The sequence below is a fragment of the Ischnura elegans genome, chromosome 7 (assembly GCF_921293095.1).
Source record: "Ischnura elegans chromosome 7, ioIscEleg1.1, whole genome shotgun sequence".
NCBI classification, from domain to species: Eukaryota; Metazoa; Arthropoda; class Insecta; order Odonata; family Coenagrionidae; genus Ischnura; species Ischnura elegans.
The window spans coordinates 71,591,829-71,736,007 of NC_060252.1; the positions used below are offsets into that span (position 1 = coordinate 71,591,829).

General features: G+C 38.6%; 2 protein-coding genes and 1 pseudogene across 7 annotated transcripts; all 3 read left to right on the forward strand.

Annotated features, from left to right (window-relative positions):
* The first annotated feature begins 2,924 nt into the window (after positions 1-2,924).
* Positions 2,925-3,851, forward strand: LOC124162996 (annotated as a pseudogene).
* Positions 3,852-15,547: 11,696 nt separating this feature from the next.
* Positions 15,548-45,715, forward strand: LOC124162911. 6 transcript variants are annotated; one of them, XM_046539635.1, is made up of 12 exons: positions 15,548-16,032; positions 16,121-16,263; positions 17,511-17,665; positions 18,371-18,529; positions 19,003-19,161; positions 26,871-26,981; positions 27,069-27,408; positions 32,714-32,746; positions 35,166-35,411; positions 38,342-38,457; positions 39,542-39,765; positions 44,450-45,715. In XM_046539635.1, the coding sequence occupies exons 1-12, from the start codon at positions 15,803-15,805 to the stop codon at positions 44,514-44,516; spliced, it is 1,983 nt and encodes a 660-aa protein (XP_046395591.1). In that variant the 5' UTR covers positions 15,548-15,802; the 3' UTR covers positions 44,517-45,715. The 6 variants fall into 6 exon arrangements, with proteins under 6 accessions (XP_046395591.1, XP_046395590.1, XP_046395595.1 ...); XM_046539634.1 differs by having other exon boundaries at positions 15,549-16,032; positions 44,447-45,715; XM_046539639.1 differs by lacking the exon at positions 18,371-18,529 and having other exon boundaries at positions 15,549-16,032; positions 44,447-45,715.
* Positions 45,716-48,153: 2,438 nt separating this feature from the next.
* LOC124162351 (tetratricopeptide repeat protein 17) lies at positions 48,154-72,835 on the forward strand. The gene is made up of 10 exons (XM_046538858.1): positions 48,154-48,340; positions 48,455-48,783; positions 53,263-53,377; positions 57,682-58,055; positions 62,091-62,309; positions 64,543-64,662; positions 66,181-66,332; positions 66,932-67,065; positions 67,849-68,227; positions 72,271-72,835. Exons 1-10 carry the CDS (start codon positions 48,230-48,232, stop codon positions 72,285-72,287), a joined length of 1,950 nt encoding a protein of 649 aa, XP_046394814.1. The 5' UTR covers positions 48,154-48,229; the 3' UTR covers positions 72,288-72,835.
* The last annotated feature ends 71,344 nt before the right edge of the window (positions 72,836-144,179 follow it).

A 144,179-nucleotide genomic window follows, 5' to 3' on the forward strand; every position in this document is an offset into this window, starting at 1 on the left:
CGGTATTGCCCTTCGTTCAGCGCTGATGGATGCAGCGCAACAATCGAACGGGTGAGACGAACTGCCGCGCAAACTGATGAATTCGGGTGAATTGCGAAGTATTACATTGTAATTCATGTAATTGAGCTGGCAACTACAATGACGCCACACTGGTAGGGGAGGCACGGTAGGGGAAGGAAGGAGCCTTGAGTGGGGGTAGCCAAGGAAAGGGGGGTGCCCGGAAATTTTCGCGTAGGTCCATTTCTACGCGGCTCGACTCTCACATTCTTTCAGGCGTCCACTGGGCGGGTTGCCTTTATCTGCGGCCTAATAAGGAACGACAGAGGTAATCCATGCCATTCCCACACATTCGACCTTCGAAAATTACGCTTGCGGTGAATTTCTGCTGCGAAAATATAAAGTTCGGGAACGACAACAGAGCAGGGGTCAAAATGACCCCTACCGCGGTTCTAGGTATATTATTGTCTAGTTTTCACAAAAATAGTCCAAGAGCGTTGGAATTTCGCACGAATACGCCTTTCTACAATTCATTAAAAGTCAGAAAATGTCAGGTTTGTGAAAAAAAAATTAAGTGTGAAATTTACATGTTGAAAATCGTAAGGGGTCAATTTGACCCCCTCCGCGGTTCTAGTGTTAAGTTTCGGTGGAACCACCCCAATTTAATCCCCATTTACACCGACGGATCGAAATGTAACTCTGCCTGTGCATGTGCAGCGTTCTCTCCTCTACATGGAGCCATTAAGGCGAAGCTGCATCCGCTGTGCAGCATTTATACGGCGGAACTCTTCGCAATTAAAATGGCTTTGGAAGCCTTGAGTGACGAAAATGGCTCGTTTGTCATATGCACCGACTCCCGTAGCTCCTTACAATCCATTTCTGGCTTCTTACCCATGCATCCAGTTGTTCAACACATTCATGCCACGCTGCTGACTCTCATGAACAAGGGAATAAGTGTTTGCTTTCTTTGGGTTCCGGGACATGCGGGGATACGTGGAAACGAAAAAGCAGATTTGTTGGCCAAGGAAGCTCTTACTAACGAAGAGATTAAATCAACGCTAGTTCCGTGCGAAGACCTAAGAGGGCCACTAAAAAATGTTGTACTTGAACAGTGGAGGGAGTCGTGGAGGACTTTGAATAACAATAAACTGCGAAGCATCAAACATACAACGTCAGCTTGGCCTTCCTCTACCAGGATCAATCGAAGGGAGGAAGTAGTTATCACTCGTTTGAGGATAGGGCACTGCCCTCTGACTCATGCCTTTCTTTTTACCGAAGAGAAGCAAGCTCCTCAATGTGACGAGTGTAGGTGCCCTTTAAGCATCCGACATATCTTGACAGAGCGCGACAAATACCGTGATGCGCGGACACGGTTCAATCTGGATGGGGACCTAGAATCTATTCTAGGAGACCACCCCACCAATCTAAGTAGTACAATTTTGTTTCTCAAGGAAATAGGTCTTTTCAACAAAATTTAAAAGCTTCCCTCTATTTCATGTTAAAAATTGCGTAGTAAATATCCATTTATAATGAGTGTTGAATCAAACGATTGAGTAGTGGTGCAAAATGACCTTGCCGTCGACGCACCCTTTATCTCAATTCTACTACTACTATACGTAATAAAATATGATTCTCTCAGTTGAAGAAAGATTTGATGCTTTCCCGGCGAATGATGTGAGTAAACTTCTCTCGGGTTTCCCACCGGGTTAAAGGCTTCATAATGGCCATTATGAAGCCTTTAACCCGGTGGGAAACCCGAGAGAAGTTTACTCACATTCTCTCAGTTCTTTGTCGTGAGTCAAAATTACAGCGACTATTTTTAATAACCTCTCACCAACCTTTGAATACAAAGGTATTATAAACGAATTTCGCTATAAATACTGATTAATGCATAACCTAAGAATTCGTAAATGTAATGTACCAATAGGGAATGTTTTACGTAGACACATGTTGTGAGAAGCATTCCATACCATTGCAGGTATAAGAACTGCTCTACCCAGGTAATTACTCTCATATCTTGGTTCTCTGGTCAGGATCCATTAAGGTGGTCTGCCCTGTGCACCTCACGGGCTTATTTCGGGACACATTAGCGCATTAATGTTTTCTTGGAAAAACTTATTATCCTCCAACTGGAACACCCAAGAGTATATTGGTGTAAGTATTCTCCTACTAAAATATGTACGTGGAAGATGATAACCTAACTCTTCTCGGAAAAGCTCATTTTCTTTTCAAAATTTTCTTGGCGTGTATTCAAATTTAACCGTAAATGTTCTGTACGCATTCCCCATCCTCCTCCTGCAAGGATTTTCTTTCAAATGATGTGTCGGTGGAATTACATTTTTTCTTGGAATTATACAGCCAGGATTTTTTTCTTGAAGTGCCTTTCGTTTCGCTTTCGTTAGTTCTGCTTACGTTGTCGACGTGTTCAGAGTTACTTGGACGAGTGGAGCGTTAGGCAAATTTCCTGGACTTTGCTTACACTGGGAAAATGTCCCGGCTAATAACGGATCAATTGATCCTGGAAATACTCACCCGAACTGATAGTGAAGACGAGGATGGTGACTCTGATAGTGATGTCTGAAACGGCGTCATCAGGTGATATAGAGCGTGAGCTGCTGCCGTCAACGCCGAGGGCCACGACTGATGCACGTTTTCCCGAGCCTTCTTCGGAATGTATGTATGTAGATGAATCAGAATCTTCATCAAACGAAGAGGAGGAATCTACTCCGAAAAGAAGAAGGATAGCTGCTAATGGCATTTTGTGGTCCCCTAATGATTTTTCCCCAAAAAATCATTCCTTTGATTCTGCTAATTCCGGATGCAATGCTGATGTGAGTGAAAATTCATCGATTCGTGAGTTTTTTGAAATCTTTTTCTCAGTTCAATTGATGGAACTAATTGCTGAGGAGATGAATAAATTCCATAAATTCACACTTGATCATGCATGTGAAGAAGTGAAGCCGCGCCTCGAAGGATGGAAGGATGTTACGAAGGAAGAAATGTATTGTTTTCTGGCAATGACTATGTTGATGACTAGGACAAAAAAGCTTACCATACACGAATATTGGTCGAAGGACTTTAATTAGGACACCAATATTTGGGGATCTGATGCCAAGGGATAGATACCTTATGATCCTCCGAATGTTACATTTTTCGGACAACGCCAAGGCGAAAACCAGTGACCGTCTTACCAAAGTGCGAACAGTCATGGATACGTAACGCTCTGCATACAAAGATGCTCTAACTCCTTTCGCGAATTTGTGCATAGACGAGAGCCTCCTATTGTTCAAAGGGAGACTTTCTTTCAAGCAATATATCCCTTCAAAAAGAAGTCGCTTTGGAATAAAGACCTTCGTTTTATGTGATTGCAACACGGGATATGTTTTAGACTATTGTGTACACGGGGTCCTGTATCGACATATTGGAACAAAATCTGGGTTTGGGAAAATCTGGCGATATTGTTGCAACCCTTATGCAGCCATATTTCGGAAAAGGTCATAGCCTATACGTCGATAATTGGTACACTAGCCCATCATTGTTTTTGTGGCTTCACAGTAATGGCACAAATGCATGTGGGACTGTGAGGAAAAACAGGAAAGAAATGCCAAAAATGAATGTGGATGCTTTCCACCATGCACACAGCAGAGTTAATAGAATCTAATAAACGGGATAGGAAAACAGGAAGGTTGATAATCAAACCAAAGTGCATCATCGATTACAACGCGTCAATGGGTGCAGTGGACCGCGCTGACATGGTGATAAGCTCTGTTGAGACAATCAGGAAGACAGTCAAGTGGTATAAAAAACTATTTTTTCACATACTGGATGTGTCAGTGCTGAATGCGCATTGTCTTTTTTATTTTATTTTTATTTTATTTTATTCGCAAACCACCGGATACAGCTCTTATTGGCCATTTTACACCGGGGTGTTCAACAAATGTAACAATTAAACGTACACAAACGACCATGCCCTGGACCGGGGAAACCTACCCAGGCGGGACTCGAACCCGCGACCTCTTGTTTGGCAGGCGAGAACGTTACCCCGCCGCCACCGAGGCCGGCAAAGAAATAGCGGCCTCAATTTCTAAATAACAAAACAACAAAAACATGAAAATTAAAATAAAAAGGTTAAGTCACTAATTAACACAATGTGACACAATTTATGATATGAACTGTGAATTACTTACAGTTTTAGAGATGATAAGCAGCAGCTTTTCCCTCCCTCCATTATCAGCCTTTTCTCAAAGACCTTGTCACAAATAAACAACTTTAAAAAAGAAAATTAAATTAGAAACTAAACTAAACAAACATTAATATTTACAATGAGGACTTTAAATCAGTTAAAGTACCCTTAAAGCTCTTAAGCTCCCTGGTCTTCAAACATCCTCTGAATAAAGTCAATGCCTCTTCCGAAGAGGACTGCTTTCATTGCATTCATCCCAGTAGTCTTTTGGCCTATGTAAAATTTATTCCAAATTGCCAGGATGTTGTCTTTGTCAGCTTTGGTTATTTGATAATTTTTAATTTTTATATTCCTGCAACAAGCAAGAAGTGTGGGAGTGTCATTATTACATCTAAACTCCAGAAAGTCTGCTTGATTTGGAGTTTTCCCTTGTTCGTAAACATAGGCTTGATAGTCAAGTAAGACTGCCAGTCCCATCCAAGCCCCCATTATGCCGTCCTTATTCACGTCCCACTTGTACAACTTGCCTGTATTGCCCTCCATTGCCATTGTTGAGATGAGAGCATATCCGTGCAGAGAATAGCCAGGTCCGACCAGCCTAAGAATGCACTTGTCCTCTTCTGTTATGCCATTGCCTAGCCTGATGTTCTTTGCCAATGCTGTGACTTCTCTTTCCTCATGACTTGTCAGTGCAAGCAAGATGGCATAAAATCTTGGGAATGTAAGGTCATTAGGTCCGATCTCACCTGCAATCTTTATTGTGCAAGAAGAGCCTGGCATGGTCACTTTGTCAATAGTTTTTGCTTTTTGTTCATTTATTTTCCTTTTCAGTTCTTTGCCTTTATTTAGGTACTTTGCCATGAGATCTTGGGACTTTGTCAACTCATCAAAGACATAGGACTGCTTCCTATAAATTTTGTCAATGCTAACATTCATTGCCACTTGATCTGGTTCGAATTGTAGCTTTGCAGGCGGTTTTCCATCCTTTTTAGTGTTGCCTGTCTGTGTGTCACTGCTGGGTCCGGATCCATCTGTCGTGCGACTCCTTGCACCAGTCATGCCAAGTTGTGAAAGTCGGGAATCAGCTGCAGCACCCTCCACCTGCTGTTCATCAACAGACTGCTCGTGGCCAGACATTCTTCTCGTTGTTTCTAAGTTGGTAACACTTAGCTCTGCTCCTAGCCCAGAATCAGCAACTGACAGCTGGTTTGCTTCTTGCTCTTCCTCAAGAAGATTTAAGACTATGCTAGTTCTGCTGGCAAGGTGGCTTTCTGTGTCAGAAGATATGTCTATTGTTGTTCTGCTGGGATTGCTGCTGTCACAAGCTGTCAAGTCTATTGCTGCTGCACTAGAGCTTCTGCTACAGCTAGCAGTAAGACCAACTGGGCCTTCACCAACTCTAGCAGGTTCGTCAAAGCTATCTGCAGAATGAGGAGCTTCTACAGCTGGGTTCAAGCTGGAGCTCAACTCGTGCCGCTCTTGACCTTGACTTTGTGTCAAAGAACTCTTTGAGACACTTCTCAAGATTCTCTTATAGCTTTCACTTTGCGGGCTCAAGCGCTGTTGCTTTAATTGTTTCTTAACACTGTTTTTTCTTTTTCCTTTACTAGACATCTATTTAGAAATAATAATGAGGCTGTTCACTACTCTTTATAAGACTGTCACGAAAAAAAGGATACCGATAGAAAAGTTCCAGCTCAACCTTATTCGGAAGATTTTGGAAACACCTCAGGCAAAGCAGAATGGCTAAAGGAAGAGGATCACAGCAAGATCTACCGACTAGGCTAACAGATAGGCATTTCCCTTCCCCCACATCTGACTTCAACATTAAAATCGCTTGCAAGGAAGTGTGTGGTGTGTAGCAAGAGTGGCAGAAGAAGAGTGTCGCGTTACATGTGTGCTACATGCGATGTAGGACTGTGTGTGGCACCCTGCTTTCAAATATTTCACACTCAAAAAAATTATTAGTGCACCTGTCAAATGATTTATGTAACACAAAAATATAAAAAGATAAAAAAAAAAATTAATATTCAAAAAAGTTTAAAAAAAACAAAAATTTTAACTTCGCCATTGCCGGTCCAAAGCCCGGATGCAAAAGAAGGATGGGAAATTAGCGGTAGCGGTGACGGTGCACGCTCCCGAGGCGATAACGGTGTGCAACGTTTACCTGCCGGAGGGTGCACCCGTCACACGTTTTAATCTAGAATCCCTGTTCACCAACTACAGCCTTTTATTTTACTCGGAGATTTTAATGCTCACGATCGTCTATGGGGAAGCACCCCGGGACAGTGCAACCGCAGGGGACGTATTTTATCAAGTTTTATTAGTGATTTTAACCTATTTTTACTCAATAACCACTTTTAATAACATCCCCATTTGTTTTAAGGAGACGTGCATGACGGCAGATTACAACATTCCGTTTTCTATGTGGGAGTTGCGTTCTGCCATCCACGAATCACATGATATCTCTCCAGGACCAGACGAAATCCACAATGGCTTTCTTCGTAACCTCCCGGAATCAGCGTTGCTGGAAGTCCTGCGAACCTATAATCAACTTTGGGTAGCAGGCACTTTTCCTTCATCCTGGCGGGAGAGTGTCATCATCCCCATACCCAAGCATGGGAAAGATAGGACTGACCCAAATTCTTACCGTCCGATCTCACTCACCAGCTGCTTATGCAAGCTCATGGAGAGAATGGTTAATCGGAGGCTCATTTGGTGGTTGGAACGCCGAAACCTTCTCTGCAATATTCAAAGTGGATTTAGAAGGGGCCGCTCCACCTTGGACCACTTGGTGAGGATCGAGAATTATATCCAAGAAGCCTTCATCCTCCGCCAACACGTGGTTGGGGTTTTCTTCGACATAGAGAAGGCCTACGATCGGGTTTGGCGCAAAAAAATCTTACGCACTCTGCATGATTGGGGTTTTAGGGGTAACTTACCAACTTTTATTCAAAATTTTTTAACAAACCGTATTTTTAAAGTAAGGACGGGGCAGTTCCTAACGCGTCCCTACCCTCTCGACAACGGAGTCCCCCAGGGGTCCGTCTTGAGCGTGACGCTTTTCGCTATTGCGATCAATGACGTAGCTAAATACATCCAGACGCCGATAATGGCCACTCTATTCGTTGATGACCTGGCGATATTCTGCAGGTCATCTAGAGTGGCCAACATATGGAGATTGATCCAACTCACGTTGAAAAAATTAGACCAATGGACCCATAGTAGCGGTTTTAGATTTTCAACTGAGAAAACCAAATGCGTTCACTTCCACCGTGTCAGAGGCGTCCACCTTCCTCCTACACTTCGTCTTAGCGGAAGAAATCTCCCATTTGTGGAGTCAATCCGTTTTCTGGGGCTAACATTGGATCAAAGACTCAACTGGCGAGATCACATCAATAATCTGAAGGCAAGTTGTTCTAAGTCTATAAATATTTTAAAGTTTTTGAGTCACATATCGTGGGGAGCAGACCGTACCACCCTACTCCTACTATATCGCACATTGGTGCGGTCTAGAATAGACTACGGCTCCTTTGTTTATGCATCTGCCCGCCCATCGTATCTACGAGCGTTAAATTCTTTGCGCAACGCCGTGCTACGACTCTGCACTGGGGCCTTTCGAAGCATCCACTCTGACGCAGGAGAACCTCCCTTGTACTACCGTAGGGCTTGGCTGCTTTGCAGTTACGTATCCAAAATTTTATCTATGACGAGTCACCCATGCTACGACATACTTTTTAAACCTCGGCTTTTAAATGTTTTTAATCGAAGGTCTAGGGCAACGAGACCTGTAAGTATTCGTTTTAATGATTTTATTCTCGGATGTGATTTTAAACTACCAGACGTATACCCTGTTGCGTACTCAACTTACGCACCTTGGTTGACTCCCACTCCTACGGTTAATACGTTTTTACTATCTCGGCCAAAATCCTCCACTACTCCCTTGGAATACCAACGTGAGTATTTTAAGTTTCGGTGGAACCACTCCAATTTAATCCCCATTTACACGACGGATCGAAATGTAACTCTGCCTGTGCATGTGCAGCGTTCTCTCCTCTACATGGAGCCATTAAGGCGAAGCTGCATCCGCTGTGCAGCATTTATACGGCGGAACTCTTCGCAATTTAAATGGCTTTGGAAGCCTTGAGTGACGAAAATGGCTCGTTTGTCATATGCACCAACTCCCTTAGCTCCTTACAATCCATTTCTGGCTTCTTACCCATGCATCCAGTTGTTCAACACATTCATGCCACGCTGCTGACTCTCATGAACAAGGGAATAAGTGTTTGCTTTCTTTGGGTTCCGGGACATGCGGGGATACGTGGAAACGAAAAAGCAGATTTGTTGGCCAAGGAAGCTCTTACTAACGAAGAGATTAAATCAACGCTAGTTCCGTACGAAGACCTAAGAGGGTCAATAAAAAAAATGTTGTACTTGAACAGTGGAGGGAGTCGTGGAGGACTTTGAATAACAATAAACTGCGAAGCATCAAACATACAACGTCAGCTTGGCCTTCCTCTACCAGGATCAATCGAAGGGAGGAAGTAGATATCACTCGTTTGAGGATAGGGCACTGCCCTCTGACTCATGCCTTTCTTTTTACCGAAGAGAAGCAAGCTCCTCAATGTGACGAGTGTATGTGCCCTTTAAGCATCCGACATATCTTGACAGAGCGCGACAAATACCGTGATGCGCGGACACGGTTCAATCTGGATGGGGACCTAGTATCTATTCTAGGAGACCACCCCACCAATCTAAGTAGTACAATTTTGTTTCTCAAGGAAATAGGTCTTTTCAACAAAATTTAAAAGCTTCCCTCTATTTCATGTTAAAAATTGCGTAGTAAATATCCATTTATAATGAGTGTTGAATCAAACGATTGAGTAGTGGTGCAAAATGACCTTGCCGTCGACGCACCCTTTATCTCAATTCTAATACTACTACTACTAGGATGGGAAATTTTTTCTAGAAACAGTGTTTTGTATTTTTTCTTATTTCGTGCGTAATATGAATTTATATTTATCCAAGCGAATTTGCTTTAAAAAATAATATTTACCCATTTCAAACAACAAATTTGTAAGATTCAAGTAGTTTTATGAGAATTTTTCGGGAAAATATTCTTCTAAAAAATTCGTAATGTATCATTCTCATGTTTTCAGAGAACTGCAGAGCAGACGCAAATGAGGAAAGTGTGGATTTTGGCATCATGGATCTAAAATATGTTAATATCATAAATTGTAAATACCTAGAAGTAGGCTAGGAACATTGAAAGATTTCATTCCCTTTAAAGTATTTGTTGGTCTATGATATATTGCCGTTTTGCTGAAAACCCTAAAAATAACCGTAGAACTTCGTTTAAAAGTTCTAAAGGCATTGCAAAATGAAAGCAATACATTGATGAACTGACATTTAATGCAATAGTAACCATTAAAAAATTAAAATTGCACTGGTAACAATAAACTGACCGCAAAAGTACTCCGGGATGGGCTGCCTTCGGGGAAAAGGGTCGAGGATTATATTTGCCCAGTTGCCGAGGTAAGGGTCCGGGACCCCGCTAGGAAAGGTCATTAAGGGGAGGAAGCGACTACCTGGACAGTCCCAAGACGAGAAAAAACTCCGTACAGGGCGAAAAGGAAATTCTCAAACCCTTCGTAGAGCCAAAAGCAACTTCCCGTGAAGAAGCTCGGCGCGAAAGGGTTAAGAAACGGAAACGTGCCCTCTGTATTTTTAATAAGTTTCCAACTGCCTCTAATCTTGCCTCATTTCGACGACTCAGGGCAAAAGCTCGACTAATTATAAAGGAGTCAAAGAAGGCCTGGATAAAGTGTGTATCCTCCATCAACAACAGGACTCCACTAACACAGGTCTGGAACAAGGTGAGGGCTATCTCGGGAGCGCGGCATGTTCACGGCGTTTTGTGCCTTGTATTTCAAGGTGTGACAATTCACACACCGGAGGAGATATGCGACGTTCTCGGGGAATCGTTTGCCAAGACCAGCAGCGACGAGAACTACTCAGCAACCTTCCTGTCTATTAGGGAACGCTCCTCGCACTTGAACTTCACCGAATCGCACGAGGCAGCCATATACAACGATCTCTTTTCCTTTTGGGAGCTGAAGTCCGCCATAACGGATTCAAAAGACACTGCGCCAGGAATGGACGGTGTCCGAAATATATTTATTCGGAATATTCCGGAGAATGCGTTGATGGATATTCTCCATACCTTCAATCAAATATGGGTTGAGGGAAGCTTCCCTAGAGCCTGGCGGGAATCCGTAGTTGTCCCTATTCCCAAACAAGGAGAGGATAAAATAGACCCAAATAATTATAGGCCAATACCCTTGACCAGTTGCCTATGCAAGATCATGGAAAGAATGATGAACCGTCGGCTCGTTTGCTGGTTGGAGCGTCGGAACCTTCTTGCCAATATCCACCATAGACCACCTCGTTAGAACCGAAAATTTTATCCAGGAGCTTTTCCTCCTGGGCCAACATGTCATAGCCGTATTCTTCGATCTGGAGAAGGCTTATGACGGAGTCTGGCGCCAGAAGATTCTGAATACGTTTTAGGAGTGGGGCCTAAGAGGAAATCTTCCAATTTTTATTAAAATGTTTTTGGCAGACCGTGTTTTTCGAGTAAGGCTAGGTAATCATTTATCCGGTTTTTATACACAAAATAATGGGGTACCGCAAGGCTCTGTACTTAGCGTCACGCTCTTCGCTATTGCGATAAATGACGTTACAGAGTGCGTCAGAACACCAGTGTTGGCCATTTTTTTGTCGATCGGCCACACTTGCCAGTGCCGCACGGGTCATCCAGCTGACCCTTAATAGACTTGGCGAATGGTCGAATCGAAGTGGATTTCGTTTTTCCGTTGAAAAAACGAAATGTGTCCACTTCCATCGTAAGGGGGCACATGTTCCTCCACCAGAACTACGCCTGAGCGGCCGAATTCTACCTTATACGGATTCAGCCCGCTATCTGGGTTTGATTTTAGACCGCCGCCTTCATTGGTGTGAACACATTCAGTTTTTAAAAAACAAATGTTTGACATTTTTAAATATCCTGCGATATCTATGTAATTACTCGTGGGGCGCCGATCGCTCCACGATGCTTTTATTGTATAGAGCATTGGTGCGCTCGAAATTAGACTATGGATGTTTTGTCTACTCCTCCGCCCGTGAGAGTTATTTGAGACCTTCGAACACGGTTCACAATGCGGGGCTTTGATTGGCAACTGGAGCTATCAGGACTTCTCCGGTCTTGAGTGTATAATCAGATTCTGGGGAGCCCCCGTTGATTGCACGCCGAAACATCCTTATGTGCAGCTATGTTGCTAAAATTCTAACAATGAAAGGGCACCCTAGTTTTAATATTATTTCTAACCCGTTTTATTAATATTTTTAACAGGCGGCCTAGGGCAACTAGACCCCTAAGTATTACTTTTAATAATTTTATCTTGGACAGTGAGTTTATACTCCCAGAGGTGTACCCCATTGGGAATTCGGGAAATCCACCGTGGCAGGTTCCATTTCCACAAGTCAGATTTGTCCTCCACAAAAATCAAAAATCTTTTACAACTGCCGCGGAATACCAGCATGGTTTCAAGGAAATAATGCACCGCCATCCCGACTTCATCCCTGTTTACACGGACGGATCGAAGTCGGAGCGTGCGTGCGGGTGTGCAGTGTTCTCGTCACATCATGGAACCCTCAAGGCCAAGCTCAGTCCGCTGTGTAGCGGCTATACGGCAGAACTGTTCGCCATAAAGATGGCTCTGGATGGTATTTAGTATAGCAACGCGTCCTTTATGGTCTGCGGCGACTCCATGAGCGCCCTGCAGGCCATTTCCAGTTTTTCTCCCTGTCACCCAATCGTCCGGGAAATTCAAAATAAACTACTATCCCTTGATCGGAAAGGAGTGAGAATCCGTTTTTTGTGGGTCCCTGGACATGTGGGTATTGGTGGAAATGAGATGGCCAACTCGGCCACGAAGGGTGCCATCGAGGACGACGTTGATGCCTCTGTGCTGGTACCATACGATGATTTGAAGGCGACCCTGAAAATGGTAGCCTTAGAAAAGTGGAAAGAGACTTGACGCTCTCTTACCGGGAATAAACTACGCGCAATCAAGCCGGTAATCTCAGCGTCTGTCAGGAGGAAGCGCAGGGAGGAGGTCCCAATCACGCGACTGAGAATTGGGCACTGCGCTCTCACCCACTCGTACCTCTTCACTGAAGAGAGAATTCCACCCCTCTGTGATGATTGCGACTCTCCCATTACTGTGAGACATCTCCTGACAGAGTGTGAGAAATACCGCTCAGTGCGCCATCGTCTGAACATCGGGGGAGACCTAGGGCACATCCTAGGAGACGACCCTGATAGTATCAGCCGAGTCATTAAGTTTTTAATAGAGACTGGGCTAATTAATAGTGTTTAAAAACTAACCTTTTTATCATCTGACTACCCATTTTTATTCTTATGAATGTTTAAACACCCTTTTAATGCATCTTTTAAAAATTTTGATTTTAGAAATTTGTCGGTGGTGCAAATGACCTTAGTTGTCGAGGCACCCTAACACAAAATACTACTACTACTCGATCCCCTCGAGACAAGCACGAAATGAGCGGTGCCCTAAATCATATCCTCGGTGATTCTTCGGAGGGTTTGTCACGAGCAATTGCATTTTTGAAGGATATCAACGTTTTTAGCAAACTGTATAGACATTTAAGCAGATGCAAGCAATTTTTTTATTTTAAATATTAATGTCCATCATAATGTGTCATTAAACTCTTGAAATTTGTTTTACATAAGGAAGGTTGTGGTGCAAAATGACCTTTGCTGTCAACGCAACCCAAAAATTAAAGCTGATCATGGAAAAAATGGTGAACCTTCGGCTCGTTAGGTGGTTGGAGCGTCGGAACCTTCTTTCCAGTATCCAGTGCGGTTTCACGCGAGGTAGATCCACCACAGATCACGTCGTCCGAACCGAAAATTTTTATCCAGGAGGCTTTCCTTCCGGGCCAGCATGTCATAGCCGTATTCTTCGATCTGGAGAAGGAGTATGACCGATCAACTTAAGGGTGGACGGCGATATTGGGTGGAACTTGGTGACAGGAAACATATTAAAGGTACACTGTTCTATGTTCCGCAGAAGTTTTAATAACCGGCCTAGATTTCGACAATACACTAAGTCATAATCACCCTAATAATTACCTAGTGTATTGTCGAAACCTGGGTCGGTTATTAAAACTTCTGTGGAACAAAGAACAGTGTAACTTTTATGTTTCGCGTATGAACGAGTCTGGCGCCAGAAGATTCTGAATACGTTACACGAGTGGGGCCTAAGAGGAAATATTCCAATTTTTAGCAGACCGTGTTTTTAGAGTAAGACTAGGTAATCATCCGGTTTCAGCATCAGCATCCAAAGAAGACCAAGAGGATGGAGAAGAGGAAGGATTCGATGAATGTAGGTACGTAGAATGTGAGGACAATCATAAGGGTGGGTAAACTATAAAATATGATAAGAGATATGCAGGAAGGGAGGATAGATATCTTGGGTCTATCCGAAGTTAGGTGGAAGGACAGTGAGGACTACTGGAGTGAAGGGTACAGGGTTATACATTGGAACTTGGTTATAACGTCATCAAAGGGACCAGAAGATTTTTAACGTTATATCCGAGTGACGTTATGAAAAAAGCAGCCTTAAATCTGAGTGAAAGGACAAAGTAAAAACGCAAATGTTCTGCTATATACAACACTGTTTATTGAAATCTACTTGTACATTGGAATATGTATAATAAAAAAACGTTAATAAAAAACCTTAAAAAAATGATATTCACAATTAAATATTTTATAGCCTAATAAAAATCTTGTTTTACTGTCGAAAAAAATCTGTGATCTTCTTTTGAACGGTCCTTTCAGAAATATAAATTCTCTTCGTTGTGCAACAAACGTCTTGAAGCGCGCTGAGTGTTAAAGCAGTCGTTTCCCTGAAGCGAAAGAACCGGGAGAGTGTCTCAGCAGCCTTCATTGCCTCTTGAACAGACGGGCAAATGAAGTCTTCTGCGCTCTGGTCATCATCTTCATCAGGACTATCTTCGGCATCCTTCTTATGAACATCTGCGACGATATCTGCATCACTCAACATTTGGAATGTTTCTACTTGATCATCCACTGAAGCGTATGAATCAATATCATTTCCAAAGGTGCTCTGGTCAACATTAAACTGTGCAATTTCCACGTTGAAAGAGGACCAAGGATATTATCTTCATCATAATTTTCAAGTGAAGCTGTAGATCCCAATTGTATGTATCCCCGAATTCTCTCAAGTATTTCATGGAAACCTACCTTACAGAGTACTTAAATAATTTTAGCTATGCCCTTTTCATTAAAATCAGGTTTCAGATCAGATGAGCCAATTGTAAGAATTATTAGTAAAGACACATGGATTTGCTTGGCCGGCCGGATGGAATTACGTATCGCACCTGATGTGGCCTACAAGCCATAGTTCGGAGACCCCTGTGCAAGGACACAACTTTGAACATGCCACTCGAATCATCAGAATTTTACGATCAACATACCTCTATAGTAAAATATGATTGGAATTATTTTCATTTTTACCTTTTTTGAAGGATAATCTAATTTTTAGAAGCATTATTGTTTTCTTTTTTTTTAATAATAAGATCTGTAAGTGGTGCGAAATGAAGTCATCGACACCCTGTAACTTAAATAGTACTACTACTACCAAAAAGCTAAACATGGGTTCTCACTTTTCCATCAGGTTCAGAAGCGCTGAAACCTTAGTTGAAAGTGCTGATATCCATCTTCACACTGGGTACTTAGTACCTTGTAGCAGTGCTATATTATTTCTTCATTGTGGCATCATATGCTGCATGGACCCTGAGTGAATTCATTAACATTAAATACTGATTATTCGTGGTATAATTGTGAAGACTAATAATAAATTTAATTCAGATGATTTAGGGATGATTATAACTCCTCAAATTGAGGTCTAAATGGCTTTACTCGCCCAAAAATTTCAGTGGATTACAATACTCTGTTTCAACTGCGTTTGCTAACTCTTGCTTGTTTAGATCATCCTTACTTCTAACAGCTCTATATAAGATCTTTTTGGAACTGTTTTTGGGGCCGGACCTACTTATTTATGACATCTGGGTGACTCTCCAATCATTATATGAAGGATTTCCTTAGCCCATTCATTTGGTTTTAATTGACATTTGGTCTTAATGTTATGGCAATTTGTAAACATTCCAGTTAATCCCGAGGACTCTAGAAATCAAATCGGGCGCCAATGTGAAAATACGTTTTCCAGTAGTTATTATAATAACCGACAGAGGCCAGCACGTGGAGAATCTATGGCCGACTTCAACTGAAGCAGTGAGTGCAAGTCTGTGCCTGTTACTTCTGAGAACGGGTGTCGTTGATAGGCTCTTGTACGTCTTGAGATTTTGGTTTGTCTCAGAAATTTGTATTGTAATCCTAAATGTGTCATGGGCATTTGTGGGATACCGAGGATTGTGGTCACATGAAGTTCAAAAATGTGTAGGTGTGTTCTTGTTTTCGAAAGTTCGTAGCAGGTTTAAGTAAGTGTGGCGACAATGGAAAAAGAAAGAGCTGTTGTAAATAGTGACAAAGTGAAGAAATTACAAGAGACTATCAAGAGGTTGGAATTACAGAATGAGCAACTAAGAGCTCAGCAACAGGCCAAAAATGGGCTGGTAGTGCCTCAAGTCTGTGATAATAACGTTACGACGGATAGTAATCGTGCTGTCGACGACTTTGATATCATTCCTCTGAACGATATAGACTTGTCCGATGGTCAAACCTGGTATATATTTTTTGATATTGCGTGTGTAAAACGTGTTATATATGTTAAAAAAGACAAGTGTTTCACACCTCGTTTCGATTGTTTTCAGGCTCTATATACCAGAAAAAGTATCGGAATGTGATTCTCGTTGTGACATTGAAGTATGGTTGAGGCGCAGGGTGGAGGCTGCTGCCAACAGTTTTAGGAATCCGAAAACTACTTCTGCCATAAGGAGTTTGGACTTTGACGCTGGTAAATACTTAAAGTTTTCTCATTTCATTTCCATTAATGCCATGTCGCATCTGCGGAGCGATATATGGACTCATTGTCAGTGAAATACCTTGAATCAGTGATGGAGTTTTGTGGATTTAAGGTCCGTGTGTTTTGCTCCTGGATATTTTTCTGAGCACATATTGATCATCTCATCATTTAAATGCAGGATTTTCAAGCTTCTTGTACATACGAAACGTTTACTCTTCCAAAACGAAAAAATATATTATTTCTTTGAACGAGAACTTAGCTAGGATAATTATGGCTTAGTAGGGTAGTTATTATCGGTGGTTATATTTTTAGCAAATAGTTATTTGATTCTCTATAGCCTATTTGAGGTGTTGTTTTCGTGCGGGAGGTTGTTGTGGACTTGCGTGCTAGTTACTTTAATTTTCTTGATTAGCTTCTACCTTTTGTGCTTGAGATAAACTTTGTTTTACGCTCTATATGAAATTGCGTATCATGTGAGCATGTCCCTTAATGGTAAACAGTTAAGTTACTTCATGAAGAGGCTGTCAAGACTTGCATACCTGTATCGGTCAACACGAGTACCTATCGAGTTCCTTCCGCAGCTACATATGTACCTTGCTTCGCAGGGCGCCTTTATGTAATTAATTGGCGACGTATTAAATGAATTACATGAAAAAGTAATGTAATACTGGTTATAAGTTTCGTCAATAGTTCTTGGTGCTTATCAAGTTGAATATGCACTGTAGTAATCACGTTTGACGGTAACGAATTTTCATCAATATCGAATGACTTAGCCCGAGAGTACGGTAGTCTTAATTTGGTTTATACTTTCTCACATTAATCTGTATACGTGAATGGATTGTGTACACAGGCCGTAATATGCTTTATAATCGATAGTGTGGCCATCGAATCCTTTTGTAGTAATGTTAGTTGGTGCAACTTCCAATGTAGCACCAGACTAGTGGCACCTGAAGTGTCCTAGTTATACATGCATGCTCATAGTTCTCATATAGATATTTTCTAACACTGGACAAATATGGATTTTCCATGAAGATATTATGTCATATAATTCATTCTTTTTCTTCGCCCAACAATATGTGTATCCATGTAAAGTATTTTGGGAAATTATCCGGCGATCAATGTTTGTAAACTTCTCTGGACAAGACCTTATCTGTTTAATATTATTTAAGTCCCCAATTGGGGCTAACCTAGGTGTCTGTTCGTTGTGATATTCCCAATTCTGTCAACTTTTTCTGCAGGAGATAAGCAGTCAATTGACACCCGAACATTCACTCGCCCAAAAAAGAGGTTTGGTATGTTGTCAACTGCATCCTCATCAGGTTTGCCAGAAGGTGTGAGAAGAAGAGAGGAAAAGGACATGACACGAAATGATGATCTCTCAGCCATGCTGCAGGTGTGATTCCTAATCAGCTGTGCCTTTCGCACTTTTTGAAGCATTTTTGTAGCATAATTTAATTTCTATTTAGAAAATTTACACTAAGACTACGCTAGCTTTTTTATCAGACCATTGTTTTTTTTATTTAAATGGCTATATATACAAATAATGCCGTGTTTTGGGCACTGCATTAGTGATTATTTTGTTTTTTTTTAACTAGGAATTAATTATCGATTGTTCATTAAAAACAACAATAAAACTATTTGTCATTACTTATATGTTGTTTTATTTTTAATATGGTGAGGCCCTCAGTTGTGTTATTCATTGCAATGTTTGCTATTAAATATTGTTTGTGTGCAATCCGTATTTTCATGTTCTAATTATTGTGACTACTTGTAATTTTGACATGATTCATTTCAGTTTGAAGGATCACAAAGTATGTCAATCCATTTTGTTACTTTTGAATTGGTATTATGCTTGAATTCTCTTAACTCTAACATTTAAGTGAAGGGTTATAATTTTATTCGGGACCACTAAAGAATTTGCACTTACCATTGGCTTATGAAGTAATGGCTTGCATGTTGGTTTTTTGGTTCTGTGGTCAGTCATTACATCAAGTTAATTTTGATATTTTCTAGATTGTGTGAAGGATGAATTTTGTATGTCTTGTTCTTTAAAATTGATGGTGATAACTAATTTTAATTTGTTTTGATTGTTTTCTAGTCTGCTGGTTTACCTTTGAAGGGGGTGTTGGATAGTATACTGCAGAAACATAGAAAAACTAATATAGTTGGTGAAGAAACTGTAATTATTGCTGAGGAGAAGGGTTTGAGTGAAAACTCCACTAATAATAAGTTAGATTCTACATTTATAGTTGAAGAGGTAAATTGAAATTTATTTGGTACATTTGCGTTTGTTTGTGGCCTACTGAATGCAGTGCTTAGCCTTGCCATTGAAATACCCTTGTTTTCCGGCAATGAAGGTTAATTGGTCGTTTATTATTGAAATCTGTTAAGGTTTGAGGCTTTATAATGTAGGGTGTATATGCTTTTTTGGCTTTCAATTATCTGAAAGTTGCCCAGATTCCCTATCTTAATCTTGATTCCTACCTGCTATATTCTCAATTTTCAGTGTGCTCTTATTAAAATTAAAGAATATAATACATAACTCAAGGCCTGCTTTTTAGTATAATTGTACGGTAGAATATATGCCTTTGCTTAAAAATTTGATATAATTTACTCTTATTTAACAAATGTTTTTTTCTGGTTTCCAGTGTTAGTACTCTGGTGAGATGATTTATTTTCCCCTGGTGTAATAACCTTACTAATATTGGACTAAATGTGCTTCATTTCTAGTCTCCTGATTTACCTGTCAAAGGGTTGTTGAGTGGTATTCTTCAGAAGCATAGAAATACTAATGTGGTTGGTGTAGAAGCAGTTATTCATTCTGAGGAGGGTGTGAAAACTGACAGTGACCATTGTAGTGAGCTAGGATCAACCTTTATGGTACAAGAGGTAATAGAATAATGCTTGTTAGTTTGTAAATTTTTACTGAATTGTTTAGCATATCATTAAAATTGTGCAAATGGTAATCTTTTGTCAATACTTATGTTCAGTGATGCCTGCTTCATGTAATTTTTTTTTATTCTTTATTTGAATGGAATGTGAATTCTGTCTACTCTTGCTTTTATTATTTATATTTATTGAATGTGGTGAATTATGCAGCTTGCACCTTTATCGATACTTTACCATGGTAATGCATACATATATCTTTCTTGACCTCCTGTCTGTATTTTAAACACAAGCACACAAGGCCTATTATCTTATTTTATAAAATAGCTGGGAGAATATATTGATATCAAATCCTGCCTTCTCAGCTTTGCTATCCTTTTTTTCTTACATTCAATGTCTGTAAAAAAGTTCAAAGCCATTAAATGTGAAGGGATGTGGCAAGGAGGTGGAAGGGTATTCTTGGGATATGAAAATTTGAGAGGTTTTTGGGAGTGTATTGTAGTAAATTTAAAATTTAACCATCATAAAATAATTCAGTCCATTAAATAACTATTCTCTAGATGGAATGTGAGGAAACACCCTTATACCACTCTTCTTGTTGTTGGACATTGTCATTCTATTCACTTTTGTCGTCTGCTTCAAATGTCTAAGCTTTTTTTGAAGCACTGACTGTGTTCGCTCACCCTCCTCGTTCCTCCCTTGCTGAATAGAGAGAGTTTTATTTTTTCTGATAGGCTATGGGATCTTGTGGCACCCTAACTATGCCATAACTGAGAGTTTGGCTAATGTATACTCACTGTTGGTCAACACTTACCATGTTCCAGGTCTTCAGTATGCCTTAGCCTTGCAGGGTGTGGTGTGCAGGCATTGCTTCAGATTGTTAAAATATATCAAATGTTACTGAGCCTTTGCGAGCCATTAAAATTAGGTAAAATGGATCTCCCAGTAAAAGAGTGTATACTGAGCATAGTAACAATTAAATTGATTCAGAAATAGTGTAGGTTGAGAAGAAACAGTAGCATAAGTGTTGCAGTGGCTGTGAACGTCATCTAAAGTGGTGCTCTGACTTCATGTACACAGGGAAATCAGCTGGCCCTTAGGCATGGTGCATCAAGTTTTAAAGTAATATTTATGTCTCTATAATTTATTTAAAGGAGTAATGACAAGAGATTATTGTACAATAGCTGTTAAGTTATTGCAATGATAAGCTTCTTTTTGTGAGCCTTGTTGTTTTATTCAGGAAGAATATCATATGTAAGGCGCACAGTGTGTTAGAATGAATAGGGTAGTTTCCTTCATCAAAGAAAACGAAAGGCATTGATTGCGATTCGTTACCCACCATTAGTGTATTCATAATACACAAATTATTTGGTTTTTGAAATACCGGTTTAGACGAATGGCAAGGGTCAAATTTTATCCTCATTTGAAAAAGGCCAGATTGGCGCCCATGCGATTCCACTCCACGTGACGTCACAGGGACCTAGTTTCTACACGAGAGGATAGGAGTTATACATCGTCTGAGGTTACCAATGCATGCATGAGGCACAGAGCTCAGGGAAACATGCCTTAATAATCACCTATTAAAACTGGCTAAGGTCGGAAAGTTTTCTTCCTTTGATAAGGTATTAATAAACCTTTTTTAAGCTTAGCGCTACCATTCAGCAAGGTACTCAGCTACCCGCTGGCAGCCTGCGACGTATCAGCGCAAAGCCTCGCCTCAAGGTCACCTCACCGGGCGGGAGGGGGAACCAGAAATACGACGTACGGAGATATTTCCCGGCATTCATACTTGAGCGTCGCGTTTTCGCGCGCTTGAAAATTTTCACTTTTCATTTAATCGCGAAAAATAGATATTGTCATTTAAAAATCTAAAAGCGTGAAATACGTACTCCAGGAGTAATAATCTTTCGATTAAGGCAATAAAAAAATAATAGGAAACCACCCTATTGTGAGGAGGAATCGTGTAGAAAATATTTGAGCCTTTATTTGGCCCTGTTCAAAATATGTTATTACTTAGTGTGATCTCGGATCTTAAAATTAGTGGGTATCTTCAGCGATGGGCTAGTTCATTGATTTTTTCATTGTCAGTTGTGAAAAGTAAGGAGACCCATATTTTTCCCCCGATCAATCTTTTATCTACGTCTGAAGATATTCACAATGAAAAATTGATGGCTTTTTCAGTAATAAGTTGATGCTGAGCAAGTTGCTGCATCTCTAGTACATCTCGGCCTCTTGAATGAGTCTCACACAGTTCGTTGTTGTACACTCCTTACAGCAATTCATACTCTCAAAGAGTTGTTCTCTCTGAACGAGTCAACAAGTTAAAAAAAAAATGAAATCACCAACTCATCAAAAATGAATGACAACTTTCGCATTTCCTTATTTATTTTTAATATGCAGTAATAGCTGAATAGGGAAGGCATTTTTACCATATTGACCCATCTATCCCCTACACCAATCTAAATCTCTCAATGAATCGGTATTTTTTGGTTTTAAGTGTGATATGTGCATTTAAGCCTTGAATGAATGCCACTGAAGGAAAATGTATTGGGATATGGGTTGATTTCATGATAGCCTTTGCGTCTTGTACAGCTTCATGTAAAAAAATGAGGAGGGAATATTGCTATACATCCAGTGGGTTGAGAAGGATTACTACGTATATTGTATGGCTACAGCATCCAGTTGATTCCCGAAAAGATGAAAGGGAAGGTGTGGGAAAGCTGCGGCTCTGCTTAACACTCTTCTTCACGGTGCATCTTGATCTCAGCTTAGGACAGTGAGTGTCTCTTCTCTTAACTTACATTTTGCCACGTATATGAAACATGTACCGACATCACATTGGCTGTCCATGTCATCCTTGACTCATTTTGGTGCTGTGCGTAGGATAAAAAGGACTGCTGCATCAGGGAAAAATGAAGCCAAGGAAAGCGTAGGAAGGTTTCTGCTTAACAGTCTTGTCTCACTCTGGGAAATTTTTTATCATGTTCTCTCAGAATCATTGATATCGGTGAAACTTTTGGGAATTCGAATCACTCCCATGATCCTCCTAAGTCTATGAAAATTGGAGATGCTGGTTTAATAAAGCCAGATGTCTTCAGACTTAAAATAAAATGCCTTTTAGCTTCTAGTTTTATTTTTTAATGATAGATATCAGAATTAAATCGAGGAAAGGTGTCAGTTGATCACTATATTTTTATGGGAGGTTAGCGAGGCTAAGTGCTAATAAATTATCTTGAGTGGTCTTATTTTTATACTCTTTCAAATTTGTTTGCCCATAATTTTATCTTCTCTTCACCAAATCATTTGAAAAAATATTTACATATCTTCATTGTAAGAATTTTCTTGGCTATTCTTGTTTTACTTGTCTTACTTACTCTATTGTCGGTTTGTGCTTCTTCCTGTGAATCTTTTCGTGCTCAATCCTGTGGTGGTGATATTTCTTAAGGTGTCTGATATTTTAGTTGGATAATTTTCTTACTTAAGAACTGATATTGGAGAAATGTTTTGTTTATTGCTCAAGGGAATGTATTTTATTTGTTGATTGGAAAGCTTTTCATAACTTAAGTAAAAGTACATGTGTGATTTGAAATGATTAATTGCCATGATGTTGCTGAGAACTATGTATATGTTAATTGGTGCCTTGTGGGATATATTTTTACAAATACATCCTGAACTGATATCTTATCTTTCAAATGGATAGCTATTCAATGATACAGAACTCTGACGACTTCAGTCATACACTCCTAGAAGGATTATAATCATTGCTGAGAAGGGTAGGGCCACATTGACTTACACAGTCTTGACTTGGAGTGAAACTTCATTTTCCCAACCATATCATATAATATCCAGGAACCGAAAGGTATATTTTTTGGTAGTTTTCTTTCATGTGTGATTGGAAAGGTGTTGCTGCCTCAGATCTCATGTATTATTCATGTTGTTATTAGATGCGGTGATGAAAAAGACTATTACTATTCATTTAGCTACCACTTTTACTGATAACTTTTGTCCTGAAATAGTTGATTGTATTTTCCCAAAAATTGAGAAAAGCTTATGTAAGCATATAAATTAGGTCAAGAGCATGTCTGGGAAAGCCCCTTCAGTTTGAGAAAGTAAATGTACCTAATTTTGCTTTTGGCATTACCATTATCCTGTGACTACTGTCAGTAGTATCAGAAGAACTTGCTATATCTCACACAGTAAACTGTTATTTTTTATTCTTATATTTTGTAATATGCTATCTACTCCTATGCATGTGCTATAAAGTATAATCATTGTCAATGTATGAATAAGCTCATGTTAGTTGGCATAAAGTGATAATTATGCATTTTGAATTGCATCAAGCATGAATGATTGATTGTTTAATTTATGTGGACATTTTGTTTATTTGCCTTTTTTAAGGTAATCATCCATATTAGTGCATATACATATATTGTATTGCTTGCTATGTTTTGTACATGCCCTCCACATCAAGTCTGAAGTATATTATAAGTCTATATTATCTTTTATCTAAGTAATTTTATGGTGGGCAATGGCTGTTTTTGAATTTGCATTCATGTAGTAGAAATTAAGAGTATTTAGTGATGGAGATGGGGAGTGTGGTAGGTCAGTGGGTGAAATGCTTGGCTTCTGACGTGAGGGTGCAGGTTTCAAATCCCAGCGAGTTTTTGTATGGCCCCAACCAAAAATCCTTGCATATCAAAAAATTGCAAGGTGGACCAGGGAAAGGAACTGTTCTCCCCTTCCTGAAAATGTGAAAATTTGCTTTCCTGTAGCTTATCCCGAAGTGAGCTCTAACCTTACCTATCGCATCCAACCTTAGGGTTTAATCAGTGGGTGAGTGAGCACCATCCATGTGGAGTGGGAGGTAATGCTCAGATTTAACGATTATGTCATGGACTCAATGCACATCGAAAATTGTTTTATCTTGTCAACTGCTTCTTAGTATTTGTTTATGGATTATATTCTTTTGTATAATTTGCCTGGCAGTTTCTGAGGTTGCCTTTTGAGTGGGGAAGATGAAATTGGGTGCTGGATATATGTTTGTAATGTGGAGGTTAAGTAAAGTTGCTACTTTCAGCTTCTAGTCAGAAGCAGTTTGTCTAACCATTTTTATTATTTATATTCCTATTGTGTTTTAAACATGACCTTTTCTGTGTTCATTTCTTATGTTTGGGAATGCCATATATCTGAAGCTCACATTAGAAGAATCAGCTGTAAATATTCATCTCATGGTTATTCTCGAATAAAAATTTTCTCTATATTGCACTTCACTTTTTTGCATGGGAAATAAAGTTTCTTTTTCAGTTTAAACCATTTTATTCATTCTTATTGGGTTACTGGAGGACTTCATTCCCTCCATGTATGAATGAATGTATGTATGCATTACTATAAATTCTATATTTTAGGTACTCCATATTCTGGATGCTCTGGTGTCTTAACTTCATTATTTTCTTTGAATCTTATGTTTCACAGCATTCTATGGTTACTTTGTCAGCAGTTTTTATTCTTTAAAATCCATTTAAAGGAATACTTGTGTATTTAGATCTCCCATCATGTCTCTGCTTTTGATCCAAGATTCATTTTTAAAGTGAATTGAAGTTGGTGACGCAATTCAAGCATTTTGAATTGGATGAGCAAATAGTGCCCTACGTATTCAATATGATATCTTTGGCAGTCGCTCATTCTTAAATCAAACTTGCCTGTGATGTAAGTGACGAAAGTTATGGATCTGGGAATTAATATTTTATTGGATTGATGAACCTTGATTAACTTTGTAATGGCTTTCAAAATATTGGGTAACTCTTATTACTACATGGATGACTCATCTTTTGAAAGTAATTGTGGCCCTGAGCTTGAATATTTTATGCAGAGCAAGATAAGTATCATAGGTTATTTAAATAATTTCTGCCATTTCACTGAATTTTTTTAAATCATTTATTTTTCATCATCCTTCATGTATTTTCGAATCTCCCTCTGCTGAGACCATATTGTTGCTTCTAAGCAGATTCTCATGCTGATTATCTTTATAATTTTATATTTTAATGTTGGGTTCATGTCATAACACCAGTAGCATAAATGACAGTATCTGAGAAATGAAGAAAATTTTTAGTAAAACAAGTTCATCTCCTTGCCAGAAGACCTTGATGGAGTATTTGATTGTGTTTTTTTGGGCAATTTATCCAGTCAGTTTTTAGTTGGCTATTGTTTCAACAGTTATTTCTGACAAACTTCCTTATTGTCTTAATTGGGACGTGCATGCATGTTCTCATCAGCATCAGGTTCTTGCCGTAATTTTGCTGTAATTTTCTTTGATGATCTACTATTATGAGTAGCCAGAGTTGATGATGGTTAAGACCTTTTCAACACCTTAGTGTTGATATCTCAGCTGTTGACCAATTTTTAATACATGTGTCTATGTTTTTGTTCGAGATTTCAAATAAAAATTATTTCAGATGAGGAAAAGCATAATGAATATTACTTCCCATATATTTTATCTCTTTGGTCACATGTTTTATACAGTTGAAGCCATTCCCTCATTAAATGGAGGCTAAACAAACGGGTTCATACATAGCTAAGTTTTATTATAATGAAATGAATTGTCACTTAATCTTTGTTATAAACTGGCTCTGCTGTATGGCAGCAGTGATTTTATTACTTATTCCGTGGCCCAGTGCTGCACACAGTATCTTCTATTGTTAATCATTTAAGCTACCTGATAAGGGATGTGTTGTTCCAAACTGGTGAAATCTTCAGCGCCATCTTAAAGACTTATGCTGTTTATATTGTCTTCCAAATTAGGGATAGTAAAGGTTCATACATTTTAAGTAAAATGGCTTTCAAAAAATATTTAGCTGAAATAGCTCCTGAATAATCAGATATTACATGGAAATGGTATTGTTATGATTTAATTTTAATGTGAGTCTTAATGGCAGGCCTCTAATGATGTCTTGGTTTCAAAATTACTGCTTTGAACTCTAGTTTAGGTTTTGACCTGGTGGGCTTCTTTTTTTACAATGTAGGTAATTAGACTACTGAAATGTATCTTGATTATAAGTATCATTATGATTTTTAATGATTTTGTTGAGAGAAAATGAGCTTATTCCTTTGGTATGAGCTTTTTTTCTGTGTGGGGAGGAAATGTTATGGGAGCGTAGAGTATTCAATAGTTACTTACGCCAATGAATTAGTTCATCATGTGATGTGTAGCCCAGGCTGGTGCTTATGTTGAGATAATCAAAAGGTGGTAAATAATACATTGAGTGATCTTTTGGGATGTAGTATGTTTTTCTTTCTTTTTGCTATGTTTTGCTTATCCTTATGTTGGCTTCTTTTGGCATGTCGCTTCCTCATTTTGGTGTTTCATTATATTGGAGAAATAATTTTTTTGCTTCCAACTTCAAAATTTGCCGTTTTGATTGATGTTTTTCCATTTTGTCTTTGCAAGAAATCGTGAATCAGTCGGGAGATTTGGTAACATATTGGGTAAAATTACAAAATTTTGGGACTATGCAGTTTTAAAATTTTATTGATATTGTTTGTACAAGAGGCTTTCAATGTCCTTTGTCAGAGAATTCAAAGTCATTTGTGGAAGTAGAGAAATAATGGATGTTAATTTTCCACTACTCAAAAGCGCCCTTGGGAAAAAGGGATGGTTTGATTAATTTTATTGCATCTGTTTTGAATTTCAACCAACACTGGAATTGTGCCAACAGAAGATTTGGAGAAGCATTGCAAAAAGGAAGAAAGAGCAGTACAGTAAAATCCCAAAAGATCTGGTAAGGGTGAACAGTGCCTCCAGAAACTTTCATCCACTATTAAAGAAGGTAGATGAGTTCTATTTTAATGCTCAGTAATGATGATGGTAAAGAATCCAATGTGAGGTAATGGGTGGTGCTTGCAATGGTTTGCAGGAAGATGAGCCAGATATTGTGCTCTCCGCAAGACGGGTGCTTGGTGTGAGGGAGTCTTCCTTGCCGAGGAGGAGTCTGGGATCAACGGGAGTGAAAGGCAGTTGCCCAGCATTGGATCAGACCTTTCAAATTGTTAATGGTTCTCCTCAGTCTTTGGTCCGAGGGAAGAGAGAAACTGGCAGTACATCCATTCTGGACTGCACGTACTCAATGGCCAAGAACAACAGCCCACATTCAGAGGAGGACTGCCTTAGTACTACATCAGATGGCAGTTTATCATCTTCAAGTCGACCAATGAATGCAGATGATGTTCAGCAAATTGCCAGGTTACAGGAAGAAAGTAAGTATTTACAACCTTATTACACTATCAATTACCAATTACACCTTCGAATTGAGTATGATGCAGGGATGTGACACAGAATGGAAATCAAATCTTGAACTGGATGGTGTGAAATCATTGACTCTGTGGGCACAATCGCTTGCTTTTCCTTTAAGGTTTAGATCAGACTCAAATATCCAATTTAGGAAAACAGCGGCCTTTATGGACCTTTTTGCTCTATAATAGGTTTGTAACCCTGAATTGTTCGCCTTAAAGAACTAGAAAGAAGTGTGAAGCTGGAACTGAGAAAGTACAGGGAGGTGTAGTGCAGAAATAAGTGCTTAGATGGATGGAGGTAAAGGAAGAGACTGGCAAAAACCCAGCCTCTGAGGAACAGATGAAGGCAGTTGAATGGTACATGGCCGCAACCACTGAGATATTTTAGTGGCCTATGCTTGGGGGATGCTTCAGTATGGGGTCTGGTGGTCTATGGAAAATGAGTCCCATGCTGTGTTTACACTGTTACCTTACACATTGTATAAAGAAGAGAAACCATAATATTTGGTCAGCGGCTATAAGCCAGGTACAATGTCTGTAGATTCAAGATTCATAGTTTCTCATCCAGCTACTTCTTGTCTTACTTGGTTTACAGTAGTAGTTTTTGCCGAAAATCTCTTTAGGAATTTGTTTTACTACTCAATCATTCAATCTGGTTATTGGTTGTGACATCACAGGCAGGTACAGCGGCAGTTAGCCTAAGCTAAAGGAAAACAAACAGGCTTAGAAGAGGGAGTGTGACTTCAATACCAGTATTTCAGCCGCATTTAAGTCCTTTTCATCAAAGTGAAGGAAATTATTGGCAACAATAGTGTATCCACATATACAACCTTTGGCCCTGATTTCAGAAAACTACATATTTCAATCCGTTGACCCATCCCTCTTGTTTGAATGAGTGCATTATCTGGTGATCTCTTTGGCTCATCTACTTATTAGAGGTCCAGAAAAAATTACCAGCAAAGGTATTTCTTGTATTTTTTTGTGCATTCCATCAGAACTCGCCATCACTTGGAAACCTCACTCAATTATGTAGCTAGAGATTACAATATTCCCTGTTGTGCTAAGTAGTCATTCATTGAATATTTATATCATATCTTGTATTTGAAGGTAATAATGATTGATGAGAGCGTAGTAATTTTTTGTTTAGAATGAGGAAATGGCTTTGGCTTGACAAAGTAAAATGAGTGTTATATCAAATTTCATTTTCACTTCAATTTCTACATAGCCCTCTGATTGGCATTAGGAATATGCCTGGGAAAATACTGATTTCTGTTATCATTAAAATGCCTGTAAACATATTTTCCAAAGTCCAATGACAATTCTTTGGTCATTGTACTGCAACATGGTACGCAGTGATTGGATGGGTGATCAGTCTTTCCTAGGGAGAAAAGTAATGCATTTGCCCAGCATTATCACTGAAATACTCAAAGAGTCATGGGGAGGTTGGTGAGAGTGGCTGGAAAGCAAAGTGATACCAAACTTGAGAATGTGTGACAATATAATAGTCAAACGCTGTGGTAAATGCACTGCGCTATATGAGAAAAACTTAGTGAGAGATGCCAAACCACGCTTTACTCCCCACAAATTAGAAAACCATTTGCTATGTTTACTTGTCTTTCTACTAATCTGAGAAAGGGTTGTTTGTTTCTTGATTTCTCTTAGAAATTGAGGGAGTTGAGGAGCAAGAATTATATCAACCCATCCTATCGTTGATAGTTTGCCATGATAGCACTAGCTGATGTATTATCCTCGATGGCAATCTTTGAGGGGGAAATAAACTCTCCATAACGTGGAAATTCTAGAATCTTCAGGACCTATGATTCTTAAATTTAATCATCATAATGTAGGTAAACAGCCTTGATTCAAGAGTATTCCTCTTATTCAAGAAATACTCCCAAACTTGTCGTGAGTCCTTTTTTTAAGCTCTTTATTTTTATGTCCAGTACATTCATAATGGTGCCTATAGACATTATTTGGTTAGGTATTTATGCTACCAATTAATAATGGAGTGGTTGAATATGAACTGTGAGAGTGGACAGTATTTATTGCACTCAAGTTGCACCAGCTGCACAATTACATAATCAGAATCATTGTCCATGGTTCATGAGCTACAGCCGTTCCACCTTCGTTTTTGCCAGTGTCATGCAGTATCCTGTGGTAGCCACTGGCAGAACCAGAAACAACTGTCTCCAGTTAGGGGCCATGATGTTTGCACCTTGACGGACTTATAGCTCTCTTGCAGTAGATTGGCCTACACAAAAAAAGAGATAATGCTGGAATAATGAGGAAAATAGATACCTAATGTGCTGGGTTGCTGTATCTCCACTACAGGATGAAGTCATCCAGTTACAGTGGGAAGTGGACTCAATGACTAGATCTCATGTTCCTCTGCTCATGTTGTTGTGATTGAGTTGGGAGGTGCCAGGTGTTGTTCAGGTGGCACCTCAGGGTGATGGTCAGAGTCCACCACAGGCTGTAGCTCGGGAGGCGGAGCTGAGAATGGGACTAGGTTGTCCTCTGTAGGGTGTATTGTTTCAGTGGGCATTTTAACTTTGTTGAAGAGGAATGCTAGCTTCAGGCAGTTCATGGTCACCCACACCTCTTAGTCCCTGATCTACAACAGGTAATTCTTCCTGCTGTAAAGTACTTCAAAGAACCTGTCGTAGGAAGGTTGCAGTGAACCTCTGGCTCCGCAATGTCATGCAAAAACAGGTGAGGAGTTAACGAGGCCTCAAAATACTTATACTTATTGGTTCCTATGATGGAAGGCCAGTGCTGGGAATAGTTTCCTGATGTTTTGTCAGGAGCTGTTCTGCATAATCGATAGGGACAGTGGCATGGCAACTGGAGGATGATTGTAGGATCTTGCCAAGAAGTTCCAGAGTTTCTGCAAATACCATTCCTTCCAAGTGCAGGAGGGGTCTTCTTTTCAGCTCGTGGGGAGGCTGAGGAGGATGCCAGGCTGGGCATCAACCCAATCGCTCATCTCATGGCAACAGATTAAGCAGTGGAACCATTCAACCATTCTTTTAGCTGAGGAGTGATATGCCGATGTCTGAAAGCGAGTGAAACAGCACGTGTTAGCAAGCTGTTGGAATAGCTGTTGGGTTTCAAACCGACATAGCTGGTTATTATGGCTGGAGTTCTGTAATGTGCAATCCAGTCATGAAAAAATGTCTCTGCTGTTATATCAGCTAGGAGAATGGCCTCCAACCAGCCTATGATGCAATCGTTTTAAGTTGAAGTACTACTAGCTGCGCCCCTGGCCTGGGAAAGGGTTGCCTTGCAACTTTCGAATGTGGTCTGCAACTGTGGAGTCAACTCAACAGGATGACCTTTGGCACTCTTCCCGAGGGCATTATGGAAAGGGGCCCAGATAGAAGTTGCATTAGGAATAAACCTCTGGTAGAAGTTTGCATGCTCAAGAAGCACCAGAGATCCTTCACTGTATTTCGTGCAGGGAAGTTCTTCCTCGCCAACACTTTATTGTCCATGGGACATTCTGTCAAAAAAAAAATCTGCTGGTTGTTACCAAGTGTACAAGGAATTTTACTTCCAGGTTTCCTGGTACACACTTAGAAACATTTATCAGGATTTTGAACTTCACGATCCGGTTGAAGAGTTTGCTCAGGTGATTCTTATGTTCCTCTTCCGAAGGGAAATCCACCAGCACGTCATGGATGTACACATGCATGTAATAAAAGTCTCGCACTATCCTGTCCACAAACTTTAGGGGTTTTTGTCACCAACTATACTTCTTTGCTGCACCCTTCAATCCAAAGGGAATCTGAGGAAACTAATACAGCCGGGTGTGGTAAAGGCAGTTTTTAGGGCGTCGTCCTGGTTGAAGGGAATTTGCTCCTGCACCAGGTTCATAGTTTAGAACACAATTTTCTGAAGGAGGACATGAGTGAAATCATGGGGGTGTGGCTCTAGGTACCTGCCATCTACAGTTTGAACCATGGCATAATAATCCCCACATTCTCCACAGTGGTGATGACCGTGCACTGTTGAATGGCCATGTGATTCCCTGGTAGATCATCTCCTAAAACTCCTAACTTAATTCTTTTTGGCAGCCAGTTGTTCCAGATTGAGTCTGTGAGGTTTAAAGGTGACTGGCAGTAGCTCTGTCATGTGGAGGAAATGCGTGACATTGTGGTTGACAGATGGGGGATGTCCGGCTTGCTGGGTAATTTCCGAGTAGTGGAGCAGGAGCTTGTGGAAACTTCCATCAATGCTGATTCTCTCACGCTTGTGTCTGAGGCTGTTGTTATGCATCCCTTTACAACCAGGGAGGTAGGTGGGTTCACCAGGTGTTGGCAGTGGATACCCACCAGAAGCCTGAAGTATTTTCTTAAGTCTGCGTTGATTACTGGTTTACCCATGTCAGCAACAACATATGCATGTAAATTCATAGTGCAGCCTGAGGTTCAAGGTGAGGGTTGTGCAGAAATATTTGGCAGTCATCATGCTGTTGGTGACAAAAAGCTTGCTAGTGGTTTTATTGCACAGCCCTTGAGTGTGCTACTAGAAAACTCACTCTCACCCATAACAATCAAGAATCTTGGTGCTGTGAGACATCAGTGATGGAAAGGCAGCTATTCAGGAGAACAGGTCAGTGGCCCTATCAACTGACTGCCTGCTGGTTTGCCGGCTGCTTGGGGTGGAATGGGCTAGGGGGGCAGCAGTTTGTCCTGCAGACAGCTGGGTCATCAGTGTCCAAGACTGGCCGAATTAGAAAACCGTGCAACAAATTGCAAGCAATTGACTATAGATGTGTAAAAGTTATATAAAACAGGGGAAGGCATGCAGGCACTTTGTACTACAGTTGATACTGTCACAGTCTGATATTTCTCTAATGTATTCATATTGAGAGTTTTGTTTACTAATCTTCATGAAATTTTCATATCCTTTCATGGTATGCATATTTCAGTGCCTTGTGTCAGTGTGGAGCATTATTTATACTACAGTTTAGTTGCAGTGTTAAACTAGTTTAATTTAATTGAAGATACCATCCTAGTTAGGGCTTCCTCATTTTTTAAGGTACCTGGGCTCTGTCTTTATAAAATTATCTTGCAAACTGCTATCAAGGATGTAAAATCTCTTGTTATCTGTCTTACTCTTCAAGTATTTTTCAATTGTTGACCAAGCTCTTCAAAATATGTATTATGTGTTCTGCTTAAATGTTTCATATCATGTTTTCCAATTTCGTTATACATTTTAAAATTTATTGAAAATGTGTGTTTAATATTTTTCATTTTATTTTTAGGCTTGAAGCAGTCCACTCCTGTTTGTGGAAAAAGTAAGTTCAAAAAATCCTCTTGTTTACTCTGTCCACTGGACCGAATGTTATGTTACGAATTTTACTTTTTACCCATCTGTTTATATTAGGAAATGCAGAATAATTGTTATTGTGTCTGTAAAAGTACTTTCTTACCATTAAGATTATTAAAAATTTTCTTTGAACATGGGAAAAAGTACTGAAGCTTTTTGTGTGCAACTACGAAAGTAATGAAAACTGCAACAGTTTAAGTCCATTATTGCAAGTCATGGCATTTTTTTATTGTATAAGGCACACACTATATGTCTGTTAAATAATTTCTCACTTACCTTATTTACTCATGTAAGCCATGCCCTCGTGTATCCCGCACACCCCCATTTTTGGGCCGGCTCGTGAGGAAAAAAAAAAACTTCCTAATGCTTTTTGGGTGCGGTCTAAGATAGGAACTCGCGATTTGTTGCTAAATCGATAAATTTATTAGGTGCACAACTAAGTTCTCGCTGTTTTATTTATGAAATAACAACTTTATTGGAAAAAAAATGTTACAAATGAATCATTCAAAGTATTTTCTATCGCTAGCTACAACTTTTTGCCATCTTTCTGGCAGAGTTTGAATACCATCACGGGAAAACGTGTTCATCTTATGAGGCTATCCACTAATCAAGCCAATTTTTTGAGGTCTTCATGTGAGTGAAACTGCTGATCAACCTGTCCATGTGCCATCAAACCGAACAAGTGATAATCGGTCGGCACAATATCTGGTGAATATAGTGGGTAGGTCAGGACTTCCCATTTGAGTGTTTTGAGGTAGGTTTTAAAGGGTTTAGCAGCATGAGGTCGGGCATTGTCATGCTGTAGAATCACTTTGTTGTGCCTCTACTCGTACTGTGGTCGTTTTTCTTGCAGTAATTAGCTCAATCGCATCAATTGGAGTCCATACCATTCCCCAGCAATGGTTGTGTTTGGTTTTGACAGTTCATTGTAAATAATACTGATATGGTCCCACTAAACACACAGCATAACCTTCGCAGCGTGAATATCTGCCGAGCCGACAACATAGAGCTATGGCAACGCAGTCCCGAAGACTTTCTTCTCTTTAAGTTTCTGTAATAAATCCATTTATCATTGCTAGCAATGATTTGATGAAGAAAACCTTTCTTTTTTTGACGATGGAGCTGTTTTTCATAGGTGACAAAACATCGCTCAAGATCCCTTGGCTTCAAATCATAAGAAAACCAAGTTCCTTACTTTTGAAACACTCCTATAGCATGCAACCGCTTGGTAATGGCTAGGCGAGTAACTTCTAATTCTGAAGCAAGCTCTTCTTGAGTTTGGCATGGATCTTCATAGAGCAGTGCCTCCATTTCAGTGCCTTTGAAGGTTTTTGGTCTTCCTTCACACGGACGGTCGTCAACGTTGAAATGAGCGTCGTTGAAGCGACGGAACCAATCCTGGCATATTGTCTAACTTATAGCAGCATCTCCGAAAACTTTTTGGAGCCCTCAATGCACTTCGACTACTTTTTTATTTGAATTAAAGAAGAAAATTAACACTTCCCGCAAATGATGGTTACTTGGCAATAACTCGGACATTTTCACACAACAATAAGGATATGACGCCAACACAAACTCACCATTGTCGTGAAGCGGTTTGTTTACCAAATGTCTAAACTTGGTTTGTGATGTTTCCGCAATGTCGAAATCGACCTGCAATCACTGCTAGAGCCATCTAATAACAAACAGCGAGAACTTGGTTGCGCACCTAATACGTTTTCATTATTAATAAGATTAAATAATATTAGAATCTAATCCCTGCGAAAGTTTGCTAGTTTCAATGCTAAACTCTGGAGAAATAAACGATAAGAATTTGAAGGAAAATGGAACGTGGCTTACATTAAAATTTGGAGGATTCATGTAAGCTGCGAACTCCCATTTTTTCACTGGCATTTCTGGAAAAAAAGTACGCGGCTTCTATGGATAAATATGGTAATTTTTGCCCCTAATCCTTGTGCATATGTGCATTTGATCTTGCCTTTTGAGCAGTTGGAGCAAGTTGAAGCGGGACATATGAGACATGCACTGTTTCATTCTGAAAAGAAACGTTCATAATAAATCTGTTTTTACTAACCTCCTAATTTAGAATCTATGAACTTTGTACTATTGAGTCTTATTTAGATCATCACTCATTTTAAAAGCTGCTTGTTGCTTATGCAAATTTGATATCACAGAATTGGTTAAGGGGGATATGTGTATAAAAACAACATTCTCCTATAACCCTGTATGCATTTCTCCTAAAAAGCAATCTCTGTCAAAAAATAATTTACTACAGCCAGGTTTTCACTTTATGCATCTCTTGTATTGATGGGTGTCTATTGTATAAATTGAATATATGAGAGAGTATTTCCTTTTCATCTATTGTTCCATTTTTTGTTATTAACCAGAAAGTATATTGGAAGTGGATGGTGAAGACATGCCATCGCCAATCCACCAAGGGTGTGGAAGTGATGATAATCATGGTTATCACTCGGACCGCTCTTCACCCATTGGCTCTCTCACGGATGGTGGTGGTCGGGGGCCAAGTGTCTGCTCTCGAGGTTCATCGTTGACCGGGGGAGATTCTCTGCAGTCAAGTCCAATGACCAGCCCGCACAGCTCCACCCAAACCCTACATCAGCTTCCTGCTCATAGTAAGCAACTTTTTTTTTGTTAAAAAATAGTCTAGAAATAGATACCGTATATGTCTGAATATAGTCCCCCCTTTTTTTTTCCAAAAATGCCCGTGATAAAAGTTAAGGGGGGGACTATATTCAAACCCATTTTTTAAATTTTTTCCCGAAACTCAAGCCTCAAAATTAGGGGGGGGGACTATATTCAGAGGAATACGGTATTCACAGAAATTTATCTTTACGATTTCTATAAAAGTATGTCTATTTTGTAATGATCATAATTGGGGTCACCTGTGGTCATTTGGGACATCATTATTAATTTCAGTGACATCTGCTCCACTTATGAGTTTGAAATGTAGTAAAAGTGATCTTGAAATGGTGCAATATAATATGAGGACTCATAAGCAATCCAGGCAATAATTAAAAAAAGTGCTTCAGTGCATTCAATAATTTTTTGTGGTGATAACTTGATGGTCAAAGTATGAGAGAAATGGCTGTTTGAAAGTCATGAAAAAAGCCCAATTTCCTCATGCCATGCTAAATGTAGCATTTTGTTGTCCTTGCTATGACTTATTTCTTTCATTTGTGAATCATAGACTTGACCATCCTTTGATAATTAGAGCTTCCTTTTGTGTGAGACCTAAACTTCTCATATTTTAGTTTGTGTTAGTGTGTTTCGGAATCGATTCAAAGAAGGGCCTTTCTGTAAAAAAGAAGGAATTTTAGGTAGGATATTTCTGTAAAAAGTGTCCAATTCCTCAAGTTTTAGAATCCAAACATACCTAGGAAGAAGTTGAATGTGTCAGAAATTTTAAAGAGCAGGTAAAGCCAGTAGTACACCCATGTCTCGTATAGCGCAATTTCGATAAAGCGCAAATACGTTCCTCGGGGAAACATTGCAACGCAGTGTAGCTTAATCAAAACTCTTAAACGCTCTCGTGATAAAACGTGAACTTGCGCGAAGTACAAACGAAATTTCTATCATTTTACGCATATTAATGTTATTGCTTGCCTCAAAGCTTCTTTTTTGTTTATATATTAATCGAAATCTATTGCTGTGCAATGGCCAAAAGTATTACTCGTCATTGGGTCCAGATAGCCGGCTTACCGAAGTAATTTATCTTGTCTCCTTAACAGAATGATAATAAATAATTTAGATCGTTAATTAAGCGTGAGGCTAGTGGAAATGATTTTTTTTTCAGCAATACGGTTTGAGACGTATTTTTGCCGTCATAGGTTATCGGGCGATTGACTTCCAGGTAGAGCGTCTACGCCGTGTACGCTGAAGCCTTCAAGGTCATCGGTATTCACGGGGGAGAAATGGAGCGGTGGCCGAGTTGCGCATGAATAGCATCAACACATAAAAGGGTCCGCTATAGAGTCTCAAACACAATGGCTTCGTTCCCTCCCTGCAGTCTTAGGCCTTCTGCGTCTCAGGAATACAGTTCAGCAGTGGAAGGTGATTTAGATAGAGCCATACAGAGTAAAAACCAAGAGAATATGGCAAAAAATAGGAATGCGTGTAGAAAAATCAAGAATTTATCAATAAAAACTATAAACCTAGAAGAGGAATTGAAAGAGGTCAATTGCTTTGAAAATGGAGAGCGTCAAAGCGATATTGCGCGGAAGTTTAAACGTACGATGCCTTATTAAGAATAAAGACGAAGTTAAAACATCAGTGACCTCAGCCGCACCAACTTCAACCAAGCGGTCTACACATACGGAAAGTTCATAGAGAATCAGTACAAAAAGACGGGAGTGGTAATCGCTCAGAGACATTTAGTGAAAACACCGGTTGGTTCCAGCATTTAAACGGCAAGCAGGTATTTTCAGTGCGGCGATATCAGGTGAATATGCTAATGTTGATAGCGCAGTCACCGCAACATTTTCTGATGAACTCCAAGCTGTGATTGAAAGTGGCTCCTTTCAGGGGCGGATCCAGGATTTTTTTCTGGGAGGGGCACAAGCAAGGCCGTATCCAGGATTTTGTTCTGGGTGGGGCACAAGGATACCTCGTAATACAAAACGAACGCAATGATAATGGGACCATATTAAAAATCATGCATATTTTTGAGGATCTGGGGGGGGCACGTGCCCCCGTGCCCCCCCCCTGGATCCGCCTATGGCTCCTTTCCCCCTCAACCAGTTTTTAGTGTTGATGAGACGATATTGTTTTGGAAAAGAATGCAATCTCGTTCATTCATTTTCAGGGAAGGAAAACCTGGGTCAGGTTTCAAGGCATTTAAAGACTGTTTCACGTAGCTGCTAATGACTCGGAGGACTTCAAATTAAAATGATTTATCATTCATAAACTCCGCTAGCTATGAAATGGCATTCGAAGTAGCATTTTCCTGTCATTTCGATGAGCGACAAAAGGGCCTGGGTGACACAATAGTTGTTTTTAGACCAGTTTGAAAAATTGTCAACTGCCGGCAACGCATTACGATCCCCTGAGATAGCAGATGTTAGCCCACCCGCACGACAGGAGGGAATTTCAAAAGCACGTAAGAATTTTTTTTAACGTGAATAAAAGTCTTTGAATGCGTGCATACTATCTTTAAAGATGTTTTAAACTATAAAAATTTATATAAATAATGTTTTCTAAGGCTTTTTATGGGAATATAGATGTTTTAGAGGAAATTCAATACCCAAGACCTATCCTACCAGGAACGCATCCCTATCTTCCCAATGATAAAACGCTCTCGTATAACGCAAATTCGTATAGCGCAAAGACCCCGAGGAACGCATCCCTTGCGCTATACGAGACATGGGTGTACTACCCTCATGCATATGAAGAATGTAGTGCTAGCTTTCCTAAGCATAAACTTTTTTTTTTATTACATGTGGGTATACATAGTAGGAGCCTTAGGCATGTAAGTGATGTTCTGCTTGTGGATACATTGGTAATAATGCTAAGTTATTCCATAACTGATTGTCTTTGATTGTTTCAGATGGATTGCCAGTAAGAGAGAGCCGTCAACCATTGAAATCATATCCGTGTGCTCCATCAAGAGATAATGTAATCCACAATCATGGGAAAGAGGTTTCATCTGCTCTCAGTCAGGAGGTAGGAATCAAAGCCTTTTTGTAATATGTCTTTTTGTAATCTGAGGTTCTATTTACAAAATTTTGTAGTGCTGCAATTAAAAAAGGAGTCAAGTTGTAGGTTATTTGTTAAATCTCAGAATATATCAATTTTTACCAAATAGTTTCTTGGTTCAAAATTAAAGTACATTAAATGAGTTACAGGGGATTACAATTTGATAACTGTGAGATCTATTTGTTGCTGAAAAACAGGGAACCCACAAAAATGTTTGGAGGGCTAACTTAATGCATCAAATGATATTACCAATGGATATGTGGTAGCTCTTTTACTTGTCCAGTGGATGCAATATTGTCATTTAGTAGTCTCTGCTTTGCCAAATTTCATATCCTTAATTTAGGTAATTGGCAATAATCAGCAGGACAGTTATGAAAGGAAATGAATTTATTTGGTTGCCATTAAAATGGCATTAGGAAAACATAAATGAATTGACTGATTTGATGTGTTTTACCTGGCCCAGATGAGGCCACAATCTGGCCTTCTCTTCCCCTGAGCCAGAGCTCTTTACCAGAAATTATTAATACATTGATGTTGATGGGCAATTTAAATTTTTCAAACTTAGGTGACATCACCCTAGAAATATAAGTCCCCGTGAATGATTTGTGGTTTATTCTATAACTTTATTTCCAAAGCAAGTCAATCATTTATGTGAGACTTTGGCCAATCAGTAGTTAAACCTAATGCTAAAGTTTTTCTCTGATGAAGGAATGATTTTGGAAACTGTTGGAGTCTTCAGTCTTGGCTAAATGTAAGCTTTGAGTGTTGAACTGTGGTAACTGAAAACGTAGTACTTCAGAAAGTCTGTTATACGTGTTAAAGTAAAATATTTTATTGCGATTGAAATATGCTTGGTTACAGGCAGTATTGAGTTGTGACTATATCTGGAGTAATGCAATTAGTTGGATGTAGCATGATTGAGCATGCATTAAGAAAGCAAAAAACAGGAAATAACACTTAATTACATACTACCTATCAAATTTGAATGTTTTTCTTTTAGATTGGCTCTCTTTTCTGTTTACCAGTTCTTGTGTAATTGTTATCTTTGAAGGTGACAGTTGTGGATGCTGTGCCAGCAGTGCCAAACATGAATTCAGGTGCCTCTAAACTTCCACCTGGAGTTGGACCACCATTGGCAAAAGTTCAGGTTGACCAAGTTGGTCCTCCTGTTCGTTCGGGACCTGGGAGAGGAGGCATCAGGCCACCTAGTGCACCGAGTGGTATCCCTAGGCCTCAGTCACGCTTCCAGTCCCGCATTCCAGCCCCTACCCAGAGGTAATTAAGGCAGTGCTTGGTCTTGATGAATAAATATATGTCCCGAGTCATATCAGTCCTTTCAATAAAAATTACATGTTTAAATGGGGTAAATTTTTCTATGCTAGTGAACTTGTGATGTGAATACATAAGAGGGCCTTTTTTCAAGCTTCGATGAGCCACGAACAGAAGACGAAGTGATTGATTAAAAATTATTTCATAGGTGTGTTTCCTTTCGACATAATTGCCTCAGCGATTGATGATTTGGTCGTGCCAGCTTAAATATACCTTCTTCATAGTATGTTGCCGCCAATGACTCATGAATGTTGCCTTTGCCCTGAAGCTTATCGCCCATTTGAAAAGGCTTCTCCCCTATTCACATCTTTATTTCAGTGTGAAGATGGAAATCACACGGCATTATGTCGGCATTGTACAGTGGGTGATCAAAAATTTCCCATTGAAATTGCTCACGGAGCAGTTGGGCTGCATCAGCGCTGAGATGACAGGCATTGTCATGGATCAGAACACTTCCAGAAGTCAGCATGTCTCTCTTCTTTTGAATGGGAATGGACGTTATGTTTCACACTGGGCAGCTGCATTAATGTCAAAATTCTCTTTCATGTGCATAAAGGTCAAGAAAAGTCAATGCTTAAAAAAAAAAAAAAAGAAAAAAAAAAAAAGAGAGGAGAATGGAATGTTATCAGATGTCAAGTCTGAGTTCCAGTCTATTCCATTCTCCTCTTTTCTATGCCTTTATTCCGTAAGACTTTTACAGAAATTGGGGTTCCTTTAACATTTAACCCCCTATTAAATTAAGTTACAATTGCTTTAATCAAAAGAAAAATAGTATGTTAGAGAGAAATTAACAAAATAATTTTTTTTTTTTTCTTTTAAGTTACAAAATTTTTTATTTTTGGACATTTTCATTCTTAAGAATGTAAGCGTTTATTTTCCATTATCTTCAGCGTCTTCTATCTGGCTTGTCTTCTGTTTTTGCTTTACATGATTTTCTGAATCTTCTGTCTTCTCTTCTTGCTTGCTTAACAATTTTGACGTCTTCTTCTTTCTTCTTCTTCTTATCTTCTTCTTATCTTCTTCCTTCATCCTACCATTGGTCTTCGTCTCCATCTTCATCATCAGCGTCTCCTTGAATGATTTTGCGGTTAAACGCAGTAATAATTTTTGCATTATTGGGTACAAGTTTTCCAATTTCAGTCATTTCTGGTGGCCAATTTTCGAGGATTTTCCGTAGTTCAGCTCTTTCAGCCTGGTACAATGGACAGTAAGTCACTCTATGTTCGAAAGAATCGTCTCCTGTACTACACTCGCATTCATCGGTCTTGCTTCTACCTATACGTTTTAGATACGTTTTGAAATTTCCGTGTCCGCTTAGAATTTCTGTTATTTGTCTGGATGCTGTTATGTTCATTTTTTGGCGCTCCATGATGCTGGGGAAGAATTTGTACGTTTGCCGTCCTTTTTCGCTCGAATCCCAGTTCTTCTGCCATTCGGTGATTATTAGTTGATTTATCCTCCTTTTTAATTCATACCTAGGTTGCTCTATGCTAATGTCAGTGTTTAGGAATTTCGTGGCTCCGAAGCGTTTTAGTTCGGAATTTGCTTTCCTTTTTGCCACTGCTAGGGCTATCGGAATTATACCAGTGATCACTGTTAGTGCGTCGACACTCATAGTGCTGTATCCTCGGGCAATGCTTAGAAGGCAAGCTCGTTGAGCTTCATTAAGCTTCCTTACAATGCGGGATTGAGTTAGCTTTTCACCCCATATTTCACAACCGTAGGCTAGAACAGGTAATGCCACTGTAGAATAAATTGTTATGAGATGTGAGTGATTAATGTTGTAATTAATTTTGCAATATCTATGTAACGCATAGAAAATGGTTTTAACCTTTGCTGACATATTATTAACGTGCGTCTGAAAAGTCATTCGCTCATCAAACCATATTCCTAAATATTTAAACGAGCTTACTCGTTGAATGTTTTTCCCTTCTAACTTTATAGTTGGATTCCTAGACAGTCGGGTGTTGCCGAAGCAAACGTATTTAGTTTTTGCAGTGGAAATCTGTAATTTTACTTTGGAACTCCAGGCGTTTATGGTTGCCAAGCATGCATTTGCTTTATTTTCTAGTTCTCTTCTTGAGTTAGCAGGCACTGCCACCGCCAAGTCATCAGCGTACGCCGTTATGGTGCAGCCGTCTGGTAGATTCATCCTCAACACCTCATTCATCGTAATATTCCAAATCAATGGTCCGAGAATCGATCCTTGCGGTGCTCCTTTCGTTACAGCTTTCCCTACTTCGACGTGTTTACTTCTTAATATTGTTTTCCGATTCGAGAAGTAGCTCCTCATGAGCCTGATTATATTTTTGGGCATATTTAAGTTTTTCATTTGCAGTATACAATTAGGCCACCATACTGAATCGAAGGCTGCAGCAAAGTCCACAAAGATTACAACCACATACTTCCCTTGGTAATCCATGATTTCCGATTTGAGTTTTCGCGCAGCGTGGATCGTACTGAGTCCCTTTCTAAACCCAAATTGACTCGGATGATATAAGTTTTCATCTGAAATATTTTCTTCAATTTTTGCTTTGATAATTCTTTCGAATACCTTACCCAACTCGGGGAGCAGGGTAAGGGGACGGTAAGTTTTGGGGTCTGCAGGGTCTCTTCCTGAGGATTTGATTATTGTACAAAGAAGTCCTGTCTTCCAGCCGTTTGGGAAGTAACCTAGGCGGAGGCAATCCTGAAATATTCTTGTGAGTAGCGGAGTTACTATTGTTTCTGAATGTAAAATTAGTTCGCCAGGGACCTCGTCAATCCCCGGTGCCTTCTTTTTCTTTATCCCGTATATTGCATTTGCGGTGTCCGTCTCAGTTATTTCCACTTCTGCAGCTTCTCCATCTCCTTCTGCCATTAATCGGATCTCCTTTTGGATTCCTGTCTCATTATCCTCTTGATCGTTGGGGATGAGGGTCTGCAAAATATTACTCAGGGTTGCATTTAGGCTTCCCATTTCTCCTTGCGGGTTTAAAGTTGAAATATAAGTAGTCGGTACTCTCAGTTTCTGGCTGGAGAGTTTGTATACAAAACCCCATGGGTTTTGCTCCAAGTTGTTTTGCACAAAATTTCGCCAGCTTCTCTCTTTGCTCTTTTTTATTTCATCCTTATAGGCTCCAACCGCATCGTAGTAAATCCTCTTCATTTCCAAACGGGAGTCGTTTTTGCTTCTCTGATAAGATTTCCGTAACCTTCTGCATTTCATCTTCAAATGCTGGAGTTTTGAATTCCACCATTTGACTACGCTCTTTCTTGGTCTGGTGAAGGGTATTGCCTTAGTCGTTGCATTCATATAGTCTGAAGTTAATTGCGCTACTCGTTCATCAATATTTAATCGAGTAGGCTGCCAGGGGATTCTTTCTGAGTTCCGCCAGCTGCATGTGGCAAAGTTTTCTTGAAAGAGTGGCCAATTCGCTGCTCCAAAGTTAAGGCGTCTTCTACTGACGTTTTGAGTATGTTTCCTCTTATTCGTAACATAGAATGCCAGAAGCCGGTGGTCGCTTATGCTTACATCTTCCCTTACCTCCCAGTTTATGATGTTTTGAACTACGTTAGCAGTACAAAGCGTTAAGTCAATATTCGATTCTCCAATGCTAGAGCTGAGCGTGGTTGGGAACCCAGGTTCGTTTAGCAAAAATAGATTATTTGAATTTATGAATTCCTCTACCTCCTTCCCTCTTGGATCGGTGAAGGTTGAAAACCATATCTCATTTTTGCTATTTGAGTCAATGCCAATTATCACTCTCTTGTTACAGCATTTGGACAAGATGCTTGAAAGTCTAGCGATACAGTTTTTTATGCAATCCGTAGGTGGAAAGTATCCAGAAATTAATGTGAATACTTGGCTACCTGTATTGATTTCCGCAACAGCGAAGTTTCCGTCGGCACAGCTCTCTCAAAGTCAATGCTAAAGCCACTTGGCGAGTTTTCTGACTGTCCCCCTGCAGTGCACACTTGGCAGGAGAATCAGTTGAGGTAGTGTAGTTAATGAGATTGCCAGGAATGTTAAACTAACAACTTACGGTCAGTAATGACTTGAGCATGTGGTGCAGAGGACATGCAGTTGCCCAATCCATGCAGTACTCGCCTGTTGCTTGTATGGTCCTTTTGCTGAGCTATAGGAGGTTGAAAAAAATGGCCCTTGTTTATTCCATTTACACAAAGCCATTGGTAGTCCTATAAGATTTTTTGTGTTGGGGTTATTCTTGAGCTGCTGAGTAATGATGATTGAACCATATTGTGATTATTGTGAGTAATCAAAGGACATGTAGCACAGCAAAACTTGCTTCATCTAATCGAAAGAATATTGATTAAGACATGCAAATGATCCAAAAATATTCAAGCCACAAATATGATTAATTTTTATGTTAGAACTATTGGTGGGTCTCACTCATGCCTTGATTCAACCTAACTATTGGTTTGTATATGTGAGGGTTAATACAGTTTGATTAGGTATGTATGTGAATTTCATGCATTAAATTTTCAATCATCCTTTTAATCCTAATGCATGCCTAAAATCAAATGGACTAAAAGAAAAGCTCATTTTGGAGTTATTTAATGGATTGGAAAATGTTAATCTTTAGTTTTAAATACATGATATTAACTATGAGCTATTTCTTATTAGTAGGATACCTGCAAGTAGAGCAGCCCCTAAGAAGCCACCGAAGGTTGATTGGATGGATGGTTGTTACTGAGTGCCTGAACAACTGGAGCAAAGTTCTTGATATCTGTTATTCCAGATCCATTCTCATGTTAAAGTGGAAAGTATTGCCGAAGGTTAGCAGAGAAACAGGAAAACATGATTTTCATGAATATACATATATAGACAATTTATTCCTTATGAAATATATTATGAATGAAATGTCATCTTGTGATAACTACCAGCTCAATTGAAATTCCTTTTAATTGTATCCTATTCCATATATCCTCTGGATCTATAACCAACCATGGTGCCTGCTTCTGTACTACTAACATGTAATAGGGAGGAAATATTTGCAATACTTTTTTGTTAATGGCTTCATTATTAAGTCAATATTGTATGTTCAGTGGGAAAGGAAGCACAATTAATGTATTTCAGTTGCTGCAGTTGTTTAATATTTGGTGCGCCCTGTGAAGGGTTCTTAGTATTAGAACTTGACGAAGTTCCTGTTTTTGCCGAATACTGAGTGAAGAGGTTATTGGCATGTTTACACACTCACATATAAATATATATATTTGGTCTTTTGCGGCAAAGTTATTTCAAGCCTTGTAAAAACTTGTACCATTGCAATATTAATTTAATATATGTTAATTATTTGCCAAAGGTGTGCTACCACTATTAGATATTTTTTGAAAACATCTAATAAACCTGGGTGCAATTGCATTTCCAATTTCGTAGTTCATAATTCGTAGTTGGTGCTACTAAAAATTAAAAGTTATAATTTTACAGATACAAAAGGAAACCTCATGTCGACAGTCATGTATTTATTCTTAAATAGTATTTGCTGGTAATTTTGGTGACTTGGTGCGGTTATTTGTAGTGTTTAAGTTTTTTTTTAAAAGATACCTTGTGAGAAGGAAAATAGTTGGTTAAGTTGTTTATTTTCACTACACCCTCTCTATGATTTTAATGCTTTTATACACTGATCTAAAAAATCCAAAGGTAATGAATAGGGTAGGATAAATTGGTTGACCTCTCATATGTTGAGAAATGGTAGGTTTTTGTATTTTTTTATGATGATTTGTGATGTTAAGGTGTGCTATTAGTATTTTTTGTAAAGAAATAATTAGAGACCTTATCATCCAATTCCTTGACCATTAGTATTTCTTCACGTATTGTTGAAGTATGTGGCATTTGTAAATAATGTTACTTTTTGATAATTTAAATACATTAAAGTATGAAAGTCGAAGAGTCTTTTAATCCATTATTTACTCATTTTATTGGTACCTTGTTCATTTATGCTCCATCATTATGAGATGAATTCCTTATTAAGAACAATGGCAGGTCCAAGATTAATAGAGAGGTCATGGAGAGGTTTTCATCAACATGGCCTATTTGCACAAATGATAGTTTTGCTGGCACTACAGCTGTAGATTTCAGGTCATTGAAGGAGGACTTTTTGCCTCTCCTCTATAATTAGTTATTAGAAGTAGGTGTTTTTTGATTGGCCAGTCCTCTCTCCTTTCCCATGTTGGGTTGAATTTTGTGGTAACTGATAGCCTTCTACCCAGTGAAGGCACAGAAAACTTATTAGCAACCAAAAACTTCAGTGGTAAAGATTGGTATCAGTTATCCAATATATAGAGACAAGCATTGAAGAGGAGAGAAGATCAGAAGATTGACCAATTATAGAGCACCCACCTCTGATGGCAGATTATTAAGTTGTGGGCAAAATGGACGAACGCTATGAAAACCCTGAAAACACCTTTATTTGGAACAAATAAATTGCATTAATTACCATTTGTTGCTGCGAAATCACTTTTAAGGAATTCCTCCAATTGAAATATATTACGGGCCTCGCAAGAAATGCAAATCAATCATGTACAAAAAAATGAAAAACATCAAATTTATTTACATTGGAAAGAGTGTACAGTAAGGTGGAAAAGTTGATTTTTTTCAAATCCATGTGGCCCAATGAAAAAAAGTTGTGGAACTGATCAAATATTTTATCTAAAAAATTTGAAACTTCAAATGAAAGTATACCGGGACTAGCCACGGTGATAACTTTTTACGGAGTCACCCGCAATGCACAAATAGTGCGAAAAATCCACACATCCACGCACTCGGCCGGAAATCGAGGGATCCGGGTTCGAATCCTGGTCAAGGCGAATGATTTTTCCTCTGTGGATTTCTCGCACCAATTGAAACTTCAAGGTTAAAACCTAACCCATACTCATGACCCATTTATTGGAAGGTGTCACAAATCAAATGGTCATTTCCTTAAGATTTTGCTGAGTTACTGCTCTTTCAGGAAAGAATTTCATGTATTTCGACTTATTGTTGTCCCACAAAATGCCAAATTTTAGTGTGCCCAAATGCCAAATTTATGAAGAAAATACGTACATATCCCTATGCCCACGCAGAGTGGTGGGTAGAGGAGCAGTAGGCTGCAAGTCTCTTCCAACCCTAAATATACAGCAGGCATCCATCCAAAAAATAGTGAAAATTGCAATCCCCTAAGCCCTCTCATTTAGAGAAATGTACCACAAGTCAAGTTTGAGTCATCAGACAAATGGGTGATTTTAGTCACTAAGGGATTAGTTTTGGGTGAAGTCGTAAATGAGGGTCCATCTTTTACTGAGCGATTTCGTACGTACTATTCCCCTAAGATGTGGATGTTCCCATAAATTGTGGTTCTTGACTTCTCATTTATGCCCATATAATGGATTCAGAACCGTAAAAACTTGGCTCGAAGAATAATTTTTCCAGGTGAGTTATACATTATATCATCCAGTCCAAATGTGTTCACACCACAGACAGTGGTGGGTCCAGATCTCAGCCTATGGGTATCCAGTTTACACTAGCTAACATGGTAATTTTGTTTGGACCCCTTCTACTGCTGGGGCGTTACCCCTTAGGTCCCCCTCCCAGCTCCCCCTTGTCCGTATTCCGTAACTGGTGCTGACCACAGAAATATTTCCAACCTCGAGGAGATCTGTAAAACATTCACTGAATGGCAATTTGATCTATACCTTGTATTGACATCATTATTAATTTTAAAAATGAATTCTTTGATTAGCTATAACCATGTGGCCAATGAACTATGAAAATGTACCGGTGAAATCAGGGTTATAAGTCCACTTTTACCAATTAAATCATGGTGAACATGCTTAAATGAATATAGTTATTTTCATCATATGAATGTAGATACTGGTACAAAATCGGTGGCAGGTTAGCTGATAGACTCGGTCAGTTGGTGCAGAAAAGTTGAGAACACGCTCCGCAATAATGGCTGAAAAGAATGTCACTTATTTGCGGACATTCAAGGGCGACTTATTCACCCATTGGTCTCATGCGAAAATGTTTTCACGGAAAAGTCATTTCGCACGCATAAACCATGATTTGCCTTCCAGAGCATTTAAATTTCACATGATTGACTGATTTGCAACGTAAATATGACGTGAAAACTTGAATACCTTTTCAAACCATTTCCAGAAAGAAACGGACAATATTGCTCGTCGTGGTGGTCCTGCGATTTAGTTTGCGATTGATCCTCAATATCTAAGGACGGCTCTAGCAAGATGGAAGTAATGAACATAGAGCTAATAATAGAGAAAGTTCTTCGTTCGTCATATTCAAGATGCACGACCGAATAGAAAAGGGGGCGTATCTCCTTTAGTTACCCGCCACAAGATACAACAGGAAAAGAAATGACGTGCGTAATGCAATCACAACGTGTTTGGCCACACTACGAAACAAATATTTACAATGAAGAATTTGGTGGTCACAGTTTTATTATGCATAAATACATTGTTATTAATCAATGTTGAATGTACGATGCATTGGGCGGTTACAGAGAATGGACGCATTGAAGCTCAGGTAAAGCATAAAATTGTTCATGATTGGGAGACATAATTTTCTTTCCTTTCGTGTCAGTGCTTTCTTTGTTGCATTTTAGTATCTTGTACAATTTGAGAAAATGTGTGGTTTCAGGTGAATTCAGTGTTTCATCTACGTAGACCATATGATTTAATTGCGTTTATGGAACAAGAGACAAGGTTACATACCTTAGATGAAATCTATCATGATTTGTTAACAAGAAAGAGTGCATTTGATCGTAAATGGGTGGGATTAGATTCAAGTAGCGGAGAAGTTGGCTTGGATAGAAGTGGTGGACTGAGAGGGTTTAACGCAGGAGATCTGGAGGCTAGGCTTTACGCCAAAGATCCGGATTGTGTTGGAGCTGGTGGAAAACCGCTGTCCCTCTCTCATCTATTTCCAGGATCTGCTGGGATCTCTAGTCTTATGAGAGATGAAATGAGGTATGTTGTGATCAGTTTTTTTAAATTGCTACTCATGGAAAAGATGTTGCTTTCAATTTTAAATAAATTTTATGAATATTTATGCTATAAAACAGAAGGTAGAGAAATGTCAAATTTCGTCACTAGCAACTCCTCGGAAGTGTTATTAGAATTTAACGAAATAAAATGACTTCAAATCCTAAAAAATTGAAATTTTCAAAGTATCATCATCTCTTCCACTCTTATGATTTTTGGACTTTGCAGGGATTTGGTAAGGATGACTGGTGTATTATCTTTTGTAATCGTACGAGCGGATTGAATTCCCCTTTTGTGACTCACTGCCTCACATTTTGCTTTCTGTAGTTTCTATTATGCCAGTTTACTTTTACTGCATCAGTCATCACCCTGGTTGTCAGCATTGATCATAGTAGATTTTTCTGCGAGGTGGTTGAACTCTATAAACGTGCGCCTTAACTATATACAAAATCTTTGCAAGATTCAAATATGGAATTGCACTCACTGAGCATAGAACTGGTAGCTGTGCCGTCTTGTTTTCTGCTACCCTTATAATGGCAGCATTACTTATTTAAAATAACATTTGCATCCAGCTCTAGGCTTTGGATCAATAATAGCATTTGCCCAATCAGTATTACAGTACAAATATGTTTTTTTAGTCATAATCCATAGAAAAAGTTAACTTTCATTGCAAGTAGAATGTATGCAATAGCATGCGCCTTTAACATTGCAGTTCAAAAAGACATTGTCACCTGTGTGTCGAAGTCTATTATACCTGGTGAATGAAATGGCAGTACATTTGCTGTTTTCTCATGGGAAGACTTGTTTTCTTCCTTGATATCAAATATGGTGATTCCAATCATCGCTGTTATGTAGTGCATTATTTTTTTGTGTGAGCCTCCTTAACCATTTTTTTACCAATAGGTACTCCCTGGCTACTCCTTGGAATTCAGCTGTCCAAAGTCCTCACTCCTCTATTTGTCCTTGAGTTATCAAATTATCTTCAATTTCTGGTACATATAGCACTTAAGATAACGTGATGCATTTGCCTCAAATTTCTTCCGATAAGTGGGGATTTTGTTTCCTAAAGCCTTCAGTCAGGTGGATTGAGATCATTTTGTAAGGGGAAGGTATTAACCCTTTTAGTGCGGCGTGCCGATATATCGACTTTTACCTCTCGGCTGAAAAATGCGGCGTGCCGATATATCGGCTTTTACGTCATTATTGTTAAATTTGAGGACATTGAAATAAAAAACTTATGTATCAGTAAACGTATAAAAATGTTGTCCAATTTAATCTCATTAATTAAAAAAACCGCTTAAAGATATCTAAAAAATTAACTATATAATGTTTATTTTTCCTAGTTGCTACATTTTATTAAAATACCCTCCGCATTTTTCGACCGTACCCCGGGAAGAAAGATAGCACTTAAAGGGTGTTAAGTATTTCTGCTGGATAGCGTTGTCATTGTCTCCCCTGATATGATTTTTTAGTTTTTTTCCAGAGAACAATTGAAGGAAAGATTTCTTGGGTTTTGCTCCAGGTCAGGCCCTCAATGTTCCCTTCCAATGTTTCAGTGAGCAACTCATCCATCATCTTCAGGGATTCATAAATCCAAACATTGGATTCCTGAATCCCTTTAGACGATGGGCGAGTTTCTCACCGAAATGTTGGAAGGAGACATGGAGGACCTGACTCAGTGCGAAACCCAAGAAATCTTTACTTCAATTATCTCCCCTATTCAAATTTTTGTCAGCCTCGGTGGCGGCGGGGTAACGTCCTCGCCTGCCAAACAACAGGTCGCCGGCTCGAGTCCCGCATGGGTAGGTTTCCTCGGTCCAGGGCATGGTTGTTCGTGTACGTTTAATTGTTACAACATTTGTTGAATACCCCGGTATAAAATGGCCAATTAGAGCTGTATCTGGTAGTTTGAGAATAAAATAAAAAAAATATCATTAAGATTTTCTGTTTTCCTCATTTTGTTAATTCTTCTTTTCTGTGCTTGTGGTCTTGAAGTTGTGAGAGCTTGGTAAAATGCACCCTCTGCATTCTTCATACTACTCCTCCAATAAAGTTCTCTTCATTGACATGTTGTCTAGCTGAGTGGCATGAGTCATCACCGTTACCCCAAATTCAGTATAACTGAATAATACCTGCTGCTTGTCTGATATTTCCAAAATAGTTTGTTTTATATAAGATCTCTATTCATACTGATTACTGTGTTTCAACGCTGTAGCACTATCAGTTTGCTTCCTTTTTTTAAAATGCTCTATTTATTAGTATTTCTGCTCCCAAACAATATTTCTAGCATTCTCATTGTTCAACTGTAGAATCTAAACTATGCACGGACAATCGTTGAAATTTCCTTCGTCATGGGATTTTTTTTTCCTTTCTGTAGAAACGTTATATTATGGTTTCGCTTCTAGTGGGTTCTGGTTGTTTCTACAGTGGCGAGGGTATTCCCATCCCACCCTTCCATACCTATCCCTACAGTCCGGCCAACGAGAGTTGTCTGATGACTTTTATACCATTTTTCTGAACTGACGGCGGCTGACCTTGAGCGTGCTCGAAACCCACCCACTCTTCTAGCCAATCACAGAAGAGCGACAGGAGAAAGTGTGTTAAAGCCCGCAGTCTCTCTCCGAACTCCGAGCAGTGCACATCGCTCTCCAGCTAGCAGTGTTGCCAAGCCGAATCTTATGAGATCGTACAGCGCTCGTTCTGCCGCCCCCGAAAGTACCGTTATTCCCAAGGCTGGCAACGCCGATCGGCCGGATGGAGGGGAGCGGAGGGGAAATGGGAAGGGGATGGAGGGGAACGGAGAGGTGGAAGGGGCAGCACTTCTCATTGGCTAGTTTCTATTTTCCACCCAGCCGCCGTCAGTTTGGAAAAATGGTGTAGAAGGGTCTAGTTCGGGGTGGGGGGCAGGGTTGCCAGGTAAGAAAGGGAAACGCCCACCTCACATGTAAACAAAAGGGTTCGGCGAAGAAAGGAGCCATAAGGGACGATGAGCGTGAAGGACCCAAACAAAGAATCCCTTGTTCTGATGATTCAAAGAAAGGCCTTTTTTGGTGGCTCGGGCTTGTTTCAGTGCTTCATATGCATGTGACAACGTTGTATGGCTAGGCAAGGGTGTGCAGTGCGTTTGGGGGACAGCGATTGGCTGTAAACCGTGCTGGCGCAGGGTTCTCCGTCCCTCCTTTTGAACTGTCATCGGACGACTGTCGCCGGCTGGACTGTACACCGAAGGCGTTGTTGAGCTCCTATCACGGCGGCGCTTCCATCCTTTTTCCTTCCCTTCCACTCCCCTCCCTGGGAATGCAGATCAAGTTACTGGGTCCCGCCCATGGTGTGTTGTAACCCTCAGGGGTCCCGACTCACTGTAGAATCTAAACCTGAAATGTGAATTATTAATTCGCACGATTCTTTCGCACGATTGTGCATTGCGGGTGACTCCCGTATAAGTTATCACCGCGGCTAATCCCGGTATACTTTAAACTAGTCTAGAGCGAACACCCCTTGTGTTCTATGTCTGGGCCTGCTCTCCGGCTGTGGTGCTGTGCGCACGATTTGGACTGCTTGTGGCATCATATGCTCAGCAGTCCAGCAACACCTTGTCCGGTAGTGTCCGCAAATATCCACAGGGAAGAATGACACCTTGGTAGCTTAACTGGCCAAAGCACTCAACCGGAAATCGGGGGATCCGGGTTCGAATCTCGGTCAAGGCGAATGATTTTTTCTCTGTGGATCTTTCGCACAAATTTATTCCTTACTGACCAATGGAAGAATGAGTGTAAGGGTGGTAAGAATTCTCTTCTTGATTAGTGGGAGTAAGATCAATGTTTCTTTGTCACACCGTAGTTTGAGTATCTCCATTCCCAATGAAAGATTCCCAACAATCTTTCATCATAATCTCAGTTTTTATCTACACTTTCCATGCATTATAAGTTTATTCTTAATCAAATTTGGTTTGGATGCACAAGGTCTACCCTCGCTTGTTTCATCATCTTGATGCTTGTTGTAGGATGGAGTGATAATGATCCTCAAGAAACAGCTTCTCATTTTTAAAAAATTCTCCCAAATTTTGACTATACACTGATTCCTGGGTCTAGGTATGATGTGCTCTCGTCCATGAATCCAGTCTCTTACAAAACGTTTTGTGAAGTGTTTTGAATTTTTGTGTGAAGTTTTACTTCCAATGTAATAGTGAAAAAAAATGTATCAAAGTTGAACCTTAATTCACCGAGAATTGCCTAATTTTACATCTCCTTGGTCTATAGATTGTAGTAGTTAACTGCCGCTGAATTTTTGACATTTTTAATTATTTTTGTTTAAAAAATATCTAAATTTAAGGATAACAAATAAATACACCGATATTCTTTCTCAACAAATGAACAACTATCCACATTAGCATGCATAACAACAGAAAACAAAGAGATTTATAATTTCATCGCTAAAATTTTACATTAATGGTGATATTTTCAGGTTGGAGAATAACCTGAAGCCTGTACCTGATGGGGATGAATATACCAATGAGTTACCTGATTGTGAGAGTAGTTATCAATTGGACTTAAGCATGCAGGCCTTTGAACATCTCCTTGTGAGTATGAAGCTGTTATTCAAGATTTCTGTGTTGGAACTAAATTATTGTGTCAGAAATTTGATTGCATATGAATCCGGGAGCCTCATTGGCTGGGGGGTTAAGTCCTTGCCTGCCGAATATACCTGGGTATGGGTGTTGATGATCATCCTACGTTGTTGTTTGTTGAAATTCTCCTGCTGTAAGGGTCGTTCTCCCAAAAACGTACATGTTTTACAGGTAAAATTAAAAAATTTTTTTTTGCATATATAAGTACCAAAATAATGAAATTACAGTCTCTCATTCATACAATATAGTGGGGTGAGTGGCAGAGATTGTCAGTAATATTTACGCTGTTTTTTTAAATTTTTACTGTTGTGTAGTCTACAAGCATGGTTCATTTGTCTACAAAGATGATATATACATCTACAAAAACGACAGAAAGGAATATTATGTATTTACTCACGAGAAAAAGTTTGTTTTATTTGACATTCGACATTCTGTAAGAAGTCATATGTACACTATGTAGTGTATCATCATGTCTGTTACCATCTGTCATAAAACCTCTTAACCGATAAACGCCTCTTTGAAAATCTATGTGGGATTGTCCACGTACATGACCAATCAGTCTGTGGACATTATATTTGGAAAATATAATTTTTTCTTCACTAATTTGTCACAGAAAGTAGTAAAAGAGTACATAAAATTTTAAGCCAGGTAAGTTTTGTTCTAATATTATTGGTTTTTTTATGGCAGTCCATGGACATAATTTTGTACGATTGTAGGAGAATGACCTGTAAAGACCGTAAACACACTTTTTTCAGGACGTCGGAAATAAGTAAAATAAATAAATAAACAAAGTACTGTACATTCTGGCGAATTGAGATTTATTGAGGACCTGTACAGTTTGCCCATTTAAATGGCTGATCTATTTATCTGTAGCATTGCAAAAATAAGTGTAGTAGAATTATGTATTTAATATTTTCAGTGATATCAAAACCAATTTTAATGACCTAAGAATATAGAAAATACATTTTTGGTGCCGAATAGCCAAATTTTAGCAGTAAAACCTTCAATGAATTGGATAGTACAAGGATAATGGCGATTTCCTTTTAGTGGTTTTAGACTTGAGCGCGAGCATCTAGGGTTGCGTTGTCACAGGATGAGCCGAGTTCGCGTAGATAGATGACGTGAGCCACAGATGTAGCAGCTGCAATGGCATTCTGTTGGGATGTTTTTTATGAAAGGGATGAGAAATTCTGAGTGCTGCAACAAAGAAAGCATGACCATAGCCTATACAACACCTAACATGACTTATTGAATCATACACTCACTGATGGATTCAAATTCCCACCCACATGCTGTACAGCTGGAATTTTTCACTGAGATGGGTTATCAAAAATCTTTTTGAAGAAATTCTGAAAATCCAGATTAGCTGCACCCTTCCCCCCAAAAAAATTCAAAATAGTCCCAATTATGGTTTTTCCATAAACACCTCTGGTTGACAGCCTCTAGTGCTAAGAGCACACAGGGATCTTAACTTTTGCAAGGTATTTGGATATAGGTTCACTTCCTTTAATGAGCTTCTTTTTTCTGTTAACCTCTCGAATCCTGAGAAACAAACAGAGCGTGAATTTCGATGGGCCAAGCATATATCCTGAGGGTATATAAGCTGCCCGATAGCCGAAATAATGGACTTCTTTTTACAGCTCCCGTCGTAGATTAGGAATCCTGCTTGACGGTAGCCAACTGAAATGCTTTGAAAGTAAGTAAAGTGAAAGTATTGAACACCCTGATATTCTACCCCGTTCCCCTCAAAAATATTCAAAATGCATTCATTCCTGTAGTTCTATTCATTCCTCCAGCAGACTGCATCTACTGCCTTAGCCACTTCCACTGAAATAACGAGTCTAACTCATCATGAACTTCTGACGCCAAATCATGTAATTATGAGTGTGGCTCTTCATCAGATTTTCACAATTTTATCACTATTTTGGGAGGAGTTATACAAACATTTGGAACATTTAGCAATGTTAAAACATCAAAAATGTTGATTGTTTGAGGCGTAACTTGGCGAAAGTGATTCATAATTAAATTGAAAAGAAGAACTTTGTGCTTTCACATTAATATTTATTCACGGCCATGGTTTCAACGTTAGACATCATCATCAGGTGAACTCTACAGACAGGGTTCCCACTCAACCGTGAAAACCTTGAAAACGTGAATAAGCCGTGAATTTCGTCTACCTTGAAAAAACCTGGAAATAGCCGTGAATTTCATCATAAAACCTTAAAAATCTCTCAAACTTGATTGTAGAACTACGATAGACGGTAAAAAGAAAAATCGATACGTCGATCATGTTTCAAGGTCACTGTCCACGCATTTATCTGCTTACGTATATTCGAAGTGCAATTATTGGTGGGTGTGCCATGACGACACATTGATCTTGAGCCTGTGATTGGAAGATCGGTAAACAAAGTTCTCCTTAACTGGTGAAAAATCTGACACTTCTTCACTTCCCTGCCATCCTGCTCCCTCTATTTTCCCACTTATAACCTTTAGCCAGACCTGAATTTTTCTATCGATAGCTGACATCATGAGAGAAAGTACTTTCAATGTTACGTTTGCATTCATGGCGCCTGTCGCGGTTGATAAATTTTTAGTTAACTTGCGGCCGGTGATTGTTACGTCATCAATATTTCTTCCTAAAATGGCTCATCAACAGACCGTGAATTTGACGACATTGAGACCGTGAAAACCTGGAAAAAACCGTGAATTTTATAATTTAGTTAGAGTGGGAACCCTGACAGAGGTCCATCACATCCTTTTAAGGCCGTTTTACACGGTACACGGAATTGCGCAATCTGACGTACGTGCGAAGGCGCAATCAAAATTGCGTCGTGTAAAGCGGTGAATTGCTAGAACACATGCGAGAATGCGTGGATGCGAGATGGCAAAATAGCCCCTGTTCTAATTTCGTTCATGCATTCGCGCAATTCCACGCCATTTTAGAAATTAATGCAGCTCTAACCTGCGCAATTCCATGCCCCGTGTAAAACAGCCTTTATACCAGGCTAGGAGGGGTAGGGAGGAAGGTAACTAGGTTGAACGGATTGGTCAACAGAGAAGAGGGAGGGGGAAAAACTTGGTCATATCGTATGAAAGAAGTTAGGGGGAGGAGGCTCCGTTATGGAGGGTATGGCAGGTGGAGGGGGGATGGTTCAGGTGAGAGAGAGGCCGAAGAGTTCGTCATGTCATTAGCCCAGGAATTTAGGAGGGGGAGGCTTAAAAGAGGGGAGTGGGACTCTTCGGCCTCTCTCGCACCTGAACCATCCCCCCTCCACCTGCCATGCCCTCCCTAACGGAGCCTCCTCCCCCTTACTTCTTTCATACCATATGACCAAGTTTTTCCCCCTTCCTCTTCTCTGTTGATCAATCCGTTCAACCTAGTAACCTTCCTCCCTACTCCTCCTAGCCTGGTATAAAAGGATGTGATGGATCTCTGTAGAGTTCACCTGATGATGACGTCTAACGTTGAAACCATGGTAGTGAATAAATATTAATGTGAAAGCAGAAAGTTCTTCTTTTCAATTTAATCAATAATGTTGCATAAGGAACTCATATTGCATGAAATATTATGCAGAGATGGTAATAAAATTATTTCATATGAATACCAATAGCTGTGTTCTTAACGTATTTAACTAGATACTTCACAATATGTTATAATAATCACTTTTTATTTTACTGTTCTGCATTGATTACAAACTACAAAATATCATTTCGTAATCTACCATCCCATTTAAAAAGAACCACAAAAAAATAAATATAGGATAGGAGCACAATATTCAGAAAATAAATGAAGTGGAAGTGGTTAAGTCTGTGTGCTAGCCAGCATTGGGCATTTGTTTGCCTGATTGTGTCTTTAGGCAACAATACTTCTTCACTGACCTACTACTATGAATTTTGTGAATGAAATTTATGAATGAAAGAATGAGTAAATGCGTGATAACACAGTTAGCCCCCTGCCAGATTCAATATCTAATATGTATATGCTGAAATATGGTTTGTTAAAACGCATCGTCAGGCCAGATTATTGAGACTTGAGTCAAGCAAAACCTGCCAGAAATTGCTTAAATTGCCTCATGGCAATGGATGCCCCCTTGAAGAAATGCGCTTCAAAAGTTTAGCAAGGAATTGAGTAATATATTTTAGGGGGTATATTTATTATCAGGTTTTGGGAGGGGTGAGGTGGTAAGCCCCAGAGATTGTGGGCACCTGTGCAGAGTCATCGGTTAGCTTCATTTTACTCAATTGTTCTCCATCAGGGCTTGAAGGAAAGGGTTAATCTGTCAATGGAACCGGAACCTTCATTGGAGTCTGCTTTCCTGTATCACCTGCGGAAGAGTCCCATCTACATGGAGCGGTTGGAGGAGTGGCCTAAGGATGAGGAAGAGGAGGTCAGCATACCTGAGGAGAAGGCCCATCCAGATGATCCATCCACAACACCACCAAAACCTCAGAAGAGGAAGTTCCAGCCCAGCAAGAACATCAACCACTTTGGGAAAAAAGTAGGCATGGCCCTTGCTAGGAACAGCACCTCGTGGCCTCTGCACAACCTTGCGTCACTCTTCTGGCGTATCGTGGGTGATGCTCCTCGTGCCATCGAGTGCGCCAGGCGTGCGGTTCATCTCTCTCCTAGGTGAGTGTGTGCAGAATGGAATCTCTACATGAAATGTGGGTTATATTCAATGTGTTAATTTCATTAGACTTAATTTCTTTGCTACCAGTTGGGTATTTTCCATTGACTGAGTGTCCGGTGACCGAGGAAGCACATATAATCAGTAATTAAGCATGAATTTATAATCTCTGGAATTATGCTTGAATTATATGTACATGGATTTTTGGTCCAACCTGGAATTTCAAAATTCCTTTTCAGTTTCTTCAAATTTCTTATTTCCAATTCCTTTCACATAAAATTTTGCCGGTTCAGCTCCCATTTTCTGGCCTAAACTGTATTTCTCTTATTTTTAAGTGTGCAGTAGCTTAGTAGGATAGGGTGGTTTCCTATTATTTTTTTATAGCGTAAATTGAAAGATTATTACTCCAGGAGTACGTATTTCATGCTTTTAGCTTTTTGAATGGCGATATCTATTTTTCGCGACTAAATGAAAAGTGAAAATTTTCAAACGTGCAAAAACACTACGGCTAATTATGAATTCTGGGAAAAGCCCGTGTGACGTCATTCTGGTTCTGGCTGCCGCCGTGTGAGGCCGCCTTGGTGCGAGGCTATGAGTGCCGCCACGATGCAGGCTGCTAGCAGGTAGCGCTTGGTTTAAATAAGGATTATTAATACCCTATCAAAGGAAGGAAACTTTCCGACCATAGGCAATTTTAATAGGCGATTATTAAGAGATGTTTCCCTGAGCTCTGTACCTCATGCTTGCATTGGAAATCTCAAACGATGTAAAACTCCTGACTATATAGCATGTACTCCTGACTGTGGATAGCATCTAGGTCCCTGTGGCGTCACATGGTGTGGCATCGCATGGCCGGCTATATTGCCTTTTTCAAATGAGGTTAAAATTGACCATTAACATTCGTCTAAACTGGGATTTCTAAAACCAAATAATTTGTATATCATGAATTCACTATTGGTGGGTAACGAATCGTAATCAATGCCTTTCGTTTTCTTTGATGAAGGAAACTACCCTATTTTCACAGTGGCATTGAAGCATGGAATGTCAGGAAAGACAACAGGATCAAAATTTTTAGCTCTCTTGACTCAAGTATTGAAGTAATTTTAGGTACAGTGTTTAAATGCTTATCTATTGCAGTAATCACATAAGATTAACCTGGAATTTTGTAAAATTTCCCTGGAAAACATGGAATTTTTCTGCTTTGATTGGCTGGACACACTGAGTGATAAAAACACACCACCTAACGCAGAGGTTAATTTTGGGTTTTTTAACAAACTAAACTTACTTTCCATGAATTCAGGGGAAATAAACAGAATTACCGCAATCAAGCATAGCCCCCAATGAAAATACAGTAATGATAGTAAATTGCCAAAACACAAATTTATAACATCCATGTATATCAAGCTATTGATTTTCAGTTTGTTTTACTTGAATACATCTAATAGATAATAAATTTTCCTATTAAGTTGTCTGAACTTCAGCGTTAAAGGCAAAAAAATATCTATACTCGAGGTTGCTTTCCTTTAGAAAAGTTAAAAATTGAGTTAATGAATTTGAAAAATGAACTGATGCTAGGCCCACAAATTTTGGTGGCATTGTCCATCTTCATAAAAAATCAACTGTTAGAATGTTCACTTTGGTTAAATTATCAGACTTTTATAGAACCTCAGAACTGTATATTCAGTGTGGGTATACATCGATTTGATCTTTGGATTTTACTTATTTATAGCAAAATCTTTCAAAATCATTGGCACATTAAAGTATAGTTTCGCCAGTAGTAGTGGACCCTGGTCACTCTCATAACAGCTAGGGTTTTTCCCTATCCCACCCTTCCATCCCTATCCCTACCCCGGAGGTGTTGACAGGCTCCTAGTGCGGCGGCGCCTCCATCCTTTTCCCTTCCCACTCCACTCCCCTCCCCGGAAGCGCAGGCGTATCAGTTGTAGCACTGGGTCCTGGCTCCGGTGTGTTGTTTCCTTCAAAGAACCCCCCTTGGGTCCTCATTGGTGTCAGTATGGGTAAATAACTTTAAGACACTTGTCTTCATGGCTCTCAAACATCTCGCTTACCCCCTTTTCATTTTGCTAGACTAGTAATCAAGGAATTTTACGTCACAACTATCACAATTTATTGCCTAGTCAGGTGAAAGAATATGAACTTTTGACCATTTCAATGCTCAAAGGTGTCTTAGGTATAAATGAACCAATTTTTAAATAAGGGATCAGGTTAGTGTGATGGGTTGTGTTGGCTTTCCTCACTGCGGGACTGAGTTCAAAGCAGAGGATATTCAGTTTGCCCGAATACTCCTTAAATGCTATGTGGAGGGCCCTTCAAGTACAGCACTCAGCCCCTGGGACAGAACGTTTTGCCGCAGTCCAATACGTGCCATTTGTTAAGAGTAGGCTAATCCCAACACGGCATTTCACTCCATTCTTTCTTCACTACCCCTCCGTATGGTGCAATAGACCTTAGCTGTTGGTCGCCTCTTCCAATTAGCGAACCATACCAATTTTTAAATTATTTTTTTATGGCTAAGTTCTAACAACCCGTATCTCAAAATTTGACCGGTCTGAGCTAACATTGCTATATAATACTGTTGATAAAAAATAAAATTCAAGCAAAAAACAGGTCTTTGTTTGCAAATGTATGCTTCTTTTTCAGTTTTATGTATTTTTGGTTTTTATTTTCAATTAAAATAACATGTAATTAAAAAAATAAATCGTTTTTTTGCTCTCCTGAAAAGTTTCTATTTTTGAGATACGTGTTGTTAGAACTTGGCCATCGTTTTGCTACATGGGCTTCCGAAATTTAAGTGTACATTTCTAATACACATTAGAGTATGTAAATTTTAAATTTTGGAAAATATCTTGTTCTCAGGTATGTCTGTATCTATATTTGTTTTGTTTAGATCATTCGGTTTTTTTTCTTTCTGCAATTTCGCTGATGTTTCTGCTGGTATCTTCAGGCCAGAGGTGTTGAGGGCTGATTTTATTCCCCTTAAACTTATTCAGGTTGATAGTAAATCGCTGGTTATGTTATTATTGTATTTTAAAAATTGTTTGTAACTAATTTATGAGTATTTTGTTTTACAAAAAACAGCTGCATTTCTTCCATTGCAAAAGTAGTGATAGAATTGCATATGATATAAGCTCGAAAATGAAAAGGAGACTTCGTTGATTTCCACTGATTTATCAAAATAATATAATGTGCATTAAATGTGCATTAACTTCCACATAGTTGAGCCTAATTTCCATTGCAAAAGTAGTGATAGAATTGCATATGATATAAGCTCGAAAATGAAAAGGAGACTTCGTTGATTTCCACTGATTTATCAAAATAATATAATGTGCATTAAATGTGCATTAACTTCCACATAGTTGAGCCTAATACCATTGAACGAATGATATAAGCTAATATGTTAATGAAAATTTTACGAAAATTCCATGAGGATTTAGGTGGAAAATTCTATGAATAATTAAGTGGCAAGTGCATCAACTACAGATTAAGCTCTTTGTTTAGTGCATGATGAATACCTGGTTTTAATAAACTGGGAAATACATGTATATGAAGGGGTTAGCTGATATGAGAGCAGAGTGGAGAACATAACTTTTTCAAAATACTGAACTGTATTTGAGAAATAATATTTTCTCAAGTTTTAAAGAATTAACCATGTGTACTTCCAAATTTAGTGTCGCTATGAAAATTTGTATATGGTAAATCTTTAGCTAAGGTAATCACAGAATTATTCATGATAAATACTATTTTAAATTACTATCAAAATAAAAAATATTGCTCTCTCTTTGTATTTCATGTGTAGGGTTAGGGTATTTCTGGAGAACCATAGGAGATGCTTCCAATCATTGTATTCAGTCCATTGTGGTTTAAATTTTGTTGTTTCTTTCTCTAGGACATAGCTTCCTTGACTTATTCTTTCTTGAGAAAATATCTAAGTTGATTTGTGGTAATTGAACGTAAGTGTGCAGGTTAAGTTGTCAATACTAAAATTATACCATGGGTTTCTCTTTGTTGGATCACAGTCAGCATCGTGATGTTGGTCTGGCACAAATGGGCTGGATACTTCTGTCAAGTGGACGACCTGCAGAAGCGGCCATCATTCTTCATGCAGCCGTTGACCATGCAGCATTCACAATGCCTCCGGAGTCGGAGCCTATAGACCACATTCCTCTGCACACGGCACCACCTGCCACTCACTTGGCGCTTGCAAATGCATATGCTCTCCTGAGTGATTATAACAGGTACATATTTAGTGGTTGACTATTAGAAATCATCATTAAGGTTTTCAATCGTTGGTGTGAAATTCTTTTGGAGACGAAAAACATCATTGAAGCTGTGAGCTTAGCTCCGTTACAAATAAAGTAGCAACATCCCAAGATACCTCATCTCTCCATGGAAAATTTTGACATTGTTCCTGTTTCTTCCAGTCTTTTAATTTACCTTAACCCCCAGTTTTTATGTGTGAACTTTTTTTTACTTCTTCTGGACATTTTTTCTATATTTTTGTTTATGAGCCAAAGGAGTTTAACATCATCATATTTATAAAGTTCATTTCAGTTTGCAAGGTGTAAATTGTTTGTGACTCATGTGTCATTTATCTGAAAAATTTGGTTTAAAATAGTAAGAGGTTTAGTTTAAATTACTTTTACACCGATAAATGTGGGAATCTGCTGCCTTTTCAGTGTGGTATAGGAGATTCTTTTGGATTTTATTCCAGTGTATTATTTGTTCAGGTGTTATTTATTCTTTATCTATATCTATTCTCTGTTCATTTTATCTTTGTGGTCGAGCTGGTGTTGTTAAAACAATCGGGGTCACCTCTGTCACGTTAACATTGTGAATCTGCTCGTGGAGCATTATTGCCAAATCTCAAACCTCATGTGTTCTCCTTGTTTGTCTTTAAGTATTCCTTTCACTGACGGTGTCTCATTCAGTGCGGTAGCTGACAATGTCATGGGCTTCTGTGAAGGGATTATCCTAAATATCCTCCAAATGAGTTGGTGTATTGTCTCGACGGTGTTGTTTTCTGTGGTAAAGTAGGGCGGCTATGTACATTTGGCAACGTTAAGTTCGCTCCTCCTCTCTCGATACTACCATTACCACTTTAGTGAAACTTTCCGAGAGTGTCCGGTCTCTCATGAAAGCTTACCCGTAAATATAAAGTGAATAGATTATGGAAATATTCAATACATATAAATGCATTTCAATGAACCAGCTTCCCACCACTTCCCATTGGAAGTTAAGGACCGCTTCTTGAACTTTGTTGTTGTTTGCGAGTTTTTGACCTCCCTAGTCTTTTTTGAGGGCCAGAAAGAGATGATGGTTACGGGGTATGATATCCGGACTGTAAGGTAGTTGATCAATTACCTTCCATCCAAATTGCTCGATGAGTGACAGTGTTTTGTGGAACGCATAGAGACGTGCATTGTTCTGGTGCAATGGAATGCCTTTTTTGAACCTGCCTCGTTGTCTGTTCTGGATTTGTTCAAAGTTTGTGCATGGTCTTTGAGTATCTCTCGGAGTTAATTTTTGTACCCTGAGCCATGAAATTGAACAGCAGGATACCTTTTCTGTCCCAGAAGACAGAGGCTCTGATCTTGCCCTCTGATTTTTCATGCTTAAACTTTTTAGGTTTTGGAGAGTCTGCATTTTTTCATTGCTTTGACTGTTCCTTCATCTCTGGTGTGTAGTCTCTGGTGTGTAGTAATGGGCCCAAGTTTCATCTCCTGTGTTCAATGGGTCAAGAAAGTCTTCACCTTCCTCTTCAAAGCTGGCGAGAAAATACTGGGCACACTTGATGCACTTCCACTTGTGTTCCTCAGTCTGTATTTTTGGGACCCATCTGGCCGACACCTTGTGGTTCTCCAGGTTATTGAAAAAAATAGAGTGAATAGTCTCTGCAACACTCACTCTCCAGTTTTTTTGGCCAGTTTGTTGAGGGTTTGCAGGTGGTCCACAAGCATAAGCCCCTCCTGTCTCCTCACAGTTTCTTCCATTTGCAACCACCTGCTGCTGTGCTCCTTTTCATGAGCGATTAGGCAGCCACTAGTAAATTCTCTACACCACTTCTGCTCATTTTTTACATCCATGCACTTCGGACTAAACACATCTTCCAATTGGCAATGAATTTCAATGGGTGCAACCTTCTTCACATGCAAAAACTTGTATGTAATGACAGACCTCAGTTTGCATTTGGCGGAAGAAGCAATCGGGACATCCATCATGAATGGGTGCTGCACTGATAACCAGCTTACTAGTGAAGTACTGTTTATGCGATGGGCAGGAGGAAGGACCAACAAACATGACAGGGTAGTCAGATTTCATGTAGCACTGCATGCACTTACCTTACTTTTCATATGGCCCTTGTATCTAAGTAGTGCATTATAAGAAAGTATTGGGTTGGGAATATTGAAGAGTGTGTTGGAAAATATTAAGTGAAATGTTTTATTGTTGCTTTTTTCCCTATCTTTGCAGGTCCTTGGCATGCTATGACAATGCATTGAAACTGCAGCCCAGCTTGAAAGTTGCTCAGTTGGGACGCCATTCAGTTCTCTGTCAACAGAAGTTGGAAAAAGCACTCATTAATATGGTGGAGTGAGTATTTAAGGTTCATCTTTCGAAGATAGTTAAAATTAATTTTTTAACTACATTATTATTGACAAAAAATGTGTTGGCTTATTTCAAGGAGAGGAAAAGATATATATAAAGAAGGATAAGATATGGGGAACAGTAAATTTGGATGAGCATGAATTCATTGTCTCTTAAAATTACAGCAAGCTCACAGTTTTCTATATCTTAGAGATCATATAGAAGACTCAATTTTTTCTTTATAAAACTCTCATGCTACATATCCAAAAAAACGTGGAACTGTGGAAGTGATAAATAGTGTAGAAAACAATAAATTTCCCTACCTTTTAATGCCAGTATTAAGATAGCAGAGTGGGAAATGCCAGCAATAAATTCTGGTATTTTTTATTATATATAGTTGTGCGCGCCTTGTTTGACATTCCTGTTTTACTTTAATATCTAGTTTCTTATTTGATATGGTTGACATTTGTTGTTAGAAAGTATATAATGTTTTTAGAAAACTTAAATGCACTTTATGTTGGGAAAGGTAAATCGCTAATTGCAACAATGTAGAGTTTTCTCTCTCATAGTGGCTAAGTTAGCATAACCGTTTATTCTGCAGTTCTGCAAACGGAACCAGTATCTCGGAATACGCTAGAATAGTTTAAGGATTAGTATTCTGTGGGTGAGGTAATCGAAATGAAATTTCATTTAATTAAAAAAACTATATTCGTGGTATAACGATACAAGTTCACAAAGCAACACAACGAAAGAGTCTTGAACATGTGACCAGATCGACGCCTTCTCCATCAGAGTAGTCGAGGCCGCAGGTATGTCTCTCGCTCCGCACAACCTGATACACAGAGAGAACGTAGGCGAGTGAGAGCTGGTCAGTCAGTCTGCCGTCGAGCAGCATGTGACGTGGCCCGAAGACAGTTGCGCAGCGATATTCGAACAATAGTTCTGACAAACAATGGTGAGATATTTAAGTTTTGACCTATTATTATTCTGGTCTAACTTGTGACTGCAATCCTTTTGGACCCTAGGATTTGACATCATCATGCCTATTATCATCTAAATAGTAGATCTTGGAGCGAGGGAGATGCAGACTTGTATCCTAGTTTAGCCAAAATTTTCCCTGGGTAAAAATAGCTTTCCACCCATGTGCATGACTGTGTAAGAAGTTGATTGTTTATTGTTGTATGTTGGGAAAGGTAAATTGATAATTGCAACAATGTAGAGTTTTCTCTCTCATAGTGGCTAAGTTAGCATAACCTCTGTTCTCTGTGCCATAATGTGAACTTGAAGTGCTCGCAACTTGTTCCTGAAATCCAGTCTAAAGTTTTTCTTGGAGAAATATGACTTGGCGGAGAAACTGCTAATAAATAAATGAATAATATTTTTTGAGATTGCTCACATGCATTTTTATTTAATGCAAACATGAGTTTATGATGTAATTTTTTTCAATGCCCTTGTTTTTTGATTAAATGACTTTGCTGTTAGCCCAAGTATATTGTGCTTCTCAATGTGCATGTTTTTTCACAGCTCATTACGAGATATGTTGGTGGAATTACAAGAGTACCATAAGAAGCAAGAAGAGTGGTTAAAATTGCAGGAGAAGCTTCTTTGGGAGCAGGCTCCATTGGAAGTTAGACTGATGAACTATGGGCAAGACAAAATTCTTTCAGCTGGTTCAGGTAATGATAATGGTCATTGAAATTGTCTTGCTTATAATATTAAGAATCTTACGTTGATAAATTAATGCTAAAATAAAATTGGCGTGTGAAGTTTTCATAGCTGTGATCCTTAATATATATCTAAGATGATATGTCATCCTGTATCAGGATCTGATGTTACATTTCCCCAATCACATCACAAATTTTTGACTTTTCTAACCTCATTTTTCACATCTCTCTGAAGAATGGCTCTCTTAAAGTCTTACTATGCAAATATATTTTTTCCTTTTTCTGGATCTTACTTTTGCACTGTGAGTAAAATACCCTACATAGCGTTTCAATTGAGCTGCTATCTATTGCCATTTCTTGTCTCTTAAGGACAGCCAGTGATGTTTATTGTGAATGTGGGAAAACTTTTGTATTGGAAGCACGGGTTTAATATAGCCTATTTTGTGAGGAAAGTCTTCCTGTATATTTCATTGTATATTTGATGTATGTCTTTCATTCCATTTTTCAATTTTCGTGTGAATTAGTCTTCCTCTCTGGGGATTTTGGTAAAAAATGGAACTTCATAATTTTATTTCCAATGAATATTTCATCGGGGTTGTCTTTCATTGCAGGCCATAATAAAAATTGCATCCATCATCAGAAAGAGGGCCATATGATCCTTAGTTGTGATCTGGAAGCATCGCACACCCTTGAAACTGATATAACTCTTAGTTTGCAGCTTCTAATGAAGAATGTTGTGAATCAGGTATATTAAACCTTATCTCATCTTCATTCTTGCTTTGCCAATGTAAATGAGAACTTAAAACCTACTCGATGCTTTATTGCAATGTTATAGAAAACTTTATAAGAATTTCCTCTCCACTTGCTGACGTACTCATTGTGTTGGGGACTCCTTATTGCACATCACAAAAATAAAAATCTGCATTTGCTTGAAATAAGGTGTGTATAAAGGTATTCATAATGAATAGAAAAGGTCTAACCTTTCGCTGGAATATTAAATGCTGGGGTTCTGTAAGTTGATGATGTCATGACCTCTTGCGGAATGGGTCACCTCCTTTCAGGTACTCTTCAGCCTCTTTCATTGGCCCCACAAATTTTTTGTCGTTATAACTTTTTGGAGTGATTCCTCCTCGTCATCCTTTTTCTCTTACCCCCATCTTCAGGCATTCTTTTGATAAAAATCGTTCCAAGTGTACCCTCGGGGACACGGCTTTTTCTTTTCTCATGACATTAGTTGTAATTTTGATAAAATATTTGTTATCCTTAAGTGTAGCTTAAGATTTTTATTTTGCCTCTCAAGAAGCACTTTTCCTTGAACAAGTTTATCATATGAAACTCTAATGATGTCACCTACTGATGAAAAGTAGGTGGCAACTTTCTGATTTCCGACTTCTAAATGTACTTTGTTGGATTAGTAAATGACTTTATTAAAAAAAAACTAGAAAAATACTGGGTTTCACTCAACCCGCACATGTTAATACCACAGGTTTTAAAGTATTAATAAGTGATTATTTTATCCATATTCCAGGCCAAAAAAATCAGTAGTGCCATGTTCCACGGTATAGGCAAAAGGAGAGAGATGATGTCTCTGAGCTTGAATGAAGATAATCCTCTCAATTTGGACCCAAGCGAGAGTCAAGTTTACTTTTCATCTTTGGAGTCGAAGGAATCACCACGGCCAGAGGAAGAAGACGTGATGGAATTCACGCTGAAGCAGTTGGACGAGAGCACCCTGACGGACCACGTGACGTGGGAAGACGTGGAGCACCTCATGGCGGAAGGGCAGAAGACTGGGGCGTCCATTTCAGTGTGCCCATTGCCCAAGCAGAGGACAGTGGAACCGTACATATGCACACCTATCAGTACAAATCCCAAAGGAGCCCAATCATTTAAGTGGCAGGAAAATGGTGGGTAGATCACTTTAAAGTGTCTCTCCTTGAGGCTTTTGCGGTGCTGGATTGTAGTTCTCTACATAGTTTAAATAGTCTCGGGGTTAGCCGTGTCAAAGTCTATTTTTTATGATGTTTCGTGGCCTATGTGGCCATATCTGCAGATCAGGTCTGAGTGCTGATGGATGGAAATGGCCCTCTATGAATATCATCCTTAGGTTGGCCTACCAGTGACGGAACCAATCTTCATTGCAGACCTTGATCTGGAAAAAGCACATCAAATGGAGGTCTTCGATGCTGATTGATCACACTACTGGTAGGACACCGTGAGGATGATAAATATAGAGGGCCATTTCTATCCATCGGCTGTTAGACCTGATCTTAAGATTTGGCCAGCATAGGCTACGAAACGTCAGCAAAAAATAGACATCAACACAGCTTACCTGGAAACTATGGAGAGAACCATTTTAAAGTGAATAAAAATATTCATGCTTCATGTGCCAGAAAGAAATGGCATCTATGGTACAGTTATTACCATGCTGGTGACACTCCTGATGAAAAGTGGCTTGTTTTTGAGGCTGTGGTGAAAGTCGGAACTAAGTGGCAGCACTTGCACTCCACCAAGGCAGACAACATTATGGCATTGAATTCCGTGCAAATTAAGGATAGATCTTTGGAGAATAAATAGGATTCCAGAGAAATAAGGCCAAATCTGGTTATTTTTAATTCAATAATTACTCCTGCTTGTGAGCTGTAAAAGCTTACACAGGGATACTAAGACTCCTGTAAATTAATATCGTGAATAGGGTAGTTTCCTTCGTCATAGAAAACAAAAGGCATTGCTTGCGATTTGTTAACTACCATTAGTACATTCATAATATACAAATTATTTGGTTTTGAGAAATCCCAGTGTGGACGAATGTTAATGGCCTATTTTAACCTCATTTGATAAAGGCGGACATGCGATGCCACTCCACGTTGGAGTCATTGGGGTCCAGATACTGTACGAGTAGTCAGGAGTTTTACATCGTCTAAGATTACCAATGCATGCATGTGGCACAGAGCTCAGGGAAACATCTATTAATTATCACCTATTAAAATTGCCTATGGTTGGAAAGTTTCCTTCGTTTGATAGGGTATGAATACTCCTTATTTAAGCCAAGGGCTACCTGCTAGCAGGGTACTCTATGCTACCGCCATGCTTGGCAGCAAGTAGTCTGCATCGTAGCGGCCAGCATTCACAGCCTGGTACCCAGGTGGCCTCACACAGCCACAGCCAGATGTCACACGGGCTTGATAGACCCCACAATGCTTGCCTATATAATGAAGCGTACATATATGAAAGGTTATTTTAGAGGTTTTTTTTAGATTTCAGAGCAGTTTCCAGGAGCAAATTCATTATGTATTAAATAGGAACATAATACATCATCAAATTTTAAAAGATGTGAAATTCTCACTTTTCATATTATTTTTTCTTACAAAATTTCTATTTTTTATTAACTTTAATCTAGTTTCTTTGAGCCAGAATAGCGTCAAAATCCATTTCTGGGCATGCAATTTCCTAAAATTTTGCATCTCCTGCATCTCCAGTATCTCCTGGTAAGGCTCCATTATGAGTCCCAGCCAAGAGCCCCCAATCACCCCAAACCACTCGTGGAGAAGAATATGGCATGATGAAGACATAAGTCATTAGGTTTAGAACAAAAGGTTTAGAGGAAGTGAATCGGACAGAGAGGAATGAAGAATATTTCGTGAAACATGCTTCCACAAAGAAGATAAAATTGAACGATTTCAAATTAAGGTGAAGTAATTTACCACCTGTATTTAAGTTATGCAACTGAGTTAACGTCCCGCCCTTGCTATTTGTTTGTTACTAAGTATGCATCTTCAACCGACTTGTGCAAGGATGGTAACTTTAATGAAATGAAAAATGTGTAAAGATACTTAGTGGACTGTATTAACAAATAGATGTGGATCACATCCCAGAATAGATGCTTCTCGGCTGATGGCACGTCGAACACTGACCCTTGTCTCTGTCTCTGAGCGTGCAGCCCTCGTACTAAGTCATGTCACCCTAGGGCCTCCACCCCTGACCCCACTGAAGGCCCCTAACCCAGTCCTCCACTCATAGATCCATCATCGCGACCTCCACTCACCCCAACCCTAAGGTCCAAACACTATCATTACCAATAGCAGACTGACACACGATACACTTGCCATATTTTAAAATTACACACAAAAACCTTGTGACAAAATTCTAAGTTTTCTGTTAGTATTGCAGCTTGCCATTTACTTCTTAACAGAATCTTTTTGTGCAGAGAAAAATGAAAGGGTTGACTTTTTGGAGCCATACCCCTCTCTACTCCCTCATGGGACACAGCTTCGTGGCATTTCAAATGTCGATGAAAATAAAGCAAACAAGCTCCTTCCTCACCCATAATATCGACACTGTGAATTAACTTCGTGTTTGGAAATAAATTACATGCTAAAGAACTCAATTTCATACTTTTGACGTGTGAATGACTTGTGTAAACAAACCGCACCACATACAAACCATGGATTGACTACAAGTGTCCTAACTGCTCGTAGTTCATTAAAATTCTGCAGCCTCAAAAATTCACCACCGTAACTGAGCAGTTGGCATAAGAAGTGTCTCTGGCATGTTTATCATTCATTAGAATTCAGAGATGGAGAAGAGGGTGGGTTTACTACTGCTCTTGGGGCAATTTAACACATGAAGCAATTCTGGAAATTTCTTGTCCCACTCTTAGTAAGACATCGTTAGATTAGGCAATTCTCACGTGATATTTTTCAGAATGCATAATTTTAGTGCAAATGTGCGAATCCGTGCCTGATAGCATAGGTTATTGTGTTGATAATTTTTATTAAATATTACTTGGTTTGTAATTCATGTGGTATTGTTCTGAACGTCCTGCACCAAGTCTTTCTTGTTCAGGAATCTCTGCTTTACTTGGTTCAGTAACCCTTTTTGCTTCTTCTTGGCAGCATTTCTTTGCTTTGACTATTGAGAGTCTATTGTGATACATTGTTGGAGTTTGCATATTCCATAAATATTTCTATGTAGAATTTGGCCATTTTTAGTGTAGACACATGTTTTATTTAGTTAACCCAGGTTTCTCATATTTTACTCAGTTAATCTTGTGGAAAATTAAGTACGTAATATGCTTATGCTCTCCCATATCAGATTTGGCTCGACCTTTCACCCCTTTTACTTTCTCAAGGTATTATGTATGTATTTGCAGTTATTACATAACATATTAAATGCATTACTAGATTTTTCTTTTATTTTGATTGTTTATTCATTGTGGAATTAGAGCTTTCATTTCTGATTTATTTTCCAACTGGTTGACTGTTAATGCATGTTGAACTTTCTTTTTCTTCTCTTTCAATTTCTCTATAATCCCTCTCCCATTAAAATCTCCCCATAGCTTTTTGTTCTTTTTTGAGTATTTTATCACTAACTTTGCCTTGTTGCATACAACTCACGTCAATCAGCTCAAAAGTGACTACTTATGTGTATATGTACTATTCGATAGGTTTATCAGCATTTATCATCTATTCATAATATGCTATTAAAATTTTCCATTTTTTTCATGATTCAGTCATCTTTACCTTATTCTCTTCTTGGATATGTTTTTCAGTGTGCCTTATCTGATTTATGTATCTGTTTTCCTCCTTCATCCCTGGATATTGCTGATAAATTTTTCTAGTAATTTTCTTTTTATGATTGCCATATATAAGCATATGTGGTAACTTAATCGATTCTCTCATTTCTTTGCTTATCATCTGTTATGCACTAAAATAGCCTTTGCCCATTTTGAATCCTCATATGTAATTTAAGAACAGGTGCATGAGCTGAATGGAGCCATGCAATCAGCTATCGATATGCCTATTTTGAATTTTTATTTTGGAATCTTTATCAAATTTTTCCTGTAGTTCCTTGTAATATTTTAAATGTGTTCTTTAGTTAGCACTTTAGTGTTCTTCATGAACAAATGACTGTGTTGCTATTTGCTGATGAATAAATTTCTCTTCTGCAGCCAATAATAAGGATTGACACCTCACCACCACCTCTACACTAGAATTTCAAGTTCAGCCCGATCAACAGGCCCTGTTTGGTCGTGTTGTCTATCAGAAGTATTTGTCATCTGTGTGGATCACTGTTGTAACCTCCAAAGAGTAGTGATATGGCCTATGTATGGTCATCCTCACTAAGCGTTTCCATTTACATTAGTCCTAAGCCATCTATGTGTTGTGCTTTGGGACTCACTTTGAATCCAATTATTTTCCAGCTCCGGTGAAAATGATGGGATGTGTTTCTAAGGCTGTTTTTATTTTGGTGAGAATTGAAACTCATTTTATTTTGTAAATAGCATTTTACATTGTATTTATGACAAAGTGACACTTTTATTGCACCCTTATTTTCTTTTCCAAGTCATGATCAATCAAAGAAATGGGTGTTAACCAATTCCCACTGAGCATTTTACCAATTATCAGTGACATTAATTTACTTGATTCTTTTATACCAATTCTGTTTATGGAGATTATTTTTTAAAGCAAAAAAATGTAATTTTCCAAATTCTTAAAATACATGTTTCAAATCGATTGTGTTTTCTAATTGATGGTTGATGTTTGGGTAAAAAGACCGAAAGTAAATCCTCCCCTTGAAAATGAGAATACATGTCTATGGCCTACTCTAAGACAAAGTGCTTTGGTATTAAAGCAGTGGAAAATTTTTTGTTGATCACGTGTTGAGTAAAACAGTAATTTGTACTTCAACACATTCAAGACTTTGTGTGGGCAGTGCTCTCAGTTCTGAGATTTAAGTAGCGTAAGACTGCAGGCAGTAGATGCAGTCTCATGATAATCACAAAAATACCCTCGTTCATTTCTCAAGACTTCCTTACCTCTGTTTGGAATACATATTTTATTATTCTCACTCGTCATTTAGGAAATTAAGTCCGACTCTACTTTCAAGATAATGAAACCACAAATCAATAGGACTTCATATACATGTATGGGTCAGTTTTATATTCATACATGGAGTGTCCATTTAATGTAGAGGGCAGTCAGTGGAACATTGGGAAAACAGTGTTTTCAATTTCCTACATAGATACCAATCTGATACTTGACTGGTGTGTAATTTTCCATTTTTCTCTTAAGTATTTTTGAAAGTAATCCCACCAAATGATAAACTCTCTTCATCCTGCAAGCACTCTTGATCACTTAATTTAAAAAAATACCATCATGGACCCCTGATGTTAAATTCCTGCTATGGAATGGAATGATCGGGCAGATAAAAATGCTATCTTACTGCCATCTTCAGTTATCAAGTCAGAGTATTTAGAGCAATAACATTTTGTGAAGGTGACTAATGCTAGTCAATAATGTTTGAAATATTGTTTACTACTTCTTCTTGCAATATTTTAGTACTCATTTGCTCATCAAGTGTTTCTGTTATTGCATCATAAAAGGTACCAGAAAGCATACGGACACATTTAATCCACATGATTGTCAACTATAAGCACCCCCCGAAAACTCCCTTTTTTTTAAAACTTTTTTTTAAAATTTGGTTGTTTTAAAAGATTTCATCGTTTTTTTCTGCTCTGTAAAACATGGTTCCTCATAGTAACTTTTATCACAATTAAAAAAAAAAAATCGGAAGTTTTTGGGAGGGTGGCGTATATTTGAAATTGATGTGGATTGTGTTGCTATGCAATCCAATACTGCATGCGTCCGGTACTGTATGTGGATTAAATGTGCTGGTATGCGTCGCTGTAACTTTTATAGCAAGTTTAAAAAAATCGGAAGTTGTTGGGTGGTGTACATTTGAAAATAATGGGGATTTAATGTGTTAGTATGCGTTCCGGTACTTAAAATTTTAGAAATTGAGCACTGCTCATTCTCAACCTGTCCGCTTAAATAAACCACTTCAAACCAAACCATTCAAACGTTTTAAACGCTCTTAAAACTCGCCCAAGTCACAACTTCTCACGAAAACGGGTAATTATCCTTCAGGGACGTAGATTAAGTTTTTTTTTAATCTCCCAAGACTTTTAATTCCGTCCCACGGGAGAATCATTCCGCTCGGCGTCACCTCATTCGCACGTCGCGCCATCGCGAAAGGTCGTCTCGCCGACATTTCTGAGAAGGCGGCGACCTCTTTTTTCCTTCCCAGCGCCATCATCATTTTTCTCCTCCCACGATCGTAACTTCCCGCCCGAGGAATAAATGAAAGATGGGAATGCTGTGTTCGCCAAGTCCGTTGAGGGGACTGTGCCTCGCTCTACCGGCGGAACCGAGAACTATGTGTCCGCTGCGTTGGTTCCGATGTCGGCGGCGCGAAGGGGAGAAAGTAGGGTTTTGGTGGGGAAGTAGTTTTTCGTCCGTGGAGGGTTTGAGGAGGGGAAGGGGTCAGGGTCTGCATTGCGGCGCGCAGTAGCGAGGGAATGTAGAAGGGGAGAGATCCCAACATCTCCTACCAGGGGTCCCGTCACCTTCCATCTCGTAACCACATTCGCACCCTGGGTGGCGCTTTCCTGATGCTGCACTTTCCTCCAGAATCATCCACTCTCCCATGAAGGCCGTGTTTAGGATGAATATACTCCTAAGCTGTCTATGAATAACCAATAGTTATATCGCATATAAACCATCCAGGATTAATATTTGGATAATTGTTTTTGATGAATCGGAGGCTACGTGCTAAGCTTTGACTTCTTGAATTAATATGAACAGATCTTTCAGAAGGAATCGGAGAACATCATGATAGAATATCACTGTTTTTTTCAGGTCCGACAGAAACGATAAAATAAGAGGTATATTTTGCCGTACGGTTAGTTATAGGAATTCATTTGGCGGCGCTTTCCTGATGCTACCCTTGCCTCCAGAATCATCTACCCAACGATAAAGACCGCGTTGAGGAAGAATATAATCCTTGGCTGTCTATGAATAACCAATATTTATATCGCGTATAAACTATCCAGGGTTAAAGATATAATTTGGATTACTTTTGTGATTACTTGCGGGCTACGTGTTAGGCTTGGACTGCTTAAACAATCATGAATATATCTCTCAGAGCGACACGGAGAACGTCGCGTCATCTCAGAACATCACTGTATTTATTGGTCTAAGTTCTCGCGGGTCTCTGTGGCCGTTGGCGATGGTTTTTCGGGAATGTTCCGCGTATTTATTCGGTTTGTCGTCCAACGTTTCGTGACCGTTGCGAGTAGTAATGAGCGATATTTCGCTAACTCTCATTGAATCACCGTTGCTGAAAAGTAGCAGTCACTGCCGGTGACTTAATACACGAAATCAATGTGACTGTGGATTCGGTGAAGATAGCTCAGGCTCAGTGGCGTAGCCAGGAATTTCGTTCGGGTTTGGGGGTGGTCCAAAACCAGGGTGGAAAATTAAAAAAACAGGGTACCAAGACGATAGTTTTTAAACTAATTTTAACACTTATCATAATCGAAAAAACTTAATTTTTAAAATAAATATTTTGTAAATTCTTGATTTTTCAATATTTTGTTTTCTTTTATGAAGGAAAATAATTGTGTTTTTATAATTCGGGGGGGGGGGGAGGGGGGGGGGTGGGAGGGGGGCGAGCCCCAGGACCCGCTCCCTTGCTACGCTCACACTGCTATCAAGTGATGAGCGATGTGATTGAAGAGAAGTAGCCGTCACTGCCAGTGACTAAATCACTAAATAGTCTAAATATCAGTGTATGCGCAACTGTGAATACGGTAAAGATAGCTTCGGCTGTTACCAACTGCAGCAATGTTACGTATAATAAAGGCTGTCTTATTCGTCTTCTAAGACGTTTAAGACATCCTTTACGAAATATACAGCTAACAGTTTGAATATAAAATATATTAAAAATACCAACGGGATTTTAATGATTGCCTTTTATTAATTCCTTTACCATTTAAAATTTACTTAATTATCGCAATATAAACTACAAAATTAGTTCGGCAGATTAGTTCTGTTTCTATCGCAATAGAAATAGAACTAATCTGCCAACAAATTATTTTGCCTAATTTTCAATGAGTTTATTCGTTTTGCGGAGAGCTCATTCATCAGAATTGGACAATATTGCAGGAATAGCAGCGCCACAGATCACGGCTGACTTTTATGAGCGGTTCTCTTCGATGATCGCAATCACTGTTGAGAATTATCGTAAGTCATAAGTAGCTGTCACAGGTAGCGAAGTGATTGGTATATCACAGTTCCGCTCATTACTAGTTGCGAGTCACTTTTTCTTATGGAATTATTTATTTTCTTCTCAAGGTTTTCAAAAGGTTTCCTCCAGTGGTGTCATGGCAAAATTAGCAGAGCCGGAAAGCACTTTCCTTAACTTTTTTACAAGTGAAATATTACCTCGTATTTTTTTATTACAAGTTATTCCTGCATGTTTAAAAAATAAAATTCTTTTATGGTTACGAATGTATTATTATTATTATTAAATAATTGGTTACAAGTCGACCATGTAGTCGGGTGGTAACATAAAGTTATTACACAATAATATACATAAACCAAAATGCAAAACAAAATACTTAGTACCACAAAATTTTTAAAAAGCCCTCAACAAAACCATTTTTACACAATACATGTCCCCGTATACCTAGCACCAAATCAGCAAAAATACTTTACATATCTACATTTACATTGCCCTCAAAATCCATTTCTACACAATAATATACTAAGACCAAAGAAAAAAACAAGAAACACAAAATTTTAAAAATATACAATTACAAAGCCCTCAAAATTCAATTTTATCTACCCTTTTGGTAAATATAGAGGCGTGAGTTGGAAATGGCTCAGAAAAAATTTCTTCGGGTGTATTAGAAATTTTGAGAAACCAAAATTGATAGAAGTGTTATTTAAATCTTTTGATTATTCAGTGCCGGCTCGGCGTTCCGGTGTGTTCCGGCACCATGACACCACTGGTTCCCTCCGAAAAAGTGACCAGCAACGGCCACATAACGTCGGGCAACAAACCGAATAAGGACGCGGAAAAAACATCACCAACATCACTGTACTTCTAAGTCGCACAGAAACGATAAAATAAGAGATATATTGTGTCGAAAGCATAGGTATAGGAATCATTTTTCTACCGAACGATAAATAACTTTAATGAATACCCGGTGAGACTCACAGTGGTAAATAACTCCAACGCGCCAGGTGGGCGTTTCTTTTCTTTTGCCTTCGATCTCGCAACCACATCACACATTGGATGGCGTTTTCTTGATGCTGTTTTTTCTTCCCGAATCATCCACTCAACGACAAAGGCCGTGTTGAGGAAGAATATAATCCTTAACTCTCTATGAATAACCGATAATTATATCGTATGCCAACTACACAGAATGAAATCTTGGATAAATTTTGTGATGACTCGGAGGTTACGTTCTAAGCTTAGACTGTTTAAACAATTATGAACAATGGCGGTGAAGATTTCTCACACCGGGTAAGGTCCGCCATATCTCGTTCTTACGTTTCGATATGCAACTCGCCCATCGTCTTCAAGGATTCGGGAATCTATTTGATTTTAGGAACTTACCCAGTCTGAGACCCAAGAAATCTTCACCGCCATTGTTCGCCGGGAAAAAAAACAGACTATACATAAATTACCAACGATATTTCAAGGTGACACGGAGAAAATCACTGCTTTTCCAGGTCCGACAGAAACGATAAAATATAAGTTATATTTTACCGAACGGATAGGTTTGGGAATTCATTTTCTCCCGATCTATCGAGGACTTAAATAAATACTAGCCCAGACTGTCGGCTGTAAAATCACACCTACGGGCACCTTCTTTTCTTCATTTGTTGACGGCTGGTGTCCTAACACCTTCCGCATATTGAGGCGGCTTGCGAGGCTGTATGTAGATGTATATATTGCGATTCTCTTCGCTACGCGGCGATTACTCGAGTCCAGTAATGCAGTTCTTGCAGCTACGAAGTAGCCGGCGCTTGAAGCGTGCTGTGAGTAACGCATTTTAGAATCTTCGAACTGTAGCATTAAAAGTTCTTATTCCGCGTTTCTAACTGTATCATCCCTCAATAGTCAGGAATCCGAAGATCTGCTTCATCAACTATCTTATCAGAGGCCTTCCTTTCCCGTTTTTTCCTTCAAATTGTCCTTCAACGATATTTTCATCATACCATCGAGCCTCATGAGGTGGTCGAATTGAGTTGTCACGTCTTATTCTCAAGGCTTTCAAAAGACATCACCTACTCCTCTTCAAAATTCGTATTACTCACACGATTTGGTCTTCATCTTCTGTGACACTTTTCAACGCAGCCAACCTTGACTTCTCGGCTGCTGTCATCGTCCCTGCTTCATTACCACGGAGGATAATTCTCCAAAGTCCAAATGAATTGCTTCATTACGTCAACTCTTATATTCCTCTTTTTGAAGAAGGTCCCTTCGCATGGGTTATTCAACTGCATTGCTTCGTCCCATGCTGGTCACCCCGATACCTATATACACGAACTCCTTCGCAAGTTTTTGGTTTCCTGGTTTAACGTTGGTCCTAGCCTGTTATCTTCTGCTGCGGACTAAAATTTTGTTTTATTGATTTTTTGTCTGCATTTGGCCATTATGCTTACCTTATTTAGTAGAAGTTTCTTCAGATCACTCTCTGTGTCCGCTATGACTGCTATACCATCGGCAAATCGCAGCATACTAATTTTATTGACATAAATTATGTATTAATGTTTATAAAATTCATTACATCAATTGGTATATTTTCAGTCCAAATTATCCAATCCTACGCACGCGATCGAAAGCATAGTTATTTAGACATTACTAAAATTTTTGGTTGTCATCTTAAGTTACCGTTCCTAAGTTAAGGTATTTACCTTCTTTCTAGTTCTCTTGATGCATGTACTATTGCCATTAGTTCCATATTTCTTCAATTCTTGGAGCAATGCTGGTTCATTTTATCAATAATCGATTTTATTTAATGCACATATTAGGCTCTCAAGGAATTCGAATTTATATTATCTCTTCATACAAACTTTGATAAATTTTGGAAAATGAGGAACAGTTCCTAGTAGCATGGTGAGGGAAATCCTCTAAGGCTTCGTTTTTAGTCTAGAATCCAGCATTTATTTTTTCTCTGTTATAGATACAGTGATTTTTGTGGATGGAAATCATAGAGCAGTAATCATCATCATCAATCATTGGCTGATTAAAGTACCGCGTAATTTTTGGAAAATTTTGAAATATGGAAATCTAAAAGCTGTCTCTCCAGTAAATTTTTTTGTTCCAGTAACTTGAGAAACAATGTTTAAAATTATTGACGAATATCTAAATGCGATGTCTACGCATATAGGCCTGAAATATATTATCGCTGAGAGAGATTGCATACCAGCAAAGCTCATATCACCAGGTGCCACCTCGGAGCCTCCTCAATGCACATTAAAAGTTGTGCTCCACAGAGGTATATGTGTTGAGATCAGATATAAGTGACTAGCAGGCTACCCGGCGTTGCTCGAAAAGATGGTACCCAGAGAAGTGGGAAACTTTGAATTAATGGTCACATGGTAGGATTTTTAGGCACGCTGAACAGCAAAAAATAGAAAAAATTTCATTTCCGTATAATGGACACGGGATCAGCTTATACCCCTTTACGTTTGTAGACCAAAAACGTCTTGTGAACTCATATCTCAGCAAAAAGGTTTGCACCGAGAGAATTAATAGTAAAGCGTGGTAGTAGTTGTGTTATGTTTTCCTCTGATTGAGTGAAGGGCTGTGCCTACCCGGCAGGATATCCAACCACAGAAGTTGTATGACGGGACGCGACGTAACAAACTATAATGAGAAAAGGACGCATCGTTAGCAACCAAAAGTATCACTAGGGGTTTCAGGAGCATAAAATGCACCTATGTACTGATTTTTGCTGCAATCCGTTCAGCCGAATGGAAATGAATAGTGGACAGACAAACAGACATCATCTTTTATATTTTTAGATGAGATCAGATATATGTGATCAGGTATATGTTAGGAGATCAGTTATATGTGATGAGATCAGATCTACGTGATAAGATCATATTTGACGACCAATGCTGTAGGTGTAAGTCATTAATTATTATCGAATTCCAACTATTTAAGACACACTATTTGCTGCTTGAAAAGTAACGTGCCGCCTGTGTGTTTTGCTAAAATTCTCTCACGTCGGAATTATTTGCACGAAGAGAACGGGGTCGAATTTCTCAAGGAATTTTAAAAGAAGAGCGAGGCTATTTGTATGCAGTGGTCACGCGAATGCGGAAAAATCGTGTTGTAGTAACTAGAAGCTGACAAATGGAAGACAAATCGCCCGGCAAAACTGAAGAATAATTCGCCGAGAAACGTGAATTCGGATGGATTCGCCAGTCTGGAGGTGACTTAGAGGAAAGGCTAAGGTGATGCTAAACAAAATTTCAAATTTTTTGGAACTTTTCTCTGCCCACCAAGCGCGAATTACTCACTGGAGATGGAAATACCTGTCATAGTTTCATGAAAACTTTTTCTTCGGTCACGCGAGACTCAAACTCATTCTTCTCGAACCGAGACCCAACGCCTTTTTCTCGAAATCTAACTAAAAAAAACAATTTTCAAAGCATTGCATGTAACAAGTTACTTTGATCCCGTTCAAGCACACTGATGTAAAATTATTCACATAGAGTGTATATTACTACCACTATTCTCCATTCTCGCGACTCGATTGATTCCCGACGGCCGCCGTAAACAGTGGCGCTGCAGCGCTGTAGTCGCCAGGATACTTATCAACGTAAGTAGTAGCCTGCTAGAGATACACTACGAGTCAAATGTATATGTTAATTGCAAAAAATTAAGTTCTTATGAATTACTGACAAGTTTAATTTCTTTTTGGCAATAAACGGTTAAATTCGCCGCAAAGCGTATTTCTTGCGGGCTATTACATATATTGACAAGTACCCTAGCGACAGGAGCGCCACTATTTACGGCGAAAGGTGGGAATCAATGGAGTCGCGGGAGTGAAGAATTCCTAGTAGAAAAAAGTCCTATTCACATCATGGGTGAAATTCGTTACGAAATCATAACTTGGCTAATCTAGGATTTTGACAAGCATATCCCGATTTCCGGAAAGGTATGCCACCAGTTTGACCTCCAAGCCATATTTATCCCAAGGCAAATTTCACAATAGGTTTATAGAATAAATTGTTGACGTCTAAGTTCATAGTGTGATATAGTAGACGGAGGTTGGGCTTACTAAGCAACTGACAAAAAGAGAACCCTATTTCATCGTTATTTAACGACGGACAAGCGTTTTCCATAGCACTGCTTTGTACAGGTGAATTTGTGCATAGCGACTCTCACAGGTGCAAATTTATGTACTCCATAACTCATTAGAAGGGTGATATAATAAAATGAACGGTATTATTTTGTGGTTGTACAAGTTAATATAATTTGCAGTGGCGAGAATTTTGGTCTATTTACTATTATTTTTATTCATCGCACCGAAAACAGCACTGTGAGGCCTTTACACTGAGGGTTGCTTTAAATAAGCTCTTATAAAAAAATTTTTTTTTTTTAAACCAGCCTTTATATTTAGATTACAGGGGATGAGCAACGTTTATATATGACACAAAGCAAAAAAACTCAGTGACCCCGAAAAACCAAAAGTGACGTATTAAAAAAGTCACTATATTTATTAAATTTTCAGTGAATGGTAAGCCCCCTATGTTTCAAAATGCCACCCCTATGCTTTTAAATGCCTACCCCTATGTTAAAAATGTGGAGTTGTGGTGAATATGGTGAGATTTTATGGGTGTCAAAAGATGGGAAGTTTTATGGTGGATAACTTTTACTGTGGTCGCAAAACACGAAAATCGACCATTTGGAACTTCTTAGATCAAAAACATGTTTTGGGGGGCTATAGGTTGACTGGGGGATGGTTAAAGGGGGGTTGGAGAGAAAAAGTTATATTTTCATGTATTGTCATCGGAAATGAAGAAGTGTGCAAAATTTCAGCGTTTTTGCTTCACAGGAAGTGAGTCAAATTTCAGTTACAAGATTTGTACCAGACAAACAAACAGACAAACAGACAGGTTGGTGAGTTGATATAAAGGCTGGAAAAACAATGCCCACGCCCTGGAAAGGGCCAGCATATCCATTCAAAGGTCGCGGGTTCGAGTCCCAGGCGCGGCTCTAACCCGCGACCTTCCTTTTGTCAGTCGAGTACTGTACTTCGCAGCCACCGTAGCCGGCACTGCCAATTTTTCTGAAAGTGTAATTTTGTACGCTATTATGATATATGTATTGTACTACTTGGCTAATAGTGGAATAAGGGAAGAGGCTCGTATGAAAAACAGATGAAATGAGGAAAGAGTTAGATGGAGGACACTAATTTAACTAAGGCTCATTTATTTAAGCAATGACATATTAAAAAAAGCACCTGTCTATATATACCTAAACTGTATATATAAACCTGTCTAAGGACAGTAATCACTAATGATGATGATGATGATATTTATTTTATTTTCTTTGACATAATCAATTTTTATTCATTTTGCCTTAATTTGATAGTCATTACAAATATGGCTCCAGATAACTTAAATTTCAAATAGGTTTACTCAAAAAGCTTTTCGGAGAAATTAGTGGTCTAATTTGAGTCTGGGAGAAGATCAATTTGGATTTAGAAAGGGTAAAGGGACTCATGATGCAATAGGATGCTTGAGGATGATAGGAGAAAGAATGATGGAAGTGAATAGAGATTTGTACATTTGCTTTATTGATTGTGAAAAGGCATTTGATAAGGTTAATTGGAATGTGTTATTGAAAATTTTGAAAGACATTGGCATTGATTGGAAAGATAGGAGATTAATAAAGGAGATGTATTGTAGGCAGGTAGTAGTTATAAAAATTGGAGATGATGAAACAGAAGAAATTGGCATAGGAAGAGGAGTGAGGCAAGGGTGCTGCCTTTCTCCAGAGCTCTTCAATGTTTATGCAGAAAAAATGATGGAGAAAGCTTTAGAAAAAGCTAGAGGAGTTGTAATAGGAGGAGAAAGAATAAAAACAATTAAATATGCAGATGATCAGGCAGTGCTGGCAGAAAGTGAAGAAGATTTACAACAAGTGATGGATGATATAATGGATGTGGGGAGGGAATTTGGAATGAACTTAAACATAAATAAAACCAAGGTGATGAGAATCAGCAGAAAAGAAGGTTGTGTTTGTATATCCTTAGAAGGAAATATCATACAGCAAGTACAGACTTTTCAATATTTGGGAAGTCTGGTAAGATGGAATGGAAGTTGTACTGAGGAAATAAGAAGAAGGATATCAATAGGTAAAGGAGCGTATGGAAAGGTAAAAGCATTGTTAACAGCAAAAAGAATTCCAATAGAGATGAGGAAGAGGTTTATGAAATGTTTTGTGTGGAGTGTAGTGTTGTACGGATGTGAATCATGGAGTGTTAAAAAGAAGGAGGAGAGATATTTAGAAAGTTTTGAAATGTGGGTATGGAGACGAATGTTGAAAGTGAAGTGGACTGACAGAGTGAAGAATGAGGAAGTTCTAAGAAGAATAGGCGAGGAAAGAAAATTAATACATATGATTCATAAGAGGAAGGCAAGTTGGTTAGGGCATATATTAAGAAGGAATTGTTTGGAACGGAGAATAATAGAAGGGAAGATAGAAGGAAAGAGAGGAAGAGGAAGAAGGAGGATGGGAATGTTGGATGATATAAGAAGAGGAAGAAAATACAAAGACCTAAAGGAGGATGCTCAGGATAGAGAAAGATGGAGAGAAGTCCAGTGGAAACCTGTCTAAGGACAGTAATCACTAATGATGATGATGATGATATTTATTTTATTTTCTTTGACATAATCAATTTTTATTCATTTTGCCTTAATTTGATAGTCATTACAAATATGGCTCCAGATAACTTAAATTTCAAATAGGTTTACTCAAAAAGCTTTTCGGAGAAATTAGTGGTCTAATTTGAGTCTGGCGGGACACGTATTGGGTATTTCAGTCGTGCATTATTTTGGCTTACTGTAAATTTTCTCTCTAGTTCTCTAGGTATTAAAGATTAATAGGTATTGCATATTGTGAAATGTGAAATTTTTTATCAACAAAAACCAGGCTTCAATGGTTTTAGTGGATAATATATCAAATATAGCGGACACGTAGGAAGATAATATTAAGTACACGAAATATTTAAGTATTAGTTTGACTGATGATATTTGCATATTTAATTGATAAATCAACAGAGTTTTTTTGCTATTTAGCTATATTTGTTTCTGTTACTACATCTTGAATTCTCCTAAAATCATTGATTCCTCTTTAATTATTAATTATCAATTTATTTCCCGCTCTCTTTGGAACAATACCCATTCCATCCAATTTTTTTTGTTTTCCTCGCCAAAATGTTTCATCCTGTGGAGTACAGGTTTAAGATTTTGGTTTTCGTTTGAAGTTTTGAATGGCTGAGTAAAGTTTTATAATTTGATCGTACACGTTTATCGGATAATTTTATGAATGGATTATATATTTTTCTTTTAGTGATATATTGGACATTCATTCTTTGCATTCTTCCACACGCGTTTCCTACTTTCATCATTAATAAGGGCAATATTCATCCTTCTGCCCGTAACTTTTATAATGTTTGGAAATTTTGGTCCCTACTTTGCTTGCTTTAGCAGTTGAAGTCATTTCTTCAGAATTTGTTAACTCATCTTCTCTCATTTTCCCAGTGTTGGCAGTGACGTCATGGCAAAATTAGCTGTGCAGGAACGCGTATCCTTAATTTTTTTATAAGTGAAATATTACTCTGTCTGTTCTTTTATTACAAGTTATTATTTACATTTTATTACAATTTTTTTTTGTTTTGGTTACGAATGCATATATAAGAAATTTTGAGGCAACAAAATTGATAAAAGTGTTATTTAACTATTATGGCTTCAAAAGGGGTTGTCCACTGTGGATTGCTCCATGCAAACCTAACGTAACTGATATAATATTTTTATAATAATTTGTGCCATATTTTTGATCTTTGTCGATGTGGCACGGAACGATGATTTTGGCTATAGGCTTGTGTAAGATTTTCACTTGGGTTCCTTGATTTCTCATGAGCGCCCCCTAATAATTTATTCTCTTACGCGATAGTTGCTGAAGGAAGTAATCCGATAAATATTAAACAATTTTTTTTGTAAGTTATAGGTTTCTGCCTGTTTCTTATCTTGGGAATTTAGTATTTATAGTTTTATTTTATGCTCAAATCTTCGTTTTTTCAAGACTACGTATTGTAAGATGCCTCTTAGGGATGGTAATAAATAAAAATGACGTGTAAATGAGGTTCCAAATTGAAAGTTCTGCTGGAAGAAAAGTATGGCAAGGTTATTGAGCAAATCCCTAAATCGGAGAGCAATTGCCTAAAAGCAAAATTGCCTAAATCGAGGCATTGCCCGGTTTATATTGACTAAAAATTGATTGATGAAGCGTTGACTAGATACGGCAAGAATTCAAAGTGACCTGTAAAATTATTTTATGACTTAAGCTTAAACTTAATCAGGTACCTAACAAGTAGGATAAGAGAATTTATCCTGAAAAAGAGATTTTATCGTGTATTTACAGTCTAAGCCAAACATAGCACGCTGGGTACCACTAAAAATCCTATATTCTAGGATAGAAACTTATTATATTATAGGTTATATTAAAGGAACCATGGACTGTCTTTGGCTAGTTTTTGAAAATTACCGTATTAAAGAGATAAACCACCTGAATCTGGGTGTTTGGGGAAGAAATCTCTCTGTAGCAGGGGGTAAATATCTAACGCCATTTTACCGGAAAAGCCGACCGAATGTTTTCACAGTCTATGAATTAAATATAGATGGGCTGAATATCCCTTCAAATTCTACATAAATACTTAATATCAAACGAAAAAATACTTCTAACAAACCGTTTAATGTTCCCTTAACCATTCAGAGATAAAGATAGTGGACTGATTTAATGTGCGATGCTATCGATTCCTTCAATTCTAACCCAAACCAGGTACACATGCTACGGCTTAAAATCCCATCTCCTCCAATAGAAACGTATGGAACTCAAAGTGATAGCAAAGTAAGAGAGAGCTACCTCCGGGTAATGGTGGCGATTTTTCCTCATTGTTACGTAAGTGGACGTCTCCGACGAAAGTAGGTATTCCAGGGGGGGATATCCACTCTCTATCGGCACGTTTAAATAGATAGCGCGCCGAAAAGCAAGAGGATTCATCCGACTACTACTACTACTATGGGAAAGCCGACCGATTTGCCCCAATTCCATCCAATAGAATTAATTTCGGATAAATCAAAGGAGGCGGCGGCTCTCATCGAACGGGATGAAATGGTAAGACACAAGGGGAGGACGCATTTGGCCGGAATTGGTTCGGAGGATTTCCCCAAGGGATGGAACGGTGAGAGACGATAAAGTCCCGACAGTACGAAATCTCTCTCACTTTGCTTGCTTCCAACCCTCTCAACAATTCCAGATGATTAATGCCTCGGAGGCGCTCCCCCCCTTAACGGTTAATTTACTTCAGTAAACACTCAAGTGCAGACGAAGGCCCAAGGAATTTCACTCAGCCCGTAGAAATTGCCAGAGTCAAGGCAAAGTCTCCGCGACGACGCTAGGAGGGATGGCATTATTTACGAAAAACTTTTTGTTTCCACGGCGACGGCAATATCTTTCCACGACTCTCGGCCGAGAGAATGCAAATTCCAGCTGCCAGGTCCATTTTTTTGAAAAGCTTTTCTCGCACGAATTAAAGGGGAAAGTATCTTTTTTCCATTGCAGCTGAATTCATAATTTCAAAATCAGTAGAAAAAAATCTGGCTCGAAACTTTTGATGATCCGTGAAAAACTCGCAAATTTCTCAGAATCGGTTCGTTGACGAGAGATAGAATTTGAACAACTCACAACAGTTCACAGCAATCTTTACTTGGTTTACAATCAACCACACATATTCCTTCAGCTAGAGCACGAATAATCATCATGTCATCGATTTTGGAGGACTTAAAGTAATTCATTTATCTCTCGATAGAAAGAAATTAACCTCCTTCCGAATGGATAATTTGACGAGAAATCCTTGCCGTTTTCAAGTCATAACTTTCCAAAGTCAAGTCACGCCAATTCGAGTCAAGTTATTTAGAATAAGGCTAAGTACTCTATTCGATTTGAGTACCAATTTTTATTTATTAACTTCCTATAGCACTCATAGAATATTTGTGAATCATATGCTAAAAATATTTTACATACTTTCTTATATCACGGAATTATTTCAATTACACTCATAACGGTAACATGTGCGTCAAATTTAACTGTTACTGCAAGTTGGCTGGTTGAGAAGAGTTTTGGACTCACAGGTACGCATCACGCCTTCGGCGGGCGCGTTGATTCTGTGTTGATGTTCAATGGTTCTAATAGTCTGTCAGAACAATGTAGTTTAACATAATGATGGGGTAGAGTTTTCACGGAAGGGGGCTACTGAATTTGTGTTACTGGCTTTGGAAGAAAAAAAAACCTCTACCCCTTCCTGTGAACTCCACCCCATCTCCCTCCTATTGAAACGTGCATACTCGGGCTATCATCGAAAAGGCATGTACAGTGGCGGGAAAAATTAACACACTGTAGCTAATTGGCGTCTGAAAGCGGCCTGTTTAGGAACTACTTTTCTTCCATAAGTTTGCCCTCGTAATGATCTCATACAACCGGGAATTTTAAAAGCGATATGCCCCTTGTACCGCGGAAATAATCATATCCGTCGCATTATGAGAATGCGCAGAAGATCTAGCTACGAATTCTTCCCCATATTATCCGAAGTATGCTTCGCCCACTCACCTAGAATGGAGTTTATTCTCGTTAGGACATCAGTGGACGCAGCCGTCATATTGGGCATTGAGACTGCCTTAAGGCACAAGCGTTCCGGTGGTGTTGTGGGTAAAGTGCCATGCAACGATTCAGAGGTTTCATGCATCAAGTCTCAGTGACGGAATAGTTGATGCTGTAACACTCCGTGGATATTTTTCTGATCTAAAAACTTCGTGAAAAACTTAAAAAAACCTAACCTAACTTATCACGAGGTCCGAGGATGTTGCATGGCTACTACATTCCTACGCACTTATTTATTTGTCGAAATTCAACAAGTAAAGAAGTTTGTAAAAAGGCAAGTGCTTTCACCATATCAAAGATTTCTACCAAATTACGCCGGAAACTGTATCTTTTAGAACCATGTAGATTCTGGTAAACAGTAGTATATGTTTCATGGAAAAAGAAATGCCATTTTGCCTTTTCTTTTTTTAAATAAATACAGAAGAAACAGTTCTGTTAGCATGCAATAATGCTTCCGAAGAAAAACCAGTCTTTATACTCTCTTCTCGTATATGCTTCATTTTTTGTTTCATTCTTGCTTCGTCTTATTTACTTAGCTTCATATCTCGAGACTTCATCATATTTACTGGTAATTTTCTCTATTAATGCCTTTCCATCATAAGTGCCTTTGTCATTCGTAAAAATCATGAGCTAATTGATTATTATCCTTTCTCCCATACTAAATAGTGGACTCAGTGTTATCCCTTGAAAATTTTCTGAGTTAATTTGGATTGAACGAATCAGCCCCAAAGATGCTGGGAAAGACTCCTAACGAAACGTCGGCCTACAATACGCTGATAATAACCAGGTTGGAAACCCGGGAAGAATTCATTCAAGTCATTATTTAGGAAAAGCTCAGATTCTTCAAATACGCATTGAATTATATTTTCTTTTTTAGTTTACATTAGATTTTCCTCGCAAGAAGACCAAGATAATGCGATTTTGTAAAGCATCGCGAGCGAGGAATGTGAGACTCAAGATCAATGTAGGTGGGGAAAAACTTGGCCAGGTAGAACTATTCAACTATTTAGGCAGCACATTGGAGGAAAAAGGATACAGTAGCAGGGGTGCCGACTAAACAAAAATATTGGGGGGGCCCAAACCGGGGATCTTGCCCCGGGAAATTTTATAAGTAGTAAGTCTTAAGTTTTTTAAGCATTTTAGAAGTCATATGATCAAAATTAGAACCCTGACAACTCGAATGTCGATATCTGGACACTCCGGGGAAAATTGACAAGCCTGTCACATTTTTTCCTCACATCTGTAATGAATTTTTGGGGGGGGCTCGGGCCCCCTCAGGCCCCATGGAGTCGGCGCCACTGTACAGTAGTTAGGACATCAGTAAGCAAAGGAGGCGTTCATGAACAGGAAGGAGTTTCTGAAAGGATCATTATATAAGAGTTTAAAAAAAAGGTTTGTGAAGAGTTTGATCTGGAGTGTTGCTCTCTACGGTGCGGAAACGTGGACAATTAGGAAGGAGGACGAGAGAAGATTGAAGGCATTCGAGACGTGGGTATAGCGAAGAATGGAGAAGGGGAAATAGACAGATGAGGAGGAACGAAGAAGTGCTGAACATGGTTGGCGAGGAGAGGCAGCTTTTAGATGGGATACGGAGGAGACATAAGGTATGGATGGAGAGAGTACTTAGCGGAGAGGGGATGTTGAAAACGGTGTTAAGAGGGTAGAATGTTTGATAAACGAGGGAGGGGAAGGAAGAGTATAGGATTTTTTAGATAGTTTGAAAGGGAGTATGCCTTATAATGAATTGAAGAAGGCGGTGCGGGAAGGAAAAGGGGGCTACCAGATTATTTCCTTAGTAATCCATGGAAAATTACCTTAATCCGTAGAATACAATAATTAATAAATTAGATTTTCCTGTGCCGAAACCAGAAAAATATCGACCGCGAAATAAGTAATGCCTATGGATGACGACAATAATTATCAAGGTAATTACTAATGCGGAGAAAAATAATACAGTTGGCTTAAAAAATTGCATTATCAACAAGCTCTAACGAAGGATACTAATTTATTGCAATGGGTTCTTAATTTGCAAAACTTGAAAATAATACTCTTAGGGAAGATAAAACTTTGGTAGTTCCACGATAATGTATTCACTCGATATGTATATATACACATGATATCATCTACTGTTGCAGTTTAAAAAATTCTCTCTTGTTGTATAGGGGTATGAACAAGGAAAAGGGGGGGGGAATATGAGAATGGGGAAATGGGGGTAGAGATGGGTAGGCGAGTGTCACGTCTTCTCCCCATTTTTCCTGGTCCATGCCGCTATAATGTTTGTATATTGTCACAATTTTGGTAAGTCAAGATTGCATTGCATTAAATTGGCATCCTTCATTAGGGCTTGACGATTATACAATATTTTTAAACCAATCATGTAATTTTGCACCATATTAGTAAAATGTATTGTTAGAGGCGTAACTTGGTGAAAGCGGGCTTTCCTTCCTTTACCATATTAGTAATTACTTGGATTACACAGGCCAACAAATGAAAAAACCTTTATACTGAAAATACCTCATTCTTATGTTTTTAAAGTTGCTAAATCCAAATATGATGGTTTTAAAATTGTATCACCCACCATTTATTCACATTTTACAGTTAAGTTTACGAAATCAAGTAATATTTTTAGAATTTAACAGCTTTTTTATAGTTATAATAAATTGAAAAAGTAGGTCTAATGAACGAAGATAATGGGGATTACTGTTGGTACTTCACCGAGAAGTTCAGTAAGTGATTCATCGCAGAAAAAGCTACACAAGAAGCTTCAAGGAAAAAAGGGAAAGGAAATGTAAACCAATTCCAGTGGACAAGTGAACCCTGTATTATCACGCTGTAGTAAATACAAATACAAAATAAAAGGGAAAGAGAATTTTCATCGTAACTTACCATTCCCTTCCGTCTACTGAATTATTTAATGAATCGCGATTTCGGGTTTTGGTGAACGAGCTTAATGTGAAGCGAAGAAGGGTATCATTCAGCTAATGAATGAGGAAAGGATTTGGACGGATTGAGTTTCTGTCTTCCCGCGGCAAAATCAGAGTGGAATTCAAATGGGTGTCGGCCAAGGTTGAGTGCCGCATCACCCAGGCAGACTTAGCACGAGGATCGAACAAAAAGCATTCCCTGGCCTCACAAAAAAATTTCCAGATGGGACGCTAAACCGCAATCCCCTTGCCGTCTTCCGTAACGACCAGCCTAATGCCAACCCTGACTTCCCCTTCTTTAGCAGTACCACAATGTCCTTCCTTCCCCTACCCACCTGCCCACTTGTCCTCGAAGGACTTTGCCGTTGTTCGCGCCCCATACAATAGGGTGGTCTCCTTCATCAAAGAAAGCGAAAGGCATTGATTGCGATTCGTTACCCACCATTAGTGTATTCATAATATACAAATTATTTGGTTTTAGAAATACCGGTTTAGACGAATGTTTTTTTTTTTTGTTTTTTTTATAATTGTCAATTTTAACCGCATTTGAAAAAAGCCAGATTGGCGCCCATGCAATGCCACTCCACGTGACGTCACAGGGACCTAGTTTCTATACGAGTGGAAGGGAGTTTCACATCGTCTGAGATTACCAATGCATGCATGAGGCACAGAGCTTAGGGAAACATGTCTTAATAATCTACTATTAAAATTGCCTAAGGTCGGAAAGTTTCCTTCGTTTGTTAAGGTATTAATAATCCTTATTTAAGCCAAGCGCTACCAGCTAGAAGGGTACTCTGCTACCTGCTAGCATCCTGCGACGCGACGTATCAGCGCTCAAAGCCTCGCCCCAAGGTCACCTCAGTTGCGGCAGCGGGAACCAGAACGACGTCACACGGGATTTTTCCCATCATTCCTACTTAGACGTCGCGTTTTCGCGCGCTTGAAAATTTTCACTTTTCATTTAATCACGAAAAATAGATGTCGTCATTTAAAAAACCAAAAGCGTGAAATACGTACTCCAGGAGTAATAATATTTCGATTTAGGCAATATAAAAATTATAGAAAACCACCCTATTGCAGCAGAACAAACCTCGTTTTCGCATTTCGTAGGATATATCTATGTACATCTACATCTACATCTATGTACTACCCCGCAAGCCACCTCAATAAGCGTGTGGCGGGGGTTGTTAGAACACCAGCCGTTTGCACACAAAAAGGAAATACTAAAACGAATATACGCCTATCATTTATTAAAGTCTTTTATCGTGCGAGGGAAAAAACGAATTCCCATTGATATTCGGCTAAATATCTCTCTTAATTCATCGTTTCTGTCGGACCTGGAAAAGTAGTTGGGTTCTAATACGATGCTCTCCGTGTCACTCTTAACCATATCCATTCTCAATTGCTCAAGCAGCCTAAGCCTGGCGCCTAGCCTCCGAGTCTCAAATCATGCACCGAGATAATAAAAATATAGTTGTTAAGATCGCACGGAACCCTGTTTATGCTTGCTCAACAATGGTGTTATAAGCTAGCTCTTGCGAAAGCTTCACGCGATGCTATTTTTATATGTGCGTAACGTATTGCTCCCCCCCAAATAAGACGTTCGTAAGCCAACAACCGAATATCAACCCCAGTGGGAGTAAAAGTGATCTTATAAAGACATATTACATATGCTTTACATACATATTCATATGAGGACACTAGATGGGAAAATTATAAAAATTCGACTTTCACCCCTTGGCTTCTAGGGTCCTTATACGAACATAATGCAAGCTATATTATAGAATGAAACCATTCGTGGGTTAACATGATTTAACTCTAAAATGCGACTTCTATAGATTCTAAATTACTATAAAATTTCAACATCCGTCCCTCATCGATCTTTTAATATGTGTTTAATTATCTCTGCTATTTTTGTTTCTCATTCAGTTGACTTTTTTTGACCAACAAAAATAATAATTTAATCTCTTTTGAGTACTGTGGTGCTCCAAATTCGCAATTTGTAAGAGAAAAAATACTTTTTTTTAGAAGAAAATGTACCAAACAAACTCAAAATACGATCTGATGTAGAAGTAACGATCATTGGATGAAATTTGGATCGTATTAATAGCAGTTTAAACGGTGCTTGTTTGAAAAGCTTGCGTTTGCTATTCGGAACTTGGTTAGGTTCATTGAAATGATTGGAATACGATCTCCAATTAATTTTGTTGCTACCTAAGATATTTGATTTAAGAAAAAAATCGTGCATGCCAAAAAAACTTATGATCTCATTGAGCGTCTGTCTCAATGTTTCCCCTTGACACACTCTTCAACTCGTCTTGGGAGATATACCTACTTTCGTGACGATTACGAAATTTCTCCTAGAAAAAACTAAAGAAGCCAGGGTAAAGTTTCAATTCCATATACATCATTGGAAAAGGTATAGGGATGTGATTCAAGTAAGCCTGACGTTTAGATTTTCCTTGTGGTGATGGAGAACTTCCAATTTCGTGCGTATTTGCTTGGGAAAACTTACGCGTGTTTCTGAGTTGACCTTCCAGAAGAAATGCAATCGCGAGTTTCGTCCCGCCCTGAATTCCAGATTCGTCTCGGAACTCAGAAGGGATTCATAGAAATATTCTCTATTTGCTCCAACTTGTGAGAGCGACGCGATGAATTCATCATGCTCTCCAGCTATTGAGAAAGGGAGACAGGAGCTGGGATGCCCAACTTCCGCAGAATTCCAAATGTCTCGAGGGCTTGTCGGATGGAGGCTGAGGAGTGGGCCCTAGAAATTCGAATGCGCGGAATATGTACTTGCACGCCATTCCGAACCGAGAGCGTACTTAGCGGCGAAAATGTTCGCTCGTACCAGTTTTCGTTGCGGATTGCGGTTATTTGTCGGTCGGGTTTTACCACGTCAATGACCACGGTGGACAAATCCATTATTAATCGCACGACCCTCTCTCTAACGGGCTCGTTCATCAATTTTATTTTATTTTTGCTTGCGATAGAATTTTAAAAGTAAAAAGATGGTACCACTAGCGTAAAATCAGTTGATGATGTCACAAACTCATCTCTGTAGGGTCGCCTCTTCTACGCTACCCCTCGGCCTTGTGCATGAAACTTTGGTGCACAAATCGTACCTATCATTTATTAATAGCTCAATCCTCTCTAATGGGCTCGTTCATCAATTTTATTTTATTTTCGCTTGTGATAGAATTTTAAAAGTAAAGGGATGTTAACCGTTGCGCAAAATGAGTTGATGACGTCACGAACTAATATCCCTGTGGTCGCCTCTTCAACGCTATCTCTCGGTCTTGCGTATGGGACTTTTGTGCTTTGTTGTCGTTTACACTACAATTTTAAAAGTAAAGAGATGTTAACCCTTGCGCAAAATGAGTTGATGATGTTACGGACTGTATCCGTATGGTCGCCTCTTCTACGCTTCCCCTCGGCCTTGTGCATTGGACTGGTGTGCTCAGTTGTCGTTTGATTTATTCTTCTCTTTCTCACTCTCATCCCAAATGTGTTTACTTCTTTTTCGATGTTTCTCTTTTCTTTCCTCCCTGTGGACATCGTAGTAGTTTTTGAAAAAGTAAGCGTTTCGTTGGAATATCTCCATAGTAATGACTTTGGTATTCAGGAAAAACTTTCGATACTTTGGTTGATAAATTAAAACTCCGGTTTAGCCATGGTTTGATCTCCACTCAGGTTTTCTATACTCGGCATGATAAAAATATTGGGTTTGCCAATGACAGGAATAACTATGACTTATTTGCGGCTGTTCATTATTAATTTAGTTTTTACTTTTTCCAGCGAAATATTATCGAAATACTGAGCACCCACACAGTATATTATTCATTTATAGGGATGAAAAATTGTGCAGGAGTTCACATTGTGGGTAACATAAATTTCCTTTGACAAGCGTTTTTTCGATCTTACCTCAAATATTAAACATCTTTACGCATTGATAGCCACTGACTCGCTCGTACTGCTGTGTTCATTGATTGAGGGAGTCATTTCTAAACCCTGCCTGCTATATCTCTGAATAATATTTAGCTGAATTTAATTTAAGAACCTTTAACATTTCAATCGTGTTTTTGGTTGTTTTCGGGAAACTGGAAGGCTCTCATGTCACAAAATTATTCGTTTCATTTTTTACACTTCCAAATTAAATTAAATTTTGTTGGATAGTATTTGGTGTTGCCTTGGTGACGTCATTCTGAATTATTGATGTGCATCATAAATTATATTCCCTCGTTATATTGTTAAAATTACATTACCTCGCTGTTGTACTCATGTGTGGTCGTGCCATGAAGGGCAGCGTTGTTCATCTAGGTCTCGTTCGCTCTGAATGGCGCGGGAGATATTTATCTCCGCGAATATAAGTGATTTTGGGGCCGATGCGTTGACATCAACGCCAGATGCCAGATTAATGTCCACGGTCGCAAAAAGCGCCCATGTAATCGATTTCCCTTATTCACATGACCGCAGGGATGAACAGAATCAGGCGACGTCGTTTAAAGCGATGTGTCGCTATTAATAAAAATTACTTCGACTTCCGCGCGTGTCACGCTCGTCAAATTTTTTTATCGACGTCCTTTTCGGGGGCGGAGGGAGGAAGAGGTGGTTGGGAGGTCCAAATCGTGCGCTTTTTGTCAGTCACGTTCATTGAAAATCGTCAGGGAGAACTAACTGGCCAGACAGAGCGAAAAGTCTCCGCTATCTCTGTGTCTGCGTAGTAATCAGTGCCTTTTTCGTCTCGTCAATCCTCGGCTATCAAATAATTGCATCTCAAAGCTGTTTGCGCGCGATGACACTCGCTTGCCTGCGCGATAAGAATTGTAATCGGTTTTAAATCCTGCCGTTCGTCAACAATTCAGTCATTGTTTTGTTCTCTCGGAGCTTTATCTTGGGAAAACAATTTCTTTCCATGAGCTCCTGGGATAATGGAATCCATTTTCGTGTCGCGGAAAAAAACATGCCACACTAATCAAGTTGATGGCTTTTATGTGTAGTTTGTGGTGCTCCTGTCGGCAACTTGCCGATTTTGAGGGTGAAGTGGGTTACATAACGCTAGAGGTAAATCATTTATGAGAATCCTCGTGAAAAGTAACTTCTCCCAGGTAATTTTCTTGGGAAACAGTAATTCAATGAAGCTTTATTTTAACGTTTCATGGTAAAACAGGAATTTTTAGAAAGGTTTCCTTCAAAATAGTGCCTTGCTTTTAGTAAATTTTAAAGAATAAAGACTGACAATAAACAACCATTAAGAAATTCACTTTTATAAATGGGAAAAAGACAATTTTCACTTGGTAATAAAATTTATTGTCATCCGGTTTTCAGCGTGCTTTGTTATCATCAGGTATTATGATAACATAACGTGTCGAACCTAGGTGGCAAAAAATTGTCTTACTTAATTTTGCTATATTTGTATTTTTTCCATAACGGAGAAATTTCACAAAATAAATTCTGAAACCGTTCGTTTCATCATTTTTCAGGAATTTCATTCCGGATGCACGGGCGGATAAATTAAGGTGTAATCAGTAGAGTTCGAATGTGTTTTCACTGTTAAAGATATTAATTCAATATTAGCGACTGAATAAAATCGGTATGAGACATTTTCTTTCCATCGGCCTTGGGCAACAAATATAGCAAATTATACTTCCATTCAAGGTTAGCTATCACGAGCAGAATCAAATTTTCGTTAACAACACGGATAAAATCATGAATTTATTTATTTAGACATTTTGCAATATTTTTTGACGGAAGTAATCACGTTAAATTTAATTTCGCATCCGGAGTGGACTTGTAGCTATCATTCCCATATGATTTTTATTCATTCATTTATTTTCAGTGTCCTGCTTTTGTTGGCCTCACATTAGAGATGACGCTCATCGGGAAAGAGTGAGGAAAATTAGGGAAACATAGTGAGATTGCGCAATTGTATCGCTGATATTCGTTCTAAGCTCTCGTTTAATTACAATCAAAGATTAATTGTTGTAGATAATTACAATCTCCCATTTTCGTCCAATCTAAATCATTCAATGTCCTAAAAAATCCAGAGTATAAAAGAGAATGTCGATAAGGCAGGATATCCACGAAAAATAGTTTTCGTGGACATCCAGCCTTTGGTACCGGCAAATTGCAATGAAGAGTCTCCATCAATCCATCTCAGTAACTTAGTAGTTTCAACCCCATGTTTACGGACAAAATGCTTAAAATTGTCCCCACTACCACCCCCTGAAGTATTGCAGATTCCTCCTGAAACACCATGTATTTTCGCGTCTGTGGACACGCATTGTCTAACTGCCTATCTTTTCAGCCTCGTTTTTCTGACGTTGTCAAGGTGAACTCTTAAACATCATGAAGACCTCAGTTCAACATAATTGATTACTCTTTAAAATCTTCAAAAGCTTCATTTCCGGGCTTGAAGTGTCCTTATTTTGTAGTCTTTGAAATTGTGATGAATGAGACTTTATCGCATCTCTCATCATTAACCTTGTTTATTATTTTTTTTGCTAAATGGACGTTAGTTTAATTCAAATTCTATAGTTCAAAATGTTTCATATTTTGTTATTGAAAGTGTACGCGGATAAGAATTCCATCTGTGCAGCATGTTGTGCTCAATGCTTTTTTCTAAATCTTCTTTATCGTGACACGTCATTAGGTTTCTTAAATAGATTAAAAAACGAAATGTGGCGAGTTCAGTTGACTCTCCCTTTTGCCTTTATCTCTCTACGTCGATTCCCACGAACCCAAATTCATTTCGCGAAAGTGAATGGAGAAGAGGGCAGTAAGGCCTCTGCAGTCAGTCAGTCATGAGCCAGCGCTGTCATATTTCGGACTACTTGTCCCTGATGGTTATCGCGGTTCTTCTGACGGTTTCCGATTCAAATGGCATATTGTGTGGAAGGGGGCGTGAGGTTTGAGGGTTGAGGATAACCCTGCCACCTGTCTTTCCTCCCACTTCCCTTATCGCCTATACGAGAGGGAAGGAATATGTGCATTTGGACAATAGGGTGGTTTCCTATTATTTTTTTATTGCCTAAATCGAAAGATTATTACTCCTGGAGTACGTATTTCACGCTTTGAGATTTTAAATGACAATATCTATTTTTAGCGATTAAATGAAAACTAATAGATAATAAATAATATATTAGAGCAATGGTTTCTCTTATATATCAGGAGACAGCAGCAACAGTTGTAAAGATACCCATGCGTGAGTGTATGCGTTTTCGCATTTAAATCGAACGCGTGCTTCTAACATTTAATTTTAATGGTATTTTAAACTAATACTCACATTTTTATACACGTAGTGTAAGAAGTAGTGCCTTCGGACCGATTGTATACATCACAGATTGAAAATCCCAATTTACTCGCATAAAAATTTCTAACATGGTTATAAGTTACGCGTCCATTTGAAAGACACTTCATTATGTTGTTGACTTGAAATATACAAAAAAGTATACCAAACAATATAATGAATAAATATTAATTTAAATATTTCAGCTCATTTTTCGGCAGTTTCCTGATTAACTGGAGTGCTGAAAAACTTTGCGGCAAACTTTTACAATGCTAGGAACAGTATCTCAAGCAATATTCATATATAAAGATTAAATATGGAGTTCCAAAAGTCACCACCTGCATCAATGTAGGCGCTGCAATCATTATAGGAGTTATAAAATTAATTATAGAATTATTACTTATTGGTCAATATGTATCAGGCTTGTCTCTAAGTGAAAGAGAATATAATATAACAAGCGCACCGCGTTTTTCGTTCTTCATACCCGAAATGTTCTTCTTAAACTTATTTTAACTTTCTCATCAATCATAATTGAAAATTTCAACAATTGTGGGCCGTTATTTTCTTCTTTTAAGTAATACGTGGTTTTTATGAAAGATTTCATTTTTTATATTGCAATATTATTTGTTTATAAATGAGCCTTCAGGCGGATGGCGTGTCGGTGGGTGGGGGGTGACCCTCGTTGCTACGCGCGTCACCCAGCGTCCTATGCGTGACCGCTGTCAGCGTGACGCACTTTCCTTCGAGTAGGACGTCGCGACCTGTCGAGCACTGGCCTTGAGGACACGAGTGGAATTTATATAGGCTGAAATTAATGGATTTAAAGATATGCTTGCTCTATTGATTTTTTTTTGGAAACTTTGGCATGCCTTATTTTGAATTCTTTGATTTTGGTTTATCTATTTGACAAAAGGATTTTTTGCTGATGAAATTTTGCTGAAATATTTGTAATGATTGTACGATTCCTGTAAAGAATGGGAACTTATATAGGGGTAATTATGAGTGAAATGCACCCTTGAATCAAGGCTTATCACCAGTAAAAATTAGTTAGCTTGATTGAGAAAACATTACATAAATAAAATGCATGGTGTTTCAGGCGAAATCTGCAATACTTCAGGAGGTGGTAGGTGAGACAAGTGGATTCATTTTTTGCCCATAAACATGGGGTCGCAAATAATTAGTTACTGAGCAATGGCAACGCCAGCATTTTGTTGGATGCACTTTGAAGTTACCATGAAAACGCTGAATAGCGTAAGCGGGCGTGCCCAGCGGGAGACACGAGGGAGCAGTTACCTCCCGCCCCCTTAGAATCAAAAGTAAATTTAGTTCAAAACAAAATGTTTGAACAAAATTTTTCTAAAGTGATGTTAATATAACACATATAAATAAAATAAAAATTTTTCCGGGCAAATAATAAAAAAAACTAATAAAGCGCTTTTATAATTTTCTTGAAAATTTGTTTTCATAAAAATTTATGAGTAAAAACTTGAACGACCACAGCTTGCCCCGACCTTCTAGTTTTGATCCTGGGTACGCCCTTGGTAATGTGCAGTGATGGAAGGGATCTGAAACTTATTCTGATTGTGCTTGAGATATATTTCGTTCATTTTATGTCAATTCTGTCTACAAAGAGAACGTTAGCTTATTTCTACAATGGGTTCCGAATAATCATAGACATTTCAATTTTCGAAGGAGTATTTTTTGCGATAAAAGCTTTATTTTCAGGGATAATATAAAAATATTCGGAGCAGCTGTTTAGGAATGTTTTATTTATCGTAGTAAACATCATTTCTCTATCATAATTTGCACGGATGGTGTGGAAACTTAAGTGATGTCGTGACCGTTATGCAGCATTCTTCGGATGAAAGAGTTGTAATTTTCTCCTCAGACCAAGGTGATTAGCAACACCAATGAAAGGTTGACACAGAAGTGAGGAACTGAAGATAAATAAGGGAGTGAGATGCCTAGCGGTGCAAGAGATTAATATTTCCTAAACAGAGTTAGGTACGGAAATTAGGTAAATAAAACATACGAGATCAACTAGTAATTTAGTAGCGTATTTGATTTTTCACTCGATATCAGCACAGAACAGAGACTCACTCATATTCCCTGGCCAACAGGTGTTTATATATTTTTTTTCTGTCAATTTTTGTGCCTAACACCGCTTAGAAATAAAATCACTTGTAACTTTTGGATTATCACCCCCTCAAACAAAATCACCGCCATTTTCGGGATTAATTTAATAAAGCGTCTATCACAGTATGAAAAAAGAGCTTTGAGTGAGTATCAACAAGGCGATTTTACTAAAATAAACGAGCACAATAGGTTGAAATTTCCCAAGTTGTGACCTATAGCCACAAATTGAACACTGGTGATATCGAATGGATGTTGAATGAAGGCACAAGAATAGTATTGGGGAAGTCTCGCTTCCATCACATTTCTTTGCATGATTGGGAAGACTTGAGTGGGTGGCTTTGAAGAAGTGAGTGGGACTCGATAAGGGCCCTGCGTCGGAGAGGGCGACATTAACTCACCCCGCACTCCGGGGACTGTCGAGTAAGGCTGCCTGCTCGCTATCACGGGGTGCGTTGAGTGAGGTATGGAGGAGGACTGGATGACTGACAGGGGGCGATACGTTTGACGGAGATTCCGATCGGGTCTGAGGCGGAGGAAGGAGGGGATGTTGGAGTGGCGTGCGAGGTGAAGAAGGGCGTGGCGGATGTTCTCGAACGTCAGAGACCTCTATAGGGCGATGAAGAGACTGGAAGCGCAGAAACTGACGGCTTGGGTCTCTCTGTTTACGGAAACCTTACGGAAAAATATCATTTGCGTTGAGTCAAAATCTAGGAATTGAATAATGTTAATGGAAATTTTTTGCTAACGTGCCGGTATATTTATACACCTTCATTAGGGCCTTTTTTTCAATAAATTGGATTTCAATAAACAAATACACTACATAGCTACTTATATTACCCTATGAGAGAGCAGTGTGGAGGACTGCCGTCCAGAGGATTCTGCACCGATTGTGATTGCAGCGCCTCCATTGTATTTATGTAGTCATTTTTCGAACAGCATATTTAATTTTTATTTCTGAATATTACGTATGAATCTAAAATATTATTTTTTGAGTATTGATGGCTTCTCAAAAGACTATAATTAGTATCAGCTATAACCTCTATTTGGGAGAAAAATAACTCTGTTTTCCTTACCCGTCATTTGCAATAATTCCGTGTTTGTCTTTCCATTTGTCTCACTTTTTCCATCCTCCCATACAGCTGCATCAGGAACATCTGCATACTATTCCTTCCCTTCGCCCATGATGTCCACTATTCCGTTCCCTTGGAAAAGGCACACTGTGATGAACACTGATTCTAACTTCGGAGGAAATTTATACGAGAGCGCTCATGATGGCTGCACAGTAACTGAAAGCCTTTTATTATCTTAGAAACTTTTTTTTAGATTATCATTGAAACCTCATCATCATCATCATCATCATAAGTCAACAATTCTAAGATTGGTATGAAGCAGCTCTCCATTAATCACCCCTCTCCGTTAGTCTATTCATAGCAACGTAGTTCTTTTCTTTTGCATCCATTATGAACTGTTCTATGTAAGATATGAAGTGAAACACTTTGCACTTTCCACATAAAAACTTTATTACACTAGAGTGAACATGTTTCGCTGCACTGCAGCATTATCAAGACTATACCAAGAAATTAACCATGCCAATATATATACACAAATTGCACACTCGCAACATTTGGACTGAAAACAGTCACCTTCCCCCCCCTCCCCTACCTCACCCCAGACCAACGGTCAGTTTAAAATTCCCGACCCTCCTTTCCACCCCACCTTCCACCCCATTTCTCAAATGTTGCGAGTGTGCAATTTGTGTTTATATATTGGTATGGTTAATTTCTTGGTATAGTCTTGATAATGCTGCAGTGCAGCGAAACATGTCGACTCTAGTGTAATAAATTTTTTATGTGGAAAGTGCAAAGTGTTTCACTTCATATCTCATAATGGATCTCCACAAAGTATCTGCCTCATCCATCCAATTCATGTTCTATGTAAGCCATTCGGGGCCGTTCCTTCTTCCCTTCCGTCTGTTCTTCTACGATTATTTTTCATTAGGCCACCATGCCTCTTAATGTGGCAAGCTAAGTTTTCTCGTCTTCTCCTTAGGGTTTTTAGAAGAGTTCTCTTTGCTCCGTCTCTTATTAGCACTTCCTCATTACTTTGTCGATCCATCTTATCTTCATTTCCTTCCAGAACTCCATGTTTCGCATTACCATGGGAAATGAAAACAGTTGCTACAGCTAGTAAGTAAATTGTGATGGATAGATAATTCTTTCCCTTCTTTGTGGCTATAGAATTTGTTGGTGATAAAATTTCAAATCGCAGTACGCAGCTTGAAAACAAACGGTTTTGTCAGAGGCAGCCAATCTGACCTATCAGTTTCGTCACGTAATCTAGGGTATTGTCATTTATCTTTGTCCCGCAGGAAGAAGCTCATGAACCATCTTGTGTATGTATTCCTTCTGAACATCCGAATATTCCTAACACTCGCTGTATAGGCACTCGCCATTTTTGTTCAGATGTAAATATTTTTCTTATGTAGTACTTTCCGTATGTATTGTTGTTTCGACTCTCTTTATAGAACATACCATTGTGAAGTGATCGAAGCAAAAATGTAATGCTTTCCACCCTAAGCGATCGTCTATTGTTGATTTTTCCTCGCTGTTTCCTCTCCTCATCCAAAATGCGTTGAAAATCCCTGCTCCCTTCCCTCTACTTCCAACTCTTCGATCATATAAACAGTAGAAGCGTTGTTGGGGAAAAATGTTGTTCCCAACACGACGACTGTTTTTGAAGAGTCTTGAGGTGTTTTCTCTGCACCACTACCCCTAGGAAACTCATGAGTCGCGCTGCGCATGCTCATCACTGCACAACCAGCTCATAAACGTGTTTGGAATGGGCTTCTTACTGGAAAATGCGTACAGTGTGACGTAAGTGGTCCCTATTCATGTCGGTACCTCTCAATAGTTAAAGGCATAAATGGGCATATTTGTTTACTTACACGATCAAAGGTCCAATAGCCCTTTTTTTCTCCCCAATTGCTGTATTTCGGAGGAAACCTGCCTTTTTCCATCTTTCTTCCTCATTATCCACGAAATGAGATTTAAGTTGACATTATTTTCTGGGAATTCATTCAGGTATGCTAATAGTGATGTGTAGTAATTAGTAGTTGAAAGATTTTTAGCCACAAATAAATGTTATCTAAAGATTGTAAGTGACAGAAGTACACAGGATCCTAATGTTCTTAATTGAATACCATAAAAGAATTCTGTTTTTAATTCCAAGAGTGCTAAATAAAAATAATTTATACCACCGGTTATTATATTCGTTATGATTATCTCAGCTAAGTTATGAGAGTTATCTTCAAGGAAATTCAAGTTTACTTTATCTTTTACAGTAAGTTATTTTATTTTTTTTCATCGGTATAAATTATTTACGTAATCGCTACCATCATATTTCTCAGATTTTTTACATTGGGTTATTTTATTCCCTTCAAGTCGCGATCACATATTTTACCTTCGATGATAAATGTGGTTCGATTCAGATTTGCCAATCTGATCGTCCATCTGCACGCAGAGAACGTAAATATAAAACCTGAAGGGACGATCTCAGGCACGCAATAAACTCTGCCCAAACGATTGACCGCTATAAATTTGGCTTTGCTGTCCTAACTGAGATGAAATATTTACAGGGAAGTTTTTTGTTATTAAAACTGAGACTACGGCGGTTAAAAATTTCGACGTGAGAATACACATAAATTGATTGAAATCTCAAGTACTCCCAAAGATTTCTTAAGATAATTGTACTCTTATAATCAGTTGCGTAGTGTAATGCTTTTAGATTCATAAGAATGCAAAATATTTCTCGAAACGAGATTTTTGGAAGGCATTCGCAAAAATGGAAGTTGAAGGCAAGTGTGGTGGAGGTGTATGTGACAGCAAAGTTGCGGGCCGGACATCTCAAGTAAGAACTGTTCACAAAAGGAGGGATGGGGGTGAGTCACAATGGATGCTCGTGATTTTCGGGTTTCCACCGCGTTGTTTGATCCCTATGACGACCGTTTTGCCGCCAGCATTATCATATCAAATAAAATATCATACTATCATAGCAAATAAAATCCGTGCATTCAAGCGTGATGAGGTGGAATTCTTTCGTTATTGAAATAAACACTTGCAATTTCCCAAGATTATAAAATTTATTACGACCTAGGTTTCAACGTTACTAGATCATCTTCAAAGCAAATTGGTGTGTAATTCATTCAATGTATACAATTTTAATCCCCCACTCCTGTTAAAATATATATAAATTGATTGATTGATTGATTGATTTATTAAGTCACCGTAAGCATTTGCATTATGCATGGCTTTGTCAAGGATGTTACATGTATTACACAATATGAATGGAAAAACAATGCTCAAATAACAAAACAATATAAAAAAATATAAATACATACAGTTTACAAAATTTTTTTTTTGTGAACACATTTCAATTACACACTTAAATTTTTTTACATTAAAAAGTCATCCACACTATAGAATAATTTCCTTAAAAGTAGTTTTTTCACGGCACACTTAAATTTAAAGGAACTTTTGATATTTTTTACATAGCTTGGCAATTTATAATACACAAGTATTCCCTGATGGTCTATGCCTTTAATTGTTTTATTTACTCGGTGCTGACTTACATGGATTTCATTTTGGCTTCTTGTATTATGACTATGAATGTCACAATTTTTAATAAACATGTCTTGGTTTTTTTTAATAAGAGAGACTGTTTCAAGAATATATATACAAGGGAGTGGTAAGATTTCCAGTTTTTCAAAAATAGGTTTGCTGGGAGCTCTATTATTGGAATTAGTTATTATGCGAATAATCTTTTTTTGCATTTTAAATAATTTTGGTAGGAAGATAGAGGAGCCCCAAAATGGAATACCATAATTAAGAAGTGACTGCACATAGCCAAAATATATCGTTCTCAATACCTGAATACAAGTGATTTCCTTGAGTACACGGAATGCATAACAGATTTGTGCCATTTTTTGAGTTAATTTATTGATGTGTTCTTCCCATGAAAGATTAGAGTCAATCCATATACCTAAAAACTTTGTTACCCTAAGTTCTTTTATAGGGTAACTGTTAATTATTGGATTAAAATTTATTATCTTCTTCTTAAGATTGAAATTTAAATAATGGGTTTTACTAACATTTAAAGATAGCTTATTATCGATGAGCCAGTTCATCAAATTGTGTGTAGTTTCTGTTACCTCGTTCATTAGCTGAATGGGATTGTGGTTTTTAAAAATTAAGTTAGTATCATCAGCGAATAGTATTGTATTGGAGAGTGGTACATTAGCAGGTAGATCATTTATGAAGACTAAAAATAGTAGTGGTCCAAGAATGGAGCCCTGCGGAACTCCACAATTAACAGAAGTTGTACTTGATACAGATGAATTCATTTCCATATATTGTGACCTATTTGTTAAATATGATATGAACCAGTCCTTTGCATTGCCTCTTATGCCATATGTTTCTAATTTTTTAAAAAGAATCCCATGATTAACTGTATCAAAAGCTTTTTTTAAATCAATGAAAAGCCCTGCAACATGAATATTACTATCTAAGGCATTCCATATATTCCTTGTAAATGAAAAAATGGCATCATTAATGGACTTATTCCTTCTGAAGCCAAATTGATGATTGTCAATGACAGAGGATTTATCAAAAAAACAAATCAATAAATTCAATGCATTACACACTATTTGTACCTTGAAGATGATCTAGTTACGTTGAAACTTAGGTCGTAATAAATTTTACAATCGTCGAAAATTGCAAGTATTTATTTATATAAGTCGTTTTTCTCTGTTACGTTTACTCTGATTGAATGTAGTAATGTTTGGGTTTCTAGAGTTGATTCCGGGAAAAAGTCTCTTCCAAGTGTGGAGGAGTGGTTAGCCGTTGAAGTTTCATGGAGATTCGGCGAGTTCTAAAGCCTCTCGGATCAACTGCAGTCAAAGTAGCTGAGCCACAGCTCTAGTTGAGCATAGAAGGAGGCTTGCTAGTCTGTGACTTAGGCTCCTTGAACAAACCCCGATTTCGGACGGCTGGTAAAATATCGGCCGTCCACATTCCAATAGTGAACATTTGGAAGGTATGGAAGCTTGCACACTGACCGACCACGACCCGGTACCGATAAAAAGTCCGCAGATCACGACAACCAGGCAAGTGATCGTTTGACCGGTTAAAATTCGGCGTATTTGCAAGCAGCGCACCTATGAGTATTATCGACGATGGTAATATGAACGAAAGTCACAGTGACTGAGTCGCAGCCGCTCTCGTGAGGGTAGAAGGCGACTTGCCAGTCGTCGCGTTACAAGCGAGTAATATGTTTGATCGTGCAAGAATTTTCATCGATCCGGAGGATTATTACTATCTCTCATTTAACTTTGGTTTATACTGAAATTTGGTTACGAAATGACGGATAGTACCTGAAGTCTTCGTCATTAATTCGTGATTTGTCATGAGTGTTGGAGTACTTCAAAAGACACCGAGCCACGTAAATCATCCCGTGTGATGGCGCTTCAAAGCAGTGGTAAGTGCTCTTTTTATCGTATTTCTACTGGGAAATTTCATTCTTGGGCTCATCTTCTTGAAGCTTGTCGCAGTTTATAAAGACTGGGGCTCGGCGCCATGAGGCCTCCGATGCAGTTTCTTGATGCCCTCACAACTATTAGTTATCAAGAGTTTTGCACCCCCAATAATTTGATAACGTTTTAGAGTGTATATACCTGAATTTATGTCCAATATCTAAAACATAATTAAAATAATATGACTAAATACTCGTTTTTATGATCAATGTAAACTGGATAACTATCGAATGGAGAAATAGATGTAGATAGAAAATGATGTATATAGAAGAATACTCAGAATACACTGTGATCTCGTTTACTTGAAACAATATTGTTAAAGACCTCGCTCTTTCCCGATGAATTCATGGAATGAGTTTTTCCCGGGTTTTCAATCGGGTAATTCGGTGTTTAATTGAATGTTTAGAGGTTGTCATTGACCACCTCACCTAGCTCATTCCTGGGTATTTTGTCCAGGCAGCGTGAAATGTAACTCACTCATTTAGATGGATTTTGGCGGCAAAAGTGTCTGGTATAATATTTTGTTTAGTTGCATTCTTTATTACTTGTACTTCAGTGTAAAAGTAGTTATGCAGATCATATTTTTTATTGTAATCCCATGCTTCTCAGATTTTTAACTCAATAGTCAAATGATCGTAGTCATTGTCAGCCTTAGCCTCGATTCCTGGACTTATATTTTGGTGGTGTAGCTCATTAATGTTTGACTAATGGGAGAGAATGGATTATTGTATCGTATCAGCTAGTGCATTTTGTAACATTTTATTTTTGGTATCAGTACGTTGGAATCTTACATAAGAACATTTGAGAGCGGAAAAATCAGCGAAAGGAGTAGTCCAAGTAGCCGTGCTATTGATTGCGGTACCTTATTTATACATTAGTACAGCAGGATTAGACGCGATATAGGCATCATTTTCCTAAAATTGCGAGGAATAATATAAATACTACATCACAAGTTCCGAAGGGTGGTAGCACATATCATACACTAGGAGGCCCCCCGGCGTTGCCAGGGAAGGATAGTACCCAGAAAGGTGGGAAACATGGATCTTGGATTTCATGGTTACATAGCAGGATCATTATGTTTCCTCTTTCAGCGGGTCAATATGTGTGCCTTCTGCGGCTCAATATGTGTTAGGGTGTTCAACCGTAGAGGTTGTATGACGTGACGTAGCAAACGGTAGTGATAAAACAATGCAAATGACGCAACCGAAAGTAGTACTACATAATTTAGGAGCATGAGATGCACCTAAGCACTAGCTTACTCTGGTCACAATCGTTACATCCGTATGGAAACGCATAGCGGACAGACAAACGGACATCCTCTTTTTCGTACAGAATAGATTCAGCCTATATTCTCCAGAACGCTAAAATTGATATTCTGAGGGACATATCGCAATGCCCGAGCGTAGAAGCGGGGGAGCATTTGAAAAATCGCCGACACCCTCGACGATATCGCGGAGAACTCGAATGTTGCTCCCTGGCCTCCCCAAAACGCCCCCCGACCTCTGCCCTCGTGGGCCAAGTACAAATTGTCCGACTCCCCTGCAAGGCGAGAGCGGGAGGCCTTTTGGCCTCGCTATCCCTCCTCGGCAGTATTTCATCCCCTCCCCTCTCACCTCTCCCCACCTTGTTATCCATCCCTCCTTTCCCTCGTGCCAAGCATCACCGCACCATTCTTTTCATCGCCGACAACACCTGCCTTACACCCTCGCCCCCCTTTCCAATTAGCCTCCCTATCCCCTACCCTCCTCGAGAAAACAAACTTTCCCTCGCCAAAAGCAACCCTCTCTCTCCCCTACAATGCCACTCTTTCCCCGTCTCATCCTCCTCCTCCTCCACCTACGCAGCAAAGCTTTTTTACTACCAAGTCAACAGCTACGCCTCTGGCACAACGCCTTTGCAGACCTTGGAGTAGAAGTGGGTAGAGCGATGTTATATTTCTGTGCGCGTCCGCCAGTACTTCCTCTTGGGAGTATTCTCCAGTATGTTTTTCAGAGATAAAATTTATTTAATCATTTTAAAACAATGAATTATATTCTCGCTAAATTGAAATACCAATGTTAGCTTAATAATGTAGGTGTAACTTAAAATATTTTTATTTTAAAGAAATAAGAAGGAAGAACATCTATTCATTATTAATTAGGGTAGGGTTCGTCGTCCTCGTTGTTTGTGTCTGTATTCAACAAATTTTGTCATAGATGTTTCCCAGATTCCCGCGCTCAAATTTGGGGCATCCCAAAAAATCCTCCAAGTAAAAAGTAGCCCAGGGAAAGCAACTGACCCCCCTATCATGAATTAATGAAATTCGCAGCCCTATGCCTTATTCTGGGGTGAGCTCTAACATCGTTTATCCGAACCAAAATTCGGGAAAATCACTTAGTAAAATATGTCTACGGCACCGGCTAGCCTTAACTAAGGTATATGACTTGGAATGAGTTTTTCTAACCCAGATTTCATTTGCTTCAAGCGAAATTGTTCTAGTTGCTGCCTTACGGAAGAGTTCATAGTACTGTGCCTTGGGTTAGCTTTCGTTAAGTTTCTGTTGTGCCGTGGCAAAGTAGACCACTGACATATTACTCAAAATTGAGGAACTATTGTAACCTCATGCTCATTAAAATTTTTGTTAGTACTACTTAGTGCATAATATTAGTGAGTGATTGTGATAATAATGATAGTGAGATAATTGTTGGAGTAATGTATTCAGTATCAACGCTATTAGAAAAACGCAGTGGGTTTGGCTTCACGTTGAATTATGAAGTGGTATTTAATCGTTCCTGCGATCATGAATTTTTTAATCCCTCCGGACAAAAAAGTTAGTTACCAAATTTGAGGCCATAGTAAAACCTACCTTGAGTGTCGGACTCACAAAATACCTTTCACGTCGCGACGCGTCGTATTATATTTTGCATCGCGGCGTAAATTTTACCTTAAAATATGTGTAGGGATGTGCAGTAACCTAGCGGGTTGAGGGTTGATATACTGTTACGGGTCTTTCTGATTCTGGACGAGGCGTTTTTACCGACTGTACACAGAAAATCCTCGCAGTCATCCAGTGACAGAAATTATTCCCCCGTCCTGAATGAATTAAATTAACCTGCGTATGGAAAATGAAAGATTACACTTCACTTTACATTACATTACAGGTTCACTAATATACGATATTAATATATATAAATAAACGAGTTCGTATTTGAAAAAGCACGACCAGAGCGTCATAATATAGTTATATCTTCAGATGCGTCGATCATACATGCATGCATTTCCTTAAGGCCGTTTACACAGGGCAGGTACTTGCATAATCATACTTGTGTACGAAGGCGCAGTCAAAATTGCGACTGGTGAGGTGGTGAATTGCTAGAACACATGCGAGAATGCGTGGACATGAGATGAAAAAATAGCCCCTGTTCAAATTTAGTTCATGCATTCGCTCAATTCCACGCCATTTTAGAAACTAATGTCGTTCTAATCTGCACAATTCTGTGCCCCGTGTAAAACGGCCTTTAGATTATATGAATATCGTATTAGTGAGCCTAACAAAGTTTCTTCTTTCAATTTCCATAATGAAAAGATTTCATAATGTTAAGCCTGTTATAATCAGTTATAAGCCAGTTATGATAAACAGTTAAGCCTGAAATAATTATTTAAATTCACCTGCTTTGTTTGGCGAACTCTACCGTAGCCTATCTGAACAGACTCTAATGCGGAAGCCCTGACGATGCATGAGCGGGTGTGAAAAAGCATTTGATAGAAAAGGGTTATTCGAAGGTTTAAACGATTGCTGAGCGGTGCGGAGGAAAAAGTGAGACAGACGAAGAGAAAAAGGATGGAAGAAGTGCTTGACATGGTGGGCAATGAGAAAACTTGTGGAGAAAATGAAGAGGCAAGGGTCTGGATGGAAAGTGTTTCACGAGGGGACGGGATGCTGAAAAACAATGTTTGTGGAAAGCATGGAATATAAGCAGGAAGGAAGGGATTTTTTTCTCTTGTGCTTGCATTTTCTGCACATTACATATTTTTCTACTTGCCATATTCAATGACATATTTATAATGCATATAAATTTATAATTTTTGTGAATAGCCTTGCATTTAAATTTAAGGATGGTAGCCACTGGTGTTGAAGCTACCAACAGCTCCTCAATTTTTTATTAGAAAAGTTTTAATTTTGACATAAATTTATTATTGTTAGTTACATATTTTATAGAGTGCAATATTTCAAAGTCTGCCGCGTGAACGGCGGCGCAGGTTTGGGGCTTTCAACCGGTTGTGCTACAATGAAGTCCTTTCTCGCTCGCGTTGCCATCCTTGATGGACCCCGAGGCCTCACCATTTAGTACCATGAGCCTAAGTACAATTTTCACAGGAATACAGGAACCCGGATAGCGTAGTAGTCTGTAAAGAGGCCCGGAAAGCCAAAGGTCTGTAGTTCGGTTCCCAGTCTAGGGAATTTTTTCTCGTGCAATTCAATTCATGTATATAAATTATAGAGTTTTGATGCGGGAGTAGGCCTCGCTATGAATTATAGTGAGAATGTGTGAGAGGGAGCCAGTAGTGGATACAGGAAAAACTCATGGAGGGTGCGCAAAATATATCTCGAGCTGCCTTAACTCATGTAGTAATGACAAATGTCGTATGTAAATTTAAAGAAAGTTTTATTTAAACTGATAATACGTACGTCACGAAAATGCCATCTAATGATATGAAAAAAATTTGCAATTGTGGTTCTGAAATTTAGCCAATACGAGCGGCCCCGCAAGGGGGGATGACCCCGCGCCCCTCTGGAGGGATCTAGCTGAGGCGCTTTGTAAAATGCTTCACGTAAGCCTACTTTTGCGGGCTTAAATCTTACTTAATAACTCTTCTTCGTCTATTCTAAAGGATATCCTTGTTCTTGCGGGCACGACTGCGAACAATCTTATTTTTCATACACCCTCTTCATTTCACTGTACGTAGAGCATCAAATATCCATCGCCTATACTTTCAGGTGTTAAGTTCTCGCTAGTCCTCTATGCATTTTGGTTAGAATTTATCATACCATCATATTTTTTATAATGTTGTCGTGCCTCATTGGATGTCTAATGAGCTTAGTTCTCTTTCTGTATGGACTTCATTTAGAGCTGCTAAAAACTTTTGCTGTCGGTACACCTAGTTCTTGTAACACTCCTCAAAACCGCCTTTTTGCAGCTTTAACTTTGGATTTTTCTTTCTTACTTCTTGTCCATTTTTTGCATCATTTTTAGCATCCACCATACAATGGTTGTCAGAAATTTCTGCCTAGTCTCCGATTCTATTATTCACTACAAGAATTGTCTTAAATAGAAAGTCTTTTATGTTAATGTTAATCTTTCTTTGACCTCAAAATAACAATTATAATGATTCTGAAATAAGCTATCCCGTACTACAGGTGTACTATACTGATTCTGTTATTTAATAAGAGAATTTTATTAAATTGAAGGTCTTTTTTTGTTAATATTATTCTTTCTTTGATTTCAGAAGAGCAGTTGTAATGATTCTTTAAAATGTTACCCTATAATACAGGTATAATATTCCGTTACAAATAATAATTACAGCAGATTGAAGCCAAACAGGCACATTGTATACCAGTTTTGCTGTGCCGGCGGTGTATTTACTTGGAGGATGTTTTTAAATTGAAGATCTTTTTTGCTATTGTCATTCTTTTTTTGATCTCAAAGGAGCAATTGTAATGATTCTGTAATATGCTACCCTATCCTACCACGTATACTATTCCGTTAATAATAATAGTAATAACAGATGGAGGACGAAAAAGAATACTATATACCGGTGTACCTGTTCTGGTGGTTATCTCACGCTACCTCAGACAGCCGGACTCCTCGTGCTCTTCCTCCCGAGCGAAACCAGCAACCACTCGAATAACATTCGCCCCTTTCCCAAACTACCCCTATTTTCATCATCTCTCCCCTTCGTCCCCCAAGGCGGCCATCTCTCGCAGCCACCCCTGGACCCCTTGCCTCCTCCACGGACACAAATTGCCCTCCTCACCTATCCGCCCTCCCCCCCTAAGCCAACATGCTCTACCAGACCCACCAACCCTTATCTTGTTAGAGCTCTCGAAAAAGAGAGCCCGAGGCTTTCATAACGCTAGTTTTTTTCTCTTTTACGCTGGGGTGATTTTACTGTTGAAATGGCAAACTTAAATGGAGGGCTTAGAAACATATTGTTGCAAGTCAAAAATCAAAGTTTTTAAATAACTAAATCATACTTCGTGAAGAAGTTAGAACTGTGCTGAGGGCTCCTAGTATGTGGTGCTATTTGGCGGTCCCTATAATAACCATGACTCGCACCATTGTACTTCTAGGTAGGTAGACTATTTCAGAGTCGTTTTCCATGGATACTTCTAAATCAACAAAAATTGATTTACACCAATTTGTTGGAAACATAATGAAATACACTTTTGTATGTTCCACAAGAGTTTTTAATCCCGACCTAGGTCGGGATTAAAAACTCTTGTGGAACATACAAAAGTGTATTTCATTATGTTTCCTGCGAACAAGTTCCACCAAATATCGCCATCCAACCTTAAGCTGTACACCAATTTGTTTATCAGCCCTCAAAATGGCAAATTCGGTTTTTTTGCACATGAAGATTCCTCAGAAAAAATGTTTAAAATGTGACTACGTAGGTTTCCGCGGTGTTCAGGTTCCAATTTCTCCATGTTTCCGGTGCAACCGCGTGGGTTTGTTGGTGATGACAACAGTTTTGCTGGCACTGCTGCCAGCGTCTTCAGGTCGAAGATGATGCCGGTCCACGATTTTTGTCCTCCTTATATAGGGGGTCAGTCCCGCCATTTGTGGCTGCTGCTCTCTTATTGGTCCGCCTAATGAGCCTCCTCCAATGGGCATCCAGATGGTAGCCGTCGTCTCTGTTAAAATTGTCCGTCCGGGCTATCTCAATGGATTCGCGGATGAGTCTGGGAAAATATCTGCCCAAACCCACGCGGTTGCACCGGAAACATGGAGAAATTGGAAAATGTTTAAATTTGGTAGAGCACGATTAAATTACCTTTCTCTGCAATTATTATCATAGAATGTGATGATATCAAAGAATTGTACAGTGTGTGGATAGTTATGATTTGCATGAGTATATGTACGAGCTTCATTATTTTTCTTATTAGGTAAATGTTTAATAAAGAAAATTACTTGGATGCATTTGGTGCCAGTATCACTTGTTTTCAAACACGGATGGATTTCTCATTAGAAGTTTTCATAGACCTAATGACTGTAGAACTTTTAGAGATAAATATTTATAACATTTTTAGGAATCACGCTTTAATTTAATATAGCACCCATAATTACGTAATTAAATATAATTTTTCTCCTAAATGGCTATAGATAGATACAAATGCTGATGGATTACGCATAAGTTTTCGTAGACCATGTGACTCGATTACTTCGTCAGATAAATATTAAAAGTAGTTTTAGGGGTCATGATTTATTTTAATATAATCATATATTTTTAATGCGCCCTCAATTACTTAATTAATTGACAACACATAATTTGCTTCTTCTCAATGGTGATGAATATTTTTAATTACTTAATTAAAAATCAAGATAACCCAAATTACTATCCTGGTTATTTGTAAAATGATTTAAACTTTAAAAGTAAATATTTAAAAAAATTTGATTTACCAGACCAAATTTTTACTAACACATCCACTGTATAACGTGGCTATCAAGCTAAGTTTGAAAATTGTATTCTTTACGGTCTAGAAAATAGATTGAAATAATTTTTCATTTTGCTTGAAATTTGTCTTCCGTCATGATTAATTATTTTTTTTTCCCAAGACCGCTAACATGTATACCTCCTGAAAGACTCAGTGAAGATATTTTGCAATGAAATTTTCTGCCTACAATTTTTAAAACAGTCTTCATGCTTCGATCATGGACCGAAGTACCTTTTCATCCCTCTTTCATTCACAAAATATCGCTTGTAAATTGAAGTGGTCTAATTTTACAGAGAAATGCCGGTTACTTTGAAATTCCTTCCCAAAATAACATGAATAAATGATTATTTTTTATATTCACGCCTTTTAAAACAATAGCGGTCAATAAATGAGCATTCATTAAGTCTGATTTTCTAGCGCAATTATCATTTATATAGAAGAAGGTGAGTTTCTGGGATCGTGTGATTATGATTATTTCTATGAGGTATGAAATCTGTTCGCTGTCCACCACCGCAATCTGAAGGTCGAGGCCTAAGCGTCCCTGTATTTTAGATATCATCCTTAATAGCCAGTTGGGCAACTGCTCTGGCGAGAAAATTTTTAAAAATTAGGATGTTTTAAGCAGTGTTTCGTCAACAGGGATCTATTTTATGTGTTTGTTCGAAGGATTATATCTTTTCAAGGGCTACGAAGTCGCTTTCGCTGGCTGTGGAAGATCAGCCCTCCCAGATCCCTTAGAAAAGACCTGCGGCCATTTCTGGTCACTCTGCCAGTTCTTAACCATTTTTGCTGAAAGGCGTGTGGCTGGGGGTGTTAGGACACAAGCCGTTTACACGGAAAAGGAAATGCTATAACGAAATTACGACCAGCATTTATTAAAGTACCTTATGGTTCGGGGGAAAACGAATACGATACGAGTAATGATAATAACAAAATAGTGAAATTGCACGATTGGCTTATATAAAAAGTGCTCCGATCGGTCTGAAAAATGGTTTTCGACGTATTACGTGGTCTAGATTGGAAAAGTGATGACGTTTTTGAAAGATAGATTATTTAACCCCCAAATACCTTAAAAAAAAGTAGAACCTTAGGTGCAGTTGGCAACACTCTAATTGATAGAAAATGCAGTGTTAGTCAATTTTTCCTAGGGTTGGAAACGATTTTAGAGGTGGTTGATTCTATCACTTTTTGTCGTATGTCGTCTCGGTTACCCCAAAATTCTGCATGAATCAGTCAGTCAGTCAGTGGTTTGAGGTGGGTGTTATGGTTCAGCGATCCAAACCACGGAGTGATCGGACAGGCATGTAGTGACTCACTGTCAATACTTTGCTTAATTAACTAGACTCTAGCGGCCGTATTCATAGTTTCCTTAGTAAGCTACTAACGCCTAAGTAGCGTTCTAAGTAGTAGCATACTAGCAAAATGGTATTCACAGATCGTTAGTAAGGGCTACTAAGCCTAGTATGCTACTATCTTAGTAGCTGGTTCTTAGTCGCCCTCCGGCCTTGTTTAAGGGAGCTACTAAATATGGCGGACCGTTGTGGATGATCGAACTCCGGTTTTATTTGTATACTATTATAGAGTTTTTATGCATTTGTGCCAAAATGGAATACGAGAATCCATTCTTCAAGTAAGGCAGGCAACGTATGTAGTGTAATTGTTGACAGGAATTGAAAGTTTTTCGTAGCTGCGAGGAAGCTACGACTTGCAGTGAACTTGTGCCTCTAGTGTAAGTGAACACAATTTGTACATTCAATGCGCCCCTAAGTGAATTGATTGCATATAGACGATGAAGTAAAGAGTGAAGCGACAAGTGAAGTGATTTGTGAGTGTATGAGCTTCGACAAAATGATTTATTTCTTTCATACTGGTTTAACCATTTCGATCAAAGGTATCTACTAGCTGTTGCGAAGGGGATATGTTTTATATTTGAAGCAGTTGTTCTTTGGGGAATCAGGAAACGCTTATAAATTTTCATTCGTTTGTACGCTTATAATTTGTGTTTGATTATATTACTTATTCTAGTCACTTTATCTCTGGTTTAAAAATTTGTTTCAGCATATTTATTTCATTGTCCACGTAATGGTAATGTGAAATAACATCAACTGATTCTAAATCATTAGTGATGAGTGGGAAGTGAGATGTGAAGAATTCTTTCGAAAGTCAACGAGTGCAAATTCTTTTGGTGTGTGCAGAGTGATTGGAAAACTGATTATCATTGTTTACTAGAGTCACGTTAAAGTGTTTTAAATTAAGTGTGAGTCAAGCTTTTCATTGAACCAGTTGATTCAGAATGTACGGATTATAAGTGTCATAAAGACAGCTCGTGAAATGTGAAGTGAAATGTTGTGTGCGTTGTAGTCCTATTTGTGATATGATCAGCAATAAATAAGTAAAACAAGTTACGTTAATTATGCTTTGTTTTTTACATTAACCACCTCTAGTAAACTATATGCCGTATATTTCCACACGCTGTCAATATTTGAAATATTTAAATGTAGCGAAGCAGATTGTTGTTTCCTTGACTAACACTTTAGGAGTTGCAAACATATGTTACTAATTGCTCGCACGTAGGTGTTTGTAACGTAATAAATGTGTGTCATTCACACATTAATCTCAACGTTATTTTCTTAACGTTTCATTTCTGCATTGCAAAAGTTTTCGTTTCTACTCCGACATTGAGGTGTATTTCTGCTTTCCGAATACAGATATGTATAATACTTACGTTGCTAGTTATGTTTTTCCATACTAATCACGCATACACTAATGGAAACAAATATCGGAAGTGCAAGCAATGCGCAATTTATATGATCAATAAATATACGGCCGTTTGTAAAGCAATAACTGCATCTCAAACATACAAATGCTTCGGTATTACTCATAAATCTACCCTTTCCCAAAGGTATTGCATAATTTTTGTGTACAGCAATAAAAAAATATGTCTGAGATGCGATATCACATCGAATTATCCATTATGAAGTAAAAATTTCAATGCACTTTGCTGAATCAATTTCTTTTGTTTGATAGTGTTACGAATTTTCCGCGCCGCGGAGGAGTCAGATGCAGTGTTGTCAAGCGTAGCCTAGCGGGTTGAACCCAAATCGCTACCGAGTATCGGCTGCCGAGCTGGCTAGTAGCATACTAAGTTAGTAGCTCTTAGTAGCTCACGTAATACAATCCATGAATACCATATCTTAGTAGGCGACTAAAAGGTCTTAGTAGCCGACTAAGTTAGTCGCCCTACTAGCGTGTTTTAGCGGAAATCTATGAATACGGCCGTAGGTTTTCAGACTTCATTTACGACAGGACATGGTGATCAGCTTGATGTTTTTGATTTGTTTAGAATTGCAAACCCGTAAACCCGGATTCATGTTCTGTGGTAGGAGGAGGTTCACAAGAGGAGGTGACGTGAGTTTCGGGTAAAGGTGTGCTCCATTGACACCAAAAATCAGCCCTTGCCGAAGCGCAGACGCCGAGTATGCTGAATATAACATCCTGTTTTTTTCCAGAATTCACTCACATAGAGTACCAGCATGCATACTCAATATTTTATTTTACACTTGCACTTCGTTATTGTTGGAACTCAATTTATTGCCTCTTAAGCCAATAGGCACCGTACAGACAAACGGCGCGCCGATTGTCGAAAAAAATCCTCCGCCGCCACCCAAATAATACTGCCATCGCACTTGCTTGGTGCTGTGCCCACGAATATCACACTAAAGTACGCCGACAGATTTGTTGTCGCACCGCGTTCATTAAAATCAAATTTCAAAATCGCCACTCGCGGCGCTACCAGCCATCGATATCCACTTTTCGCGTGGAAATACACGGTAGTAATATGTATCTGAGCAAATAAATCATGTAAACCGCACATTTAACGCATTATAGATGGTTGTAAACGAAAAAAGACCACTTCCACGACGGTTAATGGTGAAAGTCAAACTGAACGAGATACAGCTGCCTAGTGGCGCCGCCGAACAAAATGCGCGCGAAACGGCAACAGATACAACGCTGAACCGCCATGTTCTTGGTCCTCCTTTAATGGACTCCTTTGGAAATGCCGCATGGGACATATATTAGGTATAACGCTCTGTCCGTAAAATGGGACCCAAAGCTGAGATCCCCGCGTTTAGTTCAGGATAGCAACGACGCCAGGTTTCTCTCCTACCCTTCCTCTCTTATTGTCTCCACGCACTGCATCCCCTTACACCCCTCTGTGGTGATGAGAGCATTTGAATATTTTAAAGAAATTGGCTACAAAAGTTTGAGTTTACTCCAAAACTCGCGAAATAGGTCGGCCTGCGCCGTCTTTACAGCCAATTCCTTTGGTTTTATTTTTCGAAGACCCATCCATTCCCGAGATAGCCAACTGAGCGCGAGCTGTACTTACATGAAATTAAAAAAAGTAAATGACGGACCTGGATACTCGTGGTAATCAATGTGTGAGTGCCTCTTACGTAAATCGAAAATTTGTCAAATATGTGTCTAACAAGTGTTCTACACGACTCGAATGGGGTTAATTAAGGCCAACTTTGCCCAATTTAACCGCGGCCGCCCGTATTTCTGGCGCCGCCGCCGTCTACCTGAAAATTAATTCTTGAGGGTGATGCGCACCGAGTCTAAATGAGTTGAACGGAGGTGATCAATCATCGCCCTCCTCTCCTCTCCGGTGTAATCCACTCCTGCCTTGCTCTCTCTCTCTCTACGCAACGACGCCATCTAGAGCCGAGATTAAGATCCCGTGCGCCCTCGCGCGTCGCGAAGTGAGTGGATTGAAAGAGAAAAGCCAGCCTTATCTTCTCTGATGACTGCGAAAGTCAGCGGGAGAGATGAAAAAAAAATATTTTCGTTCAACCTTTTTGCGCGAAGTGCTAACAAATTAAGATGGTAGGATGCCAGTGGCGAATTTAAAGAGTGGGGGGGGGGGGGGTCACAGGGGCCATGACTCAACCTATAAATTTTATCAAAAACCTTTAATTTTTATTAATTTAACCCATTAATGTATAAAGTTATTTTTGTCACTTTTTCTTTAAACTCTTACATAACGATCCTCTAAGAAGCTCCTTCCTGTTCATGAACGCCTCCTTTGCTAGTGCAATTCGCTTCCTGATGTCAGTAGCAAAGACATCAGGAAGCGAATTGCACTAGCAAAGGAGGCGTTCATGAACAGGAAGGAGCTTCTTAGAGGATCGTTATGTAAGAGTTTAAAGAAAAGGTTAGTGAAGAGTTTGATTTGGAGTGTAGCTCTCTATGGTGCCGAAACATGGACACTGAGGAAAGAAGACGAGAGAAGATTGGAGGCATTCGAGATGTGGGTATGGAGAAGAATGGAGAGGGTGAAATGGACGGAGAGGAAAAGGAACGACGAAGTGCTGGATATGGTGGGTGAGGAGAGGCAGCTTTTGGATGAGATACGGAGGAGACAGAAGGTATGGATGGAGGGAGAACTCAGCGGGAAGGGGATGTTGAAAAAGGCGTTAGAGGGTAGAATGTTAGGGAAACGAGGGAGGGGAAGGAAAAGAGTAGGATTTTTGGATAGATTGAAGGGGAGTAGTCCTTATAGTGAATTGAAGAAGGCGGTAATGGAAGGAAAGGAAGGCTCCCAGATCACTTCTTTAGTACTCCATGCAAACCTACCTTAATCGGTAGAATACTCTAATAATAATTCATTTGGAAAGTAATTATTCTGGCTAATAAGGCCAATTTTAACTTACTTATGCAATTTTTAAATTTTTATAATGAATAGTTTAAATATTACAGCCCGTCCGATATATCGGACGGTCAGTTTTCAGCGTTGATTACAGATTCAAACTAGTACAGAAAAACTTGATAATTTCTAAAATAAAAGAATCACCTTTTGAAGAAGGATAAGATAAAAGGCATCAACATATTGAGCATAATAATACAATAAAAAATAATTTACTTACCCCGTGCGGGTGACTGAAAATTTTTTCAATGCCATGCCTCACATAAATGCTTCTCAAGTTGATAAATTCAATGAGTCAACTAAAATATTGAAGTGAAGACAGGCATCCATTTAAACTTACTATAGTATCAAAATGTAGCGCAAGTCAACTGGAGCCCAGAAAAAAATTAAATACGCGCGTCCGATATATCGGACGATATGCACTAATGTGTTAATGTCGTAGGAGTTGAAGGAATAAAAAATTTTGTTTTTTCCACATGGTGATTTAATTTGTCATGTCATGGTTTCGTTACAGCGTAACATTTTCAAGATTGGAAATATCATGCTGTGACGAAACCGTGGTCGGAAAAAATAAATCTACATGTGGGAAGAGCAAAGTTCTTATTCCTTGAGCTCCTACGATGAAGGATTTACTCCCAGTCACGCCCGCCACTATCACTTATATTAGTTTAATAATTTTTTATCCTTAAATGTCTTCAATTTTTCAATTTAATCTGTTATTAAGATTAAAAATGAAAGTTTTGGCTCCAAAGTGCGTAGAAAATGGGTAAACATTTTTTAAAAAAATTGACACAAACTTATGACCCTCCCTCCCGGGGGGTATTCCATGCTCCTCGGACCCAGGTCATGACCATCCCAAATTTAATGCTGAATCCGTCCCAGGTAGGATCCCGACTGTGCGATCCAGATTAAGTTCTTTATGCTCAATTTATTTATAAAACGGTTTTATATCAAAGGCGACAACCATCGAGATTAATAGTTAAACTAAGGTACAAGGAGTTTGTATTTTGTTGAATACTTTCATATTTCAGATTATACTTAAAACAGCTAATTGAGTTGACTATATCGCTATTTTTTATTCGCTAACGTGATTTGATTACAATGATAGCACTCAATTCGTAATTAATTGAAAGTTAGTTACATTTTATTTTTACATTTTCTTCCAAAAGTCCCGGATAAAAATTGACATAACTATGCAGAATCATTTTTAGATCTTGAAAGTTCTCCTAGATTGCCAACTTCTACTAAATGATTTGCGAGCTACCATAAAAGCGTTTTGCAAGTCTTGATTTTAAGCAAAAATACCTTACTCTCTATCACGCGGCTGCGAAATTAGTACCGTTGAGGTTGTCATGATTAGGTTTTATCTCAATGTAGTAATATCATATATGTAATGACATATGAATTCATTAATTTACCTATTTGTTGCTCACAAGAACCTTTAGGAGCGATTGAGCAACAAAATTTTGGCAGTGAATGTAATAGATTTACTAATAAATACTGCTTGATAAAATAATTTTAGAAAAACCTCGAAAGATCAGAAAATTGATTAGTTGGTTAAAATTAACTGAAATTTGTAAAGGTGAGGAGAAAGTATTCAGATGGACTTAAAAATTTACAGTCGGTCACAATCCACAGTTTAGAACACTGAGACATGAAATAGGAAAATAAGACCACTGCAAAACAACATCAGAATTAAATTTGTGGAACATGTTTACATTGAACTAATTGTACTTTGGATGTATCATAATTCATTGCAATTATTGACCGGTTTCAATAGATATGTCACATGGTTCAGGTAGCTCCGTAGTTCACATGTTAATAGACAAAAATGTCCATATGATTTCAAATGCCAGGGCAACTATGCCATTCCATAGCTGTCATGACTATGATACTTAACGGTTGAAATGCGTTCAATATACGAAAAAACGAGATGATGGTAAGTACAAAAAATATTCTTTTCGCCTTTTGAAATAGAGAAAAAATATTTTCAAACGAAAACTAAACCACGCCAAATTATCTGTAATGTTGATTGATTGTGGGAGTGAATTTTTAGAATTAAATTTCAGGTAAAATTCTTTGCGACCAGTACCTCACAAACAAAAATGAAGGAGAGTGAATATCTTTACACGTTCCTTTCACTCCAGTCCTTCATGCGGCGGTATTACATTCGAAGTGGACTCTATATTGACCCAGACAAACGAACTCTGCCCCATCAAAGGGATGTTCACAGTTGAAACCCAAACAAAAAAGAATGTGTCGATGGAACAAGACCCAAAAAAGAGAAGGGAGATATCGTTTGAATACTTCTCTTGTCGAGCGATGAAGTTACGTGGGTGTAATAACATGGTTTTTGTCCGAATTCCAGGGGAAGGTCCGACTAATTTGGCGTGTCCGGTATCCAGTCCAGTTAGCGCGTTACCTGATCATGCCTGGACCTTTAATGGGATTACGACAGAGTCAGTCCATCTCCCCCCTACGCTCATCCCTCCATGTAGCACTGTCCCTTCGAATCCGTAGCGCGCGATAAGCCGCCGTCCACTGGGGCCAAATGCTTAAAAGGTGGACATCATAAGTAAATATCATGTAATCTGTTAGGAACCTGGAATATTATATTTTTTGAGGTCGCTATATGATATTGAAAATAAAGAAAAAGTAATTTTTTTCCAAGGAAAATGAATTTTTTTACTAAAAAAGACCGTAGTTGTTAAGTATGCCCAGTAAAAATGGGGGAATATTTTTCATGATACTAGATTACGAATATGAAACTGTTTTTTAAATTATTCTTTCCTGAAATACATAGCAAAGTTTTAAGACAATAAAATTAATAATTTCATATATTTAAAAATATAACATAATTTTATGACTATTTTTAAGTTACAACTATTCCAAACAAATTATTTTCCAAATTTGTAACGCACATCTTAATGCACACCTCATACAAATGTACATACTTATGGCTTTAAAATTTAAAAAAGCCGAGTAATTTAGATAAAACATGATTGTATACCATTAAATTTACGTAGAATATGAATAGGCCCGTGCACACTCAGAAACAGAATTTCTGTATGTGCTCGTTGTATACCATACCGTTTCAAATAGCTGGGTGCTATTTTTGGCTGTACCTAGAGAAAAGAACTTCGTAAAAGGGTAGTCACTTCGTAATCAAACGGCTTTCATTTACAATTAACAGATATCAAAGTTCAAACGTTAATTTAACGTTTGAATAAACTTTTGCAAAGCGGTGTAGCGCCTAAAATTCTTGAAGTTAAGTGAGAAGTATAGAAAATAATAAAGTGAACTCAAACGATAGTTTAACTTCATTAATATCGCACTCGAAGGGGTTAACCTTTAACGCTACGCCCTTTGAGCGGAAAATTACCTCGAAGCGATTTTTTTTTCCTATAAAGGGACAAATAAACTATAAATTTGGACGCGTGGTCCTTTGGGCACTTCCGTTTTCGTGAATAGTTCCCGTTTTCGCGAACAAGGTTAGCGCCCCACGCGGGGTGCCTCGACAAAAAAAGGCCTCTAGAAATATGTTTGCACAAAAGCATTGCGTGATCCAGAAGTGTTGTTCATCAATATCAATCTGGGCGTCGAGATGGATCTATAGATAAATGGATCTAAGGATAAGGTTCTCTGAATGTTCCGCCGCGTCGGGAAATACATGTGTATTTTTGTGGAGTGGACTCTTAGAACCATCACGGTTTGGCACTTCCATACCTCCTTACTTCACCTGCCTGTCACCGAAAGAAATATTCACTGCCACGAAATTTGCCAATGACGATCCATATTCACACCTTTTGGCGAGAATGTTTCACTGAAAATAAAAAATTTACGATAAATTTTTATTCCTACCGAAATTTACGAGAGTAAATATCTTTGAGGTAGTTAAGGCCCGATTTTACAATTCACTAAAAGACTCCAGTAAATGACAGGGAAAGGTGCATTACGACGAAAAATACCCTCCTCACTGAAAAATTCTTTCATAATTTTAGGTTATTATAAATGTATAAAATGAGATTTAAAAAAATACGAATTTTTCCAAAAACTGCTGATCAGGCTTATTTAAAAAATTCCAACATTTCTATCTCAAAAGAAGCCATTTTGGATTTTTGTCCGACTTTTTCCGACCACTGTGGCGTCGAGTCACGCGTTATTTATCATGAAACTACAAACTAAAGTTTACGGTTTGCGGTAATAGAGATACATTAAAATATTTTTCCCCAAGAACAGACAACAATAACAGAGCTTTCCCACTCTCCAACAGTATTTAACCAAATTCGCACGAATCACACGGTAATTTTTCCGTCCCCTAGAGAGAATGATCCAGCTATAGCGATAAAGGGACCAAAGAAATGATCGCTCGCACCATCATTTTCTGTATCGCACGTTCATTCCCTCCGTTCCTTTTCCCATCGCTCATTCCGTCACTTTCCTTATTTACAAATGTCATTCAATTAAAAGCCGAGCGCGGGGTTATTATCGCTGCTAGCGACCGTGCCGTTCTGATTACTTGAAGGACGGCGCAAGCTATGGTTTCAGCGACGAAAAAAGGGACGTTCAGAGTGATGGAAATAGGGTTGGAAAGCCCATCCATCGAGCCATCACGGAAAATGATCGCGAGAAATATGTTATTATTTCCCTCACAGAGAAAATGACAGCGCGATTCAGGCTTAATGATAGGCCTACGGAAAATATTACATTCACGATTAATTAATAACATTTCTCAGTCAATTATCATGCAGTGCTCATCCCGTATGTCCAATTCAGCGGCGTAACTATGAGGGGAATGAGGGGATAGATACCCCCCAAAGCCTCAGAGAAATAAAAAATTATGAAAAATATTGTCTAGTTTTGACTTATAATAACTGTATCTGCTTAAAGTTTAATTTTTAGTGTCAAAATGATGTCGAATGTATTTTCAGGCATGCCATTTTTCAAAAAGTTTTCCCGGAACCCCCGTTGCATGTCCCCACCATGCGTCATGGCCCCTTCATCCCCCCCCCCCCCAAAGTCTATTCCTAGTTATGCCTAGGAATAGGCTTTGAGGGGGGGAGTCCTAGGAGTGGTCTCACGACAATGTCCACATCTAAGGTCTTTTTAGAAATCTAGATATCCTCCCATTAGGGGGTCTATTCATTTATAAAGTCCTTAGAGTTTTCTATAACCGTTGTGGTGAATAGGCCAGACCACAAACTTCAGATCTTGGAAAAACTTTGATGTACCTAGGCCAACGACTGAAATATATCGACAGTCATATCAATACTTGGGGCCAAAATTATTTAACATGTTGCCAATCAATGTGGCGAAGAGGGTGAAAAGATGGGGATTTACATCCGCTGTTAAAAAATGGCTTATGCGCTGTGAGGAAGTAGAGTTTTTGCTAAGAAAGGTAGCATAAAATGTTCTCAATACAATGCATATTGTAGGTACGTATGTAATTGTTATGCGTTTCTAAAAGCAAGTTAGTTACCATGTGTATTAGTATTGTGTGCATGTACATTACTGGAATATTTTAATTAAATGCAAACGATAAGAAAAAATCACTGAATTCAGCAAAAGAAATTTATTTGTCATGTATTGATAGCACCAGTACTTTATAAACAGTGTATGATGGTAGTTCCAAAACGATTTCACAAGGGGTACCTATATTTTCCACCATCAAAGGGTTACAACCTTAAAGGGTTTTCTGTCGTAATGTAATTGCATATGAGTGGCATAAAGTTACATTATTATATTTTGTAACCAAACTAAACTCAATATTATAGGGTATCATGTTAAAAACACCTAAAATTTCGTGCATAACTGTAAGCAGTCAAGGAGTTCCTAATTACGATGTCCGAATATCACAATCATCCTTTGTACAATACGTACGGGGCCCTGACCTCCAGACTTTGCCGCGACTTGGTTCACCGAAAGTTTATCGACCTGCAAAGTGAAGCTTCTTCTGCGGAACTCGACGCACACGAGTGTTAGACAATGAATGCAGATATTCGGCGGCTACAGAAGTAGGGGGAGAGTGAGCGGAGGGAAAGAAGAAGGGCTTGAATTCTTAAGCTTTGGTTCTTTTCCCCCTTTTCGCTATTACGATTCCACCAGGAAAAAAAATTATGCCCTCTCCGGCAAGAAGAGGGCTCTGGAGGCAATGGGCGGCTGCGGGCTGAGGAGTGGAGTGGGATGGGAATATAGCAGACGGGGGAAGATTCATTCCAGGCCGGCATTAAATAGGGAGTAAGTAGGCTGGCGCGCTAGCAGGGCCACAAATGAAGGCCGGAGTGCTAGAAAACAAAAGAGGAGAGGAATGATTACGAAAATAGGGTGGGGCGGAAATGGAAAAAAGTTGGTAATCTCTGGTTGTCAATCCCTAACCCCCCCCCCCCTCCGAATACCATCTGATAACTCATATAATATTTCAATATTTCGGGTCTTTATATTAAAAAATTAATCGCAACATTCAAAAGTTGATTTTTAAGCATTTTTACCACTTGCAAGTTTAAGAATCAAGTTATGAAAAAAATCCGAAAATTCAAGCATGATGGAGTGAAAATTATCAATATTGAAATGAATACTTGCAATTGACATTAATTGCAAGTATTTATTTCAAAATCAGGTTATAACTGCCGGAGTCTTAGAATAGTAGCCTTTTCTTTCTTGCGTTTTTCACCCTTCTTTTGTTAACTCTTACTGTTAATAAAGGGAGTGCATAGAGGGGGCACTATTCCATCCCTTATAAGGATGATTTCTGTTTGCCAAATCGGTCGCATTTTAATCGGCTTTCAAAAATGTCCGCGGCGCGGTGATGAGTGCAATGTGATCCACTTTATTCCAATATTTTGCGGTATAATGTTTGTATTTGCGAGGAATAGCATTGAGCTTTAATGAATTTGATAAATCACATCATCATATATATAAATTTCGTTTAATACCCCTAATTATGCCTTATTTTCCCGTGAAACTCGGATCATTTTGTCCGTCAGCGACTCGGGTAGCGGCTTTTGTAATTTTGATGCGTGGTTTGTGACAAAACATTTAGAGGCATACTTGAAGATCCTCTTTTGTAATATTCGTGGCCGGGGTGCTATAAAATAAAAGAGGAGCGGAATAGTGAAATCAGGGTGGGTCAAAAATGGTAAAAGTTGGTAATGAATGTGTATCAATCCCTAAAGCTTCCCCCTCCCCCGAGTTGCCCTAATAACTCATATAATATTTCAATATTTCTGGTCTTCATACAAACAAAGAGTTACATAGGACAGGTTATAAAGGATATAAATGAGAAGAAATACGTCGCTATAAGAAAGCTAGCGGATAGGAGAGAGAAATGGAGAGCTATGTCAAACCAATCTTAGAATTGTTAACAAATGATGATAACATCTAAAAAAGTGGTCTTCATGCAAAATTTGATATATTAGGCTGTTTAAAAAATTGAAAGAGTTAAATTCAGGTTATAAATAAAAACCAAAGATTCAAGCGTGAGGGAGTTGATTTTTTCATGCCGAAATAAATACTTGAAATTGACAATAATTGCAAGTATTATTTTTTCAAAATCAGGTTATAATTGCCGTATCACCTACAATTATGCTTTATCTTTTATTTATCAATTATCTTTCTATTGCTCTCTATTCGTGTTAACTTGAATGAGAGTTGATAGTTAATAAAAAAATCATCCTTTAAATCAAGGGTGGTTCCTTGAAAGTTTAGAGGTTGTGAACAACAGAGCGTATGAAATTACTATTAGTAAGTAGTATAAGAATTGGCGAACTGACAAGGAAGGTCCTCTTCATGTTCTGCTTTCAACACTGGTTACAAAATTTTACTTGTAGCTAATTTGTGAATTTCTCAGATGATAAATAACGGATTTGCCCCATTAAAAGTTGCCTCACTCGCCTGATGATAGGTCATATTGTGTATGAGAAAGACTGAAATACTTTCAACTTTAGATCAGTTTTAAGAAAAAAGCAATTTATTAACTCTAGAGAGCCCTTTTTGTGAGATTCGAGTACCCTTCGGTAAATGGCGGCGTTCTTAGGAAAAAAATTCTTAATAAGCGTTGGATTTGGAGAATCATGAAATTAACTTGAAGATTTTCGAGCTCACGATGTCGTAGTCTTTTGTTTTATGATATTTTCATTCTTGTCTTGTTAACTTAACCGTGAATTGTGGAAATTAGGTCTGGGGTTGAAAAGAAACATGGGTATAAATATTTAATGGAAAAATAAGATCTATAAAAGGTATACTAAGGGGCAACTTGACTCACTACAACCCTAGCTTATTTTTTTCAACATATAGCGTGCGGCGATTTGGTGCTAGTTCTTAGAATAGTGATTTAGGATTCATTTGGCGTTAATTTTTTTCTGTAGAGGCCCCAGAGCTATGAGATAAATTCCTCTTTAGCATTTGATTTCATGTTTTGCTAGTTTTCCGTAAACCGCCCTTCTGTTTGAGTTGACATAACAGGATGAAAAGCGCATGAAACAAAAGACTGACGTTGTGCGCTCAAAAATTTTCATGCTTATTCATAATCCACCAAATCCCAAACTTATTTTCCTCTTAATTTAACAATGGTAGGCATTCTTAATCAACTGGACTGCTTCACAGAATTTAGCGTTGACTTATTTCCCCTGCTGTGACGTTGCTTATTAAAAAAAAGACTGCTAATGGGCCTGATGCCTCTCCCGTAATCAACTCTTTTTGATGCTGGCGATCCCCCGTCCCACGCATGGAGAAGCTTATCTCGTCAACGACAACGATGTCGGTTTCCTGCCCATTCGTCCGCGACTCCCCGACATGATTAAATTTTCATGTCCCGACGGATCGTGTCCGAAATTTTCCGATTTCAATGGAAGTCCGCGCGGGCGAAAATAAAATAAAATGAAAAAAAGAAGGGGGACTTGGAAAGTAGTAGTAACTCACAGACGCCCGGACCAATTCAATAATAATGCGACAGGAGCCATTTTGAATGCAGTGACTCGTTGGCTTGTTCACGAAATGGCCGGGCGGTTTGTCGATGCGGTCGTCTTCTTCGAACGAGCAAATATTTACGCGAGCACCGATCGCATTTCAGGAATGAACCAAATGGAATTTACGTTCAAAGCGAAAAAAGGAAAAAAAAAATGCAAAGTGGACCTGTCTTTCCCCCTCCGCACGAACTTTCCTCCCGTTAGGCGATGAAAAGACAAGTTAACCAAGCCGTGCTCGGCGGAACCACTAACTCTGGGCGAACGCGGTGGGTTTCACTGATTGGCTACGATGCCAGTTCCGCTGTTTGAACCATTAAATGTAAAACAAATTTCTCCTACCATGCCGGCACAAGGAAAACAAACCATCGAGTTACATTACCAATTCCGTAACTGTCTCTCCCACAACCTTTTCATTTGAATTCTTGATGACCGGATAACAAACTTCTTCGCGCGACAACACTTCGTCTTTACGAGTCAAAAAAGTTCCGGAATTAGAGTAATTCTTAGGGGATTTCTTTTAAAAGTTCTAGGGAATCCATTTTATTCATGAGCGAGCTAAAAAAGACTATGAGAGGACGGTGAACCAAGCATGCGATCTATGATACCTATCTCATCTTTGTGCGCGCGAATATTACAAAAGAGGATCCTCGACTCGGCCTCTAAATGTGTTGTCAACCACCACGCATTTAAATGGTTAGCAAAAATCACCACACGCGTCGCTGCCGGATTAATTGATCCGAGTTTCACGAGCAAATACGGTATACCGTAATGGAAATAAAGAAATGAAAACTTTGTAAGGTTCACATGTTTAATAAGGTTCATAAGGTTTAATTATGGGCACAACCCGGGTTTCGTAACTTGGTTACATCGTCGGATGACTGATCTTACATGTATCTTATATTTATATACCGTATTTACCCGCAGAAGCCGCGCACCTTTTATTCGGAAACGCCGGCGAAAAAATGGGGGTGCGCGGCTTACACGAATCATCCAAATTTTAACGTAAGCCTCGTTCCATTTTATTTCAAATTCTTATCGTTTATTTCTCCAGAGTTTAGCATCGAAACTAGAAAACCTACGCAGGATTTACATTTCTAACATTATTTAACCTTATCAATGGTAGTGATCCGGAAATGGATGATTTCCATTGCCAAAATATGCATAAACATGTTCATGAAAATAAAATAAAATGGTAACCTTCCACGCAATTTTATTTACTAAGTACCGACCTGGTTTCGACACGTAGTGTCATTATCACCGTGATAATGAAACTACGTGTCGAAACCGGGTCGGTACTTTAGTAAATAAAATTGTGTGGAAGGTAACCATTTTATTTTATTCTCATGGATATAAAACATTTCCACCAGATATCGCCGGACACTGTGAATTATGTTCATAAACATGTTGCTGTGTGACGTCTCAGAATAGCCAGCTATGTCAAACTATGCCTCGGGATTTGCACCTTTTCACTTTCGAGAACGCCTAACCTTCCTTTTCACCTTCCTCTTTGATGAAAACATCCTGGTTCCACTTCCTTATTTAATGGCACGTTGGAGATGCTAATGACACACACTCACTTACTTGACGCGGTTACTCAGTCACAAGTAAACTCACCAGTGGTCAGACAGCAATTTAGCTATCGCGTCGTTTGGAGTCGAAGCGCGCGGGCTGTATGGCCAGTGCGACCGAAGCGCCTCGCTATCCACCCGTGCCATCACCAGCAGCTCCTCTCTTTCCCGAGACTTTTGGTAATATTCTAAATTTTGGCTATTCTAAACTCACAAAATCATCATTACTTTATGTATTTTCCATGAACTGATTTGGAAATTGGGATTTTAAATGAAGTTTTTTTTCCCCGACGAGCCGGCCCAAAAATGGTGGTGCACGGGTTTCACGATTAAATTCGGTAATTAGGGATTGTTAACCCAAATTTATATACATGATGATGTGATTTATCCTAATTCCTAAAAGATCAATGCTGTTCCTCGTAATTGAAAACAATATACTGTTAATGTTGGAAGAAAATGGATCGCATAGCACTCATCACCGCGCCAGGGATATTTTTGAAAACCGATTACAATGTGACCGAAGTGGCAACAGAAATCAGCCTTCTATGAGATATAATTGGGCCTCCTCTATGAAATCCCCTTATTTTTCCAGTGTCCCATGCAATTTTTTTGGAGAAGTACACGGCATTATACTCAGGATAAAAGTATTGATCTAAAATTAACATGGACTAAAAGGTCATAGAGTCATGCATTCATTGTAATCTACACACTAAAAAATCGACTTACCACCACTCACTGACTGACTGAGGTAGTTGGTGGTCCTGGGTAATTTTTACTCGAGGCCGTTATGTGTTTCGATATTATAGTTTTGAATCATTGACGTATTTAATTGTATGAACATAATAATTAGATCATTAATTTTATAGACCAGTGGTGACTAAGGCTCGAATTTTCATTTTATGAATAATTGAATGCTGAACATGTTCCGAATGCTGTTGATAATTAATTTTACTGGTGAAAAATGTGCATCGTATAATTTTAAACTCATAATGGAAAGTAAAATTAATTAATAATTATTGTGTGAAATTATATACCAGGGTAATAAAATGTTACGCCAACAGGGGTGATGACGTTTTAGATAGCATCATTTCCCTACCTAGCTTCAATATCCTACTACTCTAACCGCACTAGCGTGTATAGTGCCATAAAGGTGAACCGATATCTAGTCTGCTTTTATGCCCTTATGAGTGAGACGTATCTTAAGGTTGATTAATTCATCAATGAGATTTTGTAGAGGTGGATCGAATAATATCTCCAAAACATTTAAATTGGGAATGTAGTTATTTGGCTGGGCCAAAAAAGCTCATTTTTTATTTCTAAGCTATAATAACTCGTAAAATTTGCGAAAAATATAGAAAAAAAACTATTAGAAAAAAAAATCAAAATCAATTAAACATCTTCCGGTCGTGCATAGGCCCTAAAGTTTGACAAAATGTGAAAAAAACTTCATATAATCAAAAATATAAAAAAATCTCGAATTTTTTTTTCATATTTTTTCAAATTTTAGGGCCTATATGAGACCGGTAGATGTCAACCGATTTTGATTATTTTTTCTGTCGTTTTGTCTATATGATTCGCAACTTTTCCGCGCTAGTACAGCTTCGGAATAAAATTAGTAGTTTTTTCGGCACACCCTAGTAGTTAAGTACCTTTTCGGCAGTCTGATTTTAAAGTACGCCTGAGTTGAAATCCTCATTTGCAGAATATGCCGCCTATAGAAGTGAATTTCTTTCTAGTACACCTTTAATAGTTTTCCTCGTCCACTAATATATGTCAGCAGACAAAACTTCACGTTTGCTCATTATCATATAATTTTTGAAATAGTATAGTGGGCATAGATAATAATTATGTTTTCAATACGGTTAGATTGTGTGCCAATTCCTCAGTTTCGACTTCAGGCGACTCCATAAATATCCCAGTATAAAAATCATTTCAAGCTTTACCAAAAGTTAGAGATGGTACAATATTTTTTGGCCATCAGGTTTCAAATAATAAGTGTTCAAATACAACTAACGAGAGCTACTTTTGAGCAACGATTCCTTCAAGGGCCCTTATTTTTATGAGGAATCCTAGCCCTCAACCCATCATGAAATGCCGTTGAATATAGATTCAAAGAAAATATTAACTTACAAAGGCAGAATAATGCAATTTTCAAAGAAGTTCGAGTTTTTTAACACAATTATCACACTAATGACGAAGAATTTTCCCTTTATTGTATTGAGTAATGAGTGTACGATATATGAGTTAAGGTATGCTTTCATCCAGAATGCACTACATTTATATCAAAATGTTTCAGCAGAGAAAAGTATTCTCCGTTTGCTGGTGCATAAACACGATCCCCTTAACATTTGTCAGAATTCTACAGTAATGAGCATATTTTGCTGACTCATGGAAGAAAGTAAATTTTTTGGCGTGGATGTTATAGCGCTTTCTGCTTAATATTCTGTTTTTTACCGTATAAATTCCGTCGACATGTTTTTCTGGTATGTTTTCTGGCTCCCATTTTTAAAAATGTGCCTTTAACAGAAAAACGCAGCTCTATTTATGGGTCTATATCGGTGTTCATATTTTTTACGTCCAAGTGGTTCCATTCAATATCTGCTATTTGCTTCCTAACTTGGAAATCGCATAAGAGTTAATGATTTAAAAAATAAAATTGTCCTTTTATTCTTTTTGCAAGTCGTGCTGAGAAAAGTTTGACCTACTTTTTCAGAGAAGAGGATTTTGAAGCGCGTGTAGCCAATTAGATAACTTGGAAATTGCATGAACCATGTAAAAATCTACGATTCGCTATTTTAGCGCTCATTTTATTTGTGTGAAGCAAATTTGATAACTGCAATTCCTGAAATTGCACAAGTCATAGGTTGTTTTCACTATAAAAAGGAATAAATGTGATTAAAGTAAGGTAATAAAGCGCATCAATGCTTCCTAGTTTTTATACTGTCCCTGATTCCCATACCGTTTGTATTTACGGCAACATTCGTATTTAAGGTAAAAATCTTTCCATGATTTACGCAAGCAGAATCTTCCTCTAAATCAAAGAGTTATACATATAATCCAAGTACTAATCGCTGAAATTAATTTTTTCAAATTAAATGTAAAATATTTTTTCCGACTTTATTATTTCCACGGCAATTCAATTTATAGTCTGCAAAAAGCAAGCAGATCTAAAGGAAGCTTAGGGCTCGATGTAAGTCGATTTTAAAATTAGCACCTACTGCATGATGGGGAAAGGAAATGGGGAAAGGAAATATTTTAATTTTTTATAAAATTCCAATATTTTCTTGAAAAAAAAAATGCCTAGAACTATGAAACCTATTTCCAACTCAATAACAGTATTCTTAAAAGTTTGGAATTATTTTAACCTATGTGAGAGTTAAACGCCGAAACCTATAATTATTTGACAATAATGTTGATAAACAAGCCATTTGAGGCATATATTTGATGATAGGTTTATCTAGAATGTTATTGAAGGTATTATATTTCCCATGCTTAACGCTTAAGAAGTGGGAAGTATAGCTAAAGCCTTATTAAGGTATATTCTGGAGCTAAAAATAGTGCTAAGGAAGTAGTCTATTAAATAAGAATAGATAATCTTCAACTTTGATGGTGCAATAAAATGCCCCTCTTTTTAAAAATAAATGAAATCTCATTAATAGTTTCAAATGCTAAGTCATAGGTACTTTTTTGGAACACGTGATTGAAAAGATTCGCAAACTTTGTATCTTGTTCAGTTTAACCGGGAATGTAGATCTCATGTGAGTTTTCTGGCGAGAAATGTTTCTGAATTTGAATTGAGAAAAAAGATCCATTATTACTTTCCGAACGTGAAAAGAATTCTAATTCTACAAATTGAGTGCACTGGTTCAAAAAATTGCTATGGAGAGAAGATATTATGAATTCAAAAAAGGCTAGGAGATTAATAGTTGAAACTAATAACGCAGCATATGAACGGGTGAGTGGAGCTTATCATCGATACATATAAAAAATGTCTATACCCATTTACGAACTGTTGGCGGCTGGGCGGTTGAGAGCTCCCCAATCAGAAGCGCCCCCCCTTCCACCTTACCGTTACCTTTCATCCTCTTCTACATTCATAAATTATTCACCCCTCCATTCGCCCGACCAACGTTGCCAGTCCGTGAAAATAACCGTACGTCAAGCAGTATGAGCTCGATATCCACAGATTAAGTTTGGCAACACTGCGATCTGGAGAGCGATATTCACACCACCTACACGCTTTCAGCTGCCACTCTTCTGTGATTCGCTAGAAGAGTGGGTGGGCCTCGAGCACGTTCAAGGTCACCCGCCATCAGTTTGGAGAAAGAGTAAAGACATTTTTAATATCTATTATGTCAAATAGGAGGCAATTCCAATGAAGCAGTGTGAAACTTTTTGGTGCCAGTCCTTCAGGAATAATAGTAAAATGTTTCCTTGAATGTGTGGGCTTTGTTAAAACGAACATTGTCCTAAATACCTCAGCCTTTGCCTGTTCAGAATCAGATATTGTTTTTTAGTTTGGTTTAAGTTCAATCGTTCATAATTCTATTAGTGAATCTTGTTCTCTTTCTCCCATTTTCTAGCTTACCCAATATCCTACGCTCTATGGTGGTTTTCAATATTCACTCTTATATTCAGATTAAATCCCCTATTCATCTCTAAAAGTTTTCTTTTCTCTTCCACCATGTCCAGAACTTCCTCGTCTATTTTCATCTCCTCAGGGTGTAGACTTCCCACCCCTTGGGCTCGGTTTCAAATCCCGGCCTAGGCAGAGAATTTTCAGATACAGCCGGATCCCTGCTTGGATGTTGTGTGGAGGAAATTTCAAGCGCAACACTGCGTCCGTCGGATGGGACGGTAAGGCATGGTACCCTTGGCGCCTTTCAAGAGCAGGCTATTGCCGACGCCAGGTTATTCTCCACCCTTCCTTCCATAACCTTCCCACATGGTGCAAATTGCCTCAGCTGTCGGTCGCCTCCTCCATAAAACCATACCATACCAACTAGTGGCGGATCGAGGATAGGGATAGGGGGGGGGGACTAAGTGGAGGGTAACCTCCCAGCATTAGCCGGGGTCCGAACAAAATTACCATTCTATATCGTGTAAATTGGATACCCCAGGGGGGTAATAGCCCCACTATGGATAAACCACTGGACTGTAACATTTCAAAATCTTGTAAAATAGGCCCCAAGTTTAGAGTTAATTCGTATTTCAATTCGTTAAAGTTGGTAAATATATCGGAAAATATGACTGAATAGTATTGCACAAAGTGGCAATCTCCAAAAATTTCCATTTTATCTAGTGTGTGATGAGGCCCAATTCGGGGGGGAAGGTTAGATCCGCCACTGATACCAACTATACTTTGGTGCAACCTAGAACTATCTACCAACGAACAGACCCAATGAGCCAAATGCATTGATTTTTACCAATACATTTTGTTATTTTTTATGAGTCACATGCGTAGAATTTCTCCTTGTTTTCGGATCAGTGTCTTAGTCTTCACTTTTTTTAGAATAGTGTAATTTTAATATTTCCACCAATTTTAACGAAGGGCCCTCTTGATCTTGAAGCCCCTTGGTCGAAGTCTATTTAGCCTTTAGGAACATCCGTCCCTGTCCCTTCCCGTAACATTGCCACGACATCCGAGGGATACCTCTAGTCAGCTACGTATCCAGGGGGGAGGTCCGGGGGTCCGAATTCCCCGAAATATAAAAAAAAACACAAATTTTCATTATTATCAACATATTTCATTATTATAAAGTAATGTTGTTTCTCTCGACGAAACGCTTAATGTCATAATAAAACTCAGTGGAAATTTGCAATGTCTAATTTTACTTATATTAAGGACTTCCACCATATCGTGCCTCACATCATACAACAATTTTTTTCCTTCGTGGAAGAAAGCAAAATGTTGAAAAATCATGAATTTACGAAAGATTTATTTTACAAATGAAGTTTTTTCATTTATGAAAATTGTTAGAACAAGTTTAAAATCCTCCAATTAGTACCGTTTTTCAAAAATCCCCCCCCTGGGTTTGGACCCCCCTGTACAAAATTCCTGAATACCCCACTGCCCCCAGTGGATGGTCCTTCCCTACTTCGCCCTCCGTGCCCATACCACAAAACTCCCCCAATCCCCATCTTCAGCTATTTTCTCCTCCTTCCCGGATCTCACCAAATCACCCTCTTCCGTCCCCCCCCTTTCTGGCATTCAGCGTGTCCCCATCTTCCACAAACCACCCGATGGCGCTATGTCCACCCAAAAAGGCAGACCCTCTTTCTCCCCTCGCCCCTTGTCGGATGACCCCGTTCGTCCCTCCGCAATCGATAGCAGCCGGCCACTGGCCACGGGAGAGTGGGTAAAAGGTGAAGAAGGGGTTGGGGGCAGTTTTGGGAGGTAAGGGAGCGATGTTGTCGGGGATGAAGTCAGCCGGTGATGCACACGACACCCGGGGAGACGCTTAGAGTTAAGCGCCCAGCCCAAGAACGTCTACATCTACATAACACCTGGGAGTTAAGATAGCATCGCACCTCTCGTGGAGAACACATGAAAGGAATTTAGTGAAGAGTTCTCGGGATTGGCACCGGGACATGAACTGCATAACTGCCGACGTTTCGATGTCCGACTCGGCCATCGTCCTCAGGGCTGTGAGCAAGGAAGGTGGCCCAGTCGGGCATCGAAACGTCGGCAGTTATGCAGTTCCTGACCCGGTGGCGATCCCGAGAACTCTTCACTAAGTAAGTCTATGCGCCGAGAAAACACGAAATCTTTCGACATAAAAGGAATATTTGCGGCATGGCCATGAAGAAGTCAGGATTTGTCAAGCGTATTGAGGGAAGATTTTCTGATGAGAAGTAAAAGGAAGGTGCTATTTCGCACTCGTCCGACCATACCTTGAATATGCAGCGAGTATATGGGATCCGGTGCAGTAAGACTTTCTTCCATGAACTAAATAAAATACAAAGGAAAGCTGTACGATTCGTCAATAACTGCTACGCGCGTACTGACAGCGTTACCCAGATGTTAAGCGAAGTAGGCTGGGAGCCGTTGGAGACTCGGAGGCTGCGCGCTAGGCTTAGATTGCTTGAACAATTTAGAATGTGTATCTTAGGAGCGACACTAAGAACATCATCTTAGAGCCCCACTATATTTCCAGGTGCGACAGAAGATATAAATTAAGTGAGATATTTTGCCGAACGGATACATATGTGAATTCTTTTTTCCCCCGAGCCATAAAGGACTTCAATAAATGCTAGTCGTAATGTTGTTTGCGCATTTGCTTTTTATGTGTAAACGGCTGGTGTCATAGCACTCCGTTTCGCATGCCTTTTTTGGTAGATTGCGGGGTAGTAAGTAGATATTGATGAAAAATACGGTGCGAGCCACCTCCAGAGTGTCAATCACCATCATGTAAGAGGATTCCCACATGCACACCATAAGGTCAAAAAATGTGAGGCATGCTGAAAAATTATACTTCCACATTAATACAAAAGCAAAACTTGCCAACTATTAATGAAGGCAATCTGCCAATAGAACACTCTGCAAGAACACTCAAAACGTGCTGTTGGGAGAAATACTAAGAAAATTGCGAAACATGCATTGTAGAACACAAGCTAGTAGGCTAAACTATGAGTCAACTAACCTATCTGTAAGTTTTAACGCTCCCGTTAGAGTCTCTTGGAAAAAATCTCATTCTGAATCTACTTTATAGTCTATCTCCCTGTTATTTATATGGTCTGATCTAGCGTAGTATGTTACCGTTCATAAGATATGACAAACTTCATCGGAAAATAAACTGCTCTTGAATTTACACAATAGGTATAATCTATTTTCCACTCTACGGTGTAAAAGAGATTCGCACATTACTCGCATCTAGCGTACCTTTTCGTTCTTCAGTTGAACAGCATTACTGTTGAATGTTCCAGCTGGAAAGCTACCTAACATATCTTTGAAGTAATTCTGAGTTGATGAGTTTCTTTCCTACCTTTTCATATTTCAGTTGAACCGCATTTCTGTATATTTGCCAGACTGAAATTCTATTTTACATATTTTTAAGATAATTATGAATTGACGAGTTTTTCCGTACCTTGTCGTTAAATATTTTTAATTGAAATTGAATTAGCCAGGGGTATTACGATGCTGGTTCCAACTGTGAATATTTTTTTAATGACACAGAAAAACTTTCGGTGGGCTCTGACTGGAGTGCTTGATTTTATGCAGCCACGAACATTTCACATTCTGTATTTTGAATCCTTGCATTGTCATTTTGAATTATTATCATACCTTGTGTAACTGAATTTTTTAAGCTGCGTTCATGCCTGTTATAGGTCAACCATAGTCAGACGTTATTGAGACCGTGGTATACATGATTCAGGATATTTCGATACAATGTTCTACCCAGTTGTTGGGCAGAGTAAAAAAATTCCATAAAATATTCAATCGCTTGAAATGTTTCCTGATCTCTTCGATTTGTTGGGGAACAAATATTAGTTTACTAATTTTTGCAAATAATTTCAAATTAAATATTCCCTTCGTCTGGTGTATGTGATAATTGATGTTGTCTGCTGGGTTCTGTCTATTGGAACTAATTTATTTAATATTGTACTTTAGGTATTTATTTCATATCGTGATATTATACATGACAAAGGGTCGGAAGATAAATGGTTTGGGGAGGGGGAGGGGAAAAGATTTCTCCATGGAAATCAAGAGGAAAGCGGAAAGAAAAAAGTGTTGCCGTGTAAATACTGAGAATTTAAAAGATAGATGGACATAAAACTTGTTAGGTAAGCTGAATGACTTCACAGAAGAAAGGTACTCGTATTTGTTGCAATGATGTCAGAGCAGTGGAATGTGGTAGAGTACTTATATTCCTTAATGAAAAAGATTTTGTAGTAGTTTGGATTATTGTAAATTTACTTCGAAGGACATTTAATTGTGGTCCATATCCTCCATGTCGCGTCAAATGAGGTGGGCACTTGTTTCTTATACTTATCATCCAACTAGAGGTATTCTGCTCATGTCATTCAGCAAGTCTAACTTTGATTAAGTGTAGTAACTTTGATTAAGTGTAGTAGGTTATTCAGTCATTTTATTCTAAACAATAAGTACTCAGACTGTGGTAATCAGTGCGTTGAATGTGAAATGAAGACATTGAAAGTGATCAAATATGTCTTCAAACATGCCGAACCTTTTACTTCGGTTAGGAATCGCTCACATGAGTGAAAAGAACAGCGAATCGCGCGAGGCTTATGGGAAGGATTACAAAGATATTGGTTATTTTTTATGTGCTACCAAGACAGTATAGCGGGTTTGTGTTGGCTAGGGAAAGTTAAAAGAGAGGCAATGTTCGCTGGAAATGGGGAGGGAATTGGTGGATAAGGAGTGGAAGTTGGATTGGGGAGCAGGATAAGGAGAGCAAGAGGCGCCTTGAAGAAGGTGTGCGAGAATTGAATTGGTTGAAAAGAGTTTTAATCTCAGACCCCAAATTGTAATTACTTAAAAACGTGAGGTAGATCGAAGGGAATGGTAAGTTATGGCGAAATGAATATCTTCCAAACCAGCCATTCTATCGCGGGTTTAAAAATTTATATGGTTTGAATATTGAAAAATATAGATATTTTAATCATGGAAACGCTAAACTCACCGCCCATTCTACATTAGTTGGTGACGTCATGAGAGCTTAGATGAATATACTCATTCATGGAGAACCTTTTACTGAGGTACAGCTCAGCATCCTAGCCAACGTCTTCGAACTTTTTCCTGAGATATCGCTCTCAAGAACATAACATTACAGTGGACCACGCGATAACAATGTGAGGAATGCGATAGAATTGGTTACTGTGTATGTGCAAAGAGATGCTACCAAAAGAAAATGGCGGATTTAAATTAGCTTGGGAGAGTTTTAGGAGGGGCAATGGCTATTAATAGGGGGAGAGAATAGGTGGAGAAAGAGTTTAAGTAGGGTAGGATAGCAGGACAAGAAGTATTGGAGGTTGTCTGAAGAGAGTGCGCGAGGCCGGGATTGGGTGAATTATTATTATTATTATTACATAAATTGTTGCAAGTGGATCATACAGTCGGGTGGTAACATAAAATCAGGAAGTACTTAAAGAAAAAAAAAAATAAAATGCAAAGTACCAGCTTGATTGATAGGTTTCATCACACAAAAATATATATAAAAACCAAAATAAAAAACGTAAAATACTAAGTACAAAAAAAATTGAAAAAGCCCTCAAAAACAATTTTTTACACAACACATGTCCCCGTGTGCACAGCACCAAATCAGCAAAAAACTATAATGACTACACTTACATAGCCCTCAAAATCCATTTTTACACAATACAATATGAAGACCAAAGAAAAAAAACATGAAACACCTATTTAAAAAAAATTAACGTTTAGAAAAGCCATCAGATTTAAATATTATTTAACCTAATCATAAATATCTGGTTGTAAGGTACAAGGGTGTGAGGACACTTCTTTTACTTTTCCGAGGAGCCGTGCGAGTAAGTAGGCGGAAAGGGAGAGAGGATGGGCTCGGAAGGCCGTATTGTTGGAGATGGATCGAGAAGGAAGAGATATAAATATATGTTGGCTGTTTTTTTTGGAAAGATACATGGAAGCGGACTGAATGTATGAGTTCAAATACTGCGAGGACCAATTGCGAGTGCTAGAATTGGTCGTGTTTTCGCTCGATAAAAAACTTCGGTAACAGCCTGGCGGGAGACATCCTTGGAGTTGAGAGAGTGCGGGTAAAGTTCGGTTTTTATCACATGTAATATACCCTTTCGTCCAATAGCCGCGGAAGGGATGGTTAGGATTCTCTTGAAATATGGGGTCTATACATTTTCTGCAACCCTGACTAGACCAAAACATTAATGACTTTGGTTGGGTCTGCAGCAAAAACATGGCATATATTTCTCTTTTGACTCAACCGTTCTCAATGACCGATCCCTTTTGTGCTCAGACGCAATACATCCCACTATTTTCAGCCTTGATAAGTTTTCGGTACCATTATTTTTTCCACGATATGTATGATTAAGGAAAAGTAATTTTAGTATTGGAATTAATAGAATGAAGCAGCTGGAATTCTTAAAATAATGAACCGCAGGAGTTTTAAAATCGATGCACCAAATGATTTGGCAGAATGGCGAGTTTAGAATGTAAAGGTAGAATTTAAATAGTGGTTGCAATTACCCAATTAATTAAGTGAACATAAATTGCTTCTCGACGGTAGTGTCTTGCAAGCCGAATCATATTTTTATGTTTCATATTTGGCTTGAGGGTTTCTTGCGCGCTCAAAAGAACTCGCGCCAAATACGAATCTTGGTGAGTTCTTTTGTGACCTGATTTTATCGTCCTTGGTCTGCCATCTCCTTCAAAGCTTTTTGGTATCAGATAAATTGCTTCTACATTTGAAGATTAAGACTATTGATTGGTTTTCTAGTCCATTCATGCCCTCAGCAGATGCATTGAGCTCTTCTGATAAAGTGACTTCCTCTTCACACCTCGAGCCTCAACGGATATCAACTTTAACAATCGTTTTTGAGAAATGATTATAGGAAATAAACTTGCATGCAACACAGCAGCAAATATTCGTGGAGTCATCCTGGATACCGGTGTAAAATAACATTTTGGAATTATTACGGAGGCTTCCGCGGTTAGTTGATTGGTAATGGTTTTCCGGGTTTACACCGCTGTAAACCCGGAAAACCATCACCAACATTTTGGAATGGTGAAAATATCATTATCACGTTTTCCGATAGGAGGCTAGAATATTACAATCAGCCAGTATATATTTTTACGACCAATAATGCAGGTATTTGTTGGGGGTAATATGAACAGAAATAGTTTCAATGTAGCTTGAACTCCTTTACTAAGCTACATTGGCATTACTTTCGTTTCTTTTCGTTTAGTCACTTAATATACTGGGAGACTGTCTTTTCAAAAGGTTGTTATTTTTGGTGCAATTATATCCTATGGGTGTATCCATTTTTCGTAATATTGGAAATATTTTTTTTCATCTTTTAATGATCGTTCTTTTAGCTTTTGCATTTATTTTGCGTGAGCCTACCTATAAAATTTCTTTAAAATGCAAAAAAAAGTGATCCTCTATGGTCAGCTTTAAAAATGCTTCGATATCTTTCTTTGAATCCAAACAAACATTTTTAATGTCTTCAGTTTTGGTAAATGTGTTGAGGATAGGTATATGTAGCGTACCAATGAATCTTTCGCTCATGATTCCATAGTGAATTCGTATATTTCCTCTGCTCATCTAAATTGAAAGGGACTTATTTGTGTGAAACCAGCTTTGTCATTCAGATTTTTGTACCCCGTTCAGCAATATTTTCAAATCACCGGCCAATTGGAGTCGGACGTGAGAATAAAGCTGTCTTTTTTTAAACTGGGAGCGAATTTTTCTTCCAATTTAATTGAATATAAATTCTAAATTTGGAGTACAGTTTGAATTAGTTGCGTCCTCAGTCCAGTTGATGTAACTCTTGTCATGGGAATAAGTACCTCTGTCATGTGCGCTTATCTGGCGGTGGCAATAACACTAAGTGCCGTCCGCCAGCCTGTCCTCATTGAAAACATGTGGTGATGGGTAAACATCCATCGCCTGGGGCACATTGCAAAAATATATCCCATGTCCTCGAATGAAATGAGATCCTGCAGTAGAGATAAAATTTTCCAATACCAGGAAAACATTTACTTGCTAAAATATATTTTCATTCATCCTAAAAATTTTTCAGCGTTCAAAAATAAAAAATTTATTGGCAAATTTATTTTCAAATAAAACAGTATAAAATGCCATATAAATAAAGGCATGGGGAGAATTTTTGCCCTTCGATAATGTTTTTTAATCAATAGTTAAATATATTGAAATATTATTTACACTGACTTTAACTTAATCTTGACGGCTATTTACAAAATGAGATACATATTTTAGTGGAAAATAGAAGCCAATGTTTTTCATTTTTCGGAGAAAAAATATAAGGAAAAATTAAATTGAATGAATATCTCTTTTTGCTGCATTGAAAATACCCTTGTCCGATTGTAATTATTTTTACTTATATATTAGTATACTTTCATCCATATCGAAGCTTCCTCATAGGGTAGCCTCCAATTCTGTACTTGCCACGAGATAAAAATTACTAATTAATATGGCTAATTCTCC

Bases quoted from the DNA above. Each gene is read 5' to 3' on its own strand.
- LOC124162911 (XM_046539634.1), top strand. From the start codon at position 15,803: ATGGAAAAAGAAAGAGCTGTTGTAAATAGTGACAAAGTGAAGAAATTA. The intron at 27,409-32,713 runs GTAAGTATTTAC...TTTTATTTTTAG, and splicing joins TGCCAGGTTACAGGAAGAAA to GCTTGAAGCAGTCCACTCCT. The intron at 38,458-39,541 runs GTAGGAATCAAA...TTATCTTTGAAG, and splicing joins CATCTGCTCTCAGTCAGGAG to GTGACAGTTGTGGATGCTGT.
- LOC124162351 (XM_046538858.1), top strand. From the start codon at position 48,230: ATGAAGAATTTGGTGGTCACAGTTTTATTATGCATAAATACATTGTTA. The intron at 48,341-48,454 runs GTAAAGCATAAA...GTGTGGTTTCAG, and splicing joins ATGGACGCATTGAAGCTCAG to GTGAATTCAGTGTTTCATCT. The intron at 48,784-53,262 runs GTATGTTGTGAT...TGATATTTTCAG, and splicing joins CTTATGAGAGATGAAATGAG to GTTGGAGAATAACCTGAAGC.